General features: G+C 39.9%; 3 protein-coding genes across 9 annotated transcripts in view; 2 read left to right on the plus strand and 1 right to left on the minus strand.

The window, feature by feature from the left end:
* Nucleotides 1–22,114: 22,114 nt before the first annotated feature.
* LOC117419813 (proline-rich protein 5-like) lies at nucleotides 22,115–78,461 on the plus strand. 3 transcript variants are annotated; one of them, XM_034033003.3, is made up of 9 exons: nucleotides 22,115–22,547; nucleotides 35,057–35,170; nucleotides 39,567–39,647; nucleotides 53,014–53,062; nucleotides 55,523–55,580; nucleotides 61,446–61,537; nucleotides 62,123–62,263; nucleotides 74,504–74,642; nucleotides 74,890–78,461. In XM_034033003.3, the coding sequence occupies exons 2-9, from the start codon at nucleotides 35,067–35,069 to the stop codon at nucleotides 75,402–75,404; spliced, it is 1,179 nt and encodes a 392-aa protein (XP_033888894.1). In that variant the 5' UTR covers nucleotides 22,115–22,547; nucleotides 35,057–35,066; the 3' UTR covers nucleotides 75,405–78,461. The 3 variants fall into 3 exon arrangements, with proteins under 3 accessions (XP_033888894.1, XP_033888893.1, XP_033888895.1); XM_034033002.2 differs by lacking the exon at nucleotides 22,115–22,547 and having other exon boundaries at nucleotides 35,025–35,170; XM_034033004.2 differs by lacking the exons at nucleotides 22,115–22,547; nucleotides 35,057–35,170; nucleotides 39,567–39,647; nucleotides 53,014–53,062 and adding an exon at nucleotides 55,131–55,154.
* Nucleotides 78,462–87,101: 8,640 nt separating this feature from the next.
* On the plus strand, nucleotides 87,102–130,841 carry LOC117419812 (rho GTPase-activating protein 8-like). 2 transcript variants are annotated; one of them, XM_034032998.3, is made up of 14 exons: nucleotides 87,102–87,450; nucleotides 95,689–95,757; nucleotides 98,988–99,088; nucleotides 102,949–103,089; nucleotides 104,747–104,834; nucleotides 105,867–105,998; nucleotides 106,718–106,804; nucleotides 107,794–107,892; nucleotides 108,403–108,513; nucleotides 108,837–108,910; nucleotides 110,322–110,399; nucleotides 111,334–111,462; nucleotides 113,376–113,479; nucleotides 124,154–130,841. In XM_034032998.3, exons 3-14 carry the CDS (start codon nucleotides 99,046–99,048, stop codon nucleotides 124,349–124,351), a joined length of 1,284 nt encoding a protein of 427 aa, XP_033888889.2. In that variant the 5' UTR covers nucleotides 87,102–87,450; nucleotides 95,689–95,757; nucleotides 98,988–99,045; the 3' UTR covers nucleotides 124,352–130,841. The 2 variants fall into 2 exon arrangements, with proteins under 2 accessions (XP_033888889.2, XP_033888890.2); XM_034032999.3 differs by lacking the exon at nucleotides 95,689–95,757.
* Nucleotides 130,842–132,941: 2,100 nt separating this feature from the next.
* LOC117420159 (PHD finger protein 21B-like) overlaps nucleotides 132,942–141,324 on the minus strand; it is a 99,977-nt gene continuing 91,594 nt past the window's right edge. For all 4 annotated transcript variants that reach the window (XM_058986402.1, XM_034033740.3, XM_058986403.1 and 1 more), the window contains 3 exons: nucleotides 140,746–140,818; nucleotides 140,314–140,417; nucleotides 132,942–137,116 (listed from right to left, as the gene is read on the minus strand). In XM_058986402.1, coding sequence (XP_058842385.1) covers nucleotides 136,841–137,116; nucleotides 140,314–140,417; nucleotides 140,746–140,818 — 453 coding nt within the window. In that variant the 3' untranslated portion in view covers nucleotides 132,942–136,840. The remainder of the gene's footprint in view (nucleotides 137,117–140,313; nucleotides 140,418–140,745; nucleotides 140,819–141,324) is intronic.

A 141,324-nucleotide genomic window follows, 5' to 3' on the forward strand; every position in this document is an offset into this window, starting at 1 on the left:
TTATAAAGCACAATTAGTTAATTATATAGGGTGATGCAAATTGTTTGGCCATAGCTGCATACAGTATATGATCTGCTTATTTCTAAGTTGAGTTGCTCTCTCGTTCGTATAGTAGTTCTGCTTCACTATTAGCCTCAGCAACCTCTATTATTTCAATCCCATGCTTGTTTACACTGACAACAGGTTCAAACTCCACCAGTCACTTCCAGATTGATTGTTTCTTCTGATAACATTATGTGGGTAGACAGAGAAGTACAGCATGCAGAAATAATAAGGTGGTTTCACTCCTACAGGCGCTGTCTGCATACATAGCAAGTCCAATCTTTAGAGCTCTTTGTGTTAGTCACAGGACACTGAATTCCTTAACTAAAGCACATTTCTATTGTACTATTGTATTCACAACTGTGAAGAGCACAGTTTAATTGCATGTTTCTGAGTCTCGAACCTCTGCAGTACTTGCCAAGTTTTTTTTCTTTTGATGTGGTCATTCGATGCGAAGGAACCAGATAAGCTGGTTCGAGATTGCTTCAGGTAGCTTGGTCCAGCTAATGTTACAGCCTAGCCTTAAAGGGGCAGCCACTAAGGGGTTACAATAAATGTCCTACCTTTTTAGTTTCTTCACTGCGGTTTTCGTTGCACCATTATGATTGTACAGTTGAACTTTTCATTTCCAATTACAACAGAGCAGACATCTCCTCTGACCCACTTCAAAACAAGAAAAGCTGTCCTTCCCTCACCTTTACAACTGACTACCAATCAATGGCAATTACCTTCCACATTGAGTGTTTTAAAAATCTGATGGGAAAGAAAATCTCCTCTCATCCAGGGCACTGACATTTTTACTGCTGTACAGAAGCTGTAAACTGATAATGAAAATCTGTTGCAAAACTAGCAAGTGCAACTGATTCGACGCGTAGACGTCACCTTTCCATTCCCTAAACTCAAGCTACCGCTCTGCATGCTGGGATACAGATTTCTTTGTGGAGTTTAATCAGAGATTTAACACTTTGCCCAGGACTACAATCCCACAATTCATACAGTTTTAGTTAGTTTGATCAAGACAGGATCTATATTAAACAACCCTGTCAGATTGTTATTGGTTGATACTCAATAATTGTGCAAGCCAGGGAAACCGAGGGGCCGCATTGTTTTGTGTTGAATAATGAACACGTTTTAGTCCATTTAATTAGTACCTAACAATTCAAATGTCTTAAAGGGAACTACTCGGAAAATACGAGCATCGGCACAGCCCTACTGAACACACTAATGTTGTCGAAGTGCTGCGTCATCAACCCTCTCCTAATGCTTCTCCTTCATATAATATCCTATTATTATTTATTATTTGTTTATTTAGCAGACGCCTTTATCCAAGGCAACTTACAGAGACTAGGGTGTGTGAACTATGCATCGGCTGCAAAGTCACAAAGACGTCTCACCCGAAAGATGGAGCACAAGGAGGTTAAGTGACTTGCTCAGGGTCACACAATGAGTCAGTCGCTGAGGTGGGATTTGAACTGGGGACCTCGTGGTTACAAGCTCTTTTCTTTAACCACTGGACCACACAGCCTCCTGTGGCATGCGATTCTCTGTGGTTGTCTCTGCTTGGATCATTATTGACCATGTTTATGTTACCGGCAGTCTTGCGTGATGTACTCCGTCACGGATTCCAGCTCTTTTGCATAGTGGTTAAGAAGCTCACTTGCAGTGTGTGTGGTCGCCGGTTCATGCCCAGCCTCTATCCCATTACATGTATTAACTAATCCCACACATACTGCTTCTGAAAAGACTCCTCAAGGCTGTGTCTTTTGGTTTAAATTAGCATAGTGGCGTTGCACTGTGCACTAAAGGCCATTAGGGAAGATTTTTGCACTGAAACCTGTACGTCAATTCAATACAATATCCTTGCTGATGCATGGCAAATAATGATGGAAGCAGAATCAATAATAGTATAATTGTACAGAGCACACATAATAGGAGGCTGTGTGGTCCAGTGGTTAAAGAAACAGGCCTGTAACAGGCTTGTAGCCAGCCCCCGGTTCAAATCCTAGCTCAGCCAGTGACTCATTGTGTGACCCTGAAGTCACTTAACCTCCTTGTGCTCCGTCTTTCGGGTGAGACGTTGTTGTAAGTGACTCTGCAGCTGATGCATAGTTCACACACCCTAATCTCGTATCTTGTAAAGTGCTTTGTGATGGTGGTCCACTATGAAAGGCGCTATATAAAAATAAAGATTATTATTATGTTATGGTTGGACAATGTAGCCTGGATGATTATAAAGTAGCTTTTAATATCATGCAACAAAGGGGCAGTTCACCTTCTGAGCTGTGCAGTTGGGGAGTGACCTCAGGATGAAATAATACTTGCAGAGCATGAGGAAGATGTGGTGCAGAAGGCTAATTCACTTACTGGTCACCTCTGGAGGCTCGGATTGAAATCCAGCTCAAGTCACCAGTGCAATGAAATGTTTTAGAGAGGATTTATAAGTTTATTCTCATTTCGAAGCACTGGTTAACCTAAGAGAATGTTTATCAACAGTCCATAATAAACATTCCTTAAAGTTTTATGACTAGGTCCAATCATTTTGATATATAAAAAAAATCCTAAACAATCATATTCTGTCAGTCACTCCTGTACCTGATCTAACAAGTATTTGTTTATTTAGCAGACGCCTTTATCCAAGGCAACTGTAAATTAGATTATGTAAAGTGGCTGGTCTTTGCTGGAGACTCGACAGGTAGCGATGCATTAGCTCTGGTGCTCCTGCAGGTGAGGGAGGCACAATCTGCAAGGACTGCGAACCCCACTGGCCAGAACTACCCATTCTCCACACTGAGACCTGAATGAGCCTGCTTGCAGAGGGAGGGGAGGGCAGTCACTGGAACAGCACAGTACTCATCGAGAATGTTGTTCTAAATGATGTTTGTGGCAGTGAAAATGTGGTCTATGCATTTTAAATACGTGCTTATGGAATTGCTAACACAACTTTGGCTAAAGCACGATTGGATGGTGTACTTTTGTTTCTAGAAATGTGATTGAATCTACCTCATAGTGACTAGAAGGTTTCAATAGAGCTATAGCAATAAAAACGTTGGGGAATCTAAACAAAGATTTGCTTTCTGATGAAGTACAACGGACTGCACAAAACTGTGGAAGAATGTAACAAACATACACGCAGTACAGCAATAAATTGCACCCAGCTTTAACGTGTACTGTCAGAAATTATGGAAACGCTTATATACAGCAAATATTTGTTTTATTACATTTTTTCATTGCCAGTATAAAAACTGTCTATGAAAATACATGTAAAAGCAATAATCGAATCATGGTGTTTCCGGTTGTATTATATAACTTAAATATCAAGTTGTAATAGACCAAGTGCTGTGAGCGTGTTACTGAGCAGGCATTGGAAATCAATTAAATGCCTTGTAAGAAAGAAAGAAGGACCTGGTGCTGAAAGTAGATACTAACTGTAACCTGTGAAGAACTGAAGGCAGTCACACAATCATTTGGCACATGGTCTAAGGAAGTGTAGCGTTAAACATAGTTCCGTCAAAGCTAGCATCGAATGGAAGGTGTGAAATAAATATAGATAGATAGATAGAGAGATATTTGACATTGTGTGTTTTTGCTTGGCTACAACTCAGTTCGCTTAACACAGAATATTTAACACCATTAGATGCAATCACTTTAATTTTAAATATGAACCTTTTTTATTATATATTTTCTCAGGAATTAAAGTTATATCCACAATAGCAAAATACTCAATGCTAGTGCTAAATTTAGAAATATTAAAAGAAGCTTAATAAATTAAATGACAAACATTTTGACTAAAACTCTTTTTCAATGTCATTGTCAAGTATGTTTTAGTATTGTCAAGTATGTTTTAGTATTTCTAAATAGGAATTTAAGTTAGTTGCCTAGATATACTGGGGTATTTTACACCATTTAAGCTAGTTAAAAAAGTAGGTGAATAATTGCAGGTGCCGCTGTATCTCCTGGCTGCTGATCAAGGCAGGGCTTGGAGGAGTCTGGTCAGGGCAGGACGTGGAGGAGTCTGGTGACGGATATTCCTTGGTTGGCAGCATGTTGTTAAACAGTCACAGTGACATTTATGAGCCTGCTTCCTGTCTAATATACAGCTGAGCATTTAAACGGAACTTCTGTGGTCGTTCCCACCCCGCTCTGTAGAAATCTGATTAACCGCTGTGGTCTGGCTTTATACAATAAGCTCAGTTCTCTCAGGATCTGAAAGGTGACCCATTTATTTCGTACATATTTAAAAGGCATGTTTATTTCTTTTGATTTAAGATCTCCAGAGTTTGCACATTGCATGCATACCTCCTGCTGCTGCAGGTAGTTGTAGGTGAATGGCTGTTTACAGTGGTCAGAAAGCTATAAGCTGTAAGAAAACACTGTCTGCTTCAAAAGCAGAGTGCCCTGAAGGCTATGGAAGAATGCAGTAAACAATGTAAAATTAATTAGTATTGCCGGGGCACAGAAAGCTTTCATATTATCTAGCTTGAGGGTAGGCAATCTATATTCTTTTCATATTGATTCATTCATGTCATCTGTTTCTAAGTATGGATTTGTTTTTTTTTTTTTGAAATTGTAGATAGTGTTTGGTTACAGTTCATGATGTGCTTTTGTTCTGTCTTTAGGTCAATATAAAATGAATGAACTATGGGGAGCTGAATTGTGATTGACCCAGACACTGTAACCTAGTCGCTGTGATTGACAGGAGGTGCCATTTTTACACAGCTCAGACTTGCTATCCAATCTTCTATTACATGCAAACGATGTATTTGATACGTTTTCAACCAGTGCAATGTTTGTGTCATTTTAAAATGGGTTTATTGCATGGGGAAACCCCACTTACACCCCAAACAATCCCTTTTTAAAAGCACTGCTTCAAAGATTTAGATTTTTACATGACCGGCACATCGTAGAAATTCTTCTCCTATGCTGTGCACAGCTTATTTCTAAAGACAAATGACTCAGATTTACACTGATCTTGGACATGGTACCAAGGTACAGTGGTACAACATTGCTAGTGAAACTAGCCAAGTAGATACAGGGAGCAGACTCCAGACCCTACAGTTCAGTCAAGTGCTGTCATCTGGCATTTCCGAATTTGTCTTTCAACATTTTAGCAAGTGATTACATGTACAGCTATGGCCAAAAGTTTTGCATCTCACCATAGAATGAATTTTGCTTCATAAAGTCGAATGAAACCTGATGAATAATATTACGTTAACATATTGAATTACATACGCTTTGTAGTTTTCCATAATGAAAAATGTGACATTTTGAAATATAACATGAACTACTGCTCTTGTGTTATAGCTTCCGGTCAACTTCTGCAATATCATTTTATAGTTTCCTTGATTACATGATGTTAAATAAAATATCTAAATTATGTTCTCATATATATATAATGTATGTATTCTAGGTAATACAAAACTTTCGACCATAGCTTTAGGTTGTCAGTTCGTCCAATGAAAGGCTCTGGAATAAACGTGGCTCCACAGTCCCCAGTTTCTCCTCTAAGGTAACTTCAGATAGTCCAAGATTAGTGCTGGTCACGGTCTGTGAAACAAGTTCGAAGGAGGTATACCTTCGAGGTTTTAACGGTTTCATTGTTGCTGTTGGCCGGGGGTAGCCTCCTGGGCTCCACTTTGTAGAACAGGGTTTGGGTCCCCCTATAAATGTTTACTATAGTAACACCATAGCAAAATGTAATAAAGCAAAGTGTAGTGTAATAAAGCAAAGTAAAAGCATAGTAAAGCATAGGTAAGCATTGTAAAGCACAGAGAGGTATGGTAAAGCACAGGGAAGCATTATAAAGCACAGAGAGGTATGGTAAAGCATAGGGAAGCATCGTAAAGCACAGAGAGGTATGGCAAAGCATAGGGAAGCATCGTAAAGCACAGAGAGGTATGGTAAAGCATATTTAAAAAGGAATAAACATGGTAAACTATAATAAATGCACAGTACAGTATAACCATGGGAGAAGCGTGAGAAAAGTGCAAAACTACCATGCAAAAATACTGTATAAGGGTCTGGGTTGGGACAATGCTATTATTATTATTATTATTATTATTATTATTATTATTATTATTATTATTATTATTATTATTATTCATTTAAAAGCAGTAAAAGGTCCTGTTTGCTTTGTACTGTAATAGCAATGTATTTTTTGAACAAAAGGGAATTTAAATATAGGTTTATAAACGTGTCTAGGCTTGTACTGATTAACATCAGAGTAAAAAAAATCCTCTGTTTAAATAAAAGTTGTGATTTACTGGGCATAAATCTCTATTAGTTATGTAATGTGAATGGATGCATACCTGTAAAGTGCATGAGACGTGGTCACAGATGCTTCAAGATTAATGTGGTTTGTACTGTGATCGAGTACAAAACATGTTCAAATCTATTACAAACAAGAAAACGTTGCAGGAAACATCTCAACTCAGGACATTCCAGGGACATTCCGGGTAAAGGAAGGACATTTTTTCTCTTGGCCAAGCATTTTTTTTCCAGTTAGTTTGGGGTTATTTCTTTATGCGACACAATAAAATGTATATTATGTAACAGTGTTACAACTGAAACTGACATGACATGATGTGTTTTTAACTGACCCTGTGTTCAGTGTGTGTGTAGCTGTGAGCAGGTAGTTTATATACAGACCCTGTGTTCAGTGTATAGCTGTGAGCAGGTAGTTTATATACAGACCCTGTGTTCAGTGTATAGCTGTGAGCAGGTAGTTTATATACAGACCCTGTGTTCAGTGTATAGCTGTGAGCAGGTAGTTTATATACAGACCCTGTGTTCAGTGTATAGCTGTGAGCAGGTAGTTTATATACAGACCCTGTGTTCAGTGTATAGCTGTGAGCAGGTAGTTTATATACAGACCCTGTGTTCAGTGTATAGCTGTGAGCAGGTAGTTTATATACAGACCCTGTGTTCAGTGTATAGCTGTGAGCAAGTAGTTTATATACAAACCCTGTGTTCAGTGTATAGCTGTGAGCAAGTAGTTTATATACAGACCCTGTGTTCAGTGTGTGTATAGTTGTAGAAGATCTGATAAAACAGATCCAGGACATGACAACGATTTACAGAAGTTAACCGGACTCCAGTCCAGTTATGGCTGAGATACAACCAAGAATGGGCCAGAGAATAGATTCTCAAGTAATAGATTTTGTATAGAAGGAAACAGTGACAGGTCACAACCAATTAGAATTAAAAAATATATGAATTTGCTTCTTTAAAAATTGTTGTTTACCTAAATTGTTTAACCTAAAGGTGTACTTCGTTCTTGCTCAGGTCATGACTTGACTAAACATTAGTTTATCGCAGCCATTACAGGTCTTACAGATATTTTTCTGCATTCAAAAATAAATATTTACCACAGTCCACCATTTTATACAGCAAAACATTTTTTTTTTTACACATAAATAGATGCTGTATTTATAAACTGATCTTACATATCTTATTTTTTAAGGTTAATGAGGAATATGGGATTGACTGGGCTAGACCACACAGTCATAATGCTGAGGAAGTATCTGTCCCTGAGATTCAACTTCCTCATCAGCTAACAGCACCAGATTCTCATTGTTGCCCAATTCTGAAGATCAAAATGTGTGTGATTTGAGCATTTATACAGAAACTGTGTGATTAATCTCAGAAATACAAGAGAACTAGACACAGACATACACGTTTTACAAAACATTGTATCTTTATTACAAAAATAAATTAAATAATGAAATAATAATAAAAATGCAAAAAGAGACCACCCTTATGTTTGTTTTTAATGAATGTGGTTAAGCTTTGGTGAATTTGGTGATTGGAAATGGAATTAGAATGAAAAAATAGAATTAACCCAAAACTCTAAAGACTTCCGTTTTTATGAGATAACGTTGTTAATTCGATGTACTTGCTGGCTCTTAAATAACAACATAATTATCTCATAAAAACTGAAGCTTTTACTTCTGTTTTTACAAGATAACTATATCAACACACTGTCAATTTTTATTGACAGTGTGTCGAGTTCTGCTGTTTGAATGCTCACACTGTGAAAGATGCTCATCCTTTGCCTCACCAAACTGAAGCATTAGCTGCACTTGGAGGAAATGTTTTCTTCAGCACAAGGGACCTCACCTCGGGTTATTACAATGTTGAACTGCATGAAGAAGATAACAAGTATACAGACTTTAGAACACCAGTTGGCCTCCATGAATACAACCGTCTCCCGCAAGGTCTTTGTAACAGCCCAGCTACCTTCATGCGGATGATGATGTCTGTTTTTGGAGACCAGAACTTTCTCACTCTTCTTTGCTTCTTAGACGACCTGCTTGTTTTTGCCAAAGATGAAGCTGAAGGGTTAGAGAGATTGGAGGTGGTGTTCCAGTGCCTTCAGGGTTATAATTTGAATCTAGCACAGAAGTGCCTATTCATGCAGCAGTCAGTCAAGTTTTTAGGCCATATCATCTCTCAGGAGGGGGTGTCCAGCGATCCAGACAAGATGAGGACCATTGTGGACATCTCTGAAGTTGACATGATGGAGTCTGATGGTTTGACTCCATCTCCAAGAAAAATGTGCACTTTCCGGGGATGGTGGTTTCTTATCAGCACTTCATTGAAAATTGCTCAGCCATAGCCAAGCCAGCTCATGGCAGGAAAGAAAAGACCAAGGACGGGCAAAGGTGCGAAACGCCCAGTCAAGCATAGGAAGCTTACACCTCCAGACTGGACGATGGAATGCCAGGAGGCTGCTAGACAGTGCTTTACTAGCGCACCCTGATTTCTATAGGCCATTCTTGTTGTCCACAGATGCGTCCATGAATGGTCTTGGTGCTGTGCTGTCGCAGGTGCCCACAGATGATGACACGGCGTGGCCAATTGCTTTTGCCAGCAAGTCAATCAAATATGCTCAGTCAAGGTACCCAGCGCACCGTTTGGAATTTTTTAGCAATGAAATGGGTCATATGTGACAAGTTCAGTCACTGGTTGAAAGAGCATCAATTCACCGTCTCGACTGACAATAACCCACTCAAGTACATTTTGATGAAGCCCAAACTTGATGTTATGACTTTATGAGGCCTATGACTTGAGAAAAACACAATTGTTTCATATGTACTGTATTTTTTTTTTTTGGGGGGGGGGGGGGGGGGGGGTCAAATATATATATTTTTTTTTGCTCTGTGGGTTAGTACATTTTTCTGTAAGAGGTCTGATGATACTCTGGACACGCTGGTGAAAGTCAGTGAGGGTGAATGTAGAAGGGTTATGATTTCACCAGGTTTCACCAGGAGAGAAGCTGGGGTAGCACTGTTCTCAGGGTTTTCTGTAAGGGCCAGAAAGTACAGAGAGAAATGAAAGGCATAGGCAGAGATGAAGTCAGCTTTGTTGCAGGCTGACTGGTAGTTCCAGAGGTTTTTGCTAGCGGAACTTATATAGCCATGTAAGAGCAGTTGCTTTCACCTTTGCGAATCACAGTAGTTAATCAAAGTAGTTAGCAGTAATTAGCTTAGGAATGTTATCTTAACAGCACATTAACCTCAAGGGCTTCTAAGCAAACAAGAGTGCAATCAACAGCCCAGCCTTAATGGCACAGTAAGCCCAGTCACACACAGAATTAAAACCAGTTACAGTGATCACAACTAGAATTTAAAAAGTAATAAGTTATACCATAATCCTAATCGCAACTAGAATGAAAAGGTACCTGAACCCGTCTTGCTGCTCAACACAAACTTTAAAGGTGCGTTTACACTTGTTTTCCAAAATCTTTGTTAAAACAAAAGCACAGGGTTTAATAAGGACAAGGAAATGGAAGATTTACTGGGGGCCAGCAGCTCCCTGTGCAATTAGAGAGGACAGGAAGGGCAAGCACTGCACTTGAGATACAAGAAGCAGCTCTTCTATCACAGCAGGGAGAAACTCAATTGTCAAAACAACCAAACGTTCTGAATGTCAGCGATCCATATCGCCAGTCATCGCTGTAAATACAAAATAAGAGCTACCACTTTGTATCTCAAGTGCAGTGCTTGCCTTTCCTGTCCTCTCTAATTGCACAGGGAGCTGCTGGTTCCCAGTAAAACTTTCATTTCCTTGTCCTTATTAAACCCTGTGCTTTTGTTTATGTATTTACTGATACAATATGATGACAGGTCTTAAAGTTTGTTTTGAAAATATGATGCTATATTTTTGGGCAGGCCATGCTTTTCTTTTTGGATCTCGGTACACAGAGGACACAGGATATATTTATGCCAGTTATGTGTTGTATCTTACTTAATACATACTTTTTTTTAGTTTTTGTTAATGTGTTAATCATCTTACTGTTTCTGCACTAATGTTGGTGTGTTCGTTCCTCTACCCACCCTTGGCTATATATTGCAAATTATACCGCAAGTTTGGTTATGATATAAAAGATTCAGAGTCCTAGTGCCACACATTTTGTCCCACAAGTAAAAATAATTCATATCAGGCTGTTATATCGTGCCCACCCAAGGAAAACACGCACACGCCAGGAATATTTCCATAGCACTGAAATAGAATCCTGAATGTCTGCATGTTTGCTTAGACAATATCATTCCAGGCCTTGAAGCATGCTCTGGAAATATCAGACTGTTGCTTGGTAGGCTGCTTTTGTTTATAAGCAGTGAACTCTAGCCTTAGGCATGCCAGCACCCATTAACTCTTTATTTTATTTTGTACTCACTATGCATAATGAAATGCATCCCTGCTGTGGAGCCGGTTCATTCTGGCAGTGCCTGCAGTATAGCGGGTATACAGCAGTGGTTCCCAACCCTGGTCCTGGGTGGCAGGCTGGCCTGAGTGGTGATGTCAGACCTGGAAGAAACACATACAGCACTGTGAGTGAAATGGTGAAATGCGCTTGCTTGCATGTTTTAATAAATAAAAATCTGAACAAAACACTAAAACAAAACGACAGTGGACAGACACTAAACAAGTATCGTGCAAGAGGACTCGAGTAGCATTTGTTATTTTAATATTATTATTATTATTATTATTATTATTTTCTCCTCTCCACATCCGTTCTCCACTTTCGAACACACAACCCCGAGAGAGTGAAACACTGCCTCTTTTATGCAGCTGTACCGAGACTCTATTGCTAATCAATCATTCAATTGGAATCTCAGTACATCTGCACGTGAACTAATTGTGCTCCCTGTGCTCACATACTATACACATTTTAATCTGCACGTGAAGTGATTGTGATTGTGTCTAAATATAAATATACATTTTAAATCACTTTAAATCATTACCAGACACAACATATAAACATAAAATACACAGGGGTAGGGCACTTTGCCACAGGACCCCATGTGTCTTTTGGTTTTCATTCCAACTGAGCTAAAAAGTTGCAGATTTCAAGTTACTTCTAAAATGTTATAGCTAACTTGAAATCTGCAACTGTTTAAGAGCTGAAAACAAGTTAAAAGGTCTAATTAAGCAAATGATCAGTTCAGTGAAGGGTTTAGTTAAGTAATTGAGAGCTCAGCTGGAATGAAAACCAGAAGACACAGGGGGTCCCCAGGACCAAGGTTGGCAAGCCCTGATTTAGAGGGTAACTAGAAAGAAGCCTGATACAACAATAGGGTGTAGGGAGACAATGCAACTAAACCTCACACTCAACACTCAATCCAATCTAAAAAATCATTATTGAAACTGAAAATAAAATACCACAGACAACCCTTGTACCAATCTACTTTAATTAGTAGCAAACACATACATCTATATGAGCCACAGGAGTTCACAGCTTTGTAGTTCACCGTTGTTGCGCCACCACAGTAGGGAGCCATGTTATGTTTAATACATTCTTAATCATCTAAATAGAAAGCTGTTGTTTCTGTGGTGCACATGTTTTTCAATGTGATGGAATGCATGTAATTCAGCTGAGCAATACATTATAAATGTAATGCATGCTCCTGATTGGTTGCATGGATTCTACTCCAGAACTAAAAAGACACTGCGAAGCAGAGAGACTACTGCTTGGAGAGCCATTGTTAGAGCTGTAATACATGTGTATTGTTGATTGTCTATTTACCTTGTTGACTCCTTTTTTATACAAGTCACGAGCTGTAGGTATAAGACTATAAAACTGTGTGCAGTTAATAACCCTAACCTCTTCACTGACTTCACCTCTGAACACTTGTGGCAGAGAAAAGGCCCAGCACATTGGGGAATAGGTGTTTCAGCAGCTGGTGGCCATCTTGGCTCAAGAATGGAAAAACGGCCTGGAGCCAAGATGGCCACCAATTCCACAGCCACAGTGTAATTAAGTTAATTGGTAGTTTGTTTAATTGTTTAATGGAAAAAAGTATGGAATGTGGCCAGGTGGTGATTGATTGATTAACCCCTGGGCACATTCTATAAAAAGGACAAAGACATTTTTGTGGGGTGACTGTATCATAGCGTGGAGTGTGGACAGGGCCAGATTAATCTATATGCAAATTACACTATAGCGTCGGGCCCCCAGCAGAATTAGGGCCCCTGTGAGGTTGCCGTTTGTTTGGGACATTTTACATAAACTGCAAACTCAGAGGAAGAGAGGCGCACAGAAGCTTGCTTTCGGTTCATTTTGTTCTTTTATGACAGCTAGGCATTTCTTTCTCGATTTATAGCATACCTGGTCTCTGAGTCTCTCACGCAAGCAGCTTCCTGATGATGTACAAACACCAAATGCCCCACGCTGTCTACCTCCAGGAAAAGATCCATCCCTAGTCTGAAGGCATACACAGTTTAAGAAGCCTCATGCTCAGCTATGATCCGCAAAGAAAAAAGCCTACATAAAGTGTTCAGATGATTTCCATTACACGAGAGTAGATGTTAAAACTTCATGCTGATTTGAACTCGGCTCTCGCCAAGATAAGCACCAACTAAGACGTAGCTTTACAATAAACTAATGTGATCCATATGTGTCTCCATCCATTTACGTTTCCTTCCATATGATGATGTAGATATCCTTCTGTCTGGTGTTAATGGCTGAAGTGTAATGCTGGCTCCAGGGATCAGCTTATTTTGCCTCCCTGGCGCATCAGCACACACAACGGCTGCGATGCTGGCTCCGGGGATCAACCACAGTGCGGCCTCCCCAGCGCATCAGCATGACAACCGTCTGGATTGAGCTAAGTAGGGTACATCTCTGGGGGTTTCAAGTGGGCACCTTCCATCCTCAGTGTTTCGTCGACTAGCCCACGACACCTCAAGAGGGCTCGACGGTGATTCTGGCGTCCCAGCATCACCCCCCTCCGTCCCTCACTCAACTCAGCCCAGCTTACTTACCTGTACATCAGCGTTTCTTTCTTTCTATTGTGCTTGAGATCCCCAGCCAAAATCTTTCCGTCTCAACCACAGCCAGTTGCTGCTCCTCTCTGCTGCTTCAGATAAGTTCTTCACTGTGCGACGCAACTCTTGGCCACAAGTTATCTAATTCAATTCGAAGATGCTTTCTCATTATTATTGATTGGGACTGAAAAAATGTGTGAATTGAAAATAAAGTAAAAGTTAGGAAATATCATCTTACAATCAACAGGTTCCTTCAATGTCGTGTATGGTGTACGCACTTATTTCAAACTTTGCATATGATTTGTATCAAATTAGTTTTATACTGGGCTTGTTTGTATCCGAGTATTTCATAGGGAGCTCAAAGCGACCCACCAACACATATGAGTGAGTCTCAACAGGGCTGACGGACCACCCTGTAGTAAATGAACTATCCTTTTGGGTGCAGAAAATATAAACCGTGTTCACAGCGCTGTATTGATGCATAACCGTAGAATTGTATAAAAACAATATAGGCTATGTAATAACCGCAGACAGGTGACGTTTCTCACATTTTTATATGGCAGCTCCACAATTGGGAGAATATATATTTTTCCCTCCATAATGAATTATAAAGTACAACGCCAATCACATTGACTATAACTGTTTTTTTTTTAAATGCAATTCTCAAGTTTGCAAAACATGAAAGTGCCTAATTTTGCATGAAACCAATCAAAAAATCATTTACAGCAAATTATAACAAATAACATAGGCCCTCCTGTACATTTAAGGCTGTAATGCTGTCTTGGGTTGAAGGTGATAATGACATTTATACGACACCAAAAACCCACAAAGGAATTATAGCCTTAGGTATAGAGTGGTGCACATGACAGCAACGACACAAAGTAAATCTACTTAGGTTATCCTTTAACTAGACCAGGAACAGTGCAGCTCTACTGGGGCAAAGTGAGGTCAAACTACACATCTGTGTATCCAAGGTTTGATTCTCTTTATAGAATAGGAGCTAATGTAACAGGAAGGAGGCTGGGTATGAACCAGCAACCCTGCCAACCACAAGCCAACGCTTTGCACAAGGGCCAAGATGATTTTTCTTCAGGACTCCATGCCCATGATGTAAGGAAGCGCCAATTCAAATAGATTTAAAAAGCACTTAAGCATACTTTTAGATTTATTAGCAACAAAGTATTTTTATTGATCTTTTGAATTAAGATCTTTTTCTTCAAGAAGTAGTTTTCTTGTTGTACACAGCTGTGTTTTAGTTTTCATTCCTTGAAGTTAGAACGTAGAGAGTTGTTGAGTCTTCAGTGATTCAGTCAAATTGCACACACTTAGATATTTCCTTGTTTCTTTTCCAAGAGTCAGCTTTCTTAAGTCAGAGATTTTCCATTGAGAGAGTCTTTGGAGAGTTGTTGTTGAGAGAGAGAGAAATTCAGTCCAATTGTACACACTTAGATGTTTCTGTGTAGCTTTTCCAAGAGTAGTATTGTCTTTTGATTTGTTTGAGAGAGAAAGAGTCCTTGGAGAGTGATTTCCTAGAGAGAGAGAGTTCGATTTTTCCATGCTGCAAGCATTTTTATAACATTAGAGAATAGGGGTATCTCTCAGATTATTGTCATTCAATTGGTCGACTCTGCTCTGTCATTCCATTGGTAAATTCTCCATCAGGTCATCTTATTGGTTGTTTTGAATATAAGCAGATGACATCATAACTTCATCAGAAAGTTAACTCTCATCTTTATTCAAACCAAAAGACTGTAAATCTTTACAAAACGCATTTAGTTAAAAATACTCTTTTGTAAAATAAATGATTCATTTTTACATCAAAATCACATTTCTTGGGGTACTTCCCATTTCTACTTGTTATGGAGTATACCTGACGAGAGCAACTCCCGAATTTTTTTCATTTATCACGTAAGACAAACTTGCTATACTTGGTTTCATACTGCAGCAGATATTTACTTAATTTAGTTATCTATGGAATTAATCCCAACTACTAATTTTGTTTTAACTTGTATTCCAATTATTGCACCCAAATATAAATAAGTGCAATAGGAATACACACAATGGACTCTATAGAGTAATATCCATTGAGTTCAGATCCATCAATTTAACATCAATACAATATTAGACTGTATTATTAATTAGTACAGTGCGTAGTCAAATCCCACCTCAGCCACTGACTCATTGTGTGACCCTGAGCAAGTCACTTAACCTCCTTGTGCTCCGTCTTTCGGGTGAGACGTAATTGTAAGTGACTCTGCAGCTGATGCATAGTTCACACACCCTAGTCTCTATAAATCACCTTGGATAAAGGCGTCTGCTAAATAATCAAATAATAATAATATTGCATATCACACCTGAATTCGTACCATACATTTACATAACAGCCGGAAATGCTTTCATATAACATTTGAATTCAGAATATGTAATAACTTGGATTAATATACATTTCAACAAATATTATTTAGATTCTGACTCATATGCTTCATCTATGCGCCAATTTAGTAATATGAAAAGTAGCGTTTATATTTAATAGTTACGCGGCAGGATTCCCAGTGTTGCAGGCAACAGGGTTGCAGCTGGGTGTCTTGTGGTGACGTCAGCAGCGGGAAGTTCAAACAGCAGGAACAGGATACTGTAGTTGATGCCCAGTCATGTGGAGTTACAAGTCCACAAGTGCCCAATTCTTATGGATCTCGGAAGGTGCACTCAGTTACTTGAGTGGAGAAACGGCAGTTTCGGAGAGACACAGCTTTAATGGTGTCAACCAGCAAGGCAGGCAGTCTTTTAGATAGGCAGGCAGGCAGTCTTTTAGGTTAGATCTGTTTCTTTCAAGTTAAGTGCAAGTGTTTTATCTTTTTGCTACAATGGACAAATTTGGCTTTGGTCCCAATTTCATATAGTTGGTGAAATTAACAACACATGATTTGCGGCAAGACTAGGTGTGAGGATTGTATTGCCCATTTTTTCTCCCTCAGACCCCTTACTGAATAGATAATCATCTTTAAAAATATGCTACATATATTAATGAGACAGACATCTCACAAGTAGAATGGTCCCCCAAAATGTTCTCCTTTTTCTAGGAAAGCAGGAAAACTGGGGATGGGGAGTTTGTTACTGGAATGACCGTGTATGACATTCTCTCTTCATTTTACAAATAGGTTACTAAGGACTGCCAAGGACAACACCTTATTCAATATTGTACCAGTCTTTGTAGTCACCACTCAGGCATATCATGTTTTGGGTAAAATAGAGAATGCTCCACCCAGTCATTCAGGATTGTCAGTAAATGAATTATATTTAGGGTACCACTGAACTTGTGAGACGGATTGCTCATTAAAATCAATGGCATATTTTTAAATAATGTTTTATAAATGCTTTGAAAATATAGCCCTAAGTAAACAAATGTTTAGTCTTTTACCGCAGTGGCTCCCTAACTGGGTAACTAGGACCCCTGTGAGTAGGCAATATGATTACAGAGGGATATGTTCTCTCCCAAATACCCTGCCCCCTGTCAAAGCAAGGTTCAGTTTATTTACATGCACATTCAATGTAACACTTAGTACCTTGATACCAGCCCTGTTCTTCATGTATACCCTTGATTCCCAATGGAAATGAAGCTAAGGGTATACAGCATTATGAAACAGAATGGGGTGATTGTAATGAGAACCCATTCACTGGGTTGGGGTCAGGGTTCTACAGTGTTTTGTACTGAGAATGTGTTGTGTTGCTATTTAAAGTGCTTTAAGACAGAAATCCCAGCTGTTAAAACACTCTTTCTGAACATGTGATATACACAGGTTGGATGCAAATTAGGAACACTTGGCATAACAAAGTCTACAGATTGTAGGGCCAGCCATGACAGCACTTATAAAAGTTGACCGTGGTATTTGCCCATGGTTATACTTTGTATTTATCATAGTTTACCCTGGTCTGTATGCATTATCATACCTCTCTATACTTTACAATGCTTCCCTGTGCTTTCACTGTGCTTTATTACACTTTGCTATGCTTTCACTGTGCTTTATTACACTTTGCTATGCTTTCACTGCACTTTACTACACTGTGCTGTGCTTTTACTGTGGTTAGCTTGTATGAGGGGCACTCAGGTCTGTGTTTAGTATCCTGAAGGGAAGCTGAGTGAGAAAATCAAGTCCCCAGAATGGCATCCTGGAGACACAGCAGAACAGTCATTGTGCTGTGCTGAACTGTGCTGAACTGAGCTGAGCTGAGCTGAGCTGAGCTGAGCTGTGCTGAGCTGAGCTGAGCTGAGCATGAGGATTCATGACTGTGCAGATAGCCAGGGAGTGGGAACCAAGTGCATGACCTTACCACCATGTGTGGAACCAGGGTGAGCTACAGCATGACCACTGTGTGTGTGTTAACCAAGTGCTCAGCATAGGGATTAGTTTAGGGGATTTTAATCCCACCACAGTTTATTTAGAATGTGTTAGGGAGAAGGTTCCTGGAGCAGGACCTTCTTTTTGTAGCTGTTTTACCCACTGTATTTTGTTTTGTGTTTTTGTAATGATGCACACATGTGTATATTTCCTTCCGCACCAGGACTACCATTGCAGGTACCCTAGTGGCGGCCACCAACCACTGCAACTGCCTGTGATTTGTAATAAAACCTGGATGCCTGAGTGGCGTGTGCAACTACAAACCCTCTGTGTCTCTCACACAGTAACAGAACACCCCTGTACAGAGTCAATGGAAACAAGCTCCTGATAATATCACTTTGGTTAATGTCAAACTCCATTTAATATCAATGAAATGTAACAGGCATGCAATTGATTTCCACCTCTCTTAGTATCACTTCAGAATGCTGCATCAGCTGTCCTGTATTATCAACACGTTCTGTGCTGTGCTCGACAGCCTGGTCACATGATCACAGAGCTTGACTGGAGATGAGAAGTGTGTGTTCGTTGTTTGTTTGACTATTGCATATTAAAATGAAAATGTCTCGGAGACAAAAATATGTAAACATATTAAAGAAAGCTAATTGCTCTATCCGAGAAAGGATTAAAAAAAACAACCTCTCGCTTACAAATGTTTTTCGCACCCATCAACAATCTCAAAGATTCTTAAAAACAGGACTGCAATTTTGAGTGCCTGTCACAGCTCTTAAGTGGCTTCTAATACTAAAAGAATGCGACACATGGGGCTTCATATAGTGAACCAAGGCAGTAGGGAACTAATAGATCAGGGAATGTTTAATTGAGACTCGCATAGTAAAAGCATGCTGATCAATAGCTGGCTAAGTACCTCTAGCTGTGTTTACTGCACTCTTGCATGCTATAAAAAGCTTCCTGATTGTATCACAACTACACGATCTGACTCAGCCAATGGATTTCCTGTTCACTTCCAGTTCTTAAAATTCTGTGTCATGAAAGGTTCTCTTTAGCAAAGCCCCCAAGAGATTACCCTCCTACCTCACATTTCCCAGAAACACAGTTGTGTTTCCACAAGTCTTATCAGCTAAATGTGATTGAAGACTCACAGTAGTAGAAAGATAGCACAGTGGGAAAGGCATCATGAACAGGGCATAGTGAATACTGCACCATCCTTTTATCTGTTGCAGCCTCTGTCCTCTGATGCGTCATCCTGTGTATCATTGTCCCATGCCAGGGATGAAATCCCCTGAGAAGGGGATGTAGTGTGGGCAGGCGGTTGTGATTCACACTTCACATGTTTTTTACATATATCTGAAGAACTGCTTAACCAATTGTCATGAAACTTGGTATTAATATTATTTAGCAAATAATCTCTATACTATTCTGTATATTGTGTTGATTTATATAATGGTTATCACCTTTTTCATCTTAGTGTTAGCTCTATATGAATAGGGGAGTCATTTGGAGGGTGGGCAACAGGGGCACTCCCTATTGGCTTCCGTCCTCCCCAAGGCTTTGTAAAGTCAAAAGCTATTCGCTGATCTTAACATACATTAAATGTGCCAATTAAAGACATCCTATAATTGGCACATTTACTTTCCAACAATCAAGACTTTAATCATAACGCCTATTATAATGATGCGATTTTAAACCATCAAAAATGAAACCTGCCGAACCTCTGGAACCTCCAAATAAAAAGAAACTCAAATATGGATGTCAAAAACTGAAGGAAAGGACTACAAAAAAAAAAAAAAGAAAAACAACTGCAGTAAGTACACTGACAAATGTTATATAGGTAAATTTAAAAAATATATTATTTCTGTAAAGTGTGTGTTCTGTTTTCTGTTAATTGTGTACTAAGTAAGCTACAGTAAAAAAGAAAATGCGCTAAAATCATATACTGGTAGTTTTAATTAAACATATTATTTTTTACTATTTTCACATTGTACAGTAATGTGTAAAATGCAGCAGCATGATTTATTGTGTGTTACCGGTAGGCTAAAGTAAAAAGAAAGTGCGCTACAGGTATTCATTTGATTTGTGTATAGGCCTACGTTATTACAATTTATCTTTTAAATCAGATAACTCATGTCTACAGACATGTCGGGTTTAGCGAGGGACTACTGATTATGAAAACCTTTTTGATAGAAAAATATTTTTGATTTGGGGGTGAAGATGGGTGGGTGGAGGAGGCCCACTGGAGGTCCATTGCAAGTGGCCCACAAAAACCTGGCGCCGGCCATTTTAACTAATTAAGAAGTTATTGAGTCGAAGAGGGGAACGAAAAGCTAAACTCACGCCACCCGTCATCACTCTTCCAGTAACCACTGCAAGCATGGAGCGTCTGTTTTCTGTTTTAAGTTTGGTTAAAACCTATTTATGAACTTTCATGACCAATCCTCGTCTGAGTGATCTACTTGTAATATAACTAAAAAATCTTTGGTAAAAAAACTTTATTTGTTTTTCTTGATGTCCTGGTTGATATCTGAAGTCTAGACGATATTCGCTTCGTCACTAGGTTTAGTCATGCAATGCCAGAGGGTTTTTTTTGCAGCGTTTTATTATTATGGAGAGGGGGGGCCTAAATGCATTCCTTGCCCCCCCCATAAATAGTTGTTTTACGCATTGATAACAATTGCACTATTTTTGAGATTGAAACTTGTTATGACCTATGATCTATGTTAAATACTGCATGTCTTCAGCTGGTAACTAGAGCTGAAGAGCAACTCCAGAATCCAGGTAAAACAGGCTTGAGTAAATAAAAACCACTCCCAATGACTGGAAACATCACATATATATTTTTTTAAAACTATGTAATTTGAAGCTACTTAGAATTTAAAATTGAGGGTTATCTTTAACTTAAAACATTTCTGTGGTGTCACCCTTTGAACTTTTGATTGAGCAATTCTACGAATCTTGCAGTTTAAACGTGGATGTGTGGCTTTCAAGAGAAGGGGATTGCGGGGCAGATACATTGTTGATTAACAAATCCACAGTTTGTTCTACGAATTCACAGAAAAACGGTTTATTCTCAACAAAACCACAGAACAATTCAACAGAAAAGCGAATACCATTTTATTACGCAACGATCATTTCGACAGTTAATTAATTATAGTATTACACATTTGAAACGTAACACTTAGAAAAGGGCTCGCGATTTCAGTTTAGCATTTCACATTTCATATAGCTTTTGCATTTCAAACCATTGTCCAGACAAGCTTAAAGCCTTTTCCAGCATACTGGTGCTATAAGAGAAGGAACGTATTTCTACCATAAAAACAGTCATAAAACCAAACCACCACACTGCAGAACCCTGCCTCAGTTCCCAGGCCAGGCATTTTATTATGACGAGGTACTTGAAGGTCAAAAGTAAAGAAAACAAAGCCAAACACAAAACAGCTGAAACAGTGAAAAGTGGTCTGTAAATAAGGTGCAGTAAATGTTATTCTCAAGGAGGAGGTCCAGTCTGCTGCATTTACTTTTTGTTTGTTGTGGGTTTTTGCCTTTGCTTTTCCAAAGACTTTTTTTTTCTAGGCCATGTAGAGGTGGGAAAAAATATTGGAAACACCTACACTATGTAGCACACACTTTTGTACAAGGGTTGTCCTGTCCCTGCGTGATGGTTTAATTATGCAAACGGATACCTTGCATGCTCTCTGTAAGACAAAAAAGCTGTTGGAAATTGGTTTCAGTCATGATTAGCAAGACAACAGAGATCGGTTGGCAGGTGCTTTCAAATTGAAGACGTCAAAAATACTGATTTATACACAAGGACCTTAAAAGAGGTGACTCACTGGGCCATTCTGGAGTCTTTTCTGTCAATTTCTATCCCCAACTTCCCTCTATTGTTTCAATAAAATCTTATAATTAAAACATTGTTTAATTGAGGAGCCCCACTTTTTGAACCAAGGTTTCACTCTTAGTATAACAGAACCCTTTGATTAAATTGCAGTTATTCATGTATGACTGAGTACAAAAAAAAGTGAAATAGTTACAGAAAACAAATAAATAAAAAAGTTAAATGGTTGATGGTGTTCAACAGAGGGGATTCTGATAAAGAGAGGCGGAACCTTGTGTACCAACAATTATAACCATAGTTAACAAACTGAACTATGACCAAGGGCTATGAAGTTCAGAAACGGCTAAACTACGTACAAATGTATAGTGTGGACACCAAGACATTCTGGAAGCAACTGTTTCTTTACAGACGTTTTTGTGTTTGAGTTTTTTTTTCTTTTCTTTTTAGAAATTATTTAGAAAAAAGGTGTTTTCTGGAAAATCTCAAATATGCAAACGACCCCGACAAACACAAACTTTCCAGGGCCATATTAAGACCAGTGCGAATAAAAGCTACTTGGCTATTCAGAGCCCGTCCCATTTTTTTCTGGTAAATAAAACAAAAGTACTGTATTTATGCTTGTTTTTGTAGAGAGGCGGATGTAGCCTGAACTCTGGTCTGGCAGATCTCCAGCGGTAGTAAGAGGCTGCAGTGTGCGTTTGTGGTTTGGTACAGCACCTTCCAACAGACACACACGCACACCGAGACAGTGGCTGGCACTGACAAGGCGAAACAAAACAATAATACAAAATAAAGCAAGAAAGAATGGAAACAAAATCGAAATAAAAGATCCCTGAGTGTCGATATTGGAAACGACTCGCTTCGGTCTGGAAATGATCAAGACTGGGTCGCTATTACTTTCCGATTCCATAATATTAACCCATTGACCGATCGTGCGTTTTTAAATGATGTATTATATTCGATGTGTCTTTTCCAGTTGTTGGTACCTCATGACTGCCGCTGACATCCAGTCCTGTCACCTTTCGCAGACGCTGTAAGAAAAAAAAACGGTAAGTCGCTCTCTATGCTATTTTACTGTGAGATTGAAGAACGTGTTTGGCATTCTGTTTTTGCTCAAGATACACGCTAAATATTAATTTGAGTGAACGTTCGTGTTAATCCTTTGCTTAATTGAGTACGTTTTGTTTGGTTATTTAAAAAATGGACGGAACTACACGACACAGCCACAGTCACAGACAACGTATTTTGTTCTTCTATTAGGTGCTGAATTTGCACGGAGACGTCTGATAGTTTAAAGAGACAGAGCTACTTTTTAGACAAAAAGCTCAAAACGGCCTTCTAGTATTTTGTGTTTCTGTCGAGAGGACACAGGGAGTTCATACTCAATGCACATATAAGGATGCACATACAGTGATAGTATTAATTATGCCATAAACTAATTTCGACCTTTTTAAATGCATTGTTGATTAAAACGGGGTGTGTACAGACTAGTACACGGGGACAGACAGCGTCTCTGGGGTTGTATGTTATTTTCTAGACGTCTGCTTTTCAGCCAGCCTAGTTCATGCCACACCGAAGCACTCTCAAACTTACCTGCTGGACAGAAAGATACTGTGCACTTACACCTTTTATTTGTTTGTTGTGCCTTTTTCCAAAATCCTTTTTGTTTATTATCAGACAGCAGAGGGCACCATTGCTGCTGTTTTAATAAGTCAGAGAAATGACAAAGGACAGAAACACACATTGAAATAACAAAGGACAGAAACATAGTGAAATGACAAAGGACAGAAACACACAGTTAAATGGCAAAGGACAGAAACACACAGTTAAATGGCAAAGGACAGAAACACACAGTGAAATGACAAAGGACAGAAACACACAGTTAAATGAGTTTCGGAAGCATCTGTGAAATGATTGCCACCATACACTGGCCCAATGGGCATGCTGTTGCTAATACTGGCAGTGGAAGCAGTTGGTTATATGTGACTTTTCCAAGCTCTGCTGTAGCTAGAGAAGCAGAACACAAACTAAAAAGGTCTTTTTTTTCTTAATGTTTTTTGTTAGACCATTTTTTAGTGTCAGTGAAAGAAAGGCAATGGCTTTGTCTTTAGCAGGGGACAGCGGTACTGTGCCATAACAATACTTACATTATCATGAGGTGGGAGTGAGAACAATGTAATGGATGAAAATAATATCTTAGACTGACAAACCCAGTGATACAAATATGAATACTTTCCATTGTGCCTCATAGACATGGGTGTTGTTTACCCTTATAAAAGTTCACCATAGCAAAGTGTAATAAAGCATCGTGAAAGCATGTCAAGCCCAGCGGGGTATGGTAAAGCATATTTAAAACCGTTGCAAACCACGGTAAACTCTGGTAAATGCACAGTATATGGGACAAGCAAGGAAAGCTGCAAAATGAGAGTGCTGGTTTACCATGGCAACCCCTTTTAAGTGTAATTCCAAACCCTCCATAACCTGGTTTTATCAGGTATGACCCTATACACCCATTCTGTATACTGGATCCTGATAGTCTGTTCAGCCAATCCGTGGTTCTTGCTGAATTCATGTGTTAGAACTCTAAGGTTTGTGAATGAAGATGAACATGAAATTAACGCCTTTGTTACGCTACAAGGATGAGACCAGACCAGTGTTTACCATTTATTAGTTCCAAATACCCACCTTATATTCTGCATTGTTTAGATACAATACATGCTAATAGAGATAGGCAATTGATCAGATTACCTGAATTCCTGGAGAAAGCCCTCAGACTGATACACCGATGATCTGGAGGTACCGGCAGTTTCTCTGTCTGTGTCGCCTCTATGCCTGGTATTTATAGTAGGCTCAGAACATCTGTGACTACAGTTTTTTTTATATCTTACTAAATTATCATTAGAAATTAGTTATTTAGCTGTTAATCGATTAAAGTGCAACCAACCACAAACTACTCTATTTTACAATGTTACTGTGGTTAATTGTTTACCATATTTTTTCCTTTCCCATACATTTCTGTACATGATTTCCAGTCTACAATCATTTTAAACCTAAGTTACCTCAGAAACTCTACTTCTGCCACCTCCAGCAAACAGGTTTAACATTGTATTTTCACTACAGAGCTGCATCCAATCATATTCCTGCGACATGTCACAAGGTGCCCTCTATCGAGCACTAGACAGAAGACGAGAGCAGAGGAGAGGTCTTCATGAGTCACATCCATTGTTAGTGGCTACATTACAAAACCTGACAATTCAGATATCATCCTATTATTCATATTTTTATACTGATAATTTGTCAGCTTGAAATGACATGAAAAATATTCACATTTCTTTCCACATACCTTGCAATGTATTGTTAGTGACACGTAAATAGTGTAGAACTGACAAAATCATTCTATAAATCATTCCTGTTGTTCACTTCCATTTGTTATGTGTGTCTCAAATGTTCAGTCCCTGTTATTGTTAACATAACGTTTTTTCTTTATTTTCAAACGTGATATTTGGCACTACAGAAGGTTAAAGAAATCTCTGTTTGCAAGCATTGTTTTTAGACTGTCTTGCACTTCCTGGGGTGAAATGACCCAGACCCAAGTATAAGATACTTCCTCTGAAAAAGGAAGAGAACATTCAGACTTGCTTCAACCTATGGTGGTAACAGATATCATGTTTTAAAATGAAAATGCATATTTGCTATAACGTGTTTCTTTCAAAACTGCACACTTAAGACCTATGTAGCGAATGGAAGTTCAAAATAGGTCTTATTTATGGCATTATTTTGCTAGCTACAGCTTTAATTACAAGTGGAAGAATCAAATCAGATGATTACAAACAACCAAAAATATAATGATAGAAAAACAAAAAACAAATATTCACAATTGTGTTTCCATAATTGGTAAAACTGTAAAATAATTGCTGCAAATTCATAATGGATTCCGACTGAATCCACAGGAATAACACCTGAATGTCTTCTGCACTTCCTGTGAGTTCTGAACTCATTCATTTTGAATTCTGCCCTGTTAATCCGTGTGGATTTAATTACCTTTATTCATTCCATGGTCGTTTGTAACAAATAATGTTGATCATGTAGTATAAGGCGTCAGGCATGAATTAACACTTCTCACAGGCCTTATACATGTGATCAACATAATTTGTTACAAATGAACATGGAATGATTATGAGGAATTAAATCCACATGGATTAACAGGGCTGAATTAAAAATGAATTACTTCAGAACTCTGATGAAGGTACTCAGGTGTTATTCCTGTTGGATTCAGCTGGAAATCATTAGGAATCTGCAGTCATTATTCTAAAATGTTACCCCATAATTATTTCCTGTCTTGGGTTTCTACATTACAACAAAGAAAGAAGATCGCTTTTGTCATTTCGTCAGCATCCAGCGCGGTGATTTTAATAATACATGGCTATACTTAAAATAAATAAGCATATTTTTGTGCTGGATATTTCTTGAGCCTGTTAATTGGGCTTCTTTTTTTTTAAATATGCTTCCTCTGGCACTATATCTGGGCTGTCTTAGTTAATATTGAGAAATTCTCAACAACACCAAATGCACAACGGGCTTGATGAAATCATATTGTGTGTCCCTCTGCATTGTGCTAATTACATTACTTTTATTAGGCAATGTGCTTCGCTGCCTTATTACATCTAATGAGAAGTCAAGAGCTGGTTAAGAAAAGGCAATACGAGGACACATGAGTCAAATAGACTGCTGTGATTAGTGATTCATCCTCTGCACTGCTTTTGTAACCCTTTTCTGCTCAATGAAGATGTTTATTGTAACTTACTGGATAAAGACTGCAAGGGCAGTAGCAAGGAGAGAGGTGGATTATTCGGGGAAATTAAATGTTGCATCTCAGTTGGTCTGTTGTGGATTAACCATAGTTTACCACAGTTTTCCATGTTTTTTTAATATGTTTACCATACCTCGCTATAATTTAAAGCTTTACACTTTGCTATGCCTTTACTGTGGGGAACTTTTATAAAGGGTGCTGTAAAATTCTCTAAAAATCAATCTGTGGCTCATCCCTGCAGAGTATCTCGGTTTCTTCTGAAAAACAACGTTTCTCACTGTAAACTCATCGGCTCTGTCATATTGTCAGAAACAGTTTTGTTTTCCGCTGTTTTCGCCAATGGCTGCGTATGTATAGCGTTGTGCAAACGATGGTGTGTAAAAAAAGAAAAGTTGATAGTGAAAACCGTTCTGTTATAGAATAGATGGACTGCTTTATTTTGCCAAATCGTCCCGAAACTGTGGCTGTTTTAAAAAGTGGGAACATCAAGCGGCACTATAAAACAAAGCATTTGGATTTTGACCGTCAGTGTCCTCAGGGCTCCAGTTTAAAGTCAGAAAAGATCGCCGCTTTAAAAGGTGGTTATTTCCGGAGCACAAATATTATTTCCGGGGCTACAAGTGCTCAAGAGAAGGCAACCGAAGCATCATTTAGATGTGTGTGGATATTGGAAAAACACAGAAAATCTTTTACAGACATGGACATGTAATAAAGCATTACATGGTTACCACAGCAGAAACCCTTTTTGCCGAGACTAAGAAAGATGTTGTTGATGTCTTCAAACAATCGCCTCTGTCAAACACAACAGCTATTCAGCGCACTGTGTTAATTGCACAGGATGTTTTTAAGCAGTTGTGTGAAAAAAATTAAAAGAGGCACATTTTCCGTAGTGGTGGATGAATCCTGCGACACCAGTGACACAGCTCAGCTGGCCTTGTATGTTCGTTTTTTTGATCAGGAAACATTTGTGGAGAATTTCTTGACCCTGATACCACACAACAATCGCACAACAGGTGAGTATTTGTTTATTCAAACCTTCTTGTCCAGTGAGGGTATTCACATGAGTCAGATACTGTCAATCACAACTGATGGTGCTCCTGCCCTGACCTGCAGACACAGAGGGCTTGTAAAACGTCTGCCAAATTTGAACCCCAATTTGATTTCCTAGCATTGCATAATCCACCAGGCTGTGCTTTGTGCAAAGCTTAGCGATGAGTGTGCTGCTGTAATGTCAATGGTGATAAAAATTGTGAACTTTCTTCGATCCAAGTCAACATTGCAACGCAGGCAATTTAAGAGCTTTCTGTCTGAAGTATCTGCCGATTATGATAACCTTTTGGTGCACAGTAACATCCGCTGGCTGAGCAGAGGGAAAGTCCTAAAGAGGGAAATTAGAGTTCATGTTGAAGAATCTCTGCATAAAATGCCCCGTCAAAAAGCAGAACTCATTTTTGAGGGTTGGCACAAGTATTAACTCTGGCCTTCCTTGTTGATTTTACAGACCATTTGAATGATTCCAAAGCGTCAAGGGCGAAATTGCAATGTAGTTGATCTCCACAGCACTATTGCCTCATTTCAGTACTAACTAAGTCTCTTCTAGAGTGATCTGGAAACTGGAGTGATGTTACATTTTCCGATGTTGCTAAGTTGCAGAGGTATTGCAGATGTCAATCAGATGGTGTCATCCCTTGACAGGCTATGTCAAAACATATTGCAGGCAAATGACACTGAAGCCAAAGCCTCCTTTCCAGATGTTGATAAAGTGCAACTGCAATTGGAACTCACTGATCTACAAGCAGACGAAGTGCGACACAGCGACACTTCTGCTGAAGCTTTTTGGCCAACCCTTGTGCTAGACTCTAAAGCCCCTTTCACACTGGCATGCTCTATGCGGGTCGGCTATGCGATTTCACACTGCTTTTGATAAACCAGGGTCGACCTGGGTGATAGAAGCAAATACACAACACGCGCAGTGGCCACTGAGTCCCGGGGGGGGGTGGGGGGGGGGGGGGGGGGGGGGTTGGGCCACACGGGCCACACGGGCCACACGGGCCATGGCCAGACCACTTTTAAGCAGGTAAATGGAAAAAAAATCGCTCTAAAAAAATACGGCCCCTGTTTCTTCATCCCAAAGCAATCTGGCTCATGGTATGTCTCAATCAATAAAAATATGGCTAAACAGAAATAACAGAAATGTTCCTTGCAGAAGAGAAACTTTCAGGCAGACATGGCTGTTTGTTATTTTGTCGGCTTATGAACGGCTGTCATGGATTTTGTCTCGCTCGACCTGGGTCAAAGCCTGTCGACCCACATCATGAGGTGGGTCGCTGCGACCCAGGCGCGTGGTTTCACACTACGCAGGACGAAAAATTATTGACTACCCCTACATTAACCTGTCCCTGTGCAAAAGTGTGCCCCCAGTGGATGTAAGAAATCAATGCATCACTCTCCTATAACAATTACAGATTGCAGGTACAAGAAGAAATGCACATTAAATTATTATTCCTCAAATAGTTCCATATGTTGCATTATAGTCTGGACTAGATCTTTCAGCCAATCAGAGTGCACGTTTTAATCCGAGTGCCACTTTTAGATGTTGTTTTCTCCATGTCAGCACAGTTGATGTCACCTGGTTTAAAAAATCATGCCTGAGGCACCTCTAGGAATCCCATTCAACTGCAAAGTCCAATCAAATCGGTGACATCACAATGGACCACATACCTCAGCCACTTACAGTATTCTCTTCCTAAACGTTTTCCCTCTTTTCAATGAAATTGACAACGGACTAAATAAAGGTTGGTAATGATCAGTAAACAAAAGTAGCTGGATTTCTAACTGGTGTGTTAATAATAAAGCCGTAAATAATAGTTATATTCTGTCATACACAGACGTTCGGCGTCCTAAAACCCTATATTAGGATCTGATGTGCAATGCCCTTCACAATGTATTTCTGAAATATAGCCTGACACCGGGTCATTGCCTTTCTCAAATGATAGGAGTGGTTATGCATTCCGTCACAGCATTGGACCAGACTCCTCCTCTTGTATTTTGTATCCATGGCAAGCAGTAATCCTGAGAGTTGTTTTTTCATACAACTGCAAGCACCTGGCTAATTGGAATATAACCAATTAGTTTCAGAGGCAGCAGGTTCATTGCTGCTAGCTATAGCTTTGTTAGGATTGTAACCCTTTGAAATCGAGTGGGTAGCCTCAAAGTATTGCAGCCCGCATGCAGAATGAAATGAATGAAGGAAACTGACTCAAAATGAATTATTATTGCAATGAATCTCTTTACAACGATAGAGCTGTTGTTAAATAGTGAGTTTATCAAGGTTGGTTTTGTTCCAGGTATTACAGGGTGTTTTGTCAGCATGTCAATAAAGAAAGTATTAGATGAGTCTGGCCAGCAGCCATTATTCACCAGTCTTTACACAGAGCGCAGGGCAAGCAGAATTGAGAACCCCGTACCGGGGTGATGGTGCAAGCTTACCCCCACCCGAAATCCCATTATTCTCTCAGGAACACGTTGGTCTTTTAAAATGCAGGAAACAGTCACTTGGTAGTGTTCACAGGTATAAATATTTATTTTGGCACTGGATACAGCACACAAATTACAACTGACTAACACAGACTAGCAGATTGTACCTTCAATGACATTCCCCAGACAAGATCAAGGCTGACCTAATAATTCTCTCTCCTAAAGAAAGACACAGCATTTTATAATCCCCAGCCCTGCCTACTCCTAACAGGATTAGTTATTCAATAAACATTTTTTTAAAAACAAACTCTTATTTTACATTCATACATTCATAATTCATTAAATCGAAAATCAATTTTTCAATCAATTCCATTCCTCATACAGTAGAATAACAATCACAATAATAATTACAATAACAGGCAATTCAATATTACAGTAAGGGTCTCACCCTTACAAACCCCCTATACTGTTCTCACAATGACTGATTTAAATGTGCTGATCAGATAAAACACTGTCATCTCTACTCACACAATCCTAGTACAAACCCAGGCTGCTTTCAGAAATGCCATTATGTTCTGTTTTGTGGTGCAATAGTTAATAAGCTTCCAAGTCGGTTTCAAATAGATGTCATGCCTGATTACGTAGTAGTAAGCCTACTAGGTATTATGTCTGCCAATTTATATACAGTATTTTCCATATATAATTAAATTCTGTTTACATACAGCGTTATTCACAAATAAATGTTACCCACATTTCACAGGTCAGACCCGCAAAATGACATTAAAACCTGCAGACCCACGACAGTAAGATTCGATTTAAGGTCAATCTTGTCTGGTTCCCGGCCTTTGGTCAGATTAATCATTGTCCAATATGTTCTCGAGGTAGGGGGTACCCTGCTCATAACCCCTCCATTCTTTAATTCATTCCAATGTTTTGAAAGGAGAAACCTCATAATAAACATACACATTTTCCATGGTTAGGGACATGAACACATGCTAACAATGTCCTAAATTAAGACAGCTGTGGTCAGTCACGCCATTGCCATATTAAAGAGATTAAAGCAAATTTCCAGTTTCTTGCTTCCTGAAAAAACTAAGCAGTTGTACTGTACACTGCTTCATGCAGTCACTGGCTTTTTACAGTGTGATATACCCATCTGGGTTTCATTGTATGTTACTGTATTTAAACTTTTAATTAGGGCGGTAAAGCACGGAAATATTCAACTAACATCTGACCCAGACTCAGCTTTGAAACAAAAATGTGCTTCTCAGTTTGAATTATCCTTCCCTAAGTAATGCAGTTTCGCTAAAGCTGAGGAAACACAAAGCTACTTTTTTCAGGACTAGAGACTTGAAACCTGGTTCCAGGAGACCTAGTTTGAGGCAACTTTGATGTCTTTTATACCTGCCGACAAATACTTCTTAAAGCCAATTACTCAGCAAATACGAGCATCAGCACAGCCCTAATATTAGTATTATTTGGCATAAGGTCATTCATCCACATCCACCCTCTAGAACTAAATCTAGAAATAAATATAAAGCTCCGATAATCACTGAATTATTTGTATTTTGGAAGAAATCCATTGTGTACCTTTAAAAGTTGAATCCTAAGCCCTAAATATCTTCTTTGTCTTGTGCAAAGTAAGCACTCTTGGAGTTAACATGCATTAAAGCACATCTCTGATGGGTGGCATGAGAAGTGTGTGGGTTTCAGAGTGAATTTTCAGCCAGCTTTGCTTTTAACCCTTGTGCTTCTGAAAGCAGTAGATCTGGCTCTGCCATGCAAAATGATTGTAGGATCTGCTGACTACTTAGCTGTCATAGGAACCGACTCCACGGTGCCCCGGGGCTCAAGCACCCATGGGGCCTAATAAGTGGGTGCTCAGCACCCATCCCACCACCGTTTTGGTTTTATGTGATAAAGGCGATTAATGATCTGCCAGGTTGAGAGGAACGGTAGTTTCTCGCTCCAAGTTATCAGCGAGAACTGCCAGACTCTCTATACAGCAGGGATAGTTTACGTGTTTTCAGGGTATTGGCACAGCAAAAGTAAATCAGCCAAAAGCACCATTTCACTTTTAATTTGTAGTTCCCAACACTCTTATGTGAAATGTAGAAAGAATACACTTATTGTGACATCTATATCATTTATATTACATTATTTATTTCTCTTTTAAAATGGAACATTTGCCTGCAAAAAATATCTTTTGGCATGGGATTTGAAACTAGAACCTTCAGTTTGTAAGCGCGTTGTGTTACTGTTATCAGTGCTACACGATTAGTTGAGAAAACAAGCAGTATGTTGAAAGATGAAGTCAGCCAGCTGAGAATTCCTGGGCCACTTATTTTTTACACCAAGCAAATAGGCACAACTGTAAAAGCGGTCAAGGTTGCCCCAATTGTTTCTACTAAACGGCTTGTGTTTTTTAGGCACAATAATAAAAGCGGGTCGAACTTGCATTAAAAACACAAACCAAGTTGGCCTCCATCGGTTTTACAGTTGTGCCTTTGCTTTGTGCTGGGCAAGGTTGCCCCAATGGTTTCTTGAAGCTTGTGTTTTTGATATCTCTACTTTAAATGGCTGGGCACTTTTGAAACTTGGCATTTTTTCTACGTTTCCAGTGTGTTTTTGTTTCAGATTAAAAATGTTGCCCTGAAATCCGACTCAAAGAAATGACCACAAATCCATTTCTCAGTCCATGCCAATACAGTTCAGTCACACTGTAGTGTGGATGCTTCACAATCAGAACTATTGGAGCTGTTCAAAAGTAAAACATTAAAGCCGTGCGTTAGTCAAGAGCTTCCTGTTTTAATTTTACTGTTTCATTTTCCAGACTTTATTTTCACCTATTCATCCAGCCCCAGTGCTTGTTGTATCACATCCTGTAGCAGACCCCTGAATGAGTTCAATACCAGCAGCACAATGCTCTCAAGAGGGCACCCACTAAACCTGCCTCTCTGCAACACTCTGCCTCTAGTGGATGTAAGGAATACACCAGTAAGAACTACAACAGTGCAGAGTGTTGCAGGGGGGACAGGTTAACGGATACACTCTGGTGTACCAGCTGTACTTAGAGAAAAGATGTGTTTGAGAGCTCTATTGAAGCCACAGGGGTGGTTTGAACTTCTGGGCCCCCAGGATGTGACGACTGAAACAGAAATAATATACTAAACACGAGATTAGTTAAGATAACCAAGTTGCTCTTTAATTCTGTGCTACTTTGCCACATTTAATACATGGTGTGTTCCAGTTTAAATGACTTCACTGCTGATGTCAGCTGAGATCACATACCACTCATCTGGGAATAAAACATCTATTCATTTCACACACTCTGCTGGGCCAGACAGAAGACATGACCTTTAAACAGGAGACTGGTGGTTTCACCCAGATAAACCACCATCTTAAGGTTTTTTTTTTTTTTCTGGTATGTTTTATGGAGTTAAAAGTAAACCCTCAGCATGTCATCGCCTCTGATATGTTAGCAAGGATGTTTTAATGGTCATTGCACAGGCTTGCTCATGATTCAACATAACATTTGATTATTTTCTAAATGTTATTCAACAAATCATAACATGCAATCTTTATAAAGTTATTCATTCAAGCCCAAACATGATATGTAAAAAAAGTATAATCAAATCATAAAAATAATGAGTTTATAATAATAGAGTTGCACAGGATTGCATGGGAGGAATATCTGGATAACAATGGTTTTGTTGTTATTTTGCTGTGATTTTTGTAGCCAGATCATTTAAAAAAAACAGCCACAATCCCAAAATGAATTCAAGTGGAAAGCCACAGGAACAGCAGCTAGTCCACTGGATTCAGAGGAATTTGTGGCCATTATTTTAAGTGTAACCTGAGAGGAGAAATCTCAAAGAGCAGAGGACTGGGAAAATGCACGACTTCAGATACCATTCAGCACGCATCGCTTTAAAAAAATCAAAACAACAACAAAAAAAAAAACCACACCATTTAATAAATGTTTTGTTGCATATCTCAAAGTAGGGTGACCAGATTTCAAAAGCTCAGTTCCAAGTCACATATGTTTTAAACTATACAATGTTTTTGTTTTTTTTAAGCATGCTTAATCCCTATTACTATTTTCACTTAAACTTAAAAAAAAAACAACAGCCTCTGACTGCTGCTCAACCACTGTACCTTCCCTTACCAATTCATGGTCTTGTTTATGTTATAACCTATGCATTGTGATTTTTCACTCTTAATTTGTAATTTTGACTTTAAATTTAGTACAGTAACCTGTATGAAAAATATTATTTTGCTGATGTTTAGAGATGCTATCTGGCAGCGTTGCAAAAGTTTTGGGAAAAGACGTCGGGACGGCGCGACAGTTGATGGGAAAAGTGAACTGTCTGGTCATCAAACTCAATGTAAACAGCATACTTTGCGGTTATTCTATTGATGAGCTTGTTTTGTGTGTAATTTGTACCAGAAGGTGGCTGTATTTTCAAAACAAATGATGAATCTACGCTGTGGGATTTTTCTTGTCTAAATATAAAGCAAGCTAACAAACAACAGGAATGCAGTGTCTTGTAAACTAGTATAATGCTCTGTGTGGGCTTTGTATATCTGTGCTGGCCTTGATCCAGTGCAGGTGTCCAGGCACATGGGTTTTTTCTAAATAACACACATATTTTTGGTTTTTGAATCTGCAGTTTTATAGGCTTTTTGCATGTGTGTGTGTGTGTGTGTGTGTGTGTGTGTCCGTACGTGTGTGTTACAGAACTTTAGAGTCACATTACAGTGACTGTGGAATGCTGCGTCTTGTAGTCAAATGTGTGTGCGCGTTTCTGTGTGTGTGTCTGTATGTGAGTGTGTGTGGGTGTGTGTGTGTGCTTTTTTGTGTGTGTGTCTGTGTGGGAGTGTTTCTGTGCGTGCGTTTCTGTGTGTGTGTGTGTCTGTGTGTGAGTGTGTGTGGGTGTGTGTGTGTGCTTTTATGTGTGTGTGTCTGTGTGTGAGTGTGTGTGGGTGTGTGTGTGTGGTTCATTCTGACAATAGCTTCGTCTTGCCTCTGCGTCTGGAGCTGATGGAATGTGTGCAGTGGGTTTCATACAGTAACAGCTGGTGACACATTAACCCTGCTGCTCATGTGAAATGTCTCAGATATGCTGTGTATTGTTCAGAGCAGAGCATGCACCTTCTTTCAGCTGCTTCTTCTCATTCGTGGAACGGCACAGCTGTCCGAAGCAGAGATTATCTCTGACGAGTGTCCGAGTGCTTTCCTGTCTTTCTCACTATGAGGACTCTCTACAGGTTGAAGTTAATGACTTCCCCTAGCCTCAGCGACCTGAGCAAGAGTGAGAAGGCAGCCTTGGATGAACGGGGGACGCAGCACAGACGGGCCGGGGCCAACGCCACTTGGAACAGGTCAGGATTCTTTAATACTCCCTCTTTGTTACCCCCGTCCACTACGATAGGGCTGTCGGGAGCCATGCACCTGTGCACCTCATTCAGCTCCGCAGTATGTCTCTTTTCATTGAGCTTTGAAGGCTGGACAGTCTGTTGGTGTGAGTATGCAAAATTGCAATGGATGTTGTGTGTGTAGAAACATGATGTGTTTAATAAAAAGGAGCCCCTGTGCTGAGAGCCGCGACCCAACAGCTCTGTACTACTGTGGGAAAAGATACTTTGTGAGACCGTGATGCAGAAAGCAAATTTAAAATTTAAAGTTTGTTTCCAGCCACAATCACTGTGTGGGGAACCGGGATCGTGGTTTAATATCTAATTCGCTGAAGGGATCAGGGATTCGTAAACCTTCTTTTGTAGTATGAGCAGAGCACCAGCGTTTTCACTGCAACCTTTTATTTCTAGCTGTATTTTACACTGCTATTAGAAACCTTTCAGTACCATCAGCCAATCAGCTTCCAGCTCTAACGGGATTCTATCAGACGGTGGATACCCGTTGCTACGTTACAGCATCAACTGTGAATCAAATTTAAAATCAATCCGTGCAGGTACTGGCTTTTTCATTATGCTCCAATCTGAGTTGATCCGGGTTCTCCTGCATTCCCTCCCCCGGGAGTTTTCAGCGGATGTTGCAGGTTCTTTCCCAGCAAGCCTTGCGGCTAAGGTCACATTGATATGTATACAAAACTGAAACGATGGATGCTTTTGCTTTGCTTCCGATAATCCTAATGGTACGTGAATATTAAAGCACAGAGAAACCTGCTCACCATGGATGTAGATTAAAATGTTCACGCACACTCGTCACTTGATTGGCCAGTGTTGTGACGTACACACCCACTCGTCACTTGATTGGTCAGTGTTGTGACTTACTTCCAACCATCCCGCTTTGGGAAAGGGTGAGAAAAAAATGAGGGCCCGCTCGGATTGGCAGCCAATTCGGGTCGGCTAAATTACCATGGAAACACAGAATCGGGGGCAGCAGGGTTTTCAACCCGGGTAGAGTACTCACGGAAACAAGGTAGAAGAGATTGATGAAATCCAGGGGAATTGCCACCAATCAGATCAACCCATTAGAATCACACAAAAAAAACCTGTGCAATTTCATTTTCTTAATGGTTTTAAAAACGTACATTTTCCTCTGTCAAAATGTGCGTTTACCTTTTCCCTTGCTTCAAGAAAGAGTCCTAAAAGTGTTCCGTGATAGATGAACTAAGATGGATTGGTGATTCAAATAGTGGATCGCAATTTCATCCTTTTGACTTTTGCAGAAACTCTTAAAATGTGTTATACAGCCTCCAAATAATGTGGATTTTTAATCTAAATGTAATATTAATATTACTGCATGAAATACAAATACATTGAAATGAGGGGTTAGACATTTTATAATGCCAGCGGTATAAAGATCAAACACTGTTTAGGTCATTAAATGGACCCCAATGTCTTCTGAGGCAGAAAAACACAGGGATGATTTCACTCGATTTAACTTTAAAATGTAAGTAAAATCGATCAAATTGGTTTAGCATTACAATTGTTATTGAAGCATGACTGAGCAGTGAAAAAGCTGCCTGTTTACTGCAGCACAGTCCTTTGAACCACTACAGAGGACTGTCTCTGGCATTTTACAAGAGCCACAGTTGGGTTTTATTAGAGCATTTTACAGTGCTGTAAAATGCTCTGTTAAAATGATTCAGAGACTATTCATAGAGTGTATGCTGAACATGCAATTTAGCGCCCTTACTGGAGTAGCACAAGTGTGCTGCCTTCTCTTTTTTGTTTCTCACACAGTGGCTCAGAATGATGAAAGTCCAGACAAAACCTTCTGCCTTCTGAGTGTGGCTCGCTTCTGTCTTTAGATTTGAAATGAGATTAAAGATACGTTTTCTCATAGTTTATAAAAAGATTCAGTGTAAATGCGTTTTTCCACTGAACAAAACAGCTAAACCAATGAAAAAGTAAACATCCACGTAACATATTAAAACAGTATGGAATTAACTGGAATAAACATGACATCTTTATTTTAAAAAGAGCTAAATTAGGGAGATTGTATTTACCGATCATTTAAGGGAGACAAAACCAAACCAGGTTACTACAGACCAATAAGCCTGACTTCTATTATATGTAAATGTATGGAAACTATAATAAGATCCAAAATGGAAAATTACCTATATGGTAACAGTATCCTGGGAGACCGTCAGCATGATTTTAGGAAAGGGAGAATGTGTCTAACTAACCTGCTTGATTTTTTTGAGGATGCAACATTGACAATGGATAATTGCATAGCATATTACAGGGTTTATTTAGATTTCCAGAAAGCTTTTGACAAAGTCCCGCATAAAAGATTAATTCTCAAACTGAACGCAGTAGGGCTTCAAGGAAATGCATGCACATGGATTAGGGAGTGGTTAACATGTAGAAAACAGAAAGTACTGATTAGAGGAGAAACCTCAAAATGGAGCAAGGTAACTAGTGGTGTACCACAGGGATGAGTATTAGGTCATCTGCTATTCCTAATCTACATTAATGACCTTGATTCTGGTATAGTAAGCAAACTTGTTAAATTTGCAGATGACACAAAAATAGGAGGCGTGGCAAACACTGTTGCAGCAGCAAAGGTCATTCAAAATGATCTAGACAGCATTCAGAACTGGGCAGACACATGGCAAATGGCATTTAATAGAGGAAAGTGTAAGGTACTGCATGCAGGCAATAAAAATGTGCATTTTATAAATACCATATGGGAGGTACTGAAATTGAAGAAGGAATCTATGAAAAAAGACCTAGGAGTTTATGTTGACTCAGAAATGTCATCATCTAGACAATGTGGGGAAGCTATAAAAAAGGCCAACAAGATGCTCGGATATATTATGAAAAGTGTTGAATTTAAATCAAGGGAAGTAATGTTAAAACTTTACAATGCATTAGTAAGACCTCATCTAGACTGTTGTGTTCAGTTCTGGTCACCTCGTTACAAAAAGGATATTGCTGCTCTAGAAAGAGTGCAAAGAAGAGCGACCAAAATTATTCTGGGATTAAAAGGCATGGCGTATGCAGACAGGCTAAAAGAATTGAATCTGTTCAGTCTTGAACAAAGAAGACGACGCGGTGATCTGATTCAAGCATTCACAATTCTTAAAAGGTATTGACAATGTCGACCCAAGGGACTTTTTTCGACCTGAAAAAAGAAACAAGGACCAGGGGTCACAAGTCGAGATTAGATAAAGGGGCATTCAGAACAGAAAATAGGAGGCACATTTTTACATAGAGAGTCGTGGGAGTCTGGAACCAACTCCCCAGTAATGTTGTTGAAGCTGATACCCTGGGATCCTTCAAGAAGTTGCTTGATGAGATTCTGGGGTCAATAAGCTACTAACAACTAAACGAGCAAGATGGGCTGAATGGCCTCCTCTCGTTTGTAAACTTTCTTATGTTCTTCTTATGTTCTTAAGTGCCCGCTACAATGGATTGATAAAATGATACTGCTTAATTTTCTTTAAATAAGTGCTTCTTCTTCTTCTTCTTCTTCTTCTTATTATTATTATTATAACTGACCCCCCTTGTGCTAAGAATGTGCTTTACCAGACTGCAGTTCCAGTGATTTACCTTGTGGTGTGCTTTACCAGACTGCAGTTCCAGTGATTTACCTTGTGGTGTGCTTTACCAGACTGCAGTTCCAGTGATTTACCTTGTGGTGTGCTTTACCAGACTGCAGTTCCAGTGATTTACCTCATGGGCATGTGCCTTACCATACTTGTGCAAGTACTACACTTTGCACAATTTACTGCAGGAAACTTGTAGAAGGGTGCACCCTAGAGTGAAACTCTTTGATCAGTACTCTATAAGCATGGTTACTTCACTATTATACTGTAAATCATGTATAAGAAATCCACCAGTAAGCAGTAAAAAAAAAAAAAAAAACCTTATATAGATGCCATCTCCTGCCATTCGAATAATACAGATTTTGTTAGCAGCAGTTTGGGTTAAATCTTTATTTTTGTAATTTATTATACGTGAATGTGTCGTGTGTAATAAAGACACATCATTATCACAGTTTGGACAGCCCAATATCTTAAACAACAGACATTCTCAAAGTTATTTACTCAAAATCTTTGTTTGTATTTGTATTTTAAAAATGAATAATAAACAATTTCAGACTAATCACGAGCCCCTTCATGAAATGTCTGACTTTTATATTTCTGGGTTGGTAGCTTTATTGGGTGTGTTTCTGCAATCTGAAAAAAATCATGCTAAAGACAGTTTGGAGTAAATGGCTTTGAGAATCTAGACCATGGCAAGGTGTTATACACAACACGCTACCTCGGATTTCTGAACTTTTTAATAATGAACTCCTCTTTTTCAGTATCCACAATGGAGTGATTTCTGTGTTCCAGAAGAAGGGGCTACCAGAGAACGAACTGTACACCCTCAACGAGGGTGTGAGGTGAGTGCGACACACATTCAGAGATAGAAGCTGCTTTCTGGTATTTGTATAGTGCTTGTCATTTTATATTTAATCTGTAATCTGCACTGGAGTTTACTGGTTGGTAATAGCAGGTAAAGCGTGAGTAGCTACAATGACTTCTTCTGAATTAGTTACTCTCCCCCCTTACCTTTTTTTATGATGTTTGAAATCATTCCGAGTGGATCTTTTTTCAATAACTCAAAAATTGTGTTTTTTAAACTGTTGATAAGTCCTGAATTCATGAGCTTGTGTTCAGTTCTAGTTGTAGGCTAGATCATCCAATGTGTCATTATATTAGTGCGTACCAGCGCCATCTAGTGGACAGCTACTGTATTCTGCAAAACAAAAGGAAACTTGATCCAAAGTGGCAGATCACTAAATGGCGCTAGCTCTTACTTTGGCTGATCTAGCCTGTGGTACATGCATCATTGGCAGACAACCAGAACTGAAGTGCAGCCCATGAGCTCACAGTCAGCATATTAAGGTAGACTTATACAACATTAAGCAAACTAAAACACTGTGTTTGCAATAACAATCACTAATCGGTAGAAAAAAACAACATTTAAAGCTACTTTAATTCAAAATAATGGTGAGACTGAGAGAACACCATATGTGTCTTCACCAAAGATAACGAAATGCATTTCAAAAAGAAATGTGTTTATACACCCCGGTATGAAATCTAATACAATTTGGAAAAAAAAGATTGTTGAAGTTAGCTGCCATAGATTCATATCAACACAGCCTGCATATGCAGTGATAACAATAGGTGTGAACAGACTATAAAGACAACAGCAAGCATGGAAATGTATGACACTAGGTGTGAGGTTAACAGCTCTGTGAACTTGTTAACTTCTCACATATACACCAGAAATTACAAAGTTTAACCCCAAAAAAACGGATGATTTTCTTTGAATTTCAGGTTATTTTGTGTTTCAATTTGCATAGTAATTGGCATTTATAAAAAGTGTCATTAACAGATTCTGCTGGGCTTTATTAACAGAGCAGCTATGGGCAGGAGAGAAGGTTTTATCACATTCTCACTACACACTGACACACACGCACAGACACACACACATACACGGACACACACACACCCACAGACACACACATCCATCATGCCAGAGCTCTTGTACTCCCAGGTAATTCTGACGGTGGCTCTTTTTACCCAAACACAAGTGTAATTATCGGTTTGTACAGTTTGAATTTCTCCGTGAAGCTATTGAGTTGTACATCCTCTTTCCATGTCTTCAGGCACTCTGGAGGTTTAAACTGTACCCCCTGTCTTTTTCTGATTAGTCTCTACTCACAAAACTTTTAAGGCCTGTTTCTAGGAATGGTTTGTTAAGTACTTTTGAAAGCCCATTTTGATTATTTTAAGTCAGCAGTACATTTTCCACCATTTTAGATAGTATCCAATTTTTCAAAGCACTGTTCAGCCTAAAAAAATCTCTTCAAAAAATAGTCCTAGAAAACATTCCATAAACCTAAGTAATAAATACTTTGTAAATTTGTCCAAGAACAGATTAATATTTACAGAGTTGATAGCCGGTACTCCAGTACATTTTGTCAAGTCAGTCTTTCTACTTAACCTAGGAATGCTACAGTTTTAGGTATTTACGTTTTTGGCAAATTAAGTAGTTAATACAAAAGCAGCCAGATCACCCGTATAAACAATACATTGTACCTTTCTGTGACAAGGATGGCTTGTGGTGATGTCAAACCAGATGAGAGACATAGTAATCCAAGGTATGAAGTGCTGCTGCACGTTTTTATTATAAATTATAAATAAAAGGTTTGAACAAAAAATACACTTTCTGAAACAAACGGCACGATGGCCAAAACACAGTGAACACGGAACAAACAAGTATCGGGCTGGTCTAAATCCAGCCCAAGTAGCAATTGTTTATATTTTTCTGAATCTTACTGTCTTTCTCACGTACCTCCTCTCGGTACACCCAACAACCCAGAGTGAGAGATTTCTCTTTTATGCTGGGCCCAGGCACAGTCTGCATGTGAGCTGCTTTGGCAAGGAAGGCAATCAATCCTCCCTTGCCAAAACAAATGTGCCCCACAAACACTCACTTTAAAACAATAATAACACATAACACAAAACATAAAATACGCACAGGGGCAGGGTGTACCCCGTCACACATCTGAAAACAGCTACCTAAAGGTAATGAATCTCCTCCTAGCGGCTGATCAGTGAATAATACTGACATCAGCATAAGCTACTTACCTCTCCATTACAGAGCTTGCTGTTCATTTGAATGTTAAGGCCTTTGTCTTTGAACCGTATGGTTTGCGGTTCGCGTCCAGCCCTTGCTTCCCATTCAATTCAATGTGTTTTTGGATGACACTACACATATTTTTTTTAAATATTGGCATCAGTATATAGCACATAAGAGAAAGCACACTTTCATATTATTGGTTGAGTATACAGTACTTGAAATGGCATTGAATTCTCATTATTGTAGAGTAGTACAGTACTGAAAAGTAACTTCACATTAAAGTAGACTAACGTTTTAACAACAACTCTATAACATTACAATACAGTAGAAATGAGAAAGTGGCTTAGATCATTGCATTTTGGCTATGGTGTTGCTTATACTACAGCTATGGCCAAAAGTTTAGCATCACCCTACAGAATTAACTGATTTTGCTTCATAAAGCCAAATGAACCTTTCTGAATAATGTTACATTAACATATTGAATTACATACATGGATTTCTAGGCATTCTTGTTTTCCTTATAGTATGGCTTACTGCTCTTTAGAGGTGTTAATAGGTTAGAATTTAAACGTTATCCAAACGTTAAGCATTACCAGAAATATGCATGTGAAATGCTGGCCTTAGTATTTCTACAGTGGTAACTGTGTAGTGTCAGGTTATTGATTTAATGTCCAGTGTTTATTCATTGTTTCCTCCATACACACATCAGTGTTGTACACTTGTAGTCTTATAGTAATTTATTTAAGTGTTCAGAACCCACTGCAGTGTTTATAAGAAATACATGACTTTCCTTTGATGTATCCAGTGTTGTCCATATCGCAGCTTTTTTTCCCTACATATTCCAATATGTTTTCATTCATACATCATAGGTAAACTAGGGAATTACTTTTTTTTTTTTTTTAACTTTTACTCTGGAGCGTTCGCCAGTTGAAAGAGATTTTTTTTATTCTGAACATCGCAGTGTTCCGAGTTCATCGTGCTCCCTCCTGCAACGATGGTGGTGATTGAAATGAGTGCCGTGTTGTGGGAACAGAAAACCAGCATTGTTGCAGGAGGGAGGGTGATCTGGATAGAAGACATTGTTTATTGCTCCTGAGTAAATGCTGATAAATGTTTTCCCAGTTGATTTATGAGCCTTGATGAGTGCGTCGGTAGTATGTTTCAAAATATAACGCTGCGATACAGACAGCACAGGACACCGCAAAGCTAGCGGAATGCACTCATGTAAAGTTTGCAGGGTGACTTGCACAGGAACAGGCAAGCTTTGCAGAACCCAGGCTAAACAGATATGTTTGTTCACTTCCTTGTTTGTTCCAGTTTGCTTCACCATACAAGGATAGTGAGTTTGCTAAATATAGATGTTTCAGCTGATATCTAAACCAGCTCCTTCCTTTGTCCTCTCAGCAGCACAAGCACTTGATTCGTTCAGATAACAATTGACTTGGGGGTTTGTGGCAGGATAGCGCTGTGGCCCCAGATGTTATCGTCAGGAAAGAGACTCCGGCAAGGAAGCTGCACATTTATTAATCCGTGCACATTTGTTATTAATCCCACAGTATCAGTGTACTAGCGTAGCAGGATCTCTGTGCAATGTTTGTTAAAAATGTTTTTGTTATCTCAGTGACCAGCGAGTGATTCAGGAGTAAGTAGCCAAATTAATTGCCTTTTTTACATTTCCCTTTGTTAAGGAGTTTGCATCAATCATTCTGAGGGTTCTGGGTTCTGTGGCTCCAATATTGAGTTATTATAATTTTTTCTCTAGATGTGCTTGGCTGTGAGCTTGTCACAGCAATAGAGCTCAAAGTGTTACAGAACACCCTGCAAATTTTACAAGAGTGCATTTCGCCTTCTGCCTGTGACAGTGACAGTGTGACCTTTGAACTCTGCAAGTCCCAACTACTCTACAGATATACAGACAGAGAGAGTAGGCGGGGCTGACAGTGTTGACAGGTAACATTCACATGCGTTGAATGGAAGGAGGAAGGGTGCTCCATGCCCAGCAGACCCGCGCAAGGCCAGTTTAAGGCAGACTAGAGCCGAGTCGAGTCATTGGGGAGTACACTCGAGTCGAGTGGAGTCTTTGACATGCGAAGCTCGAGTCGAGTCCAGTCAAGTCACTAAACTGCTCAAGTCGAGTCAAGTCGAGTCAAGTCGAGTCATTTTGAATCATTAGTTCTGACCAGTGCTTCATTTGTAAAGAAAGAGGTGCCAGGGCACAAGCAATGACAAACTTCAAGTTAAAGTTTTATGTATATGTATGTTAAAGTATAAGACGTGACCGGAAAGAAAGAAAAGAGAAACATTTTAAGCCTTAAAGTCTTTAACTAAGACTTTAAACATAAACCTGTCATTTCACAGACCCTGATTAGCACTGACCTTGGACTACCTAATATTAGTTTAGGTAAACTAAATGTTTGTAGTTTTTATTAGTTTGCATTAGCTTAACAAATGTGTACTGTAAACAATGTTTTATTCAGAATTGGATTTAAAGGGAAATTTAAAAATAGCTACAAAGAACCAACTCCCTTAAGAGATATGGTGTCCATAAATAAATAGATAAAATACATACAACCATACATTACATAACGAGAATAGTGAGCACCAAATACTTCCCAAATTATTTACTTTTCAAGCTTTCACTAGGCAAAATTTTACTTATTAGAAACGTTTTAGATGCATTCATTACCTTATTTGTGTGCTACCAAAACCTGAAAAATAACTCCTAATCAGTGAGTCACTTTGCATGTATCCTTACATCACCCCCCAAATAGGCAGTGTTATTAGATGCAGAAGGCAGGGCCATGGTTACTTACTAAATCATGTCACATTGCAGAGCCTGATCTTTAGTTTCATGAAGTATAAGAATGTATTATATCTGCTTCAGCTCTGCCTAGCTCATTAAGGTTAAGAGCAAGCACAGGACTGTAAAGACAAGCCCTGCCAATGCTATTGCAGTTACCAGTCATTTAAGAAATCACTCGGTTTTATAGGGTTGTGAGATAATAAAACCGTGCAGCATGTAGTTCTTCACACTGCGCTCATCACTGTGTTTACTTACCAGGTTATTGCTTTTATAATAAAGTCAATTTAGAGACAGAACAGCCTTCCGCATTTATTTAAAATCATGTCACAGTAGAACTTTTCAATCTACTCTCTGTCTATAGTGTAGTAGCTGGGGCTGGTAGATTTGAATGGGCATATTGTCACGTGACTTGAATGGAACAAGGAAGGTTGTTCTGTGCCGGCACTTAGGATTCTCCAGACAAGCTCAAAGCCAGGTAAAGGCAGAATTAGAGAGAAAAAAAGCAAAATATTGGAGCAGCATGACCCCAAACCACTCAGAATAACTGCAAAAAACATGAAATAGTAAGAGAAATGTAAAACCAAAAAAATAAAATGAAATGGTAATTAATTACTCCTTATTGATTGTTGGGTTGCTTTTTCTATCATAGTCTCAAGCCATTTAGGATTTACGTTGGAGTGCAACTTAAGCAGTTGTTTTTCAAATAAGTAGGACCTTTTTGGCATACAGATATATTCCATAAAGGTGTCAAGAATGTAACAAAATACTGTACAGTTGTTGTTTTAGTTGCATTCTTGAACTTCACACCATCACACTGAAGGCGTGGGTTGAACGGGTACAAGCCTACCTCTCTGGTCCCTGAGAGTACAACCCACGCCTTCTCATGTGGCACTGCAGGCTAGGCCGTTTCTCAATACAATTCCATTCTTGGGTGTACGACTGCAGCAAAGTCTATGCCTTCAGGATAGAGAAAAGAAAATGAAACACTGAGACAAAGTGAAACTTTCTAGGGGAGACGAATCGAGCTTTCAGAGTTCACCAAAACCGCAGCGTTGAGAGAGCCTAAGGGGCTTTTCTTCTGTTGTAAAAAACAAAGAAAAAAAAAAACAATAACAAAACTTAACAGTTCAACATTCTGGCCCCTGCTTTATACTGGTATCATCACCCTCTTGGATCCTCCTGTTCTTATACTGGTATCATCACCCCCTTCGATCCCCCTGTTCTTTATACTGGTATCATCACCCTCTTGGATCCTCCTGTTCTTTATACTGGTATCATCACCCTCTTCGATCACCCTGTTCTTTATACTGGTATCATCACCCTCTTCGATCCCCCTGTTCTTTATACTGGTATCATCACCCCCTTCGATTGCCCTGTTCTTTATACTGGTATCATCACCCCCTTCGATCCCCCTGTTCTTTATACTGGTATCATCACCCCCTTCGATTGCCCTGTTCTTTATACTGGTATCATCACCCCCTTCGATCCCCCTGTTCTTTATACTGGTATCATCACCCCCATCGATCCTCCTGTTCTTTATATTGGTATCATCACCCTTTTCGATCCCCCTGTTCTTTATACTGGTATCATCACCCCCTTCGATCCCCCTGTTCTTTATACTGGTATCATCACCCCCTTCGATCCCTGTGGCAATGCGCCCTGCCCGTGTGCATTTGTGTGTTGTGTTGTATGTTGCGTGCGTGTGTTAATGTTGGTGTATAGATTGGTACACGGGATATAAACGGGTCTGTGTTTCACGTGTATTTAAAAAGTGTAGATTTGTATTTAGGCACGAGGAGAGCACAAATCACTTCACGTGCTGGTTAAATGTAATATGTAAGCACAGGGTTGCACAGAATTAATTCACGTGCTGGGATTCAAGTGAATAATTAATTAGTAATTGAATCCCAGCACAACAGTATATATAGACACATTTTCTTTCACTCGTGGTTAGGTGTTCGGTGAGTGGAGAACGAGTGTGGAGAAGGAGAAATTAAATAATAAGAAAGAACGTAAATATAAAAGTGAATAACTGTCTCACTCACCGTGTTTTCGTTTGTCTGTCTGTGCACTGTCTGTTTACTGTGTAGTCCGTTTTGTTTGTCTTTTTATTTTGGCGTGTAGTGCCGTGTCCCGTGTTTTTGTGTTTAAAACCTTTTATTTTCTGTTTATTAAATGCTGAGCGCGATCACGCGCCCAGCTTATACCAAACCACATCTCTCTGTTTATTTATTTCCTGCATCTGGTCTGACGCCACCCACTCCGGCCGTCTTTGTGACACGTGGTGTCAGAAGTGGGATCGACAGCGCCTCCAGGACTCAGGCCAGAGCAGGAACCGCAGTTTGGATTTAAAAAAAAGAAAAAAAAAAAAAAAATGGCAGAAGACGCCATCAAAATGCGGGACTGGATGCTGGAAAATGCTGGGCTGGAGGCCCAGTCTATCCCAGTAGTCGTCCAGTTCCTGGAGTTTATGGATAGGGAGCGATGGGAGGCATATGCGAGGGAACAGACCGTAAGCACCTGGGAGGAAGGTGTGGGGTTGGTCCTCAGCTACCTGGAGGCAGTTATAAGTGGAACAGCAGCCCAGGTAGCAGGTCCACCAGCAGAGGAAGAATACCTGCTGGTTCCACCTTCACCGCAGTGGGAGGACTGCTTGCCCCTCCCACCTCCACCAGCAGAGGGTGAATACCTGCTGGTTCCACCTCCACCAGGAGCAGAGGAGCTGGAGCTGCCTCTGCCTCCACCACCGCCAGGAGCAGAGGAGCTGGAGCTGCCTCTGCCTCCACCACCTCCAGGAGCAGAGGAGCAGGAGCTGCCTCTGCCTCCGCCACCACCACCGCAAGGAGCAGAGGAGCAGGAGCTGCCTCTGCCTCCGCCACCACCACCGCAAGGAGCAGAGGAGCAGGAGCTGCCTCTGCCTCCGCCACCACCACCGCAAGGAGCAGAGGAGCAGGAGCTGCCTTTGCCTCCGCCACCACCACCGGAAGGAGCAGAGGAGCAGGAGCTGCCTCTGCCACTTCCAGGAGCAGAGGAGCAGGAGCTGCCTCTGCCTCCACCACCGCCAGAAGCAGAACAGCAGGAGCTGTCTCTGCTTCCCGTACTTCCACCACGGGGAGTACGGTGGCCGGAGCCCCAGAAAGGGGAGCTGTCGGCCACAAAGAAGGGGGAGGAGGTCTGGAGACCACCAACCCCAGCAGCAGTTTCGCTGCCAGAGATCGTGGGGGAGGTCCGGAGACCTGCTCCCACTGCAGCTTCTTCGCTGCCGGCAGTACTGTGGTCGGAGCCCCACCAAGGGGAGCTACCGGCTACGAAGGAAGGGGGTGAGGTCAGGAGACCAGCATCCCCTGCAGCAAGTTCGCTGCAAGCATGGACCAGCAGGCTGTCAGCCGTGCCACTACCGGCAGGGGTGCTGACAGCATTGCCAGCCAAGGGCCCACTGAAGCCTCCCTTCCCAGCCCGAGACTTTGTCCTGGACTGCTGGATTTTTAAGGGGGGAGGTGGCCGTTGAGGCCATGTGTGCTGCGCACAAGGGGGGGTATATGTGGCAATGCGCCCTGCCCGTGTGCATTTGTGTGTTGTGTTGTATGTTGCGTGCGTGTGTTAATGTTGGTGTATAGATTGGTACACGGGATATAAACGGGTCTGTGTTTCACGTGTATTTAAAAAGTGTAGATTTGTATTTAGGCACGAGGAGAGCACAAATCACTTCACGTGCTGGTTAAATGTAATATGTAAGCACAGGGTTGCACAGAATTAATTCACGTGCTGGGATTCAAGTGAATAATTAATTAGTAATTGAATCCCAGCACAACAGTATATATAGACACATTTTCTTTCACTCGTGGTTAGGTGTTCGGTGAGTGGAGAACGAGTGTGGAGAAGGAGAAATTAAATAATAAGAAAGAACGTAAATATAAAAGTGAATAACTGTCTCACTCACCGTGTTTTCGTTTGTCTGTCTGTGCACTGTCTGTTTACTGTGTAGTCCGTTTTGTTTGTCTTTTTATTTTGGCGTGTAGTGCCATGTCCCGTGTTTTTGTGTTTAAAACCTTTTATTTTCTGTTTATTAAATGCTGAGCGCGATCACGCGCCCAGCTTATACCAAACCACATCTCTCTGTTTATTTATTTCCTGCATCTGGTCTGACGCCACCCACTCCGGCCGTCTTTGTGACAATCCCCCTGTTCTTTATACTGGTATCATCACCCCCTTCGATCCCCCTGTTCTTTATACTGGTATCATCACCCCCTTCGATCCCCCTGTTCTTTATACTGGTATCATCACCCCCTTCGATCCCCCTGTTCTTTATACTGGTATCATCACCCCCTTCGATCCCCCTGTTCTTTATACTGGTATCATCACCCCCTTCGATCCCCCTGTTCTTTATACTGGTATCATCACCCCCTTCGATCCCCCTGTTCTTTATACTGGTATCATCACCCCCTTCGATCCCCCTGTTCTTTATACTGGTATCATCACCCTCTTCGATCCTCCTGTTCTTTATACTGGTATCATCACCCTCTTCGATCCCCCTGTTCTTTATACTGGTATCATCACCCTCTTCGATCCCCCTGTTCTTTATACTGGTATCATCACCCTCTTGGATCCTCCGGTTCTTTATACTGGTATTATCACCCTCTTCGATCGCCCTGTTCTTATACTGGTATCATCACCCCCTTCGATCCTCCTGTTCTTATACTGGTATCATCACCCTCTTCGATCCTCCTGTTCTTTATACTGGTATCATCACCCCCTTCGATCCCCCTGTTCTTTATACTGGTATCATCACCCCCTTCGATCCTCCTGTTCTTTATACTGGTATCATCACCCCCTTCGATCCCCCTGTTCTTTATACTGGTATCATCACCCCCTTCGATCCCCCTGTTATTTTGCTTTTGTAGTTTTACTTTGAGATATGCAAATATTTCAAATACAGTGTTTAAATTAACCACTTCCTGTAATGTAGGTCAGTTTCATACCAGTGGTCTATTGGTGGACCCAGGGGATCAGAAGTTGCAATACATCTGTGAAGCAGGTACATTTTTACAGAAACTCAATCCAGGCCATTGTTGAAAATCTGTGATGTATTAAAACTGGATTAAATGTGCAACCTCTTATTGACAGTCATACAAAATCTGCCAAACTCAAATGGTGACCTCATTTAATAGATCTGGCTGAGCATTTCCAAACCCTCAGCGAAAACAGTGAAAAACAGGCAGAAATAGGGCTGAGTGTAAAGAGTTAAAAAAAAGAAATGGAGCGCTGGTTAAAAAGAAAAGCACCTTTTTCTTCTGCTGCATGCAAAAACTTCACGTCAGGCAATGGCAAAAGCAATAGAGAGTGCTCTGTCTCACAGTGATTCACACCAGTGTGAATGATGATGCAGTAAAATATATATCATTTTTTATATGCAAAAGTGCCTTTTTTTTCCCCCCTAAAATTTTGGAATCCCCCCCCATTGGCTGCAGCATAGGGGGGAAATCCCTCCCATCACACAAAAATGAAATTCAAGCCCTGATCTGTCATAATGCTTGGGGATGAGCATCGCTCACTGTATTAAATAGAAAGGCACATGGCAATGTGGCAGTTTTCTATTGAATTAACCATAGTTTTTTTTTTTCTAGTGCGTTAAAAATTTTAAATACAGTAAATACAATACAGTAAATGTTTTGTAAATATTTACAAAATATTTACAAAACAGCAGTGTGGAGTAGTGGTTAGGACTCTGGACTCTTGACCAGAGGGTTGTGGGTTCAATCCCTGGTGGGGGACACTGCTGCTGTACCCTTGAGCAAGGTACTTTACCTAGATTGCTCCAGTAAAAACCCAACTGTATAAATGTGTAATTGTATGTAAAAAAATAATAATGTGATATCTGTATAATGTGATATTTTGTAACAATTGTAAGTCGCCCTGGATAAGGGTGTCTGCTAAGAAATAAATAATAATAATAATATTGTCAGTGTTCAAATATTAAAGCAATTGTAACTAACAAAATAGTTCCATAAAATGCCTCCACCATACACAACTATTTATTATATAGGTCACAAATGTGCAGTTTGGACAGAAACACATGTTACAGCAAACAAGTGTCTTCATTTTAAAACATAATATCTGGTACTACACTAGGTTAAAGAAGTCTCTGTTTGAAAGACATGCTTTTAGACTGTCTTGCAGTTCTTGGGTCATTTCACCTAGAGAGTAACATTTCTCCTGTCAGTAACCAATGAGCTGCTTCCACTATTGACTCACATGCTTTCAGCCAGTAACATACTTTTACCCAGAAGACCTTGCTGAGGTGAAATAACCCAGGGAGTACAACTGGAAACAGATAACCCACGAATAAGGCATAGGAACTGAGAGCTTCCTTTAACCTACAGAAGTACCAGATGTCATGTTTTAAAATGAAAATATGTGTTTCTCTTGAAACTGCACATTTGAGATGTACAGTATATAGCTAATGGCTGTGTTTAATAGGCAGCAGTGTGGAGTAGTGGTCAGGGCTCTGGACTCTTGACCGGACGATCGTGGGTTCAATCCCAGGTGGGGGACACTGCTGCTGTACCCTTGAGCAAGGTACTTTACCTAGATTGCTCCAGTAAAAACCCAACTGTATAAATGGGTAATTGTATGTAAAAAAATGTGTAAAAAAATAATGTAATTGTATGTAAAAATAATGTGATATCTTGTAACAATTGTAAGTCGCCCTGGATAAGGGCGTCTGCTAAGAAATTAATAATAATAATGGCTAAGATGTATGGAATTATTTTAAAGGGGTTGAGTGTATTTTATTACAGCCATCTTCATCAGTAAAATAACCACAGTACTCTGTGAATGAACACATGTGATCATGTTTGTTGGAATATTAGAATACTAGAACTGTAACTAGACAATTGATGAAACTTGTGTGCTAGACTGTTCAACTGAATGAGACAGTTCAGCAATACAAACTACACCCACACTATGTGTCCACTGAAACCAGATCACACAGATAGAGCTGAAAACCTCAAAACACACCACCCTAAACTGAGACATTGACTGCAGGTCCTGACTGACCTGCTAAAGAGAGATCTTCAATACTAACAGCAGGTCCTGACTGCCCTGCTAAAGAGAGATCTTCAGCACTGACTGCAGGTCCTGACTGCCTTGCTAAAGAGAGATCTTCAGCACTGACTGCAGGTCCTGACTGACCTGCTAAAGAGAGATCTTCAGCACTGACAGCAGGTCCTGAGTGACCTGCTAAAGATAGATCTTCAGCACTGACTGCAGGTCCTGACTGACCTGCTAAAGAGAGATCTTCAATACTGACAGCAGGTCCTGACTGCCCTGCTAAAGAGATCTTCAGCACTGACTGCAGGTCCTGACTGACCTGCTAAAGAGAGATCTTCAGCACTGATTGTGCTTCCAATCGGCTTTTAAAACACTAAGTGTGGACGTTGATTTCCATTGATTGGTACTCGTTTGTAAAGGTACCAATCAAAAATTCTCCAATTTGAATTTGAATTTACAGGAAAAACTCATTTCCCAAACTGATTGGGACCAGGGGATGTTTGGATAATTGAATTGTTTGGATAATCGGATTACAGCTTGTTTATAAGGCTTTCCCAATCAAGAATCCTCCTAAAAACATATAATTTAACCTCATTACCTTTGAATATATAACACACAGTACTGCGCTGTTCTGTAAATACCAGAGATTGATCTATCACACCAGGGCAGAAGAGCACAGCGTACAGCCAGACAGGGTAACAAGGTTTGTTTGGCTACCAAGGGGTTTTACAGTATGCACTTTATAAGTTTATCAGAGTAAAGTTTAATAAAGCATAGTGAAGCATGGTAACATATACAGTTGGTAAGCATTGGTATCATAAAGCATTAATAAAAAAAAAATAAAAAAAAAGATAAGCTATGTTAAATGCATAGTATAACCATGGGAAAAGCATTGGAAATCTACACAATTGCCTCGCTCATTGTCGTGCACAGTTACAGGGTGCAGGCTGGGGCCATAGCAATGAAGAAACATCTTTGTGGGTGTCTGCATGCCGCCCTGTACAATACAAGAGTGCAATAAGGGAGCCTTATCAATCTGATAAATCTACCATTCCTGTTTGACTGATAACGAACAATCAGAAGTTCACATTTATTTTTTTGGAGCGGCCCATTTAAACGGAAGAGAATTGCCAGAGAAGGAGTTTGTTTTACATTGTATCAGGTACTACATAAAGCAAGAGACGGGTTCAAACATCTTGGCCATTTTTTTTTAAAAAAACCTGATTTTATGTATTTATGGGTGTATTTACTTTTTGTTTCACAGACGGCTGTTGAAAACGGAATTGGGATCATTTTTCTCGGAATACCTACAAGTAAGTTGGTCTTTAGCAATACGAAAGGTATAAGAGGTGTGTGCGTGACATCCACCCATCCCCAGTGTCACGGTGCAGTCTGCACCAAATGCAACGCTATGGGGAGGCAGCTCATATCAACATGTGCGTGACATCCACCCATCCCCGGTGTCACGGTGCAGTCTGCACCAAACGCAACGCTATGTTGATCTGATCAGATGAGCTGAGATATTGGTGTCCAAAGAGTGGAGATACTGGTGTGCAGAGTTCATAAATACAAAGGGTCAGGTATGATTTCAAACTATTGAAGAAAACAGGAAATGAATAAGAATGATAAAAATAAGCCAATAAAATTGATAAAAAGTAAACTATAAAAGTCTTTAATCTTGACACCTGTTTCATTTGCTGTGGATGTCTTTAGCTTGGATATCCCCCGCTCCTGTTGCATATGGTCGGCATCTAGTAAATAACAATGCACATGTTTCATGACGTTTCATAAAGAACCTGCGTTGGCTGAAAAATACATGTTAAAAGTGGCTGATTTGTTACAGTATTTTAGAACCCCTGAAAAACATACTCTGAAAAAGCCTGCTTTTAAAGAATGTTTATTTTTCAAAAACAATCTAAAATCACATTTGTGTTTTTCTCGAAGCCTCATTATCCCCTCCCAGGGCTGCGATGTAGTGGAGGTCCCATAGATCACCTTCGGTCACGATTTTATTAAATTACATTTTTTTGACATTGTAAAACAGTTTGTGAACTCTATGGAGTTCAAGAAGTTGCCCAGCCAAAACTGTTGAAAAAAACACTGTGCATTATAAAATAGAGGCATAGATAGGAAACTTAACATGGTACAATTGTGACTGAAGGGGACATACGTACTGCATGTCACACTAGAGTTTTACATTTATCCACATATTAGTTACAGCATCTTTTAATTATTGAGAGTGCGGGGATACCATGCATAGGCATGTCACACTGACATTGCCATTTATATCTAAATGACATTCTCTACCACAAGTTATTGTGAGAATCAGAATTAGCAGATATATGGAGAAACCAATCAAGAGCAGTCTTGTCCTTCCATTTGTATTTCACACAGACAGGATAGCGACAGCTCTAACCTTGTATTAACAGAGGGATCTGGTAATGCATCCTGTGGCTGGGCAGAAGCGCTGCTGCTGTAAACAGCATATGGGTGGGAATGTAAGGTTGGCAGGGATGGGGTTAAATCTGTCCCTGGCAGCAATCACAAGTGTGGCCATTCCTCAGTTAGGTAATTCATGCTAATTGGGGAGGGGCCACATGTATAAAAGCAAGGAGAAGTCCTTTGTTTAGGAGAGATAGTTAGGAGAAGAGGTGGGAGTAGCAGGCTGTACTCTTGGCTAGCACACCACTATAGCACTACTTGTGTCTGTTTTGTTTGTTTGTTTAAACCTTTATTTTCGTTTATTCCCTGTTTATTTGTCGTCGTCGTTTAATTAAACCTGTGTAACCACGCTTAAAATGCAGCCTTTTCTGACTCAGAGTCTCATTCTTGACGCTATCCTGTTCCACACCGTATGTTACTTTCAGCTTGAAAAGAGAGAATCCAACGTCATTGAATTCACCTTCGCTTAGAGGTTAAAGCATTGTGAATTGGGCCAATTGTATTTAAGGGATACAAAAAAAAAGTTTACTAAATTAAAATATTAATTTATGTATTTATCTAATTATTTATTTAACCAGGAGATTTACCCATTGAGACCAAGGCCTCATTTACAAGGGGGTCCTGGAAAACAATACCAAAAAAGTCAATTACAATGTATAAGCAACACGATAAAAACATATGTGGTTCAAACTCAATTGGCAGCATACAGAGATAGTGTGTTAATAATTATCCTATCTCCCACACAAGGTCTGTTTTTCATTGTTCCAAGCTTTGCATCCAGTGCTGCAGCTAGGGATCTAGTTTCATTGCGAGAGTGGATCAGCTGAAGAATGTCTCTTGCAAAAGGGACAGGGGAAAAGCTGAACTGTTAAAATAAAAATAAAACTAAGAAGCCCTTTGAGAGCTGGCTTCCCTGTGCTCCATTATTCAGGTTCACTCTGGAATAGACCAGGCAGTCTTTGGGTAGGTGGTTCCAACACAGCTGACGATTCACAAGGATCTAAAAAGAGATGTTTTTTTGTTCCCAAGACCCTTTGTGACGTGACATTATCAAAACTGCCCTTGTTGTTTTGAGATAACAGCATACACATGAAAGTGTATGGCAGAAAATTCCACTTGTCAAGTAGTGCATTATACGTTTACTAGCAAATAGAAAAGATGACAAATGGAAGGAGCAGTTAAATTGGCGTGCTAAGTATATTCCTTGCTATCTTTATATCATTAAAATATTGTTTTCCTCTCTGTGAGGTAAGCATGTATGCTTTATACTGTGTAAGAATGTGATTTTAATTGGCGTAGAAGTTCCTTTAACACGTGTTTTATTTTTGCAGAACCAGTTACTTACAAAAGGAATGGTCATACTAAGGGACAAAATCCGATTCTATGAAGGTAGGTGGAAACAAAGATGACTTACATCCTTTTAAACCCCTTTGGGATAAGAAAACTGAAGTGCCGTCCATTTACAATGATTGTAAAAACAACGATAACCTAGTAACACTTACAGAGTGCACAATATTTTAAAGTTTTACTCAACGCCGTGTGTGTGTTTTTTGTAATTGTTAGACAATCCCTTACTGCTGCGAGCTGGGTTCAGATTGTGAAATACTCAATTACTCACATTTCTTTAAAGTTTCAAAGTTTATTTTTTATGTAACTAGCCAAAGCTTTTCATTATTATTGAATACATATTACAATGCTGCAATTACATTTGGAGTCATTGCTAATGTGTGTAAAAGCTTGAAATACATGTTACAGTTTTAAATACATAGTATGAGCATACAATTTACTGATACATTTTACAATGAACTATACTGTTATTTTTGGAATCTGTTTCTACCTGCAGATTGGGTTCAGTGCACAGACACAGCTCTATATAAGGGTAATGGATTCATACTGTATATAGAAGGTTCAGGAGATTCCAGTTGTTCCCTTCTGATTTAGTTAAAGTAGTATTACTGTATGATAGCAAAGGAATTTAACGTTATAGGTTGTACAGTTTGCAGTTTTCCCATTTTTAAAATATACTTTACCATACACCCCCCTGGCTTTACACTGCTTTACCTTGCTTTCACTATGTTTTTACAATGCATTGTGGGTTAATAGCATGTTGTCAGACTTACTTTAAAAATATTTCTTAAACCCTTTCAAATGAAAGTCCTTCCCGGCAGTGGCTCATTACTGTAGTAATTTCCTTATTCAGTGATAACGTCATGTTTGTGTTCCTCGGGGGCAAAGCTTACACGTTTACTTTCCAGTGGATTATCCTTTTGAGACAGAGGAAGGAAGCACTAAGAATAACCTAAGGGTAATAAGCCAGGCCCAAAATACTTGCCAAGTCCCTTTTTATATGTGAACCAAGCCATTGTATTCAGAGAGTTCTCAGTAAAACGGAACAGAATCTTCACGTTTAGTTTCTTGACATGTCACCTGTTAAATCATGTAACAGACAAAATCCTTCCAGTATAATCACGATTCTCAGAAAGCAAACACAATACCCGATAAGGCTGCCAGAAACACCTCACACATTTAGTTAAGGGGATTGTGAGTAAGCTTAAAATTTACAAGTGCTTTCACCAAACAATATTTTCACTGAATATCAGACAGGTTATAAACACTAATCAATGTATTTGAACACAACAAGCAAAGCAAAAAAAAATGTGTAGATCAAGCCTTCAAAATACAACTGAAAACATGCGCGTGCATCTTATTATAGATAGGAATATAATATACAGTGCATTGAGAACACATTACTAACAAGCAAGAAGCAAAACAATGTAGACTCTTCACAGAAGCCTTCAAATACAACATGCATGTGCTATATAGGATACTGAACGATGGTTCCTGGTATACAGTTTTTATCGTCCCAATTAATTACAAGCGCCGGTAGGGGCAGGTGGTTTGTGTAAGGACATACTCCTAAGGTTGTTCGGTTAAATCAAACGTAAGCAGATCGGTAACTGGCATTTCTTGACTAAACCAAATCAAAATATGAATAGAAATTACTTCAGAGATTTTAAAACATTTAAAACACATGTCAGTGGCAGTATTGTTTGAACTACTGAAGTGCAGTTCCATCCTGAATTTCAGCAGCACAGCACTGGATTGGAATGTAAACAAAAACACATTTGAAACCAGTCCTGGTAAGCATGTTATTCAATCAACTCATGTTATTCCACTTGACAAAAATGTATCCCACGCTAGATATATACACTTGGGGTGTGTGTGTTATATATATATATATATATATATATATATATATATATATATAATGTGAAGGATTTCAGTCCTTCGGGTTCTTTTTCAGCACTTTAATGACCCAACCACACACAGAACACCTGATATTTCAAAGCGCGGTTGCGCTATTTTTATACCTTTCCTTTAAAAATACATAGCCAGCTCTTCACACTACAGCAGCCCAGAGCAAACTGGCTGCTGTCTTTGTATACATTACAGCTGGCTTGAATTTACAATTATTGCCAGCTGGCAAACAATTAACAATTACCAATAATACAATTAAGGCTGTTCAGCCTGTGACCTTCTGGGAGGTGTAGTCCTGTGCTCCCCAGGACTATGCTTTCTCTGCTCCTTGTCTCAACTCAATATACATATATATATATATATATATATATATATATATATATATATATATATATATATATATATACGTGAAGCTCCAAATAGGGCACCATGGCGATTTATGTGATCAATTAACATTTATTTGAGGCCCACAAAATAAAACCATGGTGATCAATAATCAATTAATTGATTAATGGTTGCATCTATTTGCACAGTTCTGTACATGTGCAGATCTCAAGTTCTGGACTGGGGTTTGCAGCCCTATTTCAATTCAATTTCTGCAGCCGCTGTTGTACAATATGAATGAATGACTGAATAGTAACCTTGCTTGCAGTGCACAGGGACCCTCTCACAAGCAGTTTCAAGTCACTGACTTCCACACTGCTATGAGGTGTCGGTGACTCAGCTGTGTAGTTCTGTTTACGTCAGATACATCATCTTTTCTGCTAACCAAGTAATATATCACTTCCACGGAGGAGGTGGGAGCCTTTTATGAGTAAGCCCGACTAATGTAGAACTATATTATTTTTGCAGTTGTGCTTATCATCTGAATTGTACAAGACAGCTTTCCTTCAGCAATAGAGTTGGTTTGCACGTTGAAAAAAACTTGATAATAACCCACTTGTTTTTAGATATGCTGTGCTTGCTTAATAAACGAATACTTTCTTAGAACTGAAATATTTGTAGGTCATGTCCACTGCTTTCCAGAAAATAGTTTTTAAGAATAATATTAAGCGACATTAGGTGCATCTCATATTGTTGTTTTTTTTTTTAAATGGTGCAAATATTTTTCCAAGATCAGAGCTTGTAGCTATTTGTTGCTAGGTAACCCATAGCTTGTACTTTTATCACAGCCTGTAGAGTGAACATGTGTTGGTAATGTTCAACCAGTTTGCTGGAGGTGGCTTTGGCTAAGTAGAGTTGCTAAGGCAACTTATGTTTAGAATGATTGAAGTGATAAAGCATGTGCAATAATGTATGAGAAAAGAGAACATATGGTAAAGAATCAATCACATTACAATACCAGGGCTGCGTTCAATGGGCAGAGCGCTCTGCCATGGCACCAAGTAACATTAGTTAGCTCTTAATGAACAGTGTGTTACGAAGAGAAAACTTTCAGGATGGTGGATAATAAGGCACCAGCGTTGTTTTTGGATGGATTTATGGAAGATTGTGCGGAAAATCTGCTGTTTAATGCCTCTATTGCACTTGCATTGAGAGCCAACACCATGGCTTTAGCGGCAGTGATTTGAAACACATGCAAGAGTCCTGTACGGATTTAAAACTACATTGAGAGCACTGTTCCTCAGTATTGTGATTGCTGCATATTGTGTTTTATTTACAGGTGGCTGCAGTTTACGCTTGCAATTAAAATGTTTCTATTATATGGAAGTATTGTTGTACAGAAAAATAAAATTTAAAAGCTGTCCAAAAATAGAACAGTTTATTTTTTTCAACAATTATTTAACCCAGTAACATTTTTATACAGCAAATCAAAAAAATTAAAACTTTCCAAAGAAATGATTTCTTCAATGATGCTTTAAATACATCTGTGAATGACTTTAGCAGTTAGTTTCTTTGTTTTGTAAACTTCTCCATTTCCACAAGCTCCTGCATCTGCCTTTTCTGTTCCTCTGCAAAGTCTTACAATTGAAGTACTACTGTTTGTTTGTTTTTCTCTCCAATTTGTTTTGTCTTATCGGACATACATGATTTTGTTTATAATGTGCTCTTGGTTAGATGTATCACTGCAAAAGTACCTAATTTTAGTAAAGTTCTCTTATTCTAATGTCGTCTTTCTGCCATGAAAAAAAGGTTTAAAGTTTTCGGTGTAGCCTATACTGCTGTCATTTTTCAGCCGAGATACACTATGAAGCCTAATAATCTCACAAAAATAGCAGAAATATATAAATTTAATTAATTTAAATAAATGATCATATTTTGGGGAAATTACACCACAACCACCGCACTGATATTGTACGTCCGCCATTTTGAAACGCCCTCCGAGTCAGCTTCTCAGAATGTCAGCTGACATTTTGAAGCGCTCTTGGCGTGCAGGTCGTAGAAAGTGCCACATAACGCCCTGGAGCGCTCTGCTTGTTGAACGCACCCCAGGCCTAGAGGCGACACAGAGAAGCTACCAATACCTTCAGATCATCGTGGACCATCGGTGTATCAGTCTGAGGGCTCTCTCCAGGGGAGATAATCTGATCAATTGCCTATCTCTGTTAATACTAGTGGCACGTGTTGTATCTAATCAATACCTTTCATTATAGAATATAATGTAGGTATTTGGAACAAATAAATGGTAAACATTGAAACATGGTCTGGTCTCATCCTTATAACAAAGTAGCTAATTCCATGTTTACCTTAATTCATAAACCTTACAAACCTTTTAATACATTTTTATCAAAAAGTTTCTAAGTCACATGACCCTTATAAGAGTTCACCATAGTAAAAGTATAGCAATGTTTAATAAAGCATAGAGAAGGCATGGTGAAGCATAGTAGAGCATATTAAAAAGCACAGCATTCCATGGTAAAGTAGGGTTAATGGCTGGTATAACCGTGGGAAAACTGCAAAATGACCATGCAAAAGTACTGTGGTAAACTTGTCTAAGTGATGCTTCTGCACATACAGTAGATATCTGTGCTTGTGAAAATAAAATGTAAATTAAAAAATGAAGAACAAATACATAAAACACTGTGGATGCACTTGGGAGTTCTGCATTTATCTGATCCAGCTGCAATGAAACTTTCTTCAGTTAGCACAGTGTATTGAGTGTTAAATATTGGGAATATAAATGCACGCATGTCTTATATGTCAAACTTTTTAAATTGTATATAATAGTTGTGGGAACGAGCAGTGTATGTGATTACCAGCTGCGAGCTCCTAATCAGCAGGTGGGCGTGGTGGAGCAAGCGCCAGGAATAAAAGGGTCCCTGTTATACAGATCAGTTGTAAGCTATAGGGGTCAGAGCACTGCTGCTGCTGAAACATCGGTCCGTCTGTGCTGCTGAACGACTGGGTCAGGAAACGGAGTGACCACCTCCAAGAGCGATCGAGTGGATATCCGAGGTTGGAGTTGGGTGAACTGCCCGAGGGACAGGGAGTTAGTTTTGGTATAGTAAATCCCACCCAGTATAGCAGACAGGTTAGTGCAGTAGTGCGAGCCATCTTCACAGCACCTTTATTTTGATCGTTTTTTGTAATGTGTTTATGTTGCTTTTGTACACTGGGCCGTATGTCCCACGTGAGCTACCATTGCTGGTAGCGTCACGTGAGGTTTGTGTGTGTGTAAATAAACCTGCAAGCCTGCGGGACATGTCAATCCCAACCTTCTGTCTCCGTCTCCTGTCAATCAAGCAGCGTACACGCATGCATGACATCCAGAGAAATCAATCAATTATCAATCAAGGGTAGCAAGACCCCTAGGCATAATGTGTAGGTAATAAGCTCAGCTGTGTCTTATTAAACTCATAGTAAAACCAGGAATGGGCCAAGCTGCTATGGAATCAGAGTCTTATTTCCATCACTGTATACTTTCCACAGTTACAGTCTAGAGAACGGCATGTCCAACTGAAATCAAATCTGGATTTGAAATCTGAATGTGTGGTTAGTGAGGGTATCAGAATCTGTCTGCAGATTGTCCTGTCTAACTCTGTTCCTGTGCTGTAGGTCAGAAGTTGCTGGACTCCTTGGCCGACACATGGGACTTCTTCTTCAGCGACGTCCTGCCTATGCTTCAGGCCATCTTCTATCCTGTACAGGTTCGGCTTTTTTAGATTTTGACATAAACCCAGACAATATGAAGGGCCTTTATTTTAAAGCCAGTACACAGGTGTATTCAGAGGAGATTCAAATAATTGTAATGGTATAAAGGTACCAAGAAACAACCTTATACTGTTAAAATGAATATATTCCTCTCTAAAAAAAGCGATCAGGGCAAAATAAAGGTAATTGGCATTAAAATGTATCTGCTAGTGTCAGTAATATGCTAGCCCACAGTATCCATTATGTGCCACAGAGTGTCAATATCACACAGTTTCATGGGAACTGGGAGTGTTAACCTACACTTTACACTGACAGAAGAGATTGGACTACACTCTCATTTCTGAATGGAAAAAAAACACCATACAGTTAAAACGACTAAGAAACAACCTAATACTTCATTCAAGTCCATGAATGAAGTCTTACACAATATGTAGTTTGGTAATGTTATTGTGTGAGTTTCTCCTTTCTGAATAAAGTGTACTCATGATGAATTGGAGTAAATGCAGTAGCTTTGCGAATGTAGCCCGGTGTGTTAATGCTTTGTGAAGCGGCCCCTGATCCGTCGCCCCTCTTCTCCGCAGGGGAAGGAGCCCTCAGTCAGACAGCTGGCTCTCTTGCACTTCAGGAATATCATCACACTCAACATTAAACTGGAGGATGCCATTTCCCGCCCGCGGGCCAGAGTCCCTCCTTCCATCATTCAGATGCTGCTGATATTACAGGTAGGCTTGCATTACAGGATGGGCTTTAGAGGGGCACTTGCCATTTAACTGTTTTGTTGCAGTTTAGTGGTACAGCGTGCAGCGCGGTTACCATCAGTAATGTTATTTGATTTGAGTAGTTCTCAAGACACCTCAACTCCAGAACAGTGCTTATGGCAATGCCAGAAGGAATGGGTCAATTCACTTTTCAGAGGGTATAAAAAAAATGATACCCGATTTTTAAACAACGTTTTTTCACCTTCTACAAAAAGCCCCCAAATTTCCAAAAAAATAAACACAGAAAAGGGAATAATCAGAAGCCCTGTTTTCCTGGTTCATGTCCATTATCTGCTTCTATGGGGTCACCAGTCACTTAAAGGGGCAACAAGGACATAATAGAGTTTGCTACAGTGCTTCAGAGATACCTGCTGCTGAGGCGCACAGCAAGGCTGGACAGAGGCTATCCAGGCTGGCTCTTGTCTCGATCTGATCTTGTGATAAAACACATGTTTCTTTTTCAAACAGTAGCTGTTCTGCCATCTTCTTTTTATTAATGAGCAGTATTGCCCATACTGGAGTGTGTCAAACATCACCCCTCCCCTCCCACAGACCCTTTTTGAATAACTAAACGCATACAGACAGGGTAGGAAAAACAATAACTATGACTGTAAGATTCTTCGAATAGTTCTTAATACTGGGAAGGTAAATGAGTAGTGACGGGGCATCTTTATTCAGTTTGACAGGGGGTGGCGTCTGGACTGAGCTTGATGTGCACTGGTGCATTACAAAATGACTTGCTTTGTTAAAGAGCACCCTGGTACTGGTATGCAATATTACAGTTGTACAAGTCATCAGAAGTCTGCTCTCCCAAGTGCAGCTGGAAAGACATCCTTCTTCATTAAGGGTTACTGTCTCTTGTCTAGCTCTGTTGTTCTGAGTGTTGTATTTCCTAGACCTCTATATATGTCTGCAGTGCTGGAAGATTTAAAAAAATAATGCAATGACACAAAAAGAATTCCCAGCCAATGAAGCATTCTACAGGGCCATTTATTTGTTTATTTAGCTGACGCCTTTATCCAAGGCGACTTACAGAGACTAGGGTGTGTGAACTATGCATCAGCTGCAGAGTCACTTACAATTACGTCTCACCCGAAAGACGGCGCACAAGGAGGTTAAGTGACTTGCTCAGGATCACACAATGAGTCAGTGGCTGAGGTGGGATTTGAACCGTCATTATACACTAGAGAGTGATGGAGCCTGTATTACACACCCAGAGATAAATTCAACAAACACAATGGAAACAGCAGACAAGTACAGTCCATTCCCTACCAGGACAGACTTTATTTACCTGGGGAGCTTTTCAATTCCAGAAGTTAGTACGGTACATCTTTTTTTATTAATATAATATTACCATTAGATATCACTTTTGAATTAGTGTTACTGGGTCATTATAGGCCAGTAAAAACATGATTGTCATGTAATTTATCTGACAATAATTGTGGTAACTAAGACAAAATATATAGATGTTTTAATTAACATTTTAGCTCCCATTTCACCCTGATTATGTGAAGTAACCTGGTGTTACCAGTCATGTGACACTCAAAGACTCCCTGATTGGTCAGGTGGGAGGACAGACTTCAAGTTCACATGTTCTTCAATGGGGCACTTTCTCAAGTTGGGAAGAAAAACTTGTGAAAGTGCCCCAAAAAACGGCCGCAGTATTTTAACACGAAAGTCTCATTTACCCATGAGAATCAAGGAAATGCTAGCGAACGCCCACTTACATACAGAAACACAAGTTTCTCATGAAAATGTTATTTTGCTCGTTCAAGTGCCCTACAAAAAGCCACTATAAAAGTCACCGCGGTCCATAGGTGGCAGCAGGGAAGTTAATTTTTTTGTTTGCAGTATTTCCCTATCAGATTGATGTTGCAGATAACCCCACTTTTTTCTCTGTCTTCTCTAAAACTTTGCACAATGCTAATCGTGTATGGATCTAAATGTGTTTGTAAAGTATCATACAGATTAGATTTACCAAGTTTCTGTTTAAAACTATTACTAAAAACAAACTCGTGGTTCACTTCAGTACACTTCAGCAGTATCCGCCACCCCCCTTTCAAACGCCTGTTCAACCACACCTCGGATTTGGCCCAATTTATTATTAATGAAAATATAACCCCCGGCAGCACTAAAACAAAGTATTAAAAAAGCAGGCATGATCCATCAGCAAATTACACCTTTATTAACCATTTGTCACATGGATTTCCTCAGGAGAGTCTCTCGTGTAACCTTCTCTACACATGGAAACAATATTTTGGTCAGTTTCCTGCTAAACTGCACGAGAATCTAACTGAGCCTTACTCGTCCCCATTTTATTTTATTTATTTTATTTCTTAGCAGATGCCCTTATCCATGGCGACTTACAATCGTAGACAAAGATACATTTCAAGAATCAGTACAAGTATTAATACAATTAAGAGCAAGATATGACAATAGGGAGCAGATAAGAGCAAGTAAAGTGCATTTAAGGAAGAGTGATAAGTGTCCAGATGGAAAAGAGGAGTTTCTACAGGTGCTGTCTAAAGAGGTGAGTCTTGAGGAGGCGCCGGAAGATGGTCAGGGACTGGGCAGTCCTAACATCTGTAGGTAGGTCATTCCACCACAGCAGGGCGAGGGTGGAGAAGGAGCGGGCTCTGGAGGCAGGGGAGCGTAGAGGAGGTACAGCCAGTCTTCTAGTGCAGGAGATGCGGAGAGGTCGAGTGAGGGTGTAGGGAGAGATGAGGGTCTGGAGGTAACTGGGTGCAGTCTCGTCAAGGCATCTGTAGGCGAGTACAAGAGTCTTGAACTGGATGCGAGCGGTGATCGGGAGCCAGTGGAGTGAGCGGAGCAGTGGAGTTGCATGGGAGAAGCGAGGCAGAGAGAACACCAGGCGAGCAGCGGAGTTCTGGGTGAGCTGGAGCAGACGGGTGGCGGACGCAGGGAGGCCAGCCAGGAGGGAGTTGCAGTAGTCTAGGCGGGAGAGTACCAGGGCCTGGACCAGGAGCTGGGTGGTGTAGTTGGTGAGGAAGGGTCGGATTCTTCATATGTTGCTCAGGAAGAATCGGCAAGTGCGTGCCAGAGTGGAGATGTGGTAGGTTTTTTGAGGAGGGGAGTGATAGAGGCTTGTTTGAAGGCAGAGGGAAAGAGACCAGAAAGGAGAGAGGTGTTGAGAAGGGAGGAGATGAAGGGAAGTAGAGCAGGAGCAGCAGATTGAAAGAGGTGAGTGGGGAGGGGGTCCAGGGCACATGTGGTGGGTTTGACCCTGGAGCAGGGAAGAGAGGTCAGAGTATGAGAGGGGAGAGAAGGTGGAAAAGGAGGGTGAGTTAGTAGAGGATGCAGTGGGTGTAGGGGTTGGAGCAGGAGAAGTGTTAAAGAGTTTGCGGATATCTGAGATTTTAGAAGAGAAGAAAGAGGCAAAGTCATCAGAGGAGATAGAGTTGAGGGTTAAGGAGGGAGGAGAAGATAGAGAATGGTTATGTGGGTTGTTAGTGGAGGCTTGGATTATAGATTGGAAATAAGAACATTTAGCAGAGGAGAGAGTAGAGGAGAAAGAGGAGAGGAGAGAGCGGTAGAGGTCTAGGGCAGCAGGGAGTTTGGTTCTCTTCCATTTCTTTTCAGCAGATCGCAGTGTGGTTCTTGCTGAGCGGAGTGCAGAGGAGAGCCAGGGTTGGGGAGTGGAGGGGCGAGCAGGTCAGGAGGTGAGGGGGCAGAGGGAGTCGAGGGAGTAGGTGAGGGAGGAGAAGAGGGTGGAGGTAGCAGAGTCTACAGAGAGCTGGGAGGAGGAGTCGATAGGAGGGAGGTGAGAGAGAGCGGTGGAGGCAAGGGCAGAGGGGGAGAGAGAGCGGAGGTTATGGCGAGAGGTGACAGTGGGGGTAGGAGGAACAGGGAGAGAGGGGAGAGACAGAGAAAAAGTGATGAAATAGTGATCAGAGAGGTCCAGGGGGGTGACAGAGAGGGTGGAGGGGCAGCAGGCCCTGGAGAAGGTGAGGTCCAGTTGACGGCCAGCTTTGTGGGTAAGGGGGGATGGAGAGAGACAGAAGTCGAAGGAGTGAAGGAGAGGGAGGAATCCGGCAGAGTGGCTGGGGTTGGAGAGATGGATATTGAAATCACCTAACAGGACAGTTGGGGTGGACAGAGAGGGGAGGGAGGAGAGTAGATAGTCAAGTTCATCGAGAAAGTGAGCAAGAGGTCCAGGAGGACGGTACAGTACAATTAGTAGGAGTTGACAGGGAGAGGTAAGTTGGACAGCATGAAATTCAAAGGTGTTAACAGAGTGAGGAGAGGTCAGAGGGGACAGAAAAGAGTAAGAAGAGAGAGGAGAAGACCAGTCCCACCTCCCTGTCCAGTGAGACGCGGGGTATGGGACAGGACGTAGATAGAGGACAGGGCGGCAGGAGTTACAGTGTTATCAGGGGACAGCCAGGTTTCAGTGAGAGCAAGGAAATCGAGAGAGAGGTGGGAGGCAAAGGCAGAGATGAAATCAGCTTTGTTAGCAGAAGAGTGACAGTTCCAGAGTGCACCAGAGAGAGTGTGAGGGGGGAGAGGGTGAGGGGGGGAGAGACAGCAGGATGAGGTTAGAGGGGTTGGAGGCGCAGCGGTGGGGAGAGGGCAGAGGACAAGAGCAAGAGGACAGAACAGGGATGTGAGAGACAGTCATAGCAGGACAGGTGAGACAACTGGGCACAGTGGGAATGGGAGCAGTGGGGGGAAGGGGGGTACAGACCTGACTAGTAGATGACGTCTTCCAGAGCGCTGCTAGGTTTATTTGCATAACGTTGGGGGGAAAGTGGACATTCAAGGGAGAATGAAAGGCTTCACATGGAAACGCAAAAAGGTACCAAGTCCATGTTTATTTCACGAGACATGTCTCGAGTAAGAGTAAACTAAGCCAATGTTGCCAATGTATACTGGCCTTAAGGTTGCTATGGGATTACCTGTAACCCAGGAAGTATACTTTTAGTGTTGCGGTATTTCCAAAATATCCACAGCAGCTGAACTTGGAATAATTTCCTGAAAGTGAGAGCTAAGATAATGTTTTTGTTTTTTTTTCTCGTCTGGGTCATTACAATTGTGAGTATAGCCTAGTCGGGAATGCCTGTTTCAATGACGTGAGATGGCCTGGAGTATTGTAGAAGGCAGGATTCAGGTCATGTAGTCTGCTGCTGAGTGTGTTCACTGTCACTGAGAGCTGTTTGATATTCTCTGTGCTGTAGTAGATGGGGACTGTAGCTGCCAGTCATGCTGCTGCTACAACTCCAAATTCAGCATTCTAAATTCGCTAGGTAAAAAAAAAAAAAAAAAAAAAAAAAAAAAAAACTCACTGCGGTGGTATATCTTTCATTCTATAAATAATCTCGCTTCTGCCTAATGTAGCTTCTGCGGTCCCCCTGCATGCATCTAAATAGATATTGGAATTTTTAGAGGGATACTTTTCTGAATATTTAATTGCTTTAATATTATGTGCGTTTTTATATGACTCTGTATCCGCACAGGTCATCATTTATCAGGATCGCCGGGAAAGTGAATGGCTGAGGTGTTCTAAGAAATGACCACTCGGAATGTGCAGCTGTAATTTGTGGCGACGGTTTAATCTCTATACAGAATCACAGTGAAAGCCAAGTAAAATTTTCGAAAAAAAATAATATAATATACAATGGCAAAACAAAAAGAAAACTGGAATTAGCTAGAAAAAAGTTTAATTTTGCACCATATTACAGTAAAAAAACAGTCTCCAGGTGCCCCATTAAATTACTGATTAAAGGTATTTTTGATTTAAGATGTCATGTATGCACTGGTTTCACTATGATATCTTTTTACAGCCATTTATAAATAAGTACTGGTTGATTCAGTATTCTGGTATTTGCCAGAGCACTAACCATTTTGGAAAACATTAAAATGTTACCTAATTCACTACAATGCATTCATTTCTCTTTCCTCGCTAGTGGTTGTTCTTTAAGGGTTTTCAAACTCAGTCCTGGGGACCCTCTGTGTGCTGGTTTTCATTCCAGCCGAGCTCTCAGTTACTTAACTAGACCCTTAATTGAACTGATAATTTGCTTAATTAGACCTTTTTACTTGTTTTCAGCTCTTAAACAGTTGCAGTTCAAGTTACTTATCGAATGTTATAGCTAACTTGAAATATGCAACTGTTTAAGAGCTGAAAACAAGTAAACATGACTAATTAAGCAAATTATCAGCAATTAAGGTCTAGTTAAGTAATTGAGAGCTCGGTTGGAACAGGACAGAGTTTGAGAAGCCCTGGTTTAGACCCTTACAAAAGTTTCCCCTAGTAAAAGCACAGCAAAGTGTAATAAAGCAAACTGAAAGCATAGGAAAGCATAGGTAACCATTGGAAGGTCTAGTGGTTAAAGAAAAGGGCTTTTAACCAGGAGGTCCCCGGTTCAAATCCCACTTCAGCCACTGACTCATTGTGTGACCCTGAGCAAGTCACTTAACCTCCTTGTGCTCCGTCCTTCGGGTGAGACGTTGTTGTAAGTGACTCTGCAGCTGATGCATAGTTCACACACCCTAGTCTTTGTAAGTTGCCTTGGATAAAGGCGTCTGCTAAATAAACAAACAAATAATAATAATAATATTAGAAAATATAGCAAACCATGGTGTTATGGCAAATTAATAGTATAACTGTAGGAAGGATGATCATTACTCTGTAATGCTGTTGTACGCTGCAAAAAAAGCTATTTATCCAATCCCATAACACACGGCTGGTGGTCTTGTTTATCCTGCATTAAAAATAAAACCCAGAGAAAACAAACATTGAGAAGGTTGCTGCACATGGCGTGTTTGCAGCCGTGGGAATGTCCTCTTTGTTTTTTGTGGCACGCAGGCCTCAGCTTTCTTGTGATGAGTTATAGTTTTTTTATCCCAAGCATGTTCGTTCAACAACACGTGGAATAATTTTTCTGAAAACTGTGCCGAGTATCCCCAGCGGTCTTAGCCTTCCCCTTAGCGGTCGTTTCCTCTCTCAGCCCTGCAAAATATCGGAGGAAGCTGACACTCTTGCAGTATTTGTTGCCTGTAGCTGGTTATTTAATCACTGTCTGAAGAATGCCACAGTAATAAAAAAATCCAGGTAGCGTGAACTATGCTTCATAAATGGAAATATCAGTGGTTTTCCCCGAGTAATTAAGCTACTCCTAATTATAGACTGCAGAGGATGTTTCAGCCAAGTAATTTACACCTGCTGTACACCAGAAAAAAAGAGAACACTGATGACATCAGCCTTTCCATGTTGAGTTTCTGCCATGCTTTATTCTCAATATCGGTATGGTTACAATCATACCTGAGACACCTCTCGGAATTCCCTTCAACTGCAATTCACAATCGGTCACCCCCTCTTTTCAATGAACAAGACTAAATAAGGTTTGGTTATGAATATCAAAATGACAGAACCACTCCAAATTAGTAAGGGAGCCATAAAAGAAAGTGTTTTTTTGTTATTCTGTAGCTAGTAAGGGTCTGCCAGCTATCCTTTCTCAGCTTGGCTGAGCTAGTGCCTTTAGCAGACCTACATACTGCCTGCTTTGAAAAACATGTTATTGAAGTATAGGAGAGATACACAGTAGAATCTCAACACCCTGGAGAAAGAAAGAGTAGTTGAGTCAACACTGGGTTCACTGGCCAGTTCTCACACCCTCTGGGTCCATAATCCATGTGTCTGTCTGTCAGCTTATCAGATATTCAGTTATATACCCGAGTCTGTAATGTCAGGAAGCCACACCTATCCTTTGTGCATTAAAGTAAAAGGTTTCAGCTCACGGTAGTTATCTCTCTCTGACCACATTGTACTTCTCATTTCCTGTACAGGTTTTTGACAACAAGAGCTTCCTCTCCTCCAAAAATCAGGGGCAGAAAGGCTAAGCATGATTACTGCAGGCATACCCATACAGTAATATAATATAATTAAGGAGATACCTGAACTAAAGGTCAGCATATGTATCTACGACAATACTGACTGAAGTAAGAAAGTAAGAAGTGGTTCCACTTATTAACGTGCACGTCATTCATTTTAAGAAAGAATACAGAAGCCCCACTGTATGTACTGCATAACACAGTCAGGGTATTAGAGACACTGCCCCTGTCAGTCTTATAACAACCTTCACTGTACCTCCTTTCCATGAGCAGGGACTGAATGTCAATCCGAGCTGATCCGGGTTCTCTCGCATTCCTCCTCAACCCCCATTGCTAGTCTACCCGGTGAGTGAAAGACTCATTTTCCATGCAATGTGAGTTTACAACGGATGTTGGTGGTACTTTTGTTTAGCAAACCGAAAGGATGGACACTATTGCTTTGCTTCCGATAATCCTAACAATTCTTTGGAGCTTTTTGTTACTAAAAAAAACGATCCAAGAATATTAAAGCACAGAGAAACCTGCTCACCCCGGATTTGGATTCAGTGTTAACGCCCACTCGTCACTTGATTGGTCAGTGTTGTGACATACACACCCACTCGTCACTTGATTGGTCAGTGTTGTGACGTACACACCCACTCGTCACTTGATTGGTCAGTGTTGTGGTGTACTTCCACCCATCCCGCTTTGGCCTGCTTTGGAAAAGGGTCTGAAAAAAAATCAGGGCCAGCTCAGATTGGCAACCAATGCAGGTTGGCTGAATTACCATGGAAATGCAGAATCAGGGGCAGCATGGTTTTAAACCCAGGTTGAGTGGTGCATGGAAACGAGGTATTGAACTCTAAAAAAAACAGCCTCAATGGTTCACTTTGGGGACAGTTCTCATATTATTTTACTAACAGTACTGAACTTTCTATAAAGCTAACAGTATATTTCTGTTTAAAAGGGTATTTGTATTTAATTTTTTGCTAAATGATCATATAGTTTTCGTTACAGTATGTCTGTCACGCCAAAAGAGGTCAAACAATGATCTTTTATTTTACTTATGTTTGATCAATAGATACACCTCTAGGCATTTTAAGTACATGAGGATCAAACGCAATACATTTTATAAACAACATGTATTTAACAAAGTTATTTTGTGGATCATGTCATTTTGTAGTAAAGATGTGTATTAAATGATGTAACAGAAATGAACGTACGGTGTAGCTATGTTCTCCAAACACACTATAAACACTGCCTTGCTCGCTTAGGTTGCACAACCACATCAATAGAATTTAAGAAAGAAGTGGTGAAGAGGCAGGAAGGATGTAGCAGGTGGTTAAAGTCTGCAGAGATGTGGAGTATCTGTTTGGGATTACTTTGACTCTGAGCTGGAACACCCCAGAAGAATGACCTTCAAAATCACACCTCTGGATCAGTCGCATTTCCCTTTTTTTTGGCTTGTCAACATTTTTTAGAAAAATTACATTTGAGAGTATTAATGCACATGCATTTTATGCTAAAGTGAAATATATTTAAAAAAAGCAATTAGTAATTCAAGGAAGGTAAACCAGTTTATTCTGCTTTACAAAATGTAACGTAATTATTTTAAAATAAATTTAAGTGAAAAAAATGTAATCTGCTGCCATTGTGCCTTGCTGGAAAAATTAGAGCTTGGTTATAGAAGTCTGTCCTGTTTATCTCGTTCTCTGATTTTACAAGCCCCCCAAAACGGCCTAGAAAGTTGACCTATATACTGGTTGGCTAATGTCTTTTTAAAAAAGTAAGCCCATTTTTGTAAATCTGAAGCAGCTTTATTAATAAAATAACATTATTTTGCATTCTTAATTTGTTTTATGTAAGTTACCTGTAGATTTGCAGAATGTTTGAAACTACCTGCACTTACTGTGTGCTGAATGCTCTGCCCTTATTAAATATGCAGTTGCAAACATTGCAATGAAGGCTCTGCCAACTGGAAACAAACATACATCTGCAGCCCAAAATCACACACAGGAAACGACACAGAACAGATACAGTTGAAGGGTTAAGAGAGGCTAGTTTAACAAGGGAAGAAGACAAAGGAAAAACATTATCAAAAGATCTCCATTCTGAAGCGGTTGTGTGATTTCAGTACTCAGTTACCAGTGAGGATGATTAGGGACTAGTGCTCTGCAAATTGATTGGCTGGCCAGGTCAATGAGCCATGAAACTCAGGAGAGTGTGATGGATGGGCAGTGAACTGAAATGCATCTCAAGGGCCTGTATTCTGTATTGTCTAAGGAGTGGAGTTCTGTAGTTTTTACAGTAGCTTCCAATACCTTTTAAATTGATGTTTGGTTTCTAAATGTCCTGTCATTTCTTTGATGGTGTTTGAAGTCAATCTGAGTGGTTCGGGGTCCGGTTGCTCCAGTGTTGTGTTATATGTTTACTGTGTTGTTCCAATCTTGCATGTTTAGCGTTCCCCTCTGTATCTGTCCTTACCTGGCTTTGAGCTTTCTGTAAGCTTGCCTGTGAAACCCCCAAGCTCCAGCTCTGAACAGACTTCTCCCTTCAATTCAAACAAAGTGAACATGTGACCTTTCAACTCGTCTCCAAGCCAGGTAAATACAAATAACTCAACAGAAGCCAGGCCCACTCGGAATGGATTGCTGGCCGCTCTGGCCTTGAGTCTGTGAATAATTATACAGTAGAGCTAATCATGGTGTGATGTTATTTACATCTGATACAAACAAGTTACAAGCGATTTCATACAAACTGCCTGATACAAAGACATTTCAGGTGGCTGTATCACTACTATCTGCTATATATTATAAAGAAATTGCAGATATTATAATGACATTTCAGATGGCTGTATCGCATCAATATTGGGGTCTACTATATATTATAAATAGGGCTTGAAGTTTTCAGGTTTTATTTTTGATCACTTGACTTTAAACTTATTTTGAGCCGATTCTGTTTCCTAATTAAACTAAGCTGTTAATTACAAAACCATGTCACTTGGTTTTACCTGCATATCTTGACTGAGCCTGATTCTGTTTCGCTTACTCTTTATTCCAAAGAGACATGACAAATTGCGTCAATTGCTCATCGCTGATCCTAATTGCATTTCATTCTTGCAGTTTATTGTTGTGTTTTTGTTATTTTCACTTGTTTAACAGGGTTGTCCTGACAGATATTCTTTTCAGCATAAAATACCCAGTACAGAGAGTACACTGATAGCAAGTCCATCATTTAAATCTCCTTGATTTGTAGCAAAGAAATAATCTCAAACCCAGTCTTTAAATTAGTAGTGTTCTCTTTATTAGGATGCAGAGACAGCTTAACATCTACTAATTAACATTAAAAGGGAGGTAGAGATTTGGAAAATAAAAACCAAAAAGTTCAAGCCCTAATTATAAAGAGATTTCAGATGGCTGTATCACATCAATATATATATATATATATATATATATATATATATAGTAACAGCAGCGAGGGATATGTGAGACAGCAGGGAGGGGGTTAAAGCCTCCCTGAAGGAAAACATGTGCGGAATGCACATTTGTTTAATTTAATTGTATTTGTTTTATTGTTTAATTGTTTTGCTTTATTGTGGAATTTAATTTGTTAATTGTTTTATTATTAATTATCCCCTGCACCTGGTAACTATTAAATTAGAACCAGGTGCAGCGTATTTAAAGAGGGCAGTCAGATTATTCAGGGCTGCTGAGTAGAAGGAGGCAGATAGTGTCCTCTGTCTCCGAGCAGGCGTACAGAAGTAAGTGCTGTGTCAAACCTGTGTGGTTTTTGTTTGTTGGGGAAATGGCTTAGCCGTCCTACTGGTAGTCAGGGTGTTCCTGAAAGTTGAGTTAGTGCTCCGAAAGAGCTAGGTGTTTATTTTGTGTTTGTTTTATTTTGTGTTTATTAAACATAGCGCAACCGAGCATAAAAAAAAATCCATTCCTGTGTGTCCTGGGTCAATTTTTAAAGGGGCAATGAACCCGTGTGGCAGCAGTCCTTTCACAATATATATATATATATATATATATATATATATATATATATATATATATATATAATTTCAGATGGCTGTATCACATCAATATCGGGCCTGCTATATATTCTAAAGGAATTTCAGATGACTGTTTTACATCAATATCAAGGTCTACTATATATTATAAAGACATTTCTGATGGCTGTATCACATCACTATCAGTATTATATAGCAGTTACAGTAAGCAAATGTATTCTATTAAAAAATACAATATTGTTTATGAAGTACATCATGAAGTATAGGTTCCATGGGGCCTACAATGATCCGATACATCTAGGCACCCCGGCCTGGATTTCATTAAGGCCCTGTGAGAGTCATGCTGTTCTCTTGCCTTGCAGGGGGTGCACGAGTCCAAGGGAGGGACGGAGGACTACTTGAAGCTTGAGGCCCTGATCCAGAAGGTTGTCTCTCCGTACCTGGGAACCCACGGGCTCTTCTCTGACAACGGCCAAGTCACTCACTGCACCTGTGTTCTGGGTAAGTCATGTTCTGTAAGGCCAGTCGTTATCAACACCTGTCGTGGTTTGGCATTTCAGCCCATTGAATGGAAAGGCAAGGGTTGGACTCGCAAACCATACGGTTCAACGAGGAAGGCCTTACCATTGAACTATAGAGAGAGCTTTCCTGCCTTCTGTATCGTCCTCCAAACTCTTGCCAAATCTTCACAGCTTCGTTCAGTTTTGTATCCGGTAGTCCTGACCAGGAGCTCTCTTTTCCTCCACAGAGACGCGTTACCTCCGGCGCTGCGCCAAGGCGAGCGAGGTGATCGGGAAGAATCCGGTGGTGCGCTCCAAGAGCTACAACAACCCCATGCTGACCCCCGTGGTGGAGTACGAGTGCGAGGTGGGCTCCGCCGGCAGCACGGGCATCAGGAGGCACTCCGTCTCCGAAATGACCTCCTGCCTCGGGCTGCAGGGCTACTCCAACCTCACCACCATCATGGACACCGGCTCCAAAACCTCCATGGCCAAAACCAACCAATCGGGTGAGCAGGACCTGTCAGGAGGGGGAGGAGCTTCTCCGACCTCCAATCCAGTACTCTTCTTTGAGCAGTACCCCGGGGGCGACCAGCACGCTGCCTCCCTGAACCCCTCGCATTCCTCCAGCCCCGAGACCACAGTGGACCAGATCTTGGAGTCCATGGACTCCGACTCGGAGGGCATTTTTATTGATTTCAGCCACCGATGCTCCAACTCTCCTGGGTACAGCAGGGAGACCAGCAGACGGAGCGTGGTGTAGGAACGCAGGGAGAAGTGGAGAATAGTTGTTGTGTGACAATCAGCAATGCAGGACCAAGTCATCTCTTGCCAGATTTGCCTGTCAAAATATCTCAATTTGATTTTTTTTTCCTTTTCCTTTGAAACAGCATTTTTGTTTCCACCTATTTTATGCCTAATATAGACCCATATAAGAGCTAAGATTGTTAAACAGGAAGATTGAAATGTAGGGAAGAGTAAATGGTCTTATATTATATACGTTAGGGACATACATGTAGATCATCTCCCATCTGAAAGGGTCTGACAAAGAGTCTTTACTGTGCATTGACTGAGAAGTATACTGTCCCGTGCTGAGACATTGAGCAGAGCTGTTGATTACTGTAACTCCTTGCTAGCTGGTCTAGAAGCCTCATTGAATAAGATGTACACAGTGCTACAGCCAGAATACTTTTTAAAGCCACTACATTGGCTACCGGTGATGCATTGAATTGATTTTACAACTCCTCCCATATCAGACAGGTTAATCACTGACATGTATAGCTGATAACTGGGCTATACAGCATAGTATAACATTTTTATGGGTGCTATAAATCTGTGCCGTTGAATTCTTTCAAGAAAAGCGTTAAGAAGTCCTGCAGACATACAGTGATTCACAGCATTGGAAATCCTGGCAGCTTTTTTGGCCTGAAAGTATCATATATATGTTTTAAAATATATCTAATCTTAAAAGTATGGGGGCAACCACTGGTAGAGTGGGACCATTTTCCAGTGGTATATGAACCAATGCACATGCCAGTAATCCATTAAACTCAGAAGGTACGAGTCTCAAAGGCACATAATTGCATTCGACAAAATACTTTGCAAAGTGGAGAACAAGAGAAAATTTGCAGGAAATAACCGTATTTCAAAAGAAGCTTGACAGTTCATCTGAAATAAAACTTAGAACTTTTAATAAACCAGTGACACATTTATCTTAATCTCAATAAACTTGTCACCTTATCACAATGCATGCACAATTCTGCTGTAAGCTGCAGTGCAACAGCACCACTTGCTGGGAGAAAATGTTATGGCGGGCAGGCCCTAATAAAGAAGAATAGAATGGGTAAATTACCTGTTTCCATTAGCAACAGACTCATTTGATTTGAGAATCTTGTCAGTTGTCAAGTTAGGATCATAGGCAATATCAATATTATGCCAGTTAGGATGTTCTCTGTTAAAACAGGTGGGTGCCATAATTCATATAATCCATGTGGTGCCTGATTAATGTGGCACCCTGTAATATTAAAATGATCAGAGTGGTGGCACAATTCCATCTACTCTGTGACCTGATCACAGAAAGTACTCAGATGTGTTTGTCAGATTGTTTATTTATCCAGTTACGTCATTCCAGCTTACATGGACAAACAGGAGAATTTGGCTAACAAAAATTGGTCAGGTTATCAAAATTGATATTTTTACCACCTTCAGACACACTGAAAGCGTAGGGTGCATGAGTTACACAACTTGTCTTCTGCATGAACGAGACATGAGAACAGAACGTTACTAACGACAGGAGGCATTCGGCTCAACTAGGCTTGTCTGGGTTCCCAGCAGCTGATTGATCTCAAAACTTTTTCAATTAAAGGATCCCAGTGATTCTGTTTCAACAACATGACTAGGTAGCCCATTCCATACCCTCACCTGCCTTGCCACTATTTTCTCAATCGTAAGCCGTTTATATAGGTCTACCTGAGCTGGAGTGACCCAGGTACAACCAACAGGTTCTCGTTTAGAAGGGAGAGGACAGGCAATGCATTCTTAAAGTCAGGACAATTTGTGCTATTAAAACAACCTTTTAATTGGAGAACAGCAGTTGACATTAGCATGCATCACAACATTTAGACTTGTTTGTGTTTAGCGCTCAAAATCGTCTTTCGGGGCGGGATTCAGTTTAACTGGCTTAAATATATGAGCTGCCACTGACTGAAGGTTGACATGAACGAGGGAGGCACCACCCTCGTCCAATGTTTGTTTTTCTTTTGGTGATGTACAAATATGTCCCTGTCAATCAAATGATCATATTTGCAGGATTCCTGCCTGACACTTTGCATAGATAACATGAGCTTTGACTCGTGATCAATCAGCTTTGAGATGCTCAGTGTGTCCAGGGTCTGATTTCAAAAGCTGTGGGGATCTCAAGCAAATTTCACACTCTAGATTTCAATCAGAAAGTATTATTACAGTACTGGTGATCTAGGAATAGGTATGCTTCATTGTTAATGATTTTATAATTCATTTTAACATTATCTACCTAACATTATCACATGCCACTTCCCCCATTTATTGTGCTTAAGATTTTTTACTTCCTTGTGCCTGATCACTTCCTGTGCAGTTGCTGTTAGCACAGCAAGTGATAAAGGTACTCGATAGCATTGCGTATTTAAGAAATAATATCAAATTAAAATAAACAAGCAAGATCTATCCCATGCCAGGAGAAGGGGAGCTGTGATAATTTTGCTTGTGATACATTGATAATGAAGCTTTTGTTATATTATACAACATATTTATAAAGAGAAATTCAACATAACAGATAACTATAAAACCAGGTATTGTAATTGTACTACATATGAAGTGGTCTTGAGTAAAAAAGGAAATCATAGCAATACAACAGGGTGCATTTTTGTACCACTGTATTTTCTGTGTGTTTAAATGCCCATGCAGTTGGTTCAGCTTTTTGTCCACTTGTAACAGTGCTATTTGAAGCTGCCAGTAGGTGGCAGTATTGTATAAGGATTTGTATGTATAGATACCAAAGCACAAAGGAGAGCTATACATACAATAATTGAATACCTTTTTTTTTTTGCACAGGATTGTAAAAACAAACAAACAAAAACTTTTACAATGGAACTCACTCCATATTTTTTACACAACGCTGTAAAGTTTTAATACTGTAATTTAACTTTTGGTACAACAAATCATGACCATGTTACTTATGCTCTTAATGTGATTTTTTTTCTGTGTTTGTTTTTTCTACAACATCTTTGATAACTGTCAAAGAGAAACACGTGCTACTTTTAAATAAATGTATGTTATCAACACACTTATTTTGTGAGATGTGCTGTGACTTTATAGAATGAAACGGAATGTGTTCTGTGGTTTTACCTTTTCTTGAGCTGTCATTATAAACAGATTATTTTCATCCACAACTTTATTCACTCAGTTCTAGTATGAATGCTGTGGTAACACTAGATAAATTACAGTAATCTTCAGAAACATGTAGATGGCCTCAACTACTTTAGTTAGAAAACCAGAGCATTTCAGGATTTCATTTTTGGTATTTTAAAATATTTTATGTCAAAGATACCACTAGTTTAGATTTTTTTTTTTTGCTGGGAATTTGCTAGGAAGAAAAAAACAAAAACAAGGCCACATTTGGGGATAGAGGTATTTTTTTATTAACCATTAAGGTTCTGAAAAACAAACTACAACAAGTGCTCATAGTGTCTCTGTGTAAGTGGCTTTTTCAATTATAGCAAAGGGTCTTTTCATCACGTAGCGTACTGATGAATACAATGTATTGTCTGTTTAAACATAGCCTGGTTACCATGGTGAAGTACTGCCAAAAGCTATCAAGAATCCAGCAGGATTAAGGGCCCATCAGTTGGAAGTGTAATCCATCGGATAAGAGTTTGGAATTATTTTGCTTTGAATTCAGTTTAGGAGATTTCGGCTTCATTATCCTAATTTTCAATTCCATGCGAGCAAAGCCAGTGTACGTCACATGTTCTTCACAAGGTGTCTCAGAAAGCAGCACTTGACGGCAGTGTCAGTCTGTGCTTTGTTTCTGAGGCCCTGTCTCCCCGTTCTGTGTGACAAGAACGTCACCCTCTTACAAGCTAGATCAATGAATACGTGAAATTGTATGTCCGTTGCTGGAAAATGCATCCCCCAAGCAGCGGAATAATACAAACTCTTGAATCAACAGCGAAATACATGCAGACTCTATAACGATAGTCAACAGAAACCACATAACTGCCACCCACCAATCAGAAAGCTCCATTGCAGGGCACTGCCACACAGTAGATGACCATGGAATATTCAGATTTATAATCCAGGGTTGGCAATGGAAGGTGAAACAAGCAATGTGATTGGTCAAGCAAGGTTCCAGCTGTCCGTGTATTGGAAGGATACGTACAGTTGGAGCCTTATCACATAGAAATCAGTGCTCTGCCTCACAGAATTTACAGTACCGGCAGCCATCAAAAACACAGAAAGACACTTCTGCACATTATCCACCCCTCTCCGACGCAGACCTTGAGAAATGACTAAAATCTGAGACGGCATTGCATTTATTTATTTTCATCCCATCCCTCCGTTCTGCTAAAACAACAACAGCGTCTTGCACTGAGATTTCACTGGGCGTGAGCTGGGGGGGGAAAGATAAGGCAGAAGAAGCAGCAAGGAGCAGTTAGTAGGACAGAATGTGGTCACCGACTGGGGCCGACGCTGTCGACATCCCAGGGGCGGAGGACCCGGCAACCGGAAAGGATAGAAAAGAGGTCGTCGACTGGGGCCGACGCTGTCGACATCCCAGGGGCGGAGGACCCGGCAACCGGAAACGGGATAGAAAAGAGGTCGTCGACTGGGGCCGACGCTGTCGACATCCCAGGGGCGGAAGACCCGGCAACCTGAAAACACATATGAGGGTTAGACTTGAAAAGCCACCCCTCGGGAGGAGATGAGAGAGGTACCCAGCATTTGAGGCTTATGTAAGGGGCGCTCGTAAAACCCCTGATTGGCCGAGACATCACGCTGCCTGGGACCTGAAAATAAGGACAGAGCATTGAGGTTAGTATAGGACTCGGCACGAGTGACCACGTCCTGAAGAGAGGCAGAATAGAAGAGAGCCTCGAGTGAGATGAGCGCAGGAGCTGCGACAGGACAGAGTTTGGCCGGGGGTCCGCTCTGACTCACGCGGTGAGAACCCCTGAAGGTAAGGGAGGCGGCTGCCTAGCCCTGAGGTCGGGGAAGTGAGCCTCACTTGCCCCCCAAAGGATGGACCCCCGGCACCTACGAAAATTCCCACACCGTGAGACAAACAAGACAGAACATGCCAACGCATAACATAAACAAACAAACAAAAGACCAGAAGGACGAACAAAGGGGGATTAGTAAATTTGTTAATGGGATGTGACTGTGTATACTTGCCGCTCAGTGGAGAGGAAAAAACCCCTCGAAGCGAATTTAGGGGAAAACCTCAGGTGGCCCCGGCGAACAGGTAGCCCCCACTCCGGGCATGCTAGCAATTTTAAAATGGGCTGCTGCTATAACGAAGGGAGATGAATGGACGTAATAGTCTACTGCGGAAGAGGACCAGCGGCCCATGCTAAGAAATAAATAATAATAATAATAATAATAATGGTCTTGATCAGACTGTGATTGATGCTGGCTCTTGCAGCGGAGATAGCTGCACCTATACGAAATGAATGGGGAGAATACAGCTGAGGAGGGAGGCCTGTTCTAGAAAGGAGGGAGGAGAGCTGGGCTGATTAGGAGATTTTCGTCGCTGCAGGGAAGCTTGAAGCTGAAGAAACTGTGTATTCTGAGCTTCCGAGGAAGCCGAAGAAGGCTGTGAGTGATGTTGGCCCTCGCAGCAGAGGGGGCTGTGCCTACGGAATGATTGGGGGGGGGGGGGGGAGGCCCGCTCTGGAGGCAAGGTAGGTTGGAATCCAGTGACTAGTGATCCTAGGAGTGAGAGAAATCAATGAGGGGGTGAAGTAGAGGAGGGAGGCTTGCTCTGGAGGGTGGAAGGAGGGGCGATGAGAGATGATAGGAGCGAGAGGAATCAATGAACCGAGGGTCCTGGGGGGGGGGGGGTTCTTGCTGGGGAGATACCTTGATGATGAAAAGGGGCAGATAGGGGACTCTACTTGACAGCTGAATGGACTAACCACGTTGAAATTGATCCCTCTTGGGGGTATGACCGAATGGTGAAGTAAATCAGAAGCAGAAGAAACTGCGAGTTCTGAACGTAATAATCTACTGCGGAAGAGGACCAGCGGCCCATGGTCTTGATCAGACTGTGGTTGATGTTGGCTCTCGCAGCGGAGGTAGCTGCACCTATACGAAATGAATGGGGAGAATACAGCTGAGGAGGGAGGCCTGCTCTCGAAAGGAGGGTGGAGAGGTTGGCTGATTAGGAGATCTTCGTCGCTGCAGGGAAGCTTGAAGCTGAGGGAACTGTGAAGTCTGAGCTTATGAGGAAGCCGAAGGCGCCCGAGAAGCAGATGAGATACCTTGACGTTGAAAATAAGGGGCAGATAGGGGAATCTGCTTGACAGCTGAATTAACTGACGGCGCTGAAATGGATCCGTCTGGAGGTACACAACTGAATGATGGCGTAAATTAGAACTGTGAATTCTGAGCTCCTAAGGAGACCGAAGAGGGCTCAGATGCAGATGATCTCCATAGGTAGATCCTTGTATGGGGAGAAGCGGCGTTTCAGAAGAGTAGAATGAGCAAACTGAGAATGGTCATTGATGCGGACAGCGGGAAGGTGAGGCAGAAGGGAAGGCTCTTAAGAATCAGCTGTTAGGCAGATGGTCTCCATGAGGAGATCTTCGTAAGGGGACAAGCAAACTTTCCAAAGAGTAGAGATAAATGAATGGAGAATGTCTGTTGATATAGGCAGGCTGGAAGGTGCAGCAGGGGGAGGGGGGGGGGGGGGAACTTTGAAGATTCCGGAAAGAGTCAGACAAACTACTGGTATGGAGAGAATGGTGGGAAGAAAAAATCCCTAGCTGGACGATGAAAGCCATGATCTGGTTTGATTTGAAGGAATAGGATGAATCAGATTCTGGCACAGAATGTTTAAAACACTGACCAGGCTGTACAATATGAAGCTGTCGAAGGAGGGAGAGAGCTGCAGATACGAAATGCTGAGCAGATTGAAGGAGGTTACTGAGAGGATGATTCAGTCAAATGACAGCTGGTGAATCGGGGGGGGGGGGGGGGGGCACGCAGCAGACGGGACCAGTCGACGGAACTTGAACACTAAAAGTGGAGGCCGAAGGGGAGCTGGAACTGACAGTTGAGGTAGCAGCTGGAACCGACGAACATGTGTAAATTGACTGCTGGGGAAGCTCGGCACGCTTTGTGCTCCATTTACTGGAATGGAGGGCAGAGATGAGATGTTGACTATCCTATGTGTCAGTGAATACGGGATCGATCTGTGGTCTGCTACTATCATGTCTGCTTGAAATGGAAAAGGTGAACTCACATTGAGAGACTGGGTTTCACAACTCCAGTTATTCTCCTAGAGTGGAACTCCTTAACTCATAAACAAGACAGATTTCCAGTCTCACCACGTCTCTCACCATGTATTAATGCTGTAATATTTGAGAGGATGTGTGGACATATGAATAGATTGCTGAGAAAGACAAGCACCTCGTATTTTTGATTAGATGGGGATTAGCATTAGCCTTGACTGCGGAATGCTTCCACGATCTGCGTATTGGAGGAAAGCGGAAGCGTTGGAAGATCTGGAGTAGTGCAGGTCCAGATTTAGACTGAACTAAAGCAACTTGCATGCTAGAACAGTGTGTAGATCTGAAGAGGGAGCAGAGATCTGCTGCAGGGAGGAGCAATTAACAGTAGAGGATGGGATCTGCTGGATGGTGCAGAGATCTGAGGAAGTAAACAAAGAAGTGCTGTCAATAATGAGCGGTGGTCTGCTGTAGAGAGAGATCTGCTGAAGCAGTGATCTGTTATTGTGAATGGTGGACTGCCATTGGTAGAGCGTGGTGGTCTGCTGCAGAACGCCGATATCTGCTGAAGCAGGGATCTGTAATAGTGAATGGTGGATTGCCATCGGTAGTGTGATGATCTGCTGTAGAGCACAGACATCTGCTGAATGCGGTGGATATTGGACTGCGAGTTAAACTGATTTAGATGAAGCCAGAGATGGAGAATACATAGAGCTGAGGCTGCTGTAGAACCTAAGAGGATGAAGAATCCACTGCTCCGAGGCTGTTGAAATATCTATAGATTTGGTCAGGAGCAGTCCGCCTCAAAAGGGGCGGGGGGAGGGGGGTAAGAGTTGAAATTGAAGAATGTCATTTGATATAGATAGACTGAGGATGAGGCAGGATGGGAACTCCCGAGAATCCATCCGAGTGAGAACTGCGGGAATAGATAGAAAAGCTGTAGTGTCCGAGCTTTGCAGCGAAACCAAACTGGTTTAATGTATAGAGAGAGAGCTTGTGGTATTATACTGCCATCCAGAGGTTATGATTGGAATTACATCATTGACCTGAGTGAATCAGGGTATAATCTAAGAAGTTATTACGATTAAAATCCTTGTCTATGTAGAACAACATTTGCTTATTCCTTTAGATTTGTATAATAAATATTCTAGACATGTTTAGGACAGATAGTCATGAATGGAAATAAGTTAACGCAATATTTAGATGTTATGATTCGGCGCGTTGAATTCGTCTCTGCCAGTTGTGAAAGTGCAGCAACAGGAAGCCGGAAGATTGCGGTGCTGAGGCGCAGAGCACGCAGAGCCTGATGAAGCTGCCTGGTCACCATGACAACTTACCACTCCCCGCAGTCACTCAATAAGGGCGTTGCCGTGGTAACCATAGTCTGTGAGGCGCCGGTGGAAAAGTTACAGTACAATAGTGGAGTTGGAGAATGTTGTGACCAGTCGAGTCACGAGCCGCCGCTAGTTACAAATTGAGTTTAGAATGGGCTGGATACGTCTTTAAAATGTTGAACGTAGCTGATGGAGGTCCAGGGCAGGATCTTCTGATGAAACGGTAATTGTGCTGGCTCAGTGGGAGCGAGGGGAGGGGCGTCTGATTACAAGCGAGGAGTAAAGAAGGATTAAGCCGACAAAACTTCGTGGTAGAATTAAATAGAGCTAAGGTAAGGCAATCGCAGACAACGGGAATGTCGATGTCATGTCGAAGGAGCTTGGAAGTTTAACGGAGGACCAGACTTTCTGATAAAGTTGCAGACAAGTTGAGTATTGAAGCTACGGTTTGGACGGCTATGAAGCCGAGGTGGAGACCGGATGGAACAGGAAAGAGTAACGTTGGAGCTCTTGGAGCCGAAAAGAGAAGCTGACTGAAAAGAAAGATCACCTGAGCAGGTAAGAAAATGATTGATAATATCTTGGCAGCGATGTGCAGAGAAACGACCTGCGTGAGCGAGGCAACGAAGTTTAGATATTAGAGGTGAAGCACGAAACGACGGCGTCTAAGCGTTTGCTACAAAAAAACGAAACACTAGACAGAAAAGGTGCAGGTGATCAGGTCTTAAATAGTAAATAGAACTAATTAACTGGAGATTAGAAAATTGAAAGATTAGAGATTAGCAGCCCCCCCAGCTTCACGCCCCCCGAACCTCGCAAGCTAACATAAAAAAAAATGAATTAAGAGCCATCTCAACTCCACCTCCTGATGGATCTTTTCAATGGCAATGTACAATTCAACACATATCAAAAATAAATATTTACTTACTTTGCATGTTTCAATTAAGTGACCGTGCTCATCTTAACTTAGTCTGTAGTTCGAAGTTATAAATGGGACTACTTTTTTGGTACACTATGGGAAGAACTCTTTAAAGTGATGAGTCTGTGGTCAACTCTGGCTATGAGACTGAAGATTTCTACACTCAGTGCCCCTGAGCGAGTTTGAGACAATGATCTCTGAGGAACAATCATTCATCCTGCCAGAACAGTTGAAACACATTCCCATATCAATCAGTGTCAGTCTTGCTGCCCTTTCACCCTAACCAACAGTGTCCTTTATGCTCACCTCGTAATAGAAGCTGCTTGACTATCTCTTATAGAAGTCTCCCATACTAAAAGAATAGCAAGGTGTAATAAAGTACAGGAAAGCATGTCATGGTAAAGAATTGTCAGGTATAGTAAGCATATTAATAAACATGGCACACTTGGGTAAACTATGGACAATGGGAAAAGCATGGGTGAAACTACAAACACCCCGTTGTAAACTTTGAAAAGGGATAGTGATGTAACCCTCCGTGCAGTAACCTCTAATGGTGTCAGTATGGTGTACCTTCTAAACTCCACAGCCAGACAAACTAAGCATGTGCCTAGGGCCCGAGCTCAAGGGAGGGCCCCAAAACGGATAGGTTTTTTGTTTGTTTGTTTGTTTGTTTTACATATACAGATTTGACTGGAAAAACTTCACTCACTGACATTCGAACTGAGGAATGTATCTCCAATTTAAATTGTTCTGACAGGTGTTTCGCAGATTTCTGTAACATTACCCCATAGAATTCTGTATCCTCCATGCTTGTGCAGATGCAGTTTTTAAAAGATCGCTGGACGTGCACGCATGATATTCCTGTGCCCGAGCCCCGTTGTGTTCTGCCATTGAGTTCTGCTGCAGCTTGCAACAAATATTGTAAACAAGACAAAACTAATTGTGTGGCAAAATAAAACAGCACATTTAATACCACTGATTTTCTAAACATACGTACGTGCAGCCTCCTGCGTTTCTCAATACATGAAACCCTTGATTAAGGTAACCTTATACAACACATATTTCAGGGTCATAACAGCTGGTGAACATGGCACACGTGCCAATATATGTATTATAGTTGACTAAGTAACAGAGTATTTAAGGGGTTAAAAGTTGTTGTTGAGCTGTGCTACAGGATTTAACGTAGGCTTCAGTTTTTTCTGGTTTTATTCTGAAATGTATTTAGCACATCCCCTGCAGTTTAATTTTCTGTCAGATTCAATCAGTCGTTCATAAAAGCATCAAACTGAGAATTATACCGGTTGTAAAAGGATGGAGCGCTAGTTATAAAGGCTAGAATGTATATAGAGGGGTGTGTGTGTGTGTGTGTGTGTGTGTGTGTGTGTGTGTGTGTGTGTGTGTGTGGCTGTTTGTGTGTGTGTGTGTGTGTGTGTGTGTGTGTGTGGCTGTTTGTTCAGGGGTAGGGGGCTCACAAGTGTATGCTTGCCTAGGGCCCAGTGATGGGTTAATCCGGCCCTGTCCACAGCACAGCATTAAAAAGGAATCAATTTCATCAAAGCATCACTTTTCCTTTTGAAATGTGATTCTGTATGTCTGTAGGTTACTGTGACTTAACTATTTTGATCTGACAAATAGTTTGTGTGACTAATAGGAAAGAATAAGGTTTTGAAAATAAAACATGCTTTTATAGTGTCTCTCTATATTAACAATACTACTACTACTACTACTACTACTACTACTACTACTAATAATAATAATAATAATAATAACATTGGCAGTACTCCTACTACTATTTTGCTTATATTTAAAACACATTAAGAACATATGTACATCAATATATGGATATGTGATGCATATACAGTATGTAACATATAAAACTGTATACATTGCATATACTTACAATATATTGAAAATATGTGTTCTTTCCGTCTAGGAATCCCCGCAGGTGCTGTGTTGCTCGCCCCTCCTATTTATCATAAAGCTCGTTAAAGCATTTACATCACAAAACCACACAGGTGAGTTTACATTTGCATTCTTTACCATTCAAACAACAGGACAGGTAGAGTAGCATGTCACATTTTAATTCCTTCCAGGACGTGCGTTCTATTTCCTTATGTATGTTAAACCGAAACTCACTTTTCATGCTTTATCTGTCTGTCTGAGTCGCTACAAAAGTTTTTTTTTTGGGGGGGGGAGGAGGACAGAGCACAACAGCCGTAACAATTTGAGCAGAGCGCATGCGTGAAAGCTTTTGGACGTTTCTTTTTAATCTACTGAATAGTTTAGCAGAAAAAAAGACCAGAAAGTATTTTAAAGAAAATATTTCGTATGTTAGTAAAAAATAATAATAATAATAATTATAGTAATACAAGGCTCCACATTTGTAAGTGTACGCTTGCTAATAAGCTCTGAGTCGTGACGGATAGTTTTAAAACTTGATTTCAACAAGTGGCTCTTTTTCTTGAGTTAATACGGTAAAGCTTTCTTCTTTTGGGGTCTCGTTTTGTCACAAAACAACTTGTAACTTAGACATCAAGTTTGGGTGCAATAAACGGGACTTGACAGTTTGCGGTAAGTACTCTAGTTTTGCTACAAAAGTGTGAAAGTAAGTGTCACAGTCGTGATATATCTGTGCAGTGAAGTATTTCGTACGCACTGACTTGAAAATGTAAAATACAGTGTGCAGTAACTTCACAAATGTACCGTGCCCGCTTTGTACCTGTGTAACGCAAATGATCCACTCGAAGTTGATGGTAATCATTATAGGGCGGATAGTCGCAGAACTTTAACCCAAAAATGAGTTGAAAGTCACGACATCAAAGGAAATGTTCCCGTGGGAAATTGAGACAAACTTTGTTTCGTTTTGTTGGGGCATGTAGAGACAGTAGCTTGATTTACCTGGAAATTAATTAATTTTACACCTTCGGGTACATTACGTTTGGGTGTACCTGTGCAAGTATTTCCTTTATAAAAGTTTACCACGGTAATTTGCATTTTCCCCGTTTTGCCAACGGTTATTCTGTGCATATACCATAGTTGACGTATGATTTGCAGTGTTCACCTGTGCTTTAACCACGCGTTCGCTATTCATTATTACACTTTGCTGTGCTTTTACTATGGGAGACTTATAGCATACCTGTCAACATTGAGTTTTCGAAATAAGGCAGCTTATGTAAACTGAAGTGAATACCTACATAAGACAAAGGCAACAATTCCACTTTATTACTGGGTAGAGTGGTAGACTGTGATACAGTGATCCTTCTAATTGCTTTGAAAAAGAAAAATATCAAACAGAAAAACAACCATGAGATACTTAATAATCCAATTCTCTCTTGACCCCTGTGGTTCTTATTGCACTGTAATTGTTGGTGGCTAATTTGGAAGCATCGACAAGTCCACTGTAGTTGATTTTGCAGGACAGCAAAGCATACGCAGTTGGGGTTGTTACTTTCAACACACAACAAACCTAAAGGCTGAGCTTGGTACTGCACATTGACCTTGTCATCAAAGGACGAGCTATGGTATGAGGTGAAAGTAACACAAAGTAAATAATACAATACAAACTCAATTATAATATATAATTATAATATAATGCAACTCAAAAAAAAAAAAAAAAAAGAAAAACACTCATCTATTAACAACAAATCAGCATACCTTAAATTGAAATTAAATTCACTCAAGGACAAAAAACAGCATACTTTAAATTGAAATTCACTTTCCGCTAGGGTGTGCAAGATCTTTATTTGAACTGTGTAACTTTTGCTCCACAGTTTATTGAAATACTTTTTTATTTGAACTGTGCACAGTTGCAATCACAGCTAACTTTAGTTAGATCCCAAAACTGACACTCAACAGATGAGTTCTTGATGGGGGCTCCGAGCTTTACAGGAGAACCGGGCTGAAGTTAGTTACTTATTCCTGATTTGAGGGCTGAAGTTAGTTACTTATTCGCACAGTTATGTATTGAATATTAGCTCACATTCTAAGGTGGAAATCACGTAGATACTCTGGAAGCTTGAGCATTTCTCTTCAACAGAAAGTAGATTGCAGAGTGGCACAAGTAGGCATTCACAGGCTATGCTGTGAAATACACATACCATCAAATCAGTATGAAGGTCACTCTTGAAATCAGGACTTAAAGGATGTGTTGCAGTAAGAATACCTCTGTTAAGAAAGAGGAACAAGACTAAAAGGCTAAAATATGCACAAGGACACAGAAATTGGACTATGGAATAATGGTCAAAGGTGCTTTGGACTGTTGATGGATGGACAACCACACCTGTGCCTTCTGCCAGTTCTGTCAATTCAACGCTTGTCTTCTTTCTATTCCTTAAGGATATTATCTTCAAGTATTGCTGATCCTCGTTAGACAACTTTTTGGGTCTTCCAGTCCTGGGTTTGTCAATTACAGATGATGTTTCTCTGTACTTGTTGATTATGCTTCGGATACCACACCTTGAAAATCGAGTGATGCAAGCTATTTCACTCAATGTTTTTCCTTCTTTATGCAAGTCAAGGTTGTTATAATAGTAGAAAACACTAGTGGAGGCTTTTAGTAAATTGTTGATGCTCATAATGCATCAGAGTAGAAAAATGCAACATGTCTGAGACTTTTGCACAGCAGTGTTAAAAAAGTAAAAATACATAACATGGTATTGCAGCGTTATTCATTGCACTGCACATGTGGTGGATCAATAATCCCACTGTAAATAACATTTCATTGTCAACTATCTTCTATCTTAAACGAATACACGACTGCTGTATATAAACACATGTTATTAATCCATTTTAATTTCTAAAGCAATGTTGATGCTGACATTGTAATATAATTATTTGTGTGACACTACAGATTTGCTGAACTAGTCACAACATGTAAAGGTCTCTGCATATGTATGTAACTTTTTTGCTCTCTGTTTTTCTTTTGGCAATGAAAGATGTTATTGAAGCGCCAGCTTTCTGAGTCACTGGCTTTTTGGTGTTTTTGTGATCTCTCGTGCTTACCACAAACATCACCATTCTTACTACCATGTCCAACCTCTAAAATCAGTCCTGCGGTGTTTACAGAAACTATGCTTTTTCCAATGTTGTTTAGGATAATGTAAAAATATGTTGCTGCCCAAGAAGCTTGAAATTTACATTCATATTTTATTTATTTTTTATTGGGAGGGTTTATCGCATGCCTAGCCATTGTAGATAGTCAAGTATGTTGAGTGCATGACTGGCACAGGGCTCCTCTGGGCTCTAAACCCTGCTAGGTACAGACGGGTATTGCAGTAACCACACACCGGTCATGACTTTTGCAGAAATGAAAGGTTTGCTGACAATACAGGGGTTTAACAGGAGAGTTTTTAGTAAAATACTGGAGAAAATCTGTCCTGGTGTTGTGCCAAATAGTGTAATTGAAAGAATAGTGTCTAATTTGTAGTCAGAACACATGCGCAGTCATGCGAATTCATCTGTGCATGCCTGGAATATTTTTTCCTCTGTCTTTGCCAAAAACTGTCACCTTTTCGTTTTGAATCATTACATGAAAATGGAAGAACTGGTTTTAGAAAACATTTACATTTTTTTTAAGTGAGGAAAATACCCAAATGATTGCTGCAAAAACCAACAAAGAAGTTTAATAAGGTATGTAGACAAGTTCTTTTGGAAGGTAGCAAAGTACAGTATTGAGAACTGTGTTACAGAGCCCACCACATTGGTCTGCAGATTAGTCTTCAGTTATCCTTTACCCACCAGATTAGTCGGCCGTTTTTCTTTTAATAGTTTTACACCTTAATGAAAAGTTGTGCTTATCATGATTCATAGAAAACTGGTAAACTAAAAGTAGTTACTTATAGTCACCACAGTGTACGAAAATAAATCCTAAAAAACAATGTTAGAAAAACCCAACGTTTGATCAGAAGCGACACTGAATAAACATGTCGATTGAGAAACCCTTTAAATTAAGAAGAGGAAGCAGGGGTGAAATTCTCAACAAAAAAAGTGCAGGTACTCCTAAGCACAGCTGGGTGTAAACATTTTAAAAAATGAGACAATTTGAGTGCCAATGAATAAATACTTAAAATAATCTATACATATTGATACATGATACATTTATAAATACAAAAGCCTTAAAAAATAACTTATCAATTATAACCAATTCACCATAAACAAAGAAGCTGAAAATACTGAAAGCTTTGTACTCTCTGCTTGTCTCAGTCATGTACTGTAATATAACACTGAAGTTAAACCTTAAATAACACGCATTAAGAAATATTACTATGCAGTAATTAATGTAGAGAGGGAGTTTTGTATTAAGATATCATAAAAAAGGATGATGTTATAAAATATGGTATCAAAAAACAACTGTGCTATGAAAACATGATACAAAAAGGTCTCTGAGTACTCACCTACAACAGGACCTGGCCATGCTACAATAATAGCCTTGGATTACAACATAGATCCCTGTTTCTTTTATTTATTTTGTACTTATTAATTGTCTTACAATAATATGTTCTGTGTGCTTCTCTGTTGTGTTTGTTTGTAGATTAATTACCATGATCTATTCCAGATAATAATGATTTTTCAGGCAGAAACAGTATAAAAGTAGACTTTTTGTTTTGTTTGTTTTATCCCTGGTATTGTGGTTTCTGCACAAGAAACAAAGTGGCAAAAGACATCATGAAGTAATATCATTACTGTGGTTTATGTCTGCTTTTTTTTTTTAGATGTGCATGCAAGTGGAAACTCACATTTAACTTAAACTCTTCACAATATTTTAGAAAAGGGGGCATTGTACAAAGAAAAAAACACCTCACCATTTTGGTTTTCATTTATTACAGTCCTCAACAAAATTTTCTTCACTATGATTAACATGTGCCTTGCAAGTTGGGCCAGTGTTTGAAAAGCGTGAAGCACACCTCCATCTGTATTCCGATTCTGACTCCCTTATCAAATCTGAAGCAGTACTTTGTTGATCACTTGCCATTTTAGAAAATTTCATGCAAATTCTGGCTGTGTGGTAAATCAGTGCAAGACAAAACGCGTTACAATAATTATTTTTCATATTTATCAACTATGTAATTTATGGCAAACACTGACGTGGATTGCAGCAATGTTCATTTTGAATATTTCAGATAGTTTCTCCACCATACTAAGTAAAATAATTATTACTTCATAATAATGATGATTACTCCATACCACTGTTTTCATGTTGCACTGCTAAAGTCTTCTCTGATTATACTGACGTTAATGATGGCCAATAGCAGCTAACATTGCATTTCTTTAAATTAAAAAGCAAAAATAAAATCATCTATACGCTATACTGACTGCAAACCCAGAGGCAGTGTAAACTGCCTGCTACTGTAGTAGGACTCTTCTTTTTTATGTTAAGCATTTTTGTGTTATTTTTTTTTTTTACAAGGGTTTTATTAAGTAACAATTGTTTGTGCCAGACTTGTTAGAAAGTCTACGTTGTAGATGTGACTGTTACTGAACTGTTACACCCACCGTGCAGGTATCGAAATGTCCATAAACAAAACAAAATATTAAAATAAATTAGTTATGCACTGTATAAAACTGAGCTGATTTTGCCAGTGCCTACTAGTCTATTAACCAGTTTAAGATTATTTTGAAGCAAATTAATGCATTTTAGTTTCAGCTTTATTGTTAAAGTTTCCACACGTGGCAATACTGTCCTACAATTACTACATGATATTGTGATCATTCCACTGTGTTATGTGAACCATAGCTAAATTTTAAAACTGAGAGATACTGTAGCAAATTAAGGGCCGTATAAGAACGATCAATATTGTAACTGAAGGACTGCAGTGACATTTTAGGTGCTATAGCAAGTTACTGTACATGAGATACTGTTTTAGCAGACATATTTCATTAAGTAAACATTTATTTGAATGTTTTTGGAATTAAAAGTAGAATAAATGGAAAACTTTGTGGCATTTCTTTGCGAACTTGCTGAAAAAAAATATTTAAACCCTAATTACACTTTACAAAAACCCTTTGGTGTTTTCAAGACCGCAAATAAAGGAAGGCTTGCATGTTGATTAAATAAAGCTCTGGAACGGAGAGTTTCTTATCTCCCTGCCTCTGGGCCCTGACAGATCAGCCTTGTGTTTTCACAGCGCATTTTAAACCCTGTGCAGCAGCTCCCTGTAACACAGCTAGTGGCTCAGCGCAGATTGTCAGAAGGTAGATTGTGTTATCTCAAAGGAACAACAAATGCAGTTTTTAAAAGGAAATTAGTTTTCTTTGGCAGTGCAGTACATTCTTTTAACTGGCACCCTCCTCTGTATGGTCTTTGAGAGTAATGAGCTGAAATTTTCTGTATTGATACCCGCATTAACAACAACGTGTTGCAGGTCATTTCCTTTTTTTTTGGGGGGGGGGGGTTAGTTGCTTTCATACAGTGGTGGATTACTGAGAATAGGCTGCCGCTGGTGTAAAAACCTGCTATATCAAGTGAGGTTGTTTTTAAGGTAATTCAAAATGTGGACCCTTATGCACTTAGTCGTCGCCAATGGTTTTTACCCCGGTTTTCTCCCCAATTTGGAATGCCCAATTATAATTTTTATCCTGGTTCACCACTGCAACCCCCTGGCGACTCTGGGAACGGAGGCTGAAACACGCGTCCTCTGAAACACGCGTCCTCTGAAACACGCGTCCTCTGAAACACGCATCCTCTGAAACACGCGTCCTCTGAAACTTGTTCCTGGCAAACTGTTATTTTTTGCACTGTGGATCCACAGCGAAGCCACCAGACCCATAGTGCCAGATGACAACACAGATCTGAATGGCTCCACTGCAGACCCTCAGGCGCCCTATCAGCCACAGGGGTCGCTTGTGCACGTTGAACCGTGGATTGCCCTGCCAACCTAATCCCTCCCTACCCGGGCGACGCTCAGCCAATTGTGTGCCACCCACTAGGAACCCTCGGTCACGGTTGGCAATGACATAGCCTGGATTCAAACCTGCGATCTCCAGGCTATAGGGCGCATCCTGCACTCCACGCGGAGCGCCTTTACTGGATGCGTCACTCGGGAGCCCCTCTGTCTGTCTTTCTGATAACTGCTTTGAATTGTTATGCATCTTCGCCAAACTTTCCTGACCTACAGACCTTTCAGATTGCATTTTGGTATAATCTGATTAACTTTTAAACAAGTTATATAAGTTTTACAAATGTTTCAGCTGTGCACTGATTAGCCTACATGATATCTTGCAACTTGTTTAAATGGCCTGTTATTGGAGAAGGTGCTGGGATTTAGATTTGAAATAGCATTGAGCTGGGAGACTAAGTCACTAGTCTTTCATTATGTTCACCCTTAGCGGTCAGGATTCCAATCCAACACAGGCCTTAATGGAATGTATGAGAGAAGACACTGTTTATTGGAGACCAGGACTGAATGGCAAGCAGATGGAGTTCTTTCTTTCTTTCTTTCTTTCTTTCTTTCTTTCTTTCTTTCTTTCTTTCTTTCTTTCTCTGTCTTGCTTGCAGAACTGTGAGGGAAAGCTGCCTGCATTGTGTCTTACAGTAAGCAGTTGTACCATTCCTCACCCTTATTTGCAAGCATCAACATTTGAGAATGGAAACAGAAACCACTTAAAACTAACCATTCAGTAATTGACCTTAGGGTATAGTGTTTTTTTTTTTTTTCTTCCACGTGAGAACCAGTTAAAATCCAGCTATGAAAATACTTCCTTGTTTATGATTTGTGGTGCTATAAAAAACATTCTATGAACCCCATTTTAGTGCAGCGGAAAAGCCTCCTGGTGATTTTAAAAAGTCTGCTTTTAAAATACAGATTCATATTCATTAACTGTTCTTGGTTATCCTTATGAAAGCTTACCATAGTAATAGCAAACCATCATAAAGCACAGTGAGGTATGTTAAAGCATATTAAAAAAAAAAACATGACAAACTCTGCTAATGCATAGTATAAATATAGGAGAAGCATGGCAAAACTGCAAAAATACCATGGTAAAAATTTATAAGGATATGATCATCAATTTAAAACATAAAAAATGGGACTAAAACCCATTGGGTTATACTTTTCACTATGGGGAAATCACAGACATTGTCCTCTACATAGTAAATCTATTAAATGGGCAATCTGCCCACAGTGGAAAATCAGGCCCCATTGTGTCTAATTGGCAAAGCTAACATTTCTCACTGAAATCACAAGAGAGAATGTTCCAGCACCAAGATAACATTACAATGTGTGCTGTAGATAGTCACAAGAGGTTGGGCAACGGGGTGATGAAAGCTTGCCTGGCCAGTAATGACTCCCAGCAGCGTCTGAGAAAGGATTGAAACAGTTCTGGAAATGGTAACCAAAAGGTGGTGGTTGTTGTTGTTGTTGTTTGATATTTATTTTGTGATGTGTGCCTATGCAGCGGGCTGTGTTGCTGTTTTTCACAGTGGTTCGGACACTTGTGTGCAGGGTCATCAATTTGTGCCCAGACTCCACCTTGTTACATTGGTGCGGTTAAATAGTGGTCAGTACTCTGTGTTGTGGTCACAACAACTTTGAATCTCATAGATAAAATAAATAAAATAAATAAAATAAAGTGCTAATGATGAGATTCTAGCCCCCTGCCACTAAAACAAAATGGCATAAGCAGACTAGGGTAACTTTTTCACAACCTTATTTTGTTTCTTTTTGGTATAGGGCTTCCAAACAATGAATATTGTCAATGAATATTGTCAATGAATATTGTCAATGAATATTGTCTGGAAGCCCTATACCAAAACAAAACAAACGATTGACCCTGTTATAAACTTGACACTACCAAGTATATATTTTTAAATAGGGTGACTGTCACAGGATGGCTTGAGCGGTGACGTCAGACCCGGAAGAACACAGGACACAGACGGGACTGGTGAGTGATGAAATTGTGCTGATGCGCCGGTTTATTGTAAATAAAAAGATTTAACAAGACAAAAACACTTTGTAAAACAAAACGGCGCCGTGGCCAAAACAGACAGACAGCAAACAAGAACAAGTAGTATGCTGGCTGCAAAACCAGCATATGTAGCAGTGGTTATTTTAATTATTTTTAGTTTTTTTACTCTCCTCTCCACACCCGTTCTCCACTCTCAAACACACAACCCTGAGTGAATGAAATGTACATCTATATATACAGTTGTGCCGGGATTCAATTACTAATTAATTATTCACTTGAATCGCAGCTCGTGAACTAATCTGTGCACTCCCTGCGCTCACATACTAATACACATTTTATCTGCACGTGAAGTGATTGTGCAAACCTTGTACCTAAATACAACTATATAATTTAAATCACTCATGCTACATAACCCCGTTATATTTTCCCGTGCACCAATACCTGTACACCAACATTAACCACACGCAACATAACACACAAAATATTCACACGGGCGGGGGCACCCCGCCACAGTGACACAGATGTTTTTACATTTCAATTGTAATGGCTGGTTTCACAGACACTGATTAGCTCTTAATTGGTGATGTAACTTAAAAAAGAGGATGGTGAGTAAGTAGATTCAAGAAACTGCACAGAGTCCTTTTCTTCAGTCAGTTGTTAGGTTTATTGAAATATGCAGGGAGTCTGGTCCCAGGTACAGGACACAGAATACTCGTTCTTACAATTGTTGCATGACATTAAATACCCTTCTGCATAGGTGTCTCTCTCCTCCTCTTTCTCTGACACTTAACCAATAGAAAAGGTACAACTCATTATCCTGTTGCCATATATTCCATTTTGTGTGAGTGTGTGTGTGTGTGTGTGATCTAGTGTGAAGATCTCTGAACTCAGTGCTTTCTTCAGACCCTGGTGTCACAAAGGTCCATACATCTGGTTTTTGTCATCTTCCTTGTTCCTATCTCTCCGATTTGCCTAAGACCCTTTGATCCCAGTGGCATTATCTCTTTTTGGATCTCTCTGAAGTCTTAGAGCCTGGTCTCTTCGGTCCCCTTGAAAACTAGCTTTATGACCCCGTCATAAACCAGCTGTATTTTCTAAGCAAAAACCTGTTTAACTAGTTTTATACCCCAGTGGACTCCCGAAGGGCAAGCTTCTTTCATGTCAGGGCTGGAGATCAAAGGACTTGTTTATACAGCCGTGTGCTGCTGGCCAGCCATTTGCTTTGACACAAAATAATCTTAACTTCTCTACCATATTGCAGCCTTCATCTATCACAGCAGTGCTTGCATTTTTGGAACTAACAGTTTTTTCTATCCAATGTTAAATCACTTTTCAGAAAAATAACATGAATACAGCCGTCATTCCTCATGCGTAGCAAACTGCTATTCAATACTTGTTCCATGTTTTCCAACAATTGGGGTCTGTGAAACTACCCTTAAGCATTTCTGTCTGGACCCGAGGCTTTCTGTAGCAGTACCATTAATACCCTGGTGCCATTACTATTTACATTTTCATTTTCTTTCTTAAAAATAAAAAGTCTGAATGCTGTTCTTTGAAGCAAAGGGCCAGCTATTGCTGTTATTGCTAAAGCATGACTGAAAGAACATTCCCCTAGCACTCTGCTCTGCCTCTTTGGAAGCACATAGGCAGTGGACATTCCAAGGTGACCTCACAGTGCTAGCCTGTGCATGGGAAATCCCTCTGTAATCAGCAGCTAGCACGTACCAGTCATTTCCATATGTTTCTGAAAGGTGATTGCTAGTTTGTTTAGGGCCTTTTTCGTATTTCTGTTATTAGGATAACTAATCAGACCGTTATGGCACCAGCAGTGTCTGGACATTCAAACACTCAATTGACATTCTCAGGTCAAACGCAGCAGACAAACAGGTTTAGAAACTCACATCAGCCCTGCACCCAGTCCTGAGTTTATTTAAATATTCCACAGCCAGGAGTTTGAGCAACCCTTGTTAAACATATTGTTCCTTCCTTTATACTGCATGAACAACTCCTAACAGTCAACCTACAGACTCACCGGTGAGACTTATTCCAGTGGGATCAGTTCAGCAGATTTAGCAGGGGCCTGATTGTTCAAACTCCTGGCGCCTGCTGATTTCAGTAATATCCCTGAACAAGGGGAGTTCTGAAACAAAGGACTGGGTGCAGCAGGGCTAGTGTGAGTTTCTACCCCTGCAAGGGTTTTGGCTAGTGGTTCTGTGTTCTGAAACATTTGTCTACTTGACATCGTTTCTTATAGATTTTACTTTCTGAATTCTGATTGAGCGTCTTGAAGTTATGGATGATATATGTGAAGAACCTTTAAATAGCTAACTCCGGGTACATTGGGATGATAATGGACTTGAAATGACATTGTAGTTCACTTTTGTTTTCTATTTAATCCTAGTTAATTATTGCAGTCAGGCTCCGAATTCCCTGCATAGAAGTATTCTGCTCTATTTTCTCAATTTACTAATGATACAGCAAATACAACATCTCTTCTTTATTACCCAAGGAGTGATCTTTTTATTATGGAGCTGTATGCAATTGTTTAATGATAACACTACATACACCCTTATTACAGTTCCTCCTAGTAAAAGCACAGGAGTCTGTAATAAAGCATGGTAAAGCATAGGTAGACATTGCAAAGACCAGAGACCATGGCAGACCCAGGTAAACTGTAGTAAATGCATAGTGGGGGGAAAAGCGTAGTAAATGTACCATAGTAAACTTTTCTAGGGGCAATGACAAAAAACATCTGCTATCAGTTTGTCACAGTTGTTGTTTGTTTCGTGGTGTTTTTTAAAAGCCGCTATAAGGATAACTGCCAGAATTGCAGTTTCATTCTAATGTACTGTCTACTAAGCAGAGAAACAACTTCATGTAATGCCTTAATCACTGTTAACAGCTTTGTATTGTAGCTTATAGTTTGTCCCGGACATGTCTGTTCTTGTGCTAAACAAACTGGGAGTTACAGACGAAACTGGAAGCGTAACGGAGAGGGATTTTACTGCCAATGCAACCCATAGCAAAATAAATACCTGTGGCTTGAGTCGAATCCTGTGTGTCTTGTTTATTTGAAATGCTGTTTGCCTTTTTCAAAAAGATCATGTGCGTCTCAGTTGAGGGAGTTAGTGAGCAGACTGATTACACACGCAGTCTGTTGGTGCCTCTTCTCAGCTGTGCCTCTCATCTTCCTGTTTGTTCTGCAGGTTGGTGAAGTGAAGGTGGTTCTCTCAGTCCCAGGTGTTGCGGTTTTGAAGTCACACAATGATTGTGTCAGGGATTGACCTGGAGCAGCTGGCTGAAACAGGTAATGTGCTGCAACATTGGGGGTATCTCTCCTCTTTTTTGATACAGAATTGAGGTTATTTTCCGGAAGTGTTTAATCTGTCTCTTGCAAAAATCTAGTATACAATACTGTATGTACCAAGGGTCTGTGAATTAGGGATTTTGACAACAAGTGACATCAAAAATAAATGCTTGTTTAGTTGTTTCAGGGTATATTTGCACAATTTAACATACTGGCACTTTTCTTCGTGTGTATCGAACTCTATATAGGCCCACTTTTTTTTTCTACTTTGCATACATTTTTTCACGAGTGCCGTCTTTTAAAACAATAATTTAATATTCATCACATCTGTACAACAACACACTGAAGACTGAAAGGCTTGAAAGATGGCGCTTATCCTTTCAAGAAAATTATTGTTCACTGAAGATTTTGCATACAAGGGTTATTTAGAGATCATTTCAATTAACCTCATTTCAGCACCACAGAATTGTAAAGAGGTCTGTGAAAAATAACTCCACTCAACGCAACCAACCAGTTAACCCTGTCCAGTGCCTTCATACTGTTTAGGACTTTAGTCTTAAACAGTTAGCTCTTCTATTAAAGCAGGCCATGACTGAAGCCTGACAGCAACACAAAGGATGAAGCAGCCACACTTCATGAAATATCGGGCCCTTTTCAAAAAACACTTGAGCTATTTAAAGAATGTTTTAATGGGTGTTTCCTAACAAAACCAACAACTGTCTAGACCATTTTCATTAATTTTTAATGCAAAACATAACATCTGACTATACTTAGCAAATCAAATGTGTAGATACCATGGCAAAGATTATTTGAAAAGATATTGGCAGTCATCAGAATGCGTCTCAATTTAAATTAAAATGCTGTATGAATTGGCACACATAATATTGATACCAATCGTTGTATGTGTTCTGAATTCTGTCCCTATTAAGTCAAGCATGTGTGCTTTGCTTACAATACTTTAGAGTACTGTAATCTGTCACAAGTGTATTTAATCTGTCGTATTTTTTATTTAATTATATCCTGATGTAACTATCACTGACACTGTTATCTGCTCCGTTATTGAGTTGTATTTTGTCATATACTTGCTAGAACCGAAGTCATTGTATTTTATCTTGCTCTTAATTGTATTAATACTTGTACTGTGATTCTTGAAATGTATTTTTGTTTATGACTGTAAGTCGCACTGGATAAGGGCATGTGCTAAGAAATTAATAATAATAATAATAATAATAATAATAATAATAATAATAATAATAATAATAATAAGGAAACAAAAAAGTAACAAATAAAATAAGTATTGGTGATTTTCAAGCATTTTATCTGTCATTTAAAAGATGTGTCTTTAGTTACTTTGTTTTATGAGTTTAATTCATTTTATAAAGAAATACTGAAAGAAACTACAAGTCTTTTTCAATGTCTTCATTTTTTCTTTTTTTTTTTGGAGGCACTGAAAGACTTCTATTCGAAATGTTTGTCATTGAATTTGAGTTTCTTTCATTATTTATACTCAATTAACCACAACAACAGTGTTTAATAGTCATGGAAGATTTTTTTTATAAATTACTATTACTTCAGTACAACCTTTATAAAAGTTGATCACAGTATTTTTACGAAGTATTTTTGCAGTTTTACCAAGCTTATTAATATGCTTTACCATACCCCTCTGTACTTTACAATGCTTACCTATGCTTTTACCATGTTTTTACTGTGCTTTATTACACTTAGATATACAGTGGCTCTCAAAAGTATTCACCCCCTTGGACTTTTCCACATTTTATTGAGTTACAACATGGAATCAAAATGGATTTAATTAGGAGTTTTTGCCACTGATCAACACAAAAAAAGTCCATAATGTCAAAGTGAAAAATAAAATCTACAAATTGTTCTAAATTAATTACAAATATAAAACAGAAAATAATTGATTGCATAAGTATTCACCCCTTTGCTATGACACACCTAAATAAGCTCTGGTGCAACCAGTTGTCTTTAGAAGTCACATAATTAGTTGAATGGAGTACACCTGTGTGCAATTAAGGTGTTTCACATGATTTCAGGTTAAATACACCTGTCTCTGGGAGGTCCCACAGTTGGTTAGTACATTTCCTAACTAAAACTACATCATGAAGACGAAGGAACATTCAAAGCAAATCCGGAATAAGGTTCTTCAAAAGCACCAATCAGGGGTAGGATATAAGAACATTTCCAAGGCATTGAATATCCCCCGGAGCACAGTAAAGTCCATTATTAAGAAATGGAGAGAATATGGCACAACTGTGAATCTGTCTAGAACAGGCCGTCCTCAAAAACTGAGTATCCGGGCGAGAACGGCACTAGTCAGGGAGGCCACCAAGAGGATTATGGCAACTCTAAAGGAGTTACAGTCTTCCACGGCTGAGCTGGGAGACACTGTGCATACGGCAACAATAGCCCGGGTGCTTCACAAAACTGGCCTTTATGGGAGAGTGGCAAAAAGAAAGCCATTGTTGAAAAAACTCACATCAAATCTCGGCTAGAGTTTGCCAGAAGGCATGTGGGAGACTTTGAGACCAAGTGGAAGAAGATTCTATGGTCTGATGAGACCAAAATAGAGCTTTTTGGCCTCAACGCTAAGTGCTACCGTGAAGCATGGTGGTGGCAGCATCATGCTATGGGGATGCTTCTCTGCGTCAGGACCTGGAAAGCTTGTGAAGATAGAGGGCAAAATGGATGCAGCAAAGTACAGAGAAATCCTGGAGGAAAACCTGCTGAAGTCTGCAAGAGACCTGGGACTTGGGAGAAGATTCATCTTCCAGCAGGACAATGACCCCAAACATACAGCCAAAGCCACACTAGAGTGGCTTAAAAACAAAAAGGTCAATGTCCTGGAGTGGCCCAGTCAAATCCCGGACCTCAATCCAATTGAGAATATGTGGAAATAGTTGAAAATTGCTATTCACCAAAGGTCCCCATCCAACTTGATGGAGCTTGAGCAATTTTGCAAAGAAGAATAGGCAAAAATTGCAGTGTCCAGATGTGCAAAGCTGGTAGAGATGTATCCAAATAGACTCATGGTTGTAATTGCTGCCAAAGGTGCCTCTACCAAATATTGACTTAATGGGGTGAATACTTATGCAATCAATTATTTTCTGTTTTGTATTTGTAATTAATTTAGAACAATTTGTAGATTTTATTTTTCACTTTGACATTATGGACTTTTTTGTGTTGATCAGTGGCAAAAACTCAAAATTAAATCCATTTTGATTCCATGTTGTAACACAATAAAATGTGGAAAAGTCCAAGGAGGGTGAATACTTTTGAGAGCCACTGTACTTTTACTACAGGAATATGTGTTCATAAACTTCCTTCTGTATGAAATGCTGGATAATGAAAACTACCTGAAGCCACCTGTGATGCAGAGCTCTGGAAATCAACACGGTTACTGAGGTCCCCACAGGGGCTCAGAGTAGGAGAGACCTGCTTAAAAACTTGTCATGTGTGGTATGCAGGATCCATTTTATAAGGGGTGAATTGTACAGTTAGGGAGTCCAGGTTGTGGGGAGTTGTTGTAGTGAGGGAATGCAATTAGACATTCTAAATTTGGCAGAAAAATGCGGTAAAATAATACATACAAAATGTTATTAAAATAAAGCTGTAAATATCCAGCTTCAGTGGAATATTCCTATTGGAAACGGGGGATCTGAACTCAGTGGAATATAAGTGGAATATTCCTATTGGAAAAAGGGGAGCTGAACTCAGTGGAATATTTTTATTGGAAACAGGGGAGCTGAACTCTGTGCAATATTCCAGCTGAACTCCAAGGCTGATTTGCTGATCTTTGCAACTCATTCCTTCTCTAACCACCCCGCATTTCCTGTTTACAGAACTGCAGAAGGATGAAGAAGAGCAGAAGAGTGCTGGAGGCAGTCCACCAACCCCCGCATCAGTGCCTCATGAAGCATCCTATCTCGATATCAACCATGCTTACTATGATGTGGCTAGGCATGGAATCATCCAAGTGACAGGTGAGGGGGGGGGATAGTGACCACTGCACCTGTGGGACCGAGTGCTCGTTAAATGCATGTGTTTGAAGAAGAGAAGATTAGATATTCGGGTATTATTATTATTATTATTATTTATTTCTTAGCAGACGCCCTTATCCAGGGCGACTTACAATCATAAGCAAATACATTTCAGAATCACAGTACAAGTAATAATACAATTAAGAGCAAGATAAATACAATGACTTCGGTTCAAGCAAGTACAAGTGTGACAAAATACAATTCAATAATACAGCAGATAACAGTGACAGTGATAGTTACATCAGGATATGATTAATTACAAAATACTACAGATTAAACACTTGGCAGATTACAGTACTCTGAAGTACAGGATTAAATGCAGTAAAATAGGGGGCAGATAAGAGCAAATAAAGCGCATTTTAAGGAAGGGTGATAGTGTCCCAGGGGAAAAACAGAGGAGTTCTACAGGTGCTGTCTGAAGAGGTGAGTCTTAAGGAGGCGCCGGAATGTGGTCAGGGACTGGGCGGTCCTGACACCTGTAGGAAGGTCATTCCACCGCTGCGGAGCAAGGGTGGAGAAGGAGCGGGCTCTGGAGGTTATAGCAAGATATTTAATAAGCAAGGCTTCTGAGCAGGGTCAGTTCCTGGAAAATGAATCGCCTACAGCTCATTACATAATTTGTATATATTTCAAGAGGAGACAATGATCTATTAAGGGATACCAATGTATTTAGTAGGCATAGTGTCTGTGTGGGGTTTAACCCTTTCAGTCCTGGTGGAACCTCAAGGTAAGTTAAAATATGCCGTCGGAAGTGTACTGTATATGTTAAAAAAAACAAAAACAAATGGTGTCATGTATACTCAGTAAAGGAATTACTTTTTGAATGATATAACTTGGTGCCACAACCACAGCTGTTTTGCATTAGATCTGTCTCAGTACATCCTCAAGTGTACACAGACATATACACTTGTACGCCTCACTCGTCCAAACCTACTGGGAACTGATCGTAATACAGTATGCACTTTACTTATAATACCTTATCTACACTTTGTCAGTAATAACCGTTTTAAATAAAACAATTACAGAGACTGTGTTAAATGTGTTGCAGATAATGGATATGGTAGTAGGTTTGTACAGCTGCTATCAGCATGCTTTCACTATGAAGGCACGGTTCAGGTCATGGGTCTGTTTGAAACAGCAGGGTTTGAGATTGAGAGTTCAGGAGTACCAAGATAGTGTATCTAAATATCTGAAAAGGGTAAAACGGCTGCCTCTTAACCCAGTAAGTGTCATTTCTTCTCATTTGAAGAGGGGCTAATTTGTAATTTTTTGGAGCATATTTTATTGACCTGTATTGTTATGATAACTTACCCTAATTTTGTTTATCGCAAAAGTTGTCTAAATGTAACGCATCAAATTACATACTTGGAGCTTGTATTCAAAATTAATATGGTACTTAATGGGTTAATGGATGAAATCCTTAAAAATAGTTTAGTTGTGTTTGTTTATTTGTTTGGTTGTTTGTTTTCTCCACAGCAGCAGTTCAAAATGTACAGGAGGATTTTTTAGTGCCCTGTAAATAACATTATTTCCATTTCACAATTAGAACGACCATTCCCGAATTGAATGCCCAGAGTTTTGTTTTGTTTTTTCCTCCCAGGTGATGACAATTACGGCAGGAAGCTGGTTGTTTTTAGCTGCTGTCGCATGCCTCCCTCCCACCAGCTGAATCACCAGAAGCTGCTGGAGTAAGTGGCTTGCTTCCCTTCATAGATTCATTGTTTTACACCTGCAGTGGTTCTTGTCTAAAAATACTTTTGAATTACTTAAAATAATTACTTTTCTGCAAATAATTCTTAGTTATGGAAAGCAATTGTAATGCTGAATGCAAGTCATTGAATGCTTAGCTGTTAGGAATGTTGACTAAGTAGTGCAGCAGATATTCAATATATATATAATCAATATTTAGATGATTTGAAAATCTTAATGATGTTGGGTAAAGAAGAAAGCTCTCATACATAAATGACATTCTGATGAAAATGCTTTTTGTTGTGTTGAATTTCTCATAGTTTCCAAAATATGAGTTCAGTGATAAATAAAACAGGTTGGTGGATGAGTCGTGTTTGTCTACTCTGGACTGAAAATTGCACTACAGAGTAACTGTAAAAACTTTGCATCCAGTTTAAATCGGTCCATTGTTGTTGGTAATTTCAGGTCTTCAAGGTGTGATTTTTACATGGCTTATTTTTCATTTAGTGACGTTCTTTATGTTTAAACTACACTAATAGTGCTACATGAACCGATTAATTATTTGGATTGAGCTCCCCACTGAATTCATGTGCAGATCATTGGGGTCGATTGGGCTTACAATACAATAAAAAATGAACGATGAAAGTTACAATAAATAATTAAGCTGAAGAAACAGCTGCTTGAATTTGTGATGACCGCTGCTTTTCTTGGACTCTGTGGAGAACAGCAATCCACTCAAACCCAAGCAGCTGTTTCTTCAGTTTCATTTTGAATTGTAACTTTGCCCAATCAACTCTAACAACCCTCACCCTTTGTGCAGCTCTGCACACTATAATTACATACAAATATATTTGTATGAAAACAAAACGTTTCATTGGATTATAACCAAATTTATAGCAGTACGTTTGGAGTAGAGTCAAGACAGTTACTGTGTGTATAGACAGACAGACAGACAGGTCCAGTGCAAAAGGGTCCAAGTTTTTAAACAAGGCAGTTGACACGTGATTTTGTTTCTTATTGGTTCTCTGAAGGTACCTGAAGTACACGCTGGATCAGTATGTGGAGAGTGATTACACCGTGGTCTATTTCCACTTCGGTCTCCGGAGCACCAACAAGCCCGCTCTGAAATGGCTGCAGCGTGCCTACAAGGAGTTTGACAGGAAGTACGTTGGTCACACCACCACCTGATTTCATAGCTTTACATTTACACAGAAAAGCCTGGTATTCGGCCAGGTTCTTTACTAGCATGCCGTCTCAAGTGACAGATTATTACTTTTCATACAAAGCTGTAAAATTGAATTTTATTGAGGGGAGTGCTTTCTTGTGAAAAAGAGTCTCCACAAACAGGGAAAAACATTTTTGAAGGCGTTTTGATTTTAAAAACCCTTCAGGCCTCTTGGCAGTGACTGATTCCTACCAGCTACAGTTTTAAACTGTAATAAACTAATTCAAGTAGACATACTTTTCGGGTAGTTGCTACACTGATCAAGGCACAAGCCAAAACGTTGGTCTACTTGAGGGTCTTGTAGTTTTTTTTACCTGTAGAATTCTGAGTAGTGTTCTGAAATTAGAGATGATTGGCCTGCCATTCACAGCACAGCACAGCCTACCTAATCCGGATGACTGATTCTTTTAAAGTTAGACTCCGTGGAAGCAGCACATGACAACTTTGTATTGAAATCCAGAAGTCCAAGTCACATAGCTTTTTAACTAGAGAATGCATTGAGTGTACTGGCAGACGACGCTGTTGTTCGCTGGTGTAAAAGCCTAGCTGCTTCTCTTACACAGTGCATGCTCGAGTTACCACCTTCTTCAAAACATTTGGTAATGGCAGTTTGTAAATTCTATATCTATTTCTTTTTCTTTTTTTCCTTTTTTTAAGATACAAGAAAAACCTTAAAGCCCTATATGTTGTTCACCCTACCAGCTTCATTAAAATCCTGTGGAATATTTTCAGACCTCTCATAAGGTACAGTATGTGCTTTTCAGTCTTCAATGAGAAGGGTTTCTTTATAGGAACTGGCAGTTTCTTTAACAATACCAATGGTGGGACATCCCCTATAAAAGTGTACCACAGGATTTTTGCAAGTTATTTCTGCAGTTTTCCCATGTTTATACTATGAATGCACCATGGTTTGTCATGTTTAATAATAGGCTTTATCTTACCTCTGTGGTCTTACAATGCTTCACCATGCTTTCACTGGGCATTATTACACTTTGCGATGCTTTTACTATGGTGAACTTTTGTAAGGGATGTCACTATGTAGCATGTGTTTTTCTTAGATAACATCTTTAAGCACTTTTTCTCTCTTTTGTTCTCATTTTTTAAAGTTATCTTTCCTGTTATGACTCTGTGACCACAGATATCTTATTTTTTTATTTTTATTATCACAAGCAGTGGAAACGTATATTTTAACATGCACATCAGGGATGGAAATAAGACTCCCACTGCATAGCATTTTCATCCATTCCTGGTTTTACTATGGACTTTTAACTGTAACTATTCTTTGAAAGACTAGAATAAACATCTAGCCTTTGCTTAAATTGGATTTTTGGTTAACCTCTTAAAGTACACAAGGAATTGAACGCTTGTTCTAACGGTTTCTTCTTAATATACATTTGAGAGTGACTCAAGGACGAGGAACCTGACAATGTGGATGACTGGATCCAACCTGTCCTTAAACATTAAGCCCTGTTCCGTACACCTCATTGCAAAATTAAGAAAGTTAGCATCATTTTTATATTTGTGGGACACACCTTGTACCTTTAAAGGGTTAAAGCAGGCATATGCAGAACAGCCCCTAAAGTTTTGTGAACTTCCCAGAAAGGGTTGCCATCTGTTGCCAATTAAGTTGTGGTTTTATTGTTAAATTCTCTGCAAAACGTTTGTTGCAGTTTAAATTCCTTAGTATGGCAGCTCTAACTGAAATGTTACATTATTTTTTCACCTTGTAAAAGCCATAAATTTGGAAAGAAGGTTACATACGTCAACTATCTGAGTGAACTGAGGGACCATCTCAACTATGACCAGCTGGTAATCCCTCCAGAAGTAATCAGGTATCTGTTTGTGGTTTGACTAATGACTGGTACACTACTAACTGCAAGTGATTTGGGAGTACTGTATTACTAAGGAGAGCACAATTAATGTCTATCTGGTTAGGGATTCAACTGTACTTCATTAATTTTTTTAAATTTTTATTATGTCATTACTCAAATGAAGTTATATCACATACAAATTATATTTTAAGCTCCTCTAGGTCATTTGGAAGTATTGGTACTGTATTACTAATCTCATTATTAATGATTACAGTAGATTTTATACTCACTATTTGTGATCCACTATAAACAATTTGTAGTCAATCTCCTACTTTTAGGTCAAACTAGATTTTTATTTTTATCAGTTTTAAGCAGAAGGGAAGACACAATCAGAATGTGAAAAAAGGATGATTCTCAACTATAAGACCCTACAATTACCTCTCGTCTCCTCTGTGAAAGAACCTGTCCACGATTGGTCCTACCTAGTATTTGATTGAGTAATAAATGTGTGTGTGTGTGCTTTTACTGTAGGCATGATGACAAGCTGCGTGCAACACAGAAAGGAGGCCTCCCTCCTCCAACAAAGACCCCACCGCCCCGCCCCCCCCTCCCCACGCAGCAGTTTGGGGTGACCCTTCAGTAGTGAGTATCTGCTGTGCAGTGATTCATTGGAACAGTGGGGTTGGACCACAGTATGAGACACACATGATATATGTAGCACACACTGGTATGCGAATGGGCGGAGTTTCAAATCAACATTTCTACCCCCATCAGGAGGCACTCTGAGGAACGGTCAGGTATCCTCCAGAAGAACTGAAATACCTTGCAGCCTCGATGTCATGTTGAACCTCTGCTGAACTGAGCCTGGTGGCCCCTGGTCACCCTGCACCATGCTGTCATGTTGTAGTGTCATAGGTGTTTCCAGTAGAAAAGTATTATTATTTGTGTCTTTTGTTCTTTCACAGCATTAAAGACAAAAATCAAGGAGCAGTAATCCCTCCTGTGGTGAAGTACACTGTGTCCTACCTCAAACGAAAAGGTATGTGTGAACGTTGTACACACCTGTACTGCAGCTTGAAATCATAAGAATACAGGATTTGTGATACACAGGGCAATGCCTCTCGTATGTCTCTTCTACACTAATGATTTGTGATACACAGGGCAATGCGTCTAGTATAGGATGTCTCTTGTGTAGTTTGGCACAACCGTGTATTTCAAGTGAAATGTGCTAAAGATTCTGTTTACCCTTTTTCAGAAAGTTAAGTGCTTGGATCAATGAGAAATGCTGCAATTGTAAAAAGAAAAATTGTCATTTATACTTATATAATGCTGCCATTAGAAAAAAATATATTTTATGCTGTGATTTATAGTGTTATAATGCTACAATTGTAAACAAATTGTTCTTCTGTTATTTAAGTTCTATTAAAATAATATATTTCAGTTTTTCATAACAACAATATAAAAGTGTGTATTTTTAAAAATGAAGCAAAATTTGTTTTGAAAACTGGCTAAATTGCTTATTTGATGGCTAAGAATAAAAAAAATCTGCACCAATTTTTGACATGGGAATTGCCTAAATAATAGGCAGCTGTGTGGTTGATAGCTGTTTACATTCTAATGTATGTTTATAGTTGTTCGGGGTTACCTCTAATCAAAGTGTATTTGTCACTCACTCTTTGCTGTGTCAGTCTGCCATGCAGAGGGCAAGAGAAAGTAAACTCAGCTTGAGTAGAGGTAGCCATCGGGCACTATTTTAACATATAATAAGACATTAAATCTAAATAAAAAACAATGAAAAACTGATTTTAACACACTTCATCGTTTTTTTTTTATAGAACCTGCTGTGGTTTTAATGTTTCAAATGCTTTGTCATTGACATTCTGAGTGTGAGATCCACACTCTCAGTGACATTATAAGTGGAGTTGCTGCTAAAAGGTTCCAATGGGGACGTGAATATACAGCAAAAACATCACCTGTCCTCGCTTGCCATAGATGACCAGTATGTTGCTACCACCCTGATATAAGCCACATTAGCTCAGTATCAGGAATGAATTAGCCAAATACAGCTAGGTGAAGTGGCAGGCTGGAATCTTGAAAAGCTGGGTGAAGTGGCAGGCTGGAATCTTAAAAAGCTAGGTGAAGTGGCAGGCTGGAGTCTTGAAAAGCTGGGTGAAGTGGCAGGCTAGAATCTTGAAAAGATGGGTGAAGTGGCAGGCTGGAATCTTGAAAAGCTGGGTGAAGTGGCAGGCTGGAATCTTGAAAAGCATGTTTTCTTCTTTCAGCTCTGCCCCTCCATTATTTGTGCCAATTATGTAACGTTTACATTGATGCATTGCAGTACAAATACCTTGATAAATACCAGCCTGTGTGTGAAAGAGCCGTCATGCAAACAAGCCCTCCTGCCGTTCCCTGGATATAATGAATTAATGAAATGAATGATTCCTACCTAGGGCTTCGTACCGAGGGCTTGTTCCGAAGGTCGGCCACAGTTCAAGCCATCAAGGAGATCCAGAAGCTCTATAACTTAGGTGAGTCTGCTTTTCAGCAGCAGGCAATGATTTTGGTTAGAAAAATGATGCCATTTAGAGGTTTTAAATTGATTATATATTTATGTATATATACTTTTGAATCTCATTTTATAGGTTTCTAGGTGTTTTTTTTTTTACATTTCCCTTCTTATTTTGTGCTGGCGTCAATCATTCTGCTTGGTTCTGGGTTCTGCTGCTCCCATATTGAGTTATTACACTTGTTCTCTAAACCTGACTCCCTGGCTTGAGCTTGTCAGGAGAATACCGGGCTGTAGAGGCATCCTCATTCCATTCCAGGTTTGAAAATAAACCAGTAAAAAACTCTTCGAATGTGAACAACTGAACCGTGCGGTAACTGAATCGGACTGAATGAGCTCAGCAGCCGGGTTCACTCAAATTATTACTTCATCTAAATTCCCAATGCAACGGCTGGGCTGTGTTAAAGTTGTGCTCCCTGCAGGTTTTAAAATCATTTTTCCTAAACTTTACCTGTGTTGAACTTCTTGAAAAATTCATGGAGTTCAGTATTAACATTTACTGTATTACTCGTCCCTCTTTTTGTGCAGTAAAAGTTTTTTTTTTTACATTACTGTAATTCACTATGCAAATGTTCTTTCTTTCTTTTGGCTTCATATTTGGGAATTGCTTAGCACCTCCTTCCAGTACTACTCTTTCTTCATCTGTATGTTCTAATATAACACTATAGATAAACTGCTGCATCCTGGTACATGTGCTGATCTGATTGCAGCTAGACCACTGGTGGGAGTTTGAACCACTTTGAAATACCTGTGCTTTTCAAACTGAAATGTAAAATACAAGCAAATATCTTAAAACAAATGACTGGGGGACCAGTGATAGTATTGCTGGTGTTAAGAAATAAGCTAGAATGAATGGATTTGAAAAGCGTGGGTGCCACCTTTTCTTTCCTTTGCAGGAAAGCCTGTGAACTATGATGACTACGATGACATCCACGTTCCCGCAGTGATCCTGAAAACATTCCTCCGGGAGCTGCCGGAGCCCCTGCTGACCTATGACCTCTACGAGCAGGTCCACAGCATCACCAGTGAGTGAACGTCTTGTAGACACATCACACTGAACCTGGGGGGAAAATAAAACTAGTTTTTATTACCAAGCACCTACCGTGAACTGTTCAGTTTGGGCTTTGTTTTGAAATGGGTGCAAAGACACATTTTCACAGATGAATAAAAACAATGCAAGGATATAAACTTACTCAGAACAATTATTTAAATGCAACTTTGTTCTAGTATTAGAATTGTTACAGTTGTTTTCTTCTTCTCAGAAATATGTCTTTAAGCTTGTGTAACAGGGCAGAGGCTGGGCGTGAGCTGGCGATGCTGTGCACCACAAACGAACATCTTAACCACAATGCAAAAGAGCTGGGCTTGGTTTGGTTTTAGAGCTTTGAACCTCATCTCATCTCACCGCGACAGGGAACAGAATCCGTAACAGCAGTGCATCACACAGCGTTACACCTGCTGTAAAATAAAATGCCATGTAATGTGTGAGAGACCACTCAACATGATTTCAAGATAGCCACCAGTCACTTATACATGTATAGTATTGGGAACAGCTGGCCCAGTGCCCACAAACTGATAGCAAACAAACCTCTCCTTTTAAGGATCAAAAGCAAGCCGAAAGTCTTGCCTATGGCTAGCCTGGCCCCAGCACTGTTGTTCTGACATGGGGTCTAAATCCCCCCCCCCTCCACCCCAGAACAGCTCAGCCCTCATGCTCAGCACCTTGCAGGAATAGCAGAGGGAGGGTTTAATAATGCATTGACTTGTTAAAAAATTCACAGGCTGCCCTGTTCTGCAGCTTTTTAAACAAACCTCATGTCAGCTCGCTGCCCGCTCGGAGTTCAGTTAAAATGCATTAGTTCTTCGCATTACATTGAGCTTAGCCTCGGATTTTCATGTCGGGAGCAACGTGATTGCCATGTGTGTGTAATATATGTATCAAAGGTTTTGCTCAAGAGAAAAAAAAAACACACAAGTATGCCTGTTTTGCTGCGGCACTTCTGAGTACACACAAGAGTGTTAATTAGTAAATTCTCTTATGAATACACAGTCTGTACACTGTGCATGTACAACCCATTGTAATAACTGAAACATAAGAAAGCTGTAAACACACACCCGCTGAAACTTCATATTCGGAACATTGCAATCAAATAACTCGCTTACAGTTTCTCCGATCTCATGTGTCATAGAAAGCAATGGTCCCAGTTGACTCCCATTGTGTTCTGACCGAGACATTTCAATGTGGGGATAATGAGAGCAGGGTGACATTTAATAGACTGAGGAGCCCTGCTGTAGTGTGTATAGCTGTGCTGTGTGGTGTGATTGAGAAGCCCTGCTGTAGTGTGTATAGCTGTGTGGTGTGATTGAGAAGCCCTGCTGTAGTGTGTATAGCTGTGTGGTGTGATTGAGAAGCCCTGCTGTAGTGTGTATAGCTGTGCGGTGTGATTGAGAAGCCCTGCTGTAGTGTGTATAGCTGTGTGGTTTGATTGAGAAGCCCTGCTGTAGTGTGTATAGCTGTGCTGTGTGATTGAGAAGCCCTGCTGTAGTGTGTATAGCTGTGTGGTGTGATTGAGAAGCCCTGCTGTAGTGTGTATAGCTGTGTGGTGTGATTGAGAAGCCCTGCTGTAGTGTGTATAGCTGTGCTGTGTGGTGTGATTGAGAAGCCCTGCTGTAGTGTGTATAGCTGTGCTGTGTGGTGTGATTGAGAAGCCCTGCTGTAGTGTGTATAGCTGTGCTGTGTGATTGAGAAGCCCTGCTGTAGTGTGTATAGCTGTGTGGTGTGATTGAGAAGCCCTGCTGTAGTGTGTATAGCTGTGCTGTGTGATTGAGAAGCCCTGCTGTAGTGTGTATAGTTGTGTAATAACTGTGCTGTGTGGTGTATATAGCTGTGCTGTACGGTGTAGATAGCTGTGTAATTGCTGTGCTGTGCGGTTCGCAGGTGTGGAGAGCAGTCTGCGTGTGAGCCAGTGTAAAGAGACTGTGGAGAGCCTGCCAGAACACAACTACGTGCTGCTCAAGTACCTAACCTGCTTTCTGCACATGGTGAGTTACAGTATAGAGGAGACGCCATGACCCCTCATAGAACCTGACATGCTCCCTGCACATGGTGAGTTACAGTATAGAGGAGACGCCATGACCCCTCATAGAACCTGACATGCTCCCTGCACATGGTGAGTTACAGTATAGAGGAGACGCCATGACCCCTCATAGAACCTGACACGCTCCCTGCACATGGTGAGTTACAGTATAGAGGAGACGCCATGACCCCTCATAGAACCTGACACGCTCCCTGCACATGGTGAGTTACAGTATAGAGGAGATGCCATGACCCCTCATAGAACCTGACATGCTCCCTGCACATGGTGAGTTACAGTATAGAGGAGATGCCATGACCCCTCATAGAACCTGACACGCTCCCTGCACATGGTGAGTTACAGTATAGAGGAGATGCCATGACCCCTCATAGAGCACTGTAGTTATTCCATGAATGAGGGCTCGATGAACATTCATGGATCGTTCTGTTTATATAACAAGTAAGTATGTTTAAACCCATGTTTAACAGCATGGTATTGTATGATAGACTGACTTCACTTACTTACCTTGGATGAGGTGTGTCCACTCCAGGTTTAACAGGTAAAATGATATGATTAAGTACTTCAGGGTCTGGATGTAGGTTTAATTGGTTCAATTAAACAAATTAGAACAGGGTTGGAACAAAGACCAGGAGGGACAACTTTAGCCTCCCCTGCCATAGATCAAGCTCCGTACATCTGCTTTGCAGCACAGTGTAATTTGGAACAGAGTGGTTTGATTGAATGCAAGGTAGATGCCAAAATGAGGTTGGGTCCACAGAATATGAAATGTTATTCGATGGTAGAGATGTCAACACTTGTGGTATAAAATGGTTTACTGCGGTATATATTAATACTTCAATGCCTAAATGTAAAAATCTCATTTACAATACATGTGTTACTTCTGTTGCCCCTCAAAAAACTATAAATACATATGATATTGTTACTTATTGGTTCATTTGATCTTCTACCCCACTGGGAAAAACTGGCTAGGTGTTGTTTTTGTGTTCTGTTTGTGCTTATTAAAAATAGCGCGTAACCGCGTGAAAATTCAATTCTGGTGTCCTGGGTCTGGTTTAAAGAGGCAGCGAACCTGTGTGAGGTGCAATCTTATTACATATGGTGTTAGAAGTGGGATTATGGGATTGATCAGGAAACTTAACCCACCCACTTAAAACAAAAACAACACCTAGCTCCTTCGGAGCGCTAACTAAAACTCAGGAACACCCTGACTATAAAGTGGGACGGCTAAGCCGTTTCCCCACAACACAAAACACACAAGATTTGTACACTTGACGACTGCTTGGAAGCAGAGCACACCTTTCTGCCTCCTTCTCCTCAGCAGCCTTGAGCAGACTAGCTGCCTCTCTTAAATACCCTGCACCTGGTTTTAATTTAACAATAGCTACCAGGTGCAGGGGATAATTAATAATAAAACAATTAACAAATCAATTAAACAATAAAGAATACAATTAAATTAAACCAATGTGCATTCCACACATGTTTTTTCTTCAGGGAGGCTTTAACCCCCTCCCTGCTGTCTTACATTACCCATTTATACAGTTAAGTTTTTACTGGAGTAATCTAGGTAAAGTACCTTGCTCAAGGGTACAGCAGCACTGTCCCCCACCTAGGATTAAACCAACAACCCTCCGGTCAAGAGTCCAGAGCCCTAACCACTACTCCACAATGCTGCCTTCTTTTCAACCCTCTTTTTCAGGGTCAATCCCTGGATAACCATGGATAGCTGGCCTATGAACTTCCTGCAGACATTTCTGTTCAGTGTAAAGTTTTACAGCAAAGTATCAAAAAACATGGCCAAAGGGTGGTAAATACATGGTGAACTGCAAACTTACAGTGGAAAAATGCCATGGTAGACTTTTAAAAGGGAAGAGTAGAAAGCAAAAGACATAGCCTTTTGCCTTAAAGGGATTCATGTGACCTGAATTCTGCTCCCCTGGTTGAGTTTACACACCCTGTACTGATAACCCATTGCATAGCAGTTTGATCCATTCCTGGTTTTACTATGAGTTAAGTAAGACACTCCTGAGCTTTTTACCTATGCACTGTGGTTAATCAAACTTGTAGTAAAATCTGAAATGGGAGAAACTGCTATGCAATACAAGTCTTATTCCCATTCCTATTATATTTACCTAAGAATCCACCTAGAAAACTAAGTTTAGGTGTAGACGGGAAGTTTAATACACGTAGCACCCCAAATCAGAGTGGTGCTAAACGAGATCAAATGTGTCACTTTGATGTCCCTTTGCACTCCCCTGCCCCCCGACATTAACATTGAAAAGCACTAAATATGAAATGTTCTGGTCTGTGGCCTTGTCGTATTCGACAAGAAGAAACTCAGGTATATAGACTTTCAAGCTGCAACTCACATGGTGATCCAACAAAGCAACCATGAAGACCAAAGAGCTTTCGAAGCAAGTCAGGGATAAAGTGATAGAGGCACAGAGCAGGAGAAGGGTACAAGAAAATTTAAAAGGCGCTGATTATCCCTCTCAGCACAGTGAAGTCCATCGTTAAGAAGTAGAAGATGCATCATACCACTCAGACACTAGCCAGATCAGGCTGCCCTCTCAAACTGAGTAGCCGGGCAAGCAGGAAACTGGTTCGGGATGTCACTCTGAAGCCAACAATGACCTTGAGAGATCTGCAAAGTTCTGTGTCTGAAATGGGAGTCAGTGTTCACACATCAACAATAAGCCAGTCCCTACACAAAGCTGGCCTGTATGGACGGGTGACAAGAAAGAAGCCATTACTCAAAAGCACATACGGAGTTTGCAAAAAAGCATGTAGATGATACTGCAGACATGTGGAAAAAGGTTTTGTGGTCAGACAAGACAAAAATTGAACTTTTCGGTCTAAATTCCAAGCGTTACGTCTGGTGCAAGCCCAACACTGCACATCACCCAGTCAACACCATCCCAACTGTCAAGCATGGTGGTGGCAGCATCATGTTATGGGGATGCTTCTCTTCAGCAGGGACTGGGAAGCTTGTCAGGATAGAGGGGAGAATAGATGGTGCAAAGTAGGGTGAATCCTTGAGGAAAACGTGTTTGAGTCAGCCAAGACTGAAACTGGAGAGGAAATACACATTTCAGCAGGACAATGACCCTAAGCACAAAGCCAAAGCCACACTGGAGTGGTTGAACAAGAACAGAATTCATGTTCTTGAGTGGCCCAATCAAAGTCCTGAATTGAATCCAATCGAAAATTAATGGCGAGATTTGAAGATTGCAGTCCATCGACGATTCCCAACAAACTTATCAGAACTGGAGCAATTTTCCCATGAAGAATGGGCACAAATTTCGCCATCCTACTGTGCAAAGCTAGTAGAAACCTATCCAAAAAGACTCATAGCAGTAATTGCTTCAAAAGGTGCTTCTACCAAGTACTGACTTAAGGGGCTGAATACTTATGCAACCAGTAAATTTAATTTTGTATATTTTCTTTGCAAGTTTTGCTGACATTTACTTCTCATATAACAGTGTTCAGAGTAACCACTACCGATTTGAATAAAAAAAGTTTGTTTGAAAAACTGCATACATTATTTGTAGGGGGTGAATACTTTTGCAAACCATTGTGTGTGTGTGTGTGTGTGGGTGTGGGTGTATATATATATATATATATATATATATATATATATATATATATATATATATATATATATATATATATATATATAATATATGTGTGTGTGTGTATTTATTTATTTATTTATTTATTTATTTATTTATTTATTTATTTATTTATTTATTATTATTATTATTATTTCTTACAAAATATTAATTGTTACAAAATATCACATTACAGAAAACAGCAGTTATAAAGTACAGTAAAATCAGTAGAAAATAAGAGCAAAATAAAGACTACAGTAAAATTACATTTAAGAGTGAGTTTGACTAAGAGCAGTTAACTTGGTAAAAATATTTGCTGTACGAGTGAAGTCCATTAAGAGCACATAGCAAGTACGATAAATGGATGAGAACGATTTCATATAAGAGCGATTACAAAAAGCGTGAATATGGATACCTATAGCAGTAAAATCAAATATAAGATACAGTAAGTAGTTCTAGTTAGGAGCAGTAGTTGAATGCAGCAAGGTATGGAGCAGTTCAGTGCAAGTACAAGCTAATGCAAGAACTGGTACAACTGGGTGCCATATAGTCCAGTATAGTCAGGATTTGGCAGATCTATTTAACTGCACCAAGCATTTCCTTTATATTATGGCAGTACATTTCAAGTGATTTCCTATTCCTGACAGGGAAAGGGTTAATCCGATGTAGTCATGAGCACTAGGTGGCAGTGTTTCCATGTCCATTATCTCAAAGCAGCCAGGGAGTTTTACTTTCCATTCACTTCAGCTTTTGTTCTCAAGTTTCTGTTAGTGCTGCAAGTTACTTTCTCGTGAACATGTTGAATTGCTGTTCTATCCTTTATTTTTACCCCTATCAAAAATATTATGTGTACTGGTACATTTTTTTTATTATTTGATCTGTTTCTCATATTTGTATTACAATCAAGAATGGGCTGTACAGACAGTTTCTCCCGTTATAAAAGTTTCTCATGATACAGTAAAAGCATAGCAAAGTGAACAGGAGGCGGTGTTGTCCAGTGGTTAAAGAAAAGGGCTTGTAACCAGGAGGTCCCTGGTTCAAATCCCAGCTCAGCCACTGACTCTTTGTGTGACCCTGAGCAAGTCACTGAACCTCCTTGTGCTCCGTCTTTTGGGTGAGACATTGTTGTAAGTGACTCTGCAGCTGATGCATAGTTCACACACCCTAGTCTCTGTAAGTTGCCTTGGATAAAGGCGTCTGCTAAATAAACAAATAATAATAAAGCATAGTATCACCATTGGAAAAGCATGGGAAAACTTAAAAATTACTGTGCAGATTTACCGTGGTAAACTTTTAAGAGGGATTGAGCAGAAAAAATTATACAAACCTCATGTGCCTGGTTACAGCAAGCCAGCAGTATAAAGGATGGACTTCAATTCCAAGGGAAAGCTGGGAATAAAACACCCTTAATAATACATGCATCACTTCTTTTACCACTAAAAGAAAAATACATTATCGCTGTTCCTCTGAGATAAGCTACACCTCAATTTTATTAGAGCATTTTCCAGTACTCATCAATCCCTCTGGATTTCTTCAGCCTAGGGGGCATTTTCAGCTGTCAGAATTACCTACATGTATTATGTACCATGTATTATGTACCAAGTCATTAAGGGCAAGTTGTAATGTCAGAGTCGGGTACCTGGCAGTGCTGATAGCAGTCCCTGTTTATACCCTTAAGGGACGCTGGGTGTACTCAGTAAAGGGTGCCAAAGCCGCTAGATCAGTGGTTCCCAACCTGTGGTCCATGGCGCAGAGTGAGTAAACTCCAGGGTGGTCCCAAACAACTCCCAAAATTAGGTTACACAGTTCTTACAAAAACCCATTTCTACACAATCACTCGTTGTGCCAGGAATATTACTAAGCAACACAACAAACCGCTTTAACCACATCATATACAATTATAAAATTTGTATGAAGTCTGCATTTTCCCCCTTTTATCTTTTTTTAATTTTTTTTTATGATGGGTGTGTTTATAAATTAATATATAGTACACCTCCCTTTGGTGCAATACCAAGCATCGCCTTCAAAGCCGCCATTAACTGAAACAGCTTTCTAATGTGAAACAAATACTAACTAAATAACTTACACATTATTAAGGCACATCTGTCTTGTCAAAATTATAGATTGAACAACTAAATTAAAAAAAACAAACAAACAAAAAAAAACATTAAAATCAGTTTTAGTACTTTTCATTTTCAACAATATAGAGTGCCTTGCAAAAGTATTCAGACCCCTGCCCAATTCTCTCATATTACTGAATTACAAATGGTACCTTGAAATTTCGTTCTGTTTGATATTTTATTTTAAAACACTGAAACTCAAAATCAATTATTGTAAGGTGACATTGGTTTTATGTTGGGAAATATTTTTAAGAAAAATAAAAAACTGAAATATCTTGCTTGCATAAGTATTCAACCCCTGTGCTGTGGAAGCTCCCAGTTTACACCGATGAAAGAAATTGCCCTAACGAGGACACAATTACCTTACCATTGGCCTCCACCTGTGAACCATAAAAGTTGCTGTCACATTTTCTGGATAAAAACCCCACTGTTGAAGGATCATTAGTCAGGCTGTGAATCTGAAGGAAAATGAAGACCAAAGAGCATTCTACAGAAGTTAGAGATAAAGTAATACAAATGCATAGATTAGGGAAAGGGTACAAAATAATATCCAAGTGTTTGGATATCCCAGTGAGCACAGTTGGATCAATAATCAGGAAGTGGAAGCTGCATTACACCACCCAGGCACTGCCAAGAAAAGGCCGTCCCTCAAAACTCAGGGCTCAAACAAGAAGGAGACTTGTGAGAGAAGCCACAGAGAGTCCAACAATCACTTTGAAGGAGCTACAGAGTTCAGTGGCTGGGAGTGGAGTAATGGTGCACCAGTCAACCATATCAAGAGCTCTGCATAACACTGGCCTGTATGGGAGAGTGGCAAGAAAGAAGCCTTTACTCAAAAAGTACCATCTGAAAGCACGTCTGGAGTTTGCCAGAAAGCATGAGAGTGACCCAGCTACGATGTGGGAAAAGGTTTTGTGGTCAGATGAGACCAAGATAGAGCTTTTTGGCCAAAACTCAAAGCGCTATGTGTGGCGCAAACCTAACACTGCCCATGCCTCAAGACACACCATCCCTACAGTGAAGTATGGTGGTGGCAGCATCATGCTGTGGGGATGCTTCTCATCAGCAGGGACTGGGCATCTTGTTAAAATTGAAGGAAGAATGGATGGAGCAAAATACAGGGAAATACTGCAAGAGAACCTGCTTCAGTCCGCTAAAAAACTGAAGCTTGGGAGGAAATTCACCTTTCAGCATGACAATGATCCCAAGCACAAGGCCAAAGCAACATTGGAGTGGCTCAAGAACAAAAAGGTGAATGTCCTACAGTGGCCCAGTCAAAGTCCTGATCTCAATCCCATTGAGAATCTGTGGCACTATTTGAAAATTGCAGTTCACAAGCGTCGTCCAACCAACCTGAACAACCTGGAGCAAATCTGCCAAGAAGAATGAGCCAAAATCACTCCGACACTGTGTGCAAAGCTGGTACATACTTACCCCAAAAGACTTAAAGCTGTTATTGCAGCGAAAGGTGGCTCTACCAAATATTGATGTGTGTGGGTTGAATACTTATGCAAGCAAGATATTTCAGTTTTTTATTTTTCTTAAAAATATTTCCCAAAATAAAACCGTTGTAACCTTACAATAATTTATTTTGAGTTTCAGTGTTTTAAAATAAAATATCAAATAAAACAAAATTTCAATGTACCATTTGAAATTCAGTAATATGAGAGAATTGGTCAGGGGTCTGAATACTTTTGCAAGGCACTGTATGTGTTGCCATGGGGTATAGGAATATACCATTATTTCAATAAGTTTTTGGAGAGGTTAGCTGCATATAGTAATAGAAGTTAATGTGAAACAAAAAGAGGCTATATTTGTAACTTCACTTGTGAACTGTACTGTAGTGTGAATGATCGATTTCAGCTCCGTGTTATTATATGGGTTTATTCAGAAAGGTTTAATATCTCACAAACATGACTATGTGCCAAAAGGAAATGTGTACAGTCTGTTCTTGACGCTGTCATATTTAACCAAAATGCTATAAATCCTATCGACTGTGTACCACCAATCCCATTAAATTTACACACCACAGCCCACCAGAAGTGGGATGTCACATCCTGTACACTCTCCAATCATTTTTTAATTTTTCAAATTGCTTCTCACTCTCCTCGTCTTTGTATTCTGGTGTGTTTTTTATATGTACATCGAGTGAGTGCAATAAATTACGTTAGAAATTGATAGATTAATTTGCTACACAAGGTTGGGGGGACCGGCATGTATTTACAGTTACTGGCTCCGAGGACAACCCAAGCCCCAGTGCATTATTTGTCAGGAGGTTTTGTCAAACAAAACTCTTAAACCTACAAAATAGAGACGCCATTTATCTACAAAGTTATTCAGAATGTGAAAAAAAATAAACAATTTTAAACAAAAGAAACAGGAACTTTGCCATCGGCCACTTTCAATCTGCAAAATGACAATTCCTTCCTGACCTGGTAGCGACGAACCAAGCCCAGGAATCTCATTAAGTTAGGTACGTTATATAAATACCTTACTTTCTACATGTACTTATACATATATGCCTATACATACAAATTAGTTTCAAAATGCTGTTGTGAAAAAATGGTCCGTGGGAAAAATCCAAACACTAAGGTGAAAATCATTGAAAAAGTTTGGGAACCACTGGTCTAGATAATGATGTCACAGGTTGCTTGAGCTGCCAGTCTCTCCTCAATGCTAGCCTGAGCTGCATTGCTGAAGTTAAGACATCAAACTGAATCACCTGTAAGCTCTGCTCACCAACATCTGAGTCCTGCTCGCAATTCCTGAAGGGGCAGTACTCCTTTTAAACAGCTCAGTACATTATTTAAAACCTCGCAAGTAGGGTTCGGATTTGTTTTTAATTTTATATTGAGATGTGCTGCAGGCAAATGCACAAGAACGGGGTAACGCAGAAGGGTAACACAATCCTGAAAGCTGTCTGTGTTCCTCTTTCTTTGTGTCAGTGCGTGCTCACTGTGGGAAAGCATCAGCCTTAACCAAGCTATTTAGTTTTTTACAATGTCTCGAGAGAACAAATCGGAGCGGTTACACAAGAGGTCACGTAGAGGGTATGTCAGTCAGGGAGCACAACGTGTTTGCAATAAACTGAGCCTCTTCTCGAGCAGGAGTGGGGCTTGCCAGACTCTTCATGATTATTATTTATTTCTTAGCAGACGCCCTTATCCAGGGCGACTTACAATTGTTACAAGTTATCACATTATTTTTTACATCCAATTACATTATTTTTTACACATTATTTTTACATACAATTACCCATTTATACAGTTGGATTTTTACTGAAGCAATCTAGGTAAAGTACCTTGCTCAAGGGTACAGCAGCACTGTCCCCCACCTGGGATTGAACCCACGACCCTCTGATCAAGAGTCCAGAGCCCTAACCACTACTCCACACTGCTGGTTTCATGGGAGCGATTCTGCAGCAGACTCACTAATCCAAACCCGTTAAGACTAGTCCGCTACTCATCGGTACTATACGAAACATCTTTGTTTCTGATACTTTCATTTAATTAAAAATCATCCTTTTGATGATGATAATGATAATAGTAATAATAATAATTAGTACGGTAGTGTAGTTGAGCCGCAACACTGTTGCGGTACTTTTTTCTATAGGTAGAACCTTCACTTAAGAATTAAATAATCTTTACCGATTTGTTATAAAAATGCGTATGTGGTGCCCGACCGGTCTTTTCCATGTGGAAATCAAATTAGTCTTTCCATTGAATAGGCACCAGGAACAAAATAATCGGTGTCCGGTTCCCTACATACCAGTTTTAATGGTACACTCCGAATAACTGAGGCTCTGATAGCAGGCGCAAATTTTAAATGTTTGCAGAGTCGAGAGTCCACTACACACCTCCCGCACAATTGTCTGATTTCAGTCATTCATCCTTGTGATGCAATGAAGAGAACGTTAGAAACTACAGTACTACTTTAAGAAGGCTACCAATTCTTTTAGTAATAATTCTGATGAAGAAGACAGCGAAAATGCATCCTGGGACTGTGGCCATAAACCCAGGTTTAAAGCTGTTTTGTATATCGGTCAGTGCAGAGACCCAGGGATGAACGTCTGCCCTTGCAACTGTCTTAGTGTGGCACTTTGTGGCCTGGGGGTAACATTGTAAATATGCAGGGAACCAAGGTGTGTAAGCTATGATTTGGTGGTGGAGGAATGAGGTGCCTGTGGGGGCTGTGTGTCCATGTGTTTCCCGTGTCTCTGATTTAGCTGGAGGAGGTTAATCAAGGGCAGCGTTACCAGTTTTTTTTGTTTTTTTTTTGCAACGCCCCACCATATTTTGCAAGTAATTGGCCAAAAAGTGGCCAGATTGTGTTTTTTAAACCAGGCAAAAAACAAACATACTATTAAGATTTAATATATTTTACAAAAGCATGAATAAGTGCTACACATTTATTTAAAATAAAAAAAAACTGGTAAGTAATGTTCATAAGCTATTTATTTATGTATCTGCTTAGCTGTTTTTTGTTCTCACAACTTACAGTACGAGAACCGCTGTTTTTTTTTTTTTTATCTGATGAGATCAAATGCAGTATTGGAGGAAAAAATAAAATATTCTTACAGACCATGTCAGCTGCCAAGGTAGTGCCTGATATACAGGGTTTTATTGCCATTAGAAACCGGTAAACAGTGCCTTTATTGTTATTTTATATCTCTGATTTACTGATTTATCTCATGGCTTTCCTTCAGTTGTGTTTTCCTTTAAGCCAGACATTCTATCTAAATGCATGTTCCATGTCTACACCATGTGGTCGTGCCCTTGAATCGAACCTCCTGATTGGTGGATACAAGTTCTGAGGATTATAAATGATGTGGTGTTTGCCCTTTGCTTCTGCTTTCCTTCAGATGGATGTTTTGTCTTCTCTTTCCAATGGCAGGTGTCTCAAGAGAGCATCCACAACAAAATGACCCCGTCCAACCTGGCCTGCGTGTTCGGGCTTAACCTGATCTGGCCGCCCAGGGGCACGGCGTCGCTGGGGGCTCTCATGCCTCTAAACATGTTCACAGAGCTGCTGATTGAACATTACAGCAAGGTCTTCAGCTCCCGCACGCCACCCAGTGAAGTTCTGCCCTAATGCAGAGGGACCATAAGGAACCAGGCTGATCACTTCCACAGCGTGAAGACACCACCACTCCATCCACTGCCCAGGCGGTACAAGTCTTTCCAGAACCAACGGGCACTGTTTTAATGGGGTCTATTCAATTACTACCACTGTTTAAATATCAAAATTAGATTAAGATTCAATTAAGAGAATCCCACACACTGGTAAGAGATCATGTTCTTCACAGCGAGTGACTCAAATTACAGTGTTATTCAGCCCCCCACAGTTTAGATCTACCAGATAGACCCTCTTCTCTCTGTGTAAGTACTTTGGGCCATATTTTCAAAGCACTTCCTCTGTTCTTTAATGAATTCCTATTTTTGAAAGGTGAAAAGTTCATGTTAGTTATAAAAAAGAAACATTGAAAATCAAAACCCCTTGCCAGTGCGTAAGGCAACTTGAAACATATACCTGGTTTGATTTTAGTTTTGTAAAATTGAGTGTTGAATGATCTTTGAAGATGTTAACTGTGAGGGATCTGAACAGGGCCCCCAAAACTTCAAACACTTGATCCTTAATGTTCTGCAAAAAACGAGTGCTTGGGAAGCAGATGGTTTTTGGAAAAAAAATGTTTTCGTATTACAGTAATCCGTCGCGTATCCGACTGCGGTGGGACCAGAGTAAGGGCAGATATGTAAAAAGTCGGATAAATGAATCCTGTTTTATACACCATTATAGACAGCTGTAACAATTACTATATTCACACAATTATTGTTTTGAGATTCAGCTTTTATTAGGGAGCTCCCTTAAATCCATTGTTTAAAAAGATGCAGGGTATTAATGCTTGTGACAGAGTAGCCATCTGCCATGTGGTTGCTGAGTGACAGACAGGAGATCGAGACAGAGGTTGAAGTTGATACGCCCTGCAGGCGAACAGGATTTATTTACACATCAACACATTGAACAGCTCACGTGACACAACCAGCAATGGTAGCACACGGAGCACATACAACACAGTGTACAAAACTAGGAAAAAGATAGGATCTACAATCTCTGAACTAATGTTCTCTGTTCAATAATAAACTAACGTTGCTGAAGAGATTGATCATGGCGGATAAACGGTGAGGGTGGATATGTGATGGGTGGATACGCGATGGATTACTGTACTGATTACTAAATTGGGGGATGTTTGTGAACCAAGGTTATGAAAACAAATCTATTAAGAACTGAATAAAAACACATCACTTTATAATTCCTGGATCCCGGGATGTCTGTATCGCAGCAGCATATTTTTCTGCATAATCCTAATTTTTTTATATTTTTAATCACACATCATGGCTCATAAATCACCCGGGGAATACATTTCTCAACTTTAACTCTGGAGCGTTCGCCAGGAGAAAGATAATTTCTCTCATATAGATTGCAGTGTCTCCAGCTCATGCTTCCTCCTGCAACAATACCTGTTTTTGTTCCCACAATACGCCACTCATTCTAATCCGAGCACCAGCATTGTTGCAGTGAGGGAGCATGATGTGGATGCACGACAAATGTAATGTTTATAATTCTCTCTCTCCTGGCGAACGCTATTCAGTAAAACTTGAGGAGTGTATTCCCCATACTGTAATAGCAAATTGTACATAACTACGCTAAGTATACAAGGTCTAGTTTTCCACAGCGATGCATATACAGTAATTGTGTCGTGGACAGGGGGTGCAATATTATACAAATATGGACTGGAGATGAAACTATTGTCCCCGAGGGGTATATAGGGCCTTGTTCATAAATGTACGTGCTGACTGCCGTAATAAAACAAATTTCGTTTGAAACTAACGAAAGTCGTCCATGTTGCTATTAGGGGTGCAACAATTAATCGATGCATCGATTTATTGATCATCTGTCCTTAAATTTTCCGAGCTTCGATTTACATATTGGTCAATCGATGCATCAAATTAGAACCCAGTTTGAAGTCTCCTGTTGCCGGTTTGCATTAAAGCCTTGAGTGTGTGAGAGTGCGCTTCTTTTAGTGCTAGTATGGTAGATTAGTGTGTTGCTAGGATACACACTTTAGGCCTCTACATTCGCGTTGGACAAGCCAAATCAAAACCAGGCCTATTCATGTTTTCTTGATATAAAAATTAAGGCAATACGGTTTTTTGTTTGCTTGTTTTAAATCGGTTAAGTCTACCGATGGGTGTACAGTTGTTCAAGAACGAAAATCTGCCTCTTTTTGACATCATCAGTATTATTAATGTTCCCTGGGTGGTGTCGGTAGCTGTTGCAAAACGAAAAATGGAATCCACCGACAGTACTACCGAAACCCGAGTCTGCAGCTGCAAAACCTGATTCCGATGCCCCTATCACATCTGCCAAAAATTCAGGACATGTCATAATTTAGGATTTTTTTTTTTTTTTTTAATAAATACTTTTGTATTTGTTTTGTTTGGCAACACTGGTGCTCACACATAAGATTTCCATTCTTAACTGCAGGACCAAAAAAATAATAACAAATAAACAAAAAGCACTGTAGGAGGACCTTTGAATAATACTGTAATTCTAGTAGTCGTAGTAATAATAATAATCATTTTGAAAATTAAATGTTAATCTTACAAATTCCCAACGTATTATTATTATTATTAATAATAATAATAATAATAATAATAATAATAATAATAATAATAATAATAATAATAATAAACCCTGCTTAAAGCAGGGTATCAATCAGGGGCGGGTTTATGTTTATGAATCAGTGAAAGTTTCACGCCGTATTGCACACTGTAGACAAAATGGTTTTGTGGTGCGCGAAAAAAAAGACTCCCTTTCGAACAGTGATTGAGCCTTCGCATTGAGGCTCTATCAGTGTTTTTTGCAGTACCAGGTAAACCCAGATTTCTGACTGACTGCATCAGCAGCACTGGTATACTGTATATTGTAACGCTCCATGAAAATAAAAAGGTTCACACAGGCAGTGTTCGTCCAAACTGTTTATTGTGAACACAGGTAAAAGAAATAAAAAGAAAAGGACCGCTGTCAGCCGGGGATCACGGCAAAGAAATAATAATAAAATAACTCTATTCTCAGTCTCTCACTTGCTCTCTGCTTCACGGCGCTGTTTCAAAATGATTATGCCAGAGAATATGTTCTTGTATGAGTATATATTTATATTAAAAATGTTCCTTCATATAAAGCTACAGATTTTTTTTTTTTTTTTTAAATAGGCAGTGTTCATCACGGGTATGTCAAACTGTATAACAGAGCAAATGTAGTAATAAAATATGTCTTTAAAATAATAGTCTGCCGAGGCTGTCGTTAGTTTAGACTTGACTGTAGAAAGCGTTCAATAACTCCTAGTTATCAACAGCATTTTGCTGTCGTTCTCTCTTATGAATAGCAGGTTGACGCTCAGGACCGATGAAAACTTTATGCTAATGAGGTAATCGTTAACCTTTCTCTCAATTCGTTAAAAACATGCCTTCATAGATGAAAATCGTTAGGGCTTAACGACACATCTGAATTATATCTTATGAATAGCAAGTGCTGTTAAACAGGCGGCTATGGACGAAATCCGATCATGTACTCCTGTTTTCTTATTTCGACAGGCGTTAACCCTTTATGACTAGACCCCCCAGAGTCGTGACAGGATTATATTGGCCTGAGGGTTATAAAGAGGCTAAGTCCTATGCCCACTGGAGGACACTATCAGGAGTAGCCGACCCTGGTCCTGGAGAGCTGCAGGGTCTTCTGGTTTTCGTTCCACCCAACTTCTCCGTTACTTAATCGAACCAATTGTTTTCTTAATTGGTCACCACAAAACAATGTTCCAGGTCTTTAGCCATTGGTGATTTAAAGATACCCAGAATAGCCTGCAGGATCGTGGTTCTCCAGGACCAGGGTTGGCCACACCTGCACTATATCAACACAAGAGGACAATAGTTTTCCACAAAACCCCAAGTACCCAGTCCATGTGTTTTATTGAACCCTGGAAGACGGCTCTATCTGCATCCAGCTCCCAGACAGCGGTGCAGAACTCTCTCAGAATGCACTTCAGGTCTTGAGGCTCGTATTTCTCCAAAGACTTCTCTAAATCAGTGTTATCCAGGTTTTTATTTGTTTTTATTACAACTTTTGTGTTTTTAGTTTCGAATTTGTGGAAGCTTGTCTTCAGAAAGCTGAGGAACACGTGCTCCTGCCATGTTGTTCCTTTTGTAATGTAAAAGGGGATCACGTTAGTCCTGGCCACAGTGATTGCAATGAGTGTATGTACCGCTGCTATGAATAAAGACCATTGTTAAGGACTCTCCAGAGTCCTTAACAATCAGGAAGGTGTGATTCACGGAAACAAGCTTTTTAAAATAAAATGCAATTTTATCAATGAAAACTTTTGAGATTTCACTTTGACGCACTAACATCTGTTTTGCTTGTGTGAAGATGGGAAGTTCAGTGGCTTGTGTGAAGATAGGCAAAACAAAGGATTCACATTTTTTTTCTGTGAAGAAATATTGATTTAGAATGTATCAAATTACACAAATACAGCTTGTGTTTAGATTTGTTTTTTTAAAGAAAAGTGTTTTTGGTAATGAATAGGTTAAGAAGGATTTGTTTAAGAAAAGTCTTCTTTTGACCCTTCGTTTGTTCTCCAGATTCAGAGGTGGAGATTGACTGCAGCCTGGGTTAAAACATGTTATCATTCAATGCACCACTTGAAATGAAGCAAGCATATCATGTATACAGCACTCTATGCAGGGACTCGAATTGCTGGCTCTAATGCGGGTTGGACAGGTAGGTTTGCCAGGTGTTCCGGAGGGATCCTTTCTGATTTTGACCAGTGATTTCTTCAGGGTAATAGAGGCTTAAGCAAAGTCTATCTATCTATTGCGATTGTCTAGACACTTTCTTCCAAAGTGACTTCTTCAGAGTCATGCAGAAATGGCAGCTTGCCATCTGGCATCAACGCACCCCCTTCTCACCTCGTCCAATTAAACCAGCATATCCTCAAGTCTGATATGTTTTCATTCCCAAACCAAATTAGGCGTCTTCACCCCTGACCCCATGTGCAGATGGCTCATTTTTGTACCCTTAATTTCACATTTCGAGTGGAATGCAATACAACAACAGGCCTGCTCGTTCATGAAGCAGACTCGCATTTCAAATGAGACGCAGTTTTGTACACAACAGTGCACCAACAAATATATTGCCGTTTTTTTTTTTTAAAGATGCCTTTTAAAATAATTTTTCTAGATTTTTCTTGAATACAAATAGATGCATAAAAAAGTATTAATTAAAACAAAATACAATTCATTGGTTAGCCAAACTAAAATAATTAGAATAAAATGTGTATGATAAATGTGGAATTTTTTTTTTTTTATTATTATTGTTCTTTCTGTTCAATTATTTAATCAGTCGATTAATTAATTAGTCAATCTGTTAATTATTCCATTCATTAAACCAATAAGTACCAAATAAATGATTTGAAAAAATCAGAACACACGCTGTATGTATGTATAGTAATTTGATACATTTTAAATCAGTATTTCTTAACAGAAAAAAATGCAAATCCTTCATTTTGACTACAAACTGCTGCATCCTGTTTTGAGTACAGTCAAGTTAGACGTGCCCATTATCAGACCAGTGAAATGTCATGCTGACTATGAAGCTCAACACATAGAAAATGGAGCTTTATCATCACCGTAGGGAGGAAAACACCAAGAAATGCATCATGTTTAGGATTCAGTTTCTTATTTTATATTTAGGGGTCATAAAAGTATCTGTAGGACTGTATTTGCAGAATTAACAGTTACATTTAGACTTAACTTTTGCAAAATTAGAGTAAGTTATCATAACAATAAAGTTAAAGAGAAATTTTAAATAACGGGTAGATGCCAGTTTAAAATGCTCCAAAAAATTACAAAGTAGCCTGTCCTCACATTAGGACAATGGCACTTAATGGGTTAATTATTCCGCATAAATGGAAAAATAGGGCTGTTGCACACAAAATAATAACATTGTTCTATTCTTACAACTTTTAATATCTGGCAATATTACCAGCAATTCCATATGTATCCATCATGGACCGTCGAGTGCTTGCTGCTGCTTTGGTGAAACATTTTTTTGTGTTGAGAATATAAATTATAAATTACCCCTCTTGCTTTTTCTTACAAAAGTATTTCTCTGTGTTCCCACAATTTTAACCTCAAAGAGTCAAAGGGTGCTGCCATCTTGGAACAACGATGAAAAGGCATCACAGCCAGATAAGGCAGCAGTGTGGAGTAGTGGTTAGGGCTCTGGACTCTTGACCAGAGGGTTGTGGGTTCAATCCCCAGTGGGGGACACTGCTGTTGTACCCTTGAGCAAGGTACTTTACCTAGATTGCTCCAGTAAAAACCTAACTGTATAAATGGGTAATTGTATGTAAAAATAATGTGATATCTGTATAATGTGAAATAATGTATAATGTGATATCTTGTAACAATTGTAAGTCGCCCTGGATAAGGGTGTCTGCTAATAAATAAATAATAATAATAATAATAAATTATCATAGCCCCCAACTCGGAGCCTTGCAGCAATTACTGCGCTCAATGATCGCTTTCAAATATTGACTGTTGTAAACTGGCCACCTGTTCATGTTGTGGTACTGAGGAAGGGTAATTTAGTCAGCTTTTAGCCCTGTCAGACCCCTTGTTCATGACATATAGTAAACTAGAAACACCATCTAACCATTTAGAATCTCACAGCTGCGGTGATACCACAAGTACAATCTGTTCAGCGTGGTGTTTGCAGGATGCACAGTAAAAACAAGTCTTCTGAAAGCAGAGCTGTCTTAAGTGTAAAACATTTGGTGTGGAACCAGGCTCGACAATCGCTGTTGCAGAAACCCAGTTATTGGGGCCAAATGAAGAATGAATGTCCCGTCCAGTCGCACTGCTTCCCTAGTGTTTGGGGCGGCTTGCTCGTCAAAGTCTTTTTTGTGTTTATTTGAAGAGGGGTAGTTTATCAATTGAGTGAAGCTTACAGTAGATAGAGGGACTGGGTTGGGTGACATTTCTCATGAAAAATTCTCAAATCGTCACGTCAACTATTCTTTAAAGCCAGGTGAATGGGGTCTTAGTGATTAGCCTAATTCTTTAACAATTCTGGACAAATCTTCTAAACCTCTCTTGTTTTGCCATTATTGTCATACCAAGGGAACTTGTCACACTCAATTCTAAGCTAAATGCAAACCAGACTGATCACGCTAAATTGATATTGAAATCTATTGCATTGTTCCCAACAGCATGACAGTAGCAACTCACTCAAGTCTACTCAGCTGTAAAAACAGATTGCAAATACAGGTGCAGCCCTTGAAATGATGTGGCCTTGCTGTTCCCTTGCCCTGGGATAAATCAATTCTATAATGCAAGTCACGCTCCACTGAATTTCACAAGGGAATCGAATGCTTAGGGGCCGCATCAATCCTGGAGCACAGTCTGCTACAGGCCAGTGGTTCTGGGTTTTTAACCAAACACCCAATGCAAGCGACTGGATATTTTGAATCTACAGTACATAACATGCCTCTTAAGTGTTTATTTATGATCTCATTTACAAAGCTCTAGTCCCCAAAGCCAGATTTTGGGACCCAGGAACATTACTCATCCACTACTTCAGGAACATTCATAGATTTGACCTTTTTTTTTTTTTTTGTCTGCTTGCCCTGCAGTGTTTAAAAGAAATGTCCTGCGGTGTCCTGTGCTGTCCATGTCAACAGCAACATTGTTTTTCAACATAGTCTTGATTGTTTGGATATTTTTATTCTCACATTAATGGTCACAGATCAAGGTTCGCCAGGAGAAAGAATATTTTCTTGCAGACACCGTTGTGAATCCAGATCATGCTCAATCCTGTAACTATGCTTGATTCCTGTTCCCCAATACGCTACGCATTTCAACCAGAGCAACAGCATTGTTGCAGAGGGAGCATGATCTGGAGTCACATGGGGTTGTGAGATGTATTCCCAGGTGATTTGTGGCCGATGATATGTGAATAAAAATATCGAAACAATTTTAGAAATACTAAAAAACGGGTCACGATTCGATATGTATCACAGTACATGTGATGGTCTTGATGGGCTACTTGTAGGATGTGTGGTAAGATCATATGGTCAGTTAATGATGAAATAATGATTGTTGAAAGACGAAAATGATCCATACCAACTATAGACCACACTTACTCTTCATTCAAGAACCTCTTGGTGATCTACAAAGAGTTATGCTTTCAGACTTTTATTACAATAAGATATGTCATGTAAATAAAGTATCACAGTTCAGCGATACACGGTGAATCATTGCACCCCTGATGTAATCTCCATTGCGAAATACCTCCGTCCTTCTCAAATCAAAAGAAAAGTTATATAAAAATGGACAGCAGAGAGATTGTTTATTGATATCTTTAGCATTATAAAAATCTCTTTGGATTAGAAGTGGAAACTGAAAAGTGAAGGAAGCTCCTCATTAAGGTGATGGTGTATTTTAGATTCATATTTAAGCTGATCCTGTTATAAAGGTTCCAACGACAAAAAAAACCTTCATTGTACATCTAGTAAGTTTAACAAGATTAGAAAAAAGAAGCAAGACTACACTTAACAGGTCAGCCATCAACTTCCATCAATCAATTTTTAATGCATCATAAAGAAGTAAAACTACATTGGCATATTTAAGACAAACACTTTTGTTTCCTATACACCCTATCCCATGGACAGCATCCTTTTCATTTTTCTAAAAGCCCTGCTGTTAACAGTCCCAGAGACATTTTGTCTGAATGCTCCGTTGTCCAGTTCCAAAGTCTTCTTGCTTTTTGGCTCGCCATGGCAAAAAAAACATTGAACTTGGCAAGCCACAACCCAGTGCATAATTGGCAAACAATAACCGTAGTATATTTCGATCTTTGTTCATTGATAAAAGAATATAAAAAATCTTGTTCTAGTGTCAAGTGTATTAAAATAGATCTGTATAGTACTGCACAGTTTCTCCCAGAGTTGTGAAAATGGTTGAAGGAATCAACTGGCTTCAAATACGACTGCTTAAGGGCACGTTCTCATCGTGCGCTGATATGGTCAGTTCTTTTTTAAACGGGCTTGCCTTATGTCACAGCTTCAGTAGACTTGTTCATGCTCTTGGAACAGTTGTGCAGTATCCCTTTGATGAGGAATTTTGATCTGAAGAGACCACAGGTGAATTGGAACGCCTTTCCCAGTGGATGATATGCAATAAAAGAATCTCACATGATGTGAGTACATCCCCAAGTCCTTGGTGAGGGAGAGTGATGGGTATTGTTTCAGAATAACCTCTCTGGACACCAGATTCATGTGCTTTCTGTTACACCAAGGGTTCTAAGATTTTAATGGGTTACAATCAGTATTCAGCAGGTCGCTTTTAATATTAGGGATTTGTGTACTTTTTGCATTGTTGCTACAGTATTTGCCTCTTTTCTTGGCCATTGCTGACACTGATAACCCTTAGAGAGAAAGATAGCACATATTCAGTTAACACCAGTTTAGGTACAGTCTACCGTCTAAACTTCCAGAATAAATTCCTAATCAGTAAATACAATTTGATTAGATATTTTATTTACCTTCTTCATAGTCAGTTTGAAGTTAAAGTTACTTAGCTTTCCTGTGAACTTTTTACACAATTGAACCTAACTGGTAATTGATAAAATCATGGATATCAAAATGCATGCCGCATTTCCAACTGTACATTTAGGTTGTAGCAACTGTTCACTAGAGCTTCCACTTAAATCCTGAACACAGCTGGTCCTGAGGGCTGTGCAGCTTTGCAGACATTCGTTATTTGTAACCCAGGCACAATCTTTGAATCCTTGCTGCAGAAAACGTGGGCTGGCTGCTCTGAGTCAAGGTCAGTTCTAATAGAAACAGAGCACATTATGTCGCAGTCAATCTTGTCTGTTTTTTAACACATGGTAACTGGGACCTTCTCAGGACAGGACCTTTTTAGTGTCCTTTTAAAGCAAATCAGTCACTGATCACCAAAGAAAGCACATGGTGACTGTATATCATAGCTATCCTGCCAGAGTGTTGTGTGACTTTCAGTGCTCGTTTCTGCACAAACCAACTCCTAGGTCCTACATACCCAGCAAAACTTCCGAACTGGTTTCTGAATAGCGACACTGCTTTCCACGGGTCTCTGCAGCAGCCTTCTTGTATTGTATTCACACCAGGTGTTTGTTTGAAAGCTGCCTGTTTCTCTTTCCACTCTTTGAAAAGGACAAGTAAGCCGGAGGGCTTCTAGCCGGTGAAGTTTACAGCCTTGCAGTAAACTAGCAGTTATTGCTCTTGTTGAGTGTCACTTAGATACAAATTTTAAAACAGAACAAAGCAACCCTTTTGTTTAAAGGTTACATGTAAAAGCATGTTTTCTTTTTTTGAGATTTGGGCAATAGTAACACTGACAAAGGCACTGGCCATGACGTTTGTATAAGAAAGTTCTTATAGTTTTTTAAGCAGAAAGTATAATGTGAGTATAAATCCTGGCTCTAGAAATCTATAAGTATTTACAGAAATCTACAGAAAATTCAAAGAATTAATAGAAAATGATAGAAATCTATAGAAAAGGGTGTGATCTACAGATACAGCTAGAGGACAATGGCACAAATCCTATGGATTGTTTTAAAGGATGAATACTCAGAGGATACTCATTCTTCCCAATAGCCTGCAGTTGTGTGAAAAACAAGGTGAATCCATATTATATTGACATTCAATATGGGTTTTGGGGGGTTTAAAGCGTATTTTGTGTGAAGACAGTACAGGTAGACCCTCATAGATTTGTATAGGACAGGACTTTGAAACCTGTCATTAGGATGATCCGTTGTAATACAGTGGTGGCCTTCAGAAACCAATTATAAAGGTTCAGCTCCCTCCAAAAAACAGTACAAATAGCAGAACCATCATACATTTAAGCAAACCCAATACCCCAAAGATCATCCACAGAAAGCAGACTGTTATTTACTGTACATGCTCTATATCTTTCTCAACAATTATTTTGCTTTGTTTATCTTATTTTTATTCATTTTTGCACCCAAAGGGATACTGCATATTTATTTTAAAAAAATTACCAATAAATCAAACTAGCTGTTTTTTTTTTTTTCTTATCGTTTAACATTAGTAAAAACAACAGCAAAAAAATGGTCACCTAACACCTAACACTTCCTACCAATGTAGGCCTCAGAAAGGCTATAGTGAGAAGAGCCTCAAAATTAAACAATAGGCCTGAGGCCAAGAAAAGGCCCAGTCTGTCCCTTTGGTTATCAGGAAGACTAACTAGTAAAAGTGTTCTTGGATTTCTCTCCCTCAACAAGATCCAAGTAACAAGGACAAAAAAAAGGAAAGGAAGGTCTTCACAAAATACAAACCTTCGTCATTTTGCAGCCCCTGTAAAACAAATTCTGATATATTTGTAATGAAACCTCCAGATGCTTCACTTGAGGCAGTTTATGTTTGTACCATATAGTGGATATTTTTTGGCAAACGACACGCCAGGAGTATAAATTCATATTATTATTATTATTATTATTATTATTATTATACAATTAAAAAAAATAATAATAACTGCAGTACAAAAATTTAAAGTTATTTGGCATATTTTCTGTACTGGCAAAAGTATATTGAAAAAAAAAGCCCCCCCCAACTTACAGACAAACACAGAATAATAAACACTTCGCTTGCCATAATAAATATCTACTATAAGGTGCAAGCGGAAACAATAACATCTTTGCACAAAATCATTATGAGAAAAATACATTGACAGCAAGTTAGGACCTGTAAGAAAAATAACAAAATAGTTGTTCTGTGATCCCTCTTGAATACTTCGCATAATCGACAGGCATCAGCAGGAAAATATTTCCTTTTCACAAGAAATGCTAAATTCCGTAATGTCTTTTTTTGTTTGTTTTAAATATCTGTACTATAATACTGAAAAATGATTCTTTGTTGTGTTTGAAGGCTCTTTAGATCTATACATACACAATGAAAACATTTCCCCCAGCCCCCTTTCACCTGAATACACATGGCAGACTTGGAGAGAATAATTACATGAACCTTATCAGATTGAAATGGACAGTCCCACATTTCCAATGATTTTTAAAAATAACTACTGCTACTAATAACTAGTTTGTGTCTCTCACTATGTGCAGAGCCTTTTTTTCTTCTTTTTTTTTTAAAAAAAAACATCTGCCGTACTGAATACTAGTTTTTTTTTTCTATCGGCCATTTTTTTTTCATTTTTAAATTCATAAATACATTAAGGCCAAGAATAAAAAACAAAAAAATCTCGTAAGCACTGAAGGTGTCGGAGTTAAAAAATATGCATGGACAAACTGTTTGTGGGATATAGGACTGCCACAACAGTTGTCTATAAACTGCATTGGTTAGTATTTTTCCTTAAGTTTCTATGGTGTTTCAGATCTATAAAAAGAGTTCATTGTTCTTGAGAAGATGTTCGCGATGCTCGGTTTGTATCTTGGCTCCCCCCGGGCGTGTCAGTTGTTGCCCTGGGCCTGAGGCAGGCCTTTCTGCAGGGCGCCGGCAGGGTTGCTGGCAGTGCTGGTGGCAGAGACAGGTGGGGGGCTGCCGCAGCTCGAGGGTTTGATCCAGGGGATGGTGAGGAGAGGGGAGGCTGCTGTGGTGGTGGCAGTCATGGTCACCTGGATCACCTGGTCTCTCTGGATGAGTCGGATCAGAGCCTTCAGCCGCTCCAAGGAGGCCTGCGTTCCCCTCTGCACTGCCAGCAGGCTGTTTTTCAAATCCACACATTTCTGTAACAAAGAAATAAGAGATCTTGGAGTGAGTCTGTTCAGGAGTGCAGCACAGCGGAGGAGGACTTCAGTGTTACTCTTGATGGGTCATGTTAGCAAGTGCTTGGGGTTTCCCAGTACTCTTATCGTAGTACTGGGAACCCCTATCGTACTCTGCTGTGAACGGGGCTAAAACTGGAAGTGGCTTAAAACACATTTCAGTACTCAGAGGGTGATCAGACAGTGCCGTATCTTGACAGTGATTTTAGATTTGAAATTATAATGTGTTTTTTTTTTTTACCATCAGAAGTGGGCAGGGTTTTGGCATGCTAGTTACAGATACTTGGTTATACTCGTTACACGGCATGCCTCTAGGAATTACATAACACAAATGTACAGGCCACAGAGCTAAAGAAATATATTCCAGTGTTAGTTTTACAGTTTTGTTTACTGTTATTTTTCCAAAGCAACTCCTGAAAAAAAATGGTTAACACCGTCATACAGCCTAGTCCTGCACTTCTGAGAGAAGCCACATTATGAATAAAGACTATCGGTCTTTCATATGGAACTGTGATCAACACAGGAGCAGAATAGAATACAGTGCCTTGCATAAGTATTCACCCCCCTTGGACTTTTCCACATTATGTAGTGTTACAACCTGGAATTAAAATGGATTTAATTAGGATTTTTTGTCACTGATCTACACAAAATACTACATAATGTCGAAGTGGGGAAAAAAATCTACATATTTTTCAAAATTATTTACAAATAAAAAACTGAAAAGTCTTGATTGCATAAGTATTCGCCCCCTTTGCTGTGACACCCCTAAATAAGCTCTGGTGCAACCAATTGCCTTCAGAAGTCACATAATTAGTTGAATGGAGTCCACCTGTGTGCAATTAACCCTTTGTGGTCCTATGTCGGACCTGGTCCGACATTGCAATTATTCCTATCCGGTCCAATGTCGGAATGTGGGTTTCTAGTCGTTTTTTCTCCGGAAAAAGCTGAGAAAACCATTCAATGACCAAGTGGGAGCGACAGGAGCAAGAGACAAGCCGGAAAAAAAAGGGCGTATCTCATGAATAGTCATACTTGCCCCTGGCATCAGATATCAGCGGCCATAAGGAAACAAGCTGCCTGTTACTGAATCAGCGCACAGAGAATATCACAGACATTTGCAGAGCTTTTTTGAGAAAAATAATGACTTGGATCGCATTATTGAGGCGTTTGGTGATAAAACGAGTGATCAGGAGATGATTGATCGGTATGTACGACTATTATTATTATTATTATTATTATTTATTTCTTAGCATATGTGAAAGCTATAGCGAACGAAAGGGTGGGGCGGGGCTGGAGATGCCTAGTGAGTGCTTTGTTGATATGCAGGGCCTTTTAAACCTGTTTGACTGTGGAAAAAAAATACTTTTAAACAGCGCGTCTAAAATTAACTGTGCGTGTGAAAATAAATTGGATCTGAGGCGCATGACAAGCACTTAATACATGGACTGCAAAGGGTTAAAGTGTCACATGATCTCAGATTAAATACACCTGTTTCTGGAAGGCCCCAGAGTTTGTTAGAGAGCATATCGAAACAAACAGCATCATGAAGACCAAGGAGCTATCAAAACAAGTCCGGGATAAAGTTCTGGAGAAGCACCAATCAGGGTTGGGTTATAAAAAAATATCCCAAACTTTGAACATCCCCCAGAGCACCGTTAAATCCATTATTAAAAAATGGAAAGAATATGGCACAACCGCGACTCTGCCTAGAGAAGACCGTCACCAAAACTCAGTGGCCAGGTAAGGAGGGCATTAGTCAGAGAAGCAACCAAGAGGCCATGGTAACTCTGAAGGAGCTGGAGAGATCCACAGCTGAGATGGAAGAAACCGTCCATGGGACAACTATAACCCGGACGCTCCACAAAGCTGGGTTTTATGGAAGAGTGGCGAGAAGAAAGCCATTGCTGAAAAAAACCCATATCAAATCCCGTTTGGATTTTGCCAAAAGACATGTGGGAAACACAGCAAACATGTGGAAAAAGGTTCTCTGGTCTGATGAGACCAAAATTGAATGTTTTGGCCCTAGCGCAAAACGCTATGTGTGGCGCAAAGCCAACACTGCTCATCACCCTGAGAACACCATCCCCACGGTGAAGCATGGTGGTGGCAGCATCATGTTATGGGGATGCTTTTCATTGGCAGGGACTTGGAAACTGGTCAGGATTGAGGGCAAGATGGATAGAGCCAAATACAGGGAAATTCTAGAGGAAAACCTGTTTCAGTCTGCAAGAGACCTGGGACTGGGGCGGAGGTTCACCTTCCAGCAGGACAATGACCCTAAACACACAGCCAAAGCTACACTGGAGTGGTTTAAAAACAAGAACCTGAATGTCTTAGAATGGCCCAGTCAAAGCCCAGACCTCAATCCGATTGAGAATCTGTGGCAAGACTTGAAAATTGCTGTTCACCAACAGTCCCCATCCAACTTGACAGAGCTTGAGCAATTTTGCCAAGAAGAATGGGCAAAAATTGCAGGATCCAGATGTGCAAACCTGGTAGAGACTTACCCAAAAAGACTCACAGCTCTAATTGCTGCCAAAGGTGCTTCTACCAAGTATTGACTCAGGGTGGTGAATACTTATGCAACCAACAAATGTCTTTTTGTTTAATTAACTTTGTGTCACAATAAAAAATATTTTGCATATTCAAAGTGTTAAGTATGTTGTGTAAATCAAATGGTAAAAATCCCAATTAAATCCATTTTAATTCCAGGTTGTAACACTACAAAATGTGGAAAAGTCCAAGGGGGGTGAATACTTATGCAAGGCACTGTACATGCAGAGAGTGGAACTGTGATCAACACAGGAACAGAATACATGCAGAGTGGAACTGTGATCAACACAGGAACAGAATACATGCAGAGTGTGGAACTGTGATCAACACAGGAACAGAATACATGCAGAGAGTGGAACTGTGATCAACACAGGAACAGAATACATGCAGAGAGTGGAACTGTGATCAACACAGGAACAGAATACATGCAGAGAGTGGAACTGTGATCAACACAGGAACAGAATACATGCAGAGAGTGGAACTGTGATCAACACAGGAACAGAATACATGCAGAGAGTGGAACTGTGATCAACACAGGAACAGAATACATGCAGAGAGTGGAACTGTGATCAACACAGGAACAGAATACATGCAGAGTGTGGTACCGTGATTGAGCTGTCCAGCTGCCTCTCCTTCTCATCCAGCTGTTTGCGCTCACTCTTCAACTGTACGCTTCCCTTCAGCAGCTTCCTCTTCTCCTCCTCCTTCACTGTTCAAACACGAAAACAGACCCCTGTGAAACTAACAGTCTAACAGTAACATTCTAACACTCCGAGACGAGCAACCCCAGAGACGAGAGGGTTAAATACATTACCTCAACTTACAGTTTCCTTCCACTAATTACTATATATATATTTTTTTTTAAAGGAACACATTTTAATATTTTCAAGGAACATTTTTTTTATATGGTGCAGTGTGATATTTCCAGGATTTTTTTTTTTTTCCTGGTCTCTCCCTTCAAGAGCACCTTAGTATACATGAAAAAGATGAGCAAAGAGATTGTGCTGTTCTAATGTGTCTCTGTGTTCTCTTCATACCTGCTTTGTGTGTGATATAGGAGTGGACAATGGCCAGGTTCTCAGGCCATGCCATGCTGTCTTCATTCAGCACCTGTTGAACAAACACACTTTTTATTATCGGGTTTGAAACGCATCGGACTCGAAGCAACTACTTGGAATTTGTGACATTGTTCAGGGATGGAAGTAAGACTCCTATTGCATAGCAGTTTCAACCATTCCAGGTTTTAATACAAGCTTAATTAGCCACAGTGTATGAGTAACAAGCTCAGTGTAAACTCATAGAAGTTGTTATGATTAAGTGTGTGTATGTGTATATATATATATATAGACAGAAGATACATCAGGGTCAGGCTAAATCGTAGTTTGTATCCCTTATAGTTTTAAAAGGAAAAATGTAGTCCTGGTAGTTTGAAAAGGGGCACTGAGACTACATTTCCCAGAATCCTCAGTTGGCCAACAGTTAAGAAACGCAGGGTTTGTTAACGGGAAGGCTAACTATATAAACAGGTGTCTGGCAAAGGTTATGTTGGCTGGGTGGAGGCATTGGCCTGAATGAAGACCTGGGGGGGATCGAATTTTAAGAAAGAAACAAACGGT

The sequence above is a fragment of the Acipenser ruthenus genome, chromosome 14 (genome assembly GCF_902713425.1).
Source record: "Acipenser ruthenus chromosome 14, fAciRut3.2 maternal haplotype, whole genome shotgun sequence".
Classification (NCBI taxonomy): Eukaryota; Metazoa; Chordata; class Actinopteri; order Acipenseriformes; family Acipenseridae; genus Acipenser; species Acipenser ruthenus.

What these genes read in the sequence shown, in the direction of transcription:
- LOC117419813 (XM_034033002.2), top strand. Translation starts at nt 35,040, where the DNA reads ATGAGGACTCTCTACAGGTTGAAGTTAATGACTTCCCCTAGCCTCAGC. An exon ending in CCATCTTCTATCCTGTACAG is followed by an intron (nt 61,538 to 62,122) that starts GTTCGGCTTTTT and finishes TCTTCTCCGCAG; the next exon opens with GGGAAGGAGCCCTCAGTCAG. An exon ending in AGATGCTGCTGATATTACAG is followed by an intron (nt 62,264 to 74,503) that starts GTAGGCTTGCAT and finishes CTTGCCTTGCAG; the next exon opens with GGGGTGCACGAGTCCAAGGG.
- LOC117419812 (XM_034032998.3), top strand. Translation starts at nt 99,046, where the DNA reads ATGATTGTGTCAGGGATTGACCTGGAGCAGCTGGCTGAAACAG. An exon ending in GGAGCAGCTGGCTGAAACAG is followed by an intron (nt 99,089 to 102,948) that starts GTAATGTGCTGC and finishes TCCTGTTTACAG; the next exon opens with AACTGCAGAAGGATGAAGAA. An exon ending in GTCCTACCTCAAACGAAAAG is followed by an intron (nt 108,911 to 110,321) that starts GTATGTGTGAAC and finishes ATTCCTACCTAG; the next exon opens with GGCTTCGTACCGAGGGCTTG.